The 114,503-nt window shown below is 40.8% G+C and overlaps 9 protein-coding genes across 17 annotated transcripts in view; 3 read left to right on the top strand and 6 right to left on the bottom strand.

Annotated features, from left to right (window-relative positions):
* Positions 1 to 6,293: 6,293 nt before the first annotated feature.
* Positions 6,294 to 35,240, top strand: neurl1b (neuralized E3 ubiquitin protein ligase 1B). Of its 2 annotated transcripts, none has more exons than XM_037781200.1 (6): positions 6,294 to 6,825; positions 28,669 to 28,913; positions 28,993 to 29,326; positions 30,591 to 31,334; positions 33,077 to 33,202; positions 34,324 to 35,240. In XM_037781200.1, exons 1-6 carry the CDS (start codon positions 6,762 to 6,764, stop codon positions 34,569 to 34,571), a joined length of 1,761 nt encoding a protein of 586 aa, XP_037637128.1. In that variant the 5' UTR covers positions 6,294 to 6,761; the 3' UTR covers positions 34,572 to 35,240. The 2 variants fall into 2 exon arrangements, with proteins under 2 accessions (XP_037637128.1, XP_037637129.1); XM_037781201.1 differs by lacking the exon at positions 6,294 to 6,825 and adding an exon at positions 24,161 to 24,450.
* A 5,729-nt stretch (positions 35,241 to 40,969) lies between these two features.
* mtnr1c (melatonin receptor 1C) lies at positions 40,970 to 53,934 on the top strand. The gene is made up of 2 exons (XM_037779221.1): positions 40,970 to 41,921; positions 52,665 to 53,934. The coding sequence occupies exons 1-2, from the start codon at positions 41,717 to 41,719 to the stop codon at positions 53,531 to 53,533; spliced, it is 1,074 nt and encodes a 357-aa protein (XP_037635149.1). The 5' UTR covers positions 40,970 to 41,716; the 3' UTR covers positions 53,534 to 53,934.
* A 9,379-nt stretch (positions 53,935 to 63,313) lies between these two features.
* On the top strand, positions 63,314 to 68,401 carry vma21 (vacuolar ATPase assembly factor VMA21). The gene is made up of 3 exons (XM_037780099.1): positions 63,314 to 63,493; positions 63,813 to 63,922; positions 67,364 to 68,401. The coding sequence occupies exons 1-3, from the start codon at positions 63,438 to 63,440 to the stop codon at positions 67,501 to 67,503; spliced, it is 306 nt and encodes a 101-aa protein (XP_037636027.1). The 5' UTR covers positions 63,314 to 63,437; the 3' UTR covers positions 67,504 to 68,401.
* On the bottom strand, positions 64,213 to 91,864 carry LOC119494922. Its single transcript, XM_037781152.1, has 10 exons — positions 91,244 to 91,864; positions 90,035 to 90,173; positions 88,009 to 89,161; positions 87,666 to 87,799; positions 87,355 to 87,518; positions 85,852 to 86,006; positions 85,529 to 85,614; positions 85,064 to 85,400; positions 78,379 to 78,381; positions 64,213 to 64,232 (listed from the first exon to the last, which is right to left on the bottom strand). The coding sequence occupies exons 1-8, from the start codon at positions 91,376 to 91,378 to the stop codon at positions 85,318 to 85,320; spliced, it is 2,049 nt and encodes a 682-aa protein (XP_037637080.1). The 5' UTR covers positions 91,379 to 91,864; the 3' UTR covers positions 64,213 to 64,232; positions 78,379 to 78,381; positions 85,064 to 85,317.
* Positions 74,767 to 78,431, bottom strand: LOC119494311 (gap junction alpha-3 protein-like). Of its 2 annotated transcripts, none has more exons than XM_037780093.1 (2): positions 78,106 to 78,431; positions 74,767 to 77,272 (listed from the first exon to the last, which is right to left on the bottom strand). In XM_037780093.1, exon 2 carries the CDS (start codon positions 77,246 to 77,248, stop codon positions 76,169 to 76,171), a length of 1,080 nt encoding a protein of 359 aa, XP_037636021.1. In that variant the 5' UTR covers positions 77,249 to 77,272; positions 78,106 to 78,431; the 3' UTR covers positions 74,767 to 76,168. The 2 variants fall into 2 exon arrangements, with proteins under 2 accessions (XP_037636021.1, XP_037636022.1); XM_037780094.1 differs by lacking the exon at positions 78,106 to 78,431 and adding an exon at positions 77,401 to 77,782.
* gjb1b (gap junction protein beta 1b) lies at positions 79,707 to 83,172 on the bottom strand. Of its 4 annotated transcripts, none has more exons than XM_037780096.1 (3): positions 83,018 to 83,170; positions 82,404 to 82,484; positions 79,707 to 82,129 (listed from the first exon to the last, which is right to left on the bottom strand). In XM_037780096.1, exon 3 carries the CDS (start codon positions 82,113 to 82,115, stop codon positions 81,288 to 81,290), a length of 828 nt encoding a protein of 275 aa, XP_037636024.1. In that variant the 5' UTR covers positions 82,116 to 82,129; positions 82,404 to 82,484; positions 83,018 to 83,170; the 3' UTR covers positions 79,707 to 81,287. The 4 variants fall into 4 exon arrangements, with proteins under 4 accessions (XP_037636024.1, XP_037636025.1, XP_037636026.1 ...); XM_037780097.1 differs by having other exon boundaries at positions 82,404 to 82,472; XM_037780098.1 differs by lacking the exon at positions 82,404 to 82,484 and having other exon boundaries at positions 83,018 to 83,172.
* Positions 91,865 to 98,911: 7,047 nt separating the features above from the next.
* LOC119493787 (transforming growth factor beta activator LRRC32-like) lies at positions 98,912 to 101,904 on the bottom strand. Its single transcript, XM_037779223.1, has 2 exons — positions 101,763 to 101,904; positions 98,912 to 101,646 (listed from the first exon to the last, which is right to left on the bottom strand). The coding sequence occupies exons 1-2, from the start codon at positions 101,850 to 101,852 to the stop codon at positions 99,784 to 99,786; spliced, it is 1,953 nt and encodes a 650-aa protein (XP_037635151.1). The 5' UTR covers positions 101,853 to 101,904; the 3' UTR covers positions 98,912 to 99,783.
* On the bottom strand, positions 101,890 to 105,399 carry LOC119493788 (tumor necrosis factor ligand superfamily member 13B-like). Of its 3 annotated transcripts, none has more exons than XM_037779226.1 (6): positions 105,147 to 105,399; positions 104,934 to 105,021; positions 104,759 to 104,815; positions 104,575 to 104,675; positions 104,328 to 104,472; positions 101,890 to 102,879 (listed from the first exon to the last, which is right to left on the bottom strand). In XM_037779226.1, exons 1-6 carry the CDS (start codon positions 105,330 to 105,332, stop codon positions 102,764 to 102,766), a joined length of 693 nt encoding a protein of 230 aa, XP_037635154.1. In that variant the 5' UTR covers positions 105,333 to 105,399; the 3' UTR covers positions 101,890 to 102,763. The 3 variants fall into 3 exon arrangements, with proteins under 3 accessions (XP_037635154.1, XP_037635153.1, XP_037635152.1); XM_037779225.1 differs by having other exon boundaries at positions 104,563 to 104,675; positions 105,147 to 105,398; XM_037779224.1 differs by having other exon boundaries at positions 104,328 to 104,675.
* Positions 105,400 to 105,696: 297 nt separating this feature from the next.
* eda (ectodysplasin A) overlaps positions 105,697 to 114,503 on the bottom strand; it is a 12,760-nt gene continuing 3,953 nt past the window's right edge. Inside the window, exons 2-8 of one of the 2 annotated variants that reach the window (XM_037781177.1) lie at positions 110,550 to 110,649; positions 108,624 to 108,662; positions 108,172 to 108,342; positions 107,783 to 107,817; positions 107,606 to 107,657; positions 107,055 to 107,179; positions 105,697 to 106,753 (exon numbers count right to left, since the gene is read on the bottom strand). In XM_037781177.1, coding sequence (XP_037637105.1) covers positions 106,493 to 106,753; positions 107,055 to 107,179; positions 107,606 to 107,657; positions 107,783 to 107,817; positions 108,172 to 108,342; positions 108,624 to 108,662; positions 110,550 to 110,649 — 783 coding nt within the window. In that variant the 3' untranslated portion in view covers positions 105,697 to 106,492. Of the gene's footprint in view, positions 106,754 to 107,048; positions 107,180 to 107,605; positions 107,658 to 107,782; positions 107,818 to 108,171; positions 108,343 to 108,623; positions 108,663 to 110,549; positions 110,650 to 114,503 lie in introns of both variants that reach the window. The other variant, XM_037781176.1, reaches the window with a different exon arrangement.

The raw sequence follows: 114,503 nt of genomic DNA, 5'->3' as shown, positions 1-114,503 counted from the left end.
CCCTGATTGGCCAAGAGGGGAATGCACCAAGCTGCTCTCAACTATCATTTAAGAGCCAGTCCCCACACCCTGCGCAACAGGTGAACTGAATAACCCTCTAATCACTCAGCAACTCAACCAAAAAAACACCAGGGAAAAGGGAAACAACAGCAAGCACCAGAGAATTGGCAGCTGCCACAACTGTATAATTACGCTCACTGCTGAACACTACTGAATGTAACACCTATTATACAGTTAATGGCTCGTGAACTCCAGTATCATCAGTATAGTTGCTCGTCCAGTAGCCTAAATAATATCACAACTATGAAGTCTTCCATTGTATTTCTATACAAAATTCAGTCTTATTCAGAATTCAGAGTTACATTGGTGTATTACACTGACTGGTCACAAGCAGGAGGACTCCACTGGGATGCCCCTGTTGTTTTGTAAGTATAATTAGTAAATAGTTTGCTAACCTGATATGTCAATATAGTATATCAAGACTCATTGCAGGGACTTTTTATGGAGTCTACTTTCTGCCCTCTATAGATAGCTTCTGCATTCAATTCGCTATGACAATGTATCAAATGTCTGAGCTAGGAAATTTCATTTGATTCGATTTATTTGCACAATAAAACAAAGCAGCGGAAACACAACAACAAAAGAAAAAACAGAAACAAAATGTTGTTTTTCTAATCAATTCCATAGTTCAGGAATGCATTACACCAGCTGACATTTCAAGTTAATTTCAGCAGCGTTACCACACAATATTAAAGTAACTTTATCGTTTTTATTGTCTCGGCTGAAAGACTCTCCTGGGAACATGACACACAAACCTGACTTCCTGTGTGAGAAGGGCTTAAGTGTGAACGTGATTGCCAGTCTGATTACTAGAGGACGCTGGGTAATTACACCTCTCACACTTCATCGTCCCTTGAAACTGGATTAGAGTCTCTCACACTCACACATCCATTCTCACAAACACACACTATATATCCTGAGTGAGAAGATTTAGTCCACGCATTGATGTCATGGCAGAATACTCACCTGGAGTAAATCTGTAAGAGGATTAGGCCTCTGTGTAAAGTCCCGTGACTGTAGTAGCATTTGTACTGGCTGGTTCTGACCTTTACATTGACACAGAGTGCAGGCACACAGTCTGTTGTGCCAGATGCCAAATCTCGTGTTTCGTAAACAGAGTCAACATGGAAGTTTCCAGCGAAAGAGGTCACCGTGTCAAAGCCAAAAAACGTGCTGCAAAATTCTTAAGTGGATTAATTAACCCAGCAGTGTTGCAGGTACTATGTTTAAAAGGGAATAAAGAGAGAGCTGTTACGTACTTTCAAACTTTTTCTGCGACTGCTGAAAAACAACACACACTTCTACCAAACCTATCATGAGATTCCAGAGCAAAGCTCCACCAGAAACCCTGCAAATGAAGCCAGACACGCTGCTGTTTTGCGTGACAGGAGCCCAGATAAGGCCAGATCTATGACATGATAACCCCAGACTTGAATAGCTGAAGGAATGTCAGGACATTACATATGACCGCAGACTCAGTGAAGTGGCTTTTCCTTGCCAGCAGGGCTCCCCTTCCTTTAACAACCCTATCTGGAATGTCAGACGATGGTGGAAGAGAGACTGTAAAAGGTGTGCACTGGTTTATTATTCCGGATATCTCTAGAAGTTGTACAATATTAATCTCCCATTGTGTTTGTGGTTCCACCTGTCCAGAGTTCTGCTACGCCTTGGTGTAAAATGGGTTGATTAATTATCTAACAATATGCTGCAAAGTAAAGAAAACAAAACAAAAAAATGTGTAGAAGTAACTTTTAATGCTCATACTCATAAAAAAACCCATCAGCTATTTGAATGATAGCCAGAAGACATCTATCAATCCCTCCGGGGCCTCATCCACCACGCCGAGTCTGAACAGAGCCTGTATTTTTCCACTCACTGGAGGTACAGGGTTGTGTTCACAAGCAGCAGTGAGATCCTGTGTGCAGTATTCAAGGAATGTCTGGCATCCTGTCTTCTACACTGACTGCACTCTGGGTGACGTCACACCCAAAGAACATACACGAGCTGACATAAATCACATTAGCGCAGCGCAGATGTGACGGACAGATAAAACTAATCAAATTTGTAGTAATGGCCAAATAGTTTGGCTATGACTACAGTAATATGATATCTTTACAGATTCATACAAGCGAGACGAGTTTGTCTGGCTTTTATCAGAGAACGGTGACCTGAAGGCATCATCAGCTGCTATCACAAAGCCAACTTCTCTGGTCAAACCCAAGATGGAAACAAATCTAGGAAAGGATCAGTAATCTTGTCCTTTTCAGTGAAGCAGTAATACTGAAAGAAAAATTCTTGCTTCAGAGATTTTTAGGGGCCCTGGGCAAAAGCAGGCATGGGACATCCCACATGACTGAGATGATGACTGAAATGATCACCACTCATACAGTCTTACTGGTGGTACTTTGCATCCGTCCTTCAGATGAAAAAACACAACCAAAAACACATTATTAATGAGATTTACTTAATTTTGATATGAGTTGTGAGATGGTGTTATGAGAATGTGTCTATCTTGGCCATGGAAGGGGATCTTCCTCTTGTAGCAGTGATGACCAAGCTTCTGGTTCAGCTTTATATTTAGCTTTATAATCATACTTGTAAGTTGTGAGTGTGTAAGTGTGTTTTGTAGTCAGACTTTATCCTATACTTTTACTTCAAGCATTTTACACAACATTATATTTCTGTTGCTATTCAGTTGTTATATTTGTATTAAAGCTTTAACTCGTCCAATTAATCAGCCAAATCAACCAGTTTATTTTGGTTAAAGTTACAGTGTGTAGGATTTGGCGGCATCTAGTGGTGTGGTTGCAGATTGCAACCAACTGAGTACCCCTCCGCTCGCTTCTCCCTTTCCAAAACTGCGGTAACGTGAGCCGCCAAGTGCAAAACCGTGATAACACCGTGAGGCTGTCCTTACCATAAAAACACTTCTTTAGGAGCAAAGGAAGTCAGACGGCGGCTGGCGGTACCACGGTTTTGCACTCTGCAGCTCAAGTTACCGCAGTTTCATAAACGTGTCGGAGAACTACGGTGGCCTTCAGGTAATGTAAAAATGCGAAAGGCTCTCTCTAGAGCCAGTGTTTGGTTTGTCTGTTCTGGACTACTGTAGAAACATGGCAGAGCAACATGGCAGACTTCGTGAAGAGGACCCCATAGTTATGAATATTATATTCTAGGGCTGCCTTCTGAAAGTTGATCTGAGAGTCGAATCATTGTCAGTCATCATTGATGACTAGTGATGATTAGTTTAGATGATTAGTGATGATTTGTTTACAAGAATTTCAAGTTGAAGGACGGGTCGTCAGTCAACTTGAAATTCTTGTAAACTAATGATCATCAATCATAAACACATTGGTTGTATGAATGGTGATGACACAGCAAAAAAGTCACACCCAAGCATGGTAAATGAGACGGGTTGAAATCATCACTAAAACTCAGGCCAATGGATTTTCTGATTGCCAGATAGTCTACATGAAGAAAAAAAAAGAACAAAGAGTTGAATCTTTGTATTGAACCGCCAAATCTTCGGGTACAGCCATATTATATTATATTTCTTCTTATAGATAGATCCTCCAAAATGTTGCACACTGGCCCTTTAACTGGTTAAGGTGTGCTGTGGTGACCTGTACAAAATACACACAAGAGAAGATCTCTTCAAAACATGTATGAATTATTAAGTGTAATTCTATTCTGTGTGATGCTGTAGTTTAGCAGTGATGTCCAGATAACTGCAGTTGTGGCAGCACTCTCACATGAATGAATCAAATATTTAAGAACAGAGAGCATCACACATAGGGATGGATCCGCAGAGAGGATCCTTCATACTGAGCAATGTCTTCTTCCAAGTTCATTGGGTGTTAGCGCCATCTTATGGATGATTTTGTGTGTTACCAGTAAAAAAATATAATCCGTAATGGGAATGAATAGACCTACAGCCTGCAGACAAAACTGTTTCCATTAGCATTTGTAAGCTGTTTCCCTCAGGCAGCCACACAGCAGTGCAGTTTAATTACCAAATCAATGTTTCATATTGACTTTATCCCCCTGTGTGATCAGAGAGCCGAGGTAGTCCAAATTCTCAAAGTCTCTGCTGACAGTGAAGAGGTTGTGAAACGATCAGTGTGGGTGTAGAAAAACCCTGAAGGCAAATACACACAAGTGAGTTTTCATGAGCAGAGGATGTTAGATTAACCTGACCTTAGGCTCCCTCTGCTAATTCAAATTTAAACTAAAGCTCAACAAATACCCCGGGTCTAATAGATGAAAACTGCTGAGCTGAGCTGGATAAGACGAGAGACAGGCCGGACAGCTATTGGTCAAATACGAGTGATTCTGGTTCAAACTGTTGACTTTTGACCAGTTTTGTTAATGAGTAACACTGCTGCTGTAGAAGAGGGAAATTTCACCACATGAGTAATCTATATTCACTGATCATTAACTTAATTTGTAACTGCAACATTGATTTATTAAGTTCAAAATAAGAGATAATAAGTATTCATCAATTCAGCTTGAAATGCTGATAACATTAAACTTCAGATTCAGTTTTTATTAACAACTAGATTAAGTTGTAGTGTGATGAACAACAGACTATTTTCACTGAGGACATTTTGACATGTTAGAGCAGAAAAGGCACAGGTGTTATTAATAACTGATTATGGCTGCTGTTATGGATTCACACTCACTAGACCCTGAAACAGTGTTAAAGAATGTTACACCTGTGCTTTCCCTGCTATGACAAGTCAAAATGACTGAAAACACACTTAAAAAACAGACATAAAACATTTCTTCACCTGTTCAGAGTAGCTTATAAAAGCAGAATACATGCGGCTGAAGTGGTTGAGAATCATTTAAAGTTAAAAAATGTGAACAACTGAATTTTGTTGGATATTTGTGATCCAACAAAATTCAGCAATATGCCTCTTTCACAGCAGATAATTTGATTTGTCATGGTAGATAAAGCACCAGTCCAACTAATGACATTAGCGATGGCTCAGTAAGCCATGACAGTGTGGCAGTGAGTCAGCATGCACAACAGTGGTAAGTATTGTACCCACTCAAGTATTGTACTTTACTTGTAATTACTTGAGTATGTCCATTTTCTGCTCCTTTAAACTTCCTCTCTACTAGTTCTTCACGACATTTATTTGATATCTTAAGCGTACCAGTTACTTTGTTTTACATACATACAAAACATGTGATCACTCTATAAAATAGGATGCATTATTATTGATTAAACTACCAAACACTACAATATATTAGATCCATCATGACCAGCTAAAAATTGGGAATGTTGCTTATAACAAATCCATAAGATATAGGCCTTCTGATGTGACCATTCTTCACAATGAGTAGCCTATTTTTACATTTTGCTGATGATATTTATTAGGGGTATTGTGCAATACCGGTATTGATAATAACTGTGATATCTAAAAAAATTAAATGTTGATATCATGGTAATAATACACATGATGATAATGTGTAAATAATCTGGCGCCTCTTAAATCAATTTATATATACAGTTATTGTTACAGGCTCTCTCTCTACCTCCCTACACTCGTATTTTGAGTGTAATTCATTTGATGAAAAAGAGACAAAACACACAATAAACAAAGTTAAAGATACATTTGACTCATAGCATTATTATTATAATAATAATAATAATAATAATAATAATAATAATTATTATTATTATTATTATTATTATTATTTCAATTTTCTACAGATATTGTGATAATATCGTTATTGTGAATTCCTTTGGCCATGATAGATCATAGTGAAAATCTGATATCATGAGAGTCCTAATATTTATGCACTTTTACTTTAGTGTAATTTTGAATGCATTACATTTACTTGTAACAAAGTATTTTTTACACTTTATTTTTTTAACTTTTAAAGCATCTGAATACTTCCATCACTGATACACAATAGCCTATACCAGGTGTCTGAAAATGATACAGCTAAACTGAAATCAGCCATCATTAATATGATCATTTACACATGTGCTTTTCCTATACTGTGACATGTAATGTACTCTGTAAAAAGGCTTGTTAATTACAGTATATCATGGTTATTTGACAAAAGAAATGATTGAATGTACTTGAGTTCGTCAATGAAAAATATTTTAATATATATACTTTTTTTAAAATTAATTTTACCTTTATTATACTATTTTGGCAGAGTTGAATGAGATCATTTTCTTTGTATTATGGCACCGGTGTTATGTTTTGTTATGTTTGTTATGCTATGTTAGGAAAAAAAGGAATCAAAATAATTTTCCAAAAACATTTGAGTTGAATGAAGGCTGTTATGAGCAAATAAAAGTGAGACACCACAGCAAACAGTGCTCCCCTCTCGAGGACAGGAATATTACCATGCACTCCCACTTCACCTTGTTTAGTAGCTGTGGTGGTGTTGGGCTGTACCAACAGTCTGCAGCCTCTAATGTCATGTGTATTTTTAACGGTCCACCGTCCTCCCTCTCTCAGGATGGATTTTATTGGGCAGAATAAAGAGATAACAATAGCCACGTGCTCGTGTTTACACTTCTTCAAATTTCAGGCGGGATCTGGTCTCTAATATAAAACACAGCTTCCTGACTCCCACTGACAGAGACCAACTAGAGGAGACCAGACCACCACAGTTAACCTGATTTTAGTAGGATAAAAGTGGCTAATATGTTTTTGCTTTAAATCTAATCTAACATGGGCAATAAGCAGTCAAACGTGTGCATCCCCTTTGGTTTGTTGCTCAACTGCACCACAGAGGGTAAGTCTGCTTCTTCACTTATTTCAATTCTTTTTTCTTTGTGATTTGACTGTCTAATATTTTACTCAAGGCTGTTAAACATTATTTAAAAATAATAGTTAAGTTATAGTCCAAAGTAGCATTTAGTTGTTGTTGTAGTAGCCTGCTATAGCTAGTTAACAGAGGGATACTTTTAATAATAATAATAATAATAATAATAATAATAATAATATAATAATAATAATAAACTTTATTTATATAGCACTTTTCTAAACAAGGTTACAAAGTGCTTTTCTGAAAAAAAACAAAAACACAAAAAACAAAAAAACAAAACAAAATAAACACAAAAAAACAATAAATCAGCAAAGAATAAAAAACAATCAACAGAGGGATCATAAAAACAAGAAACATCTGGGGGTAAAATACATTTATAAAGCAGAATAAAATTGAAACATCACAGCAAAACCTAATTTATTGCATAAAATTAGATGCAAAACATGAGACTATAATTCATCTATGGTTACTGTAACCTCTCTAACATGTAATAAATTACATTATTATTGCAATTTTTTGACCTTTTTCAGACTAACTGTAAGCTGCATTTTAATATTTCCATCTGTTTGAGACAGATTTGTTTTTATTTCTGATATTAGACATCTTATTGCTGCAACTATAACACATTTTAGGCCTACATATTACGGTACAGTTGTTGAGACCACTTTTATATCTCAAATATCTGACCCTGAACCAGTATCAGAGCTGTCTCACCACATCTCATATTAATTCAATTTTATCTGTTGTTTTAGTCAGACAGGAAATGCCTGTCGCTCAGTCATTGCTGTACTGAGCCCCTGTGTGGCTGAGATAGGTTCAGAGGCCTCTGATGATGTCATAGCTTTCCCAGACCCCTGCTGGCTGATGGGGAAAAAAAGACAAACATGATTGTGAGAATAGAAAAGGAAGTCACTGGACAAGAACCAAAATGTAATCCAGAGGAGAAACAAACAATTTCAGTGTGTTTTCAAACATTTGGACGGTCCCTCACGATCTGTTTCCTCCTTTTTTTGCTCTGTTCATCCACACATTGTTGTCCTTATTCACAAATAGGTTGTGCTATCCATTTTCTGACATTATAAACCACCAATTTAGAAATCAAAAAAAAAAAGTGGTGGAGTGTGGTAAAAAAAAAAGCTGTTTTCAGATAGTACGAGCACTTCTTTTGTTTGAATGCTGTCATGTTCTTACTGTAAACCACTTATGATAACAACATGTGTTCAACACAATACAACACATATTTAAAATGAGTTTAACATTTCTATTTGTCTTGATTGCTCTAGTGCAGGGGTCTGCAGTATTGGAGTATATGGGCCACACAGTATACGGAGTATTAGGGCCACATTGAGGAAAAATAAATAAATCTGAGATTTCAAGAATAAAGTCATATTACGAGAATAAAGTCATAGGTTTATGAGAAAAAAAGTTATAATATTATGAGAATAAAGTCAGAAGTTTACGAGAAAAATGTCATAATATTATGAGAATGAAGTCATAATATGATAAAGTAGTAATTTTACGTGCTATTTTCTCTTTTTCTCGTAAAGTTATGACTTTATTCTTGTAATATTGCGACATTGTTTATCGTAAAGTTATGACTTTATTCTCGTAATATTACAACTTTTTTTTCTCGTAAAGTTATGACTTTATTCTCATAATGTTGTGATTTTTTTTATCGTAAAGTTATGACTTTATTCTCGTAATATTACAACTTTTTTTCTCATGAAGTTTTAACTTTATTCTAGTAATATTAAGACTTTTTTTCTCGTAAAGTTATAACTTTATTCTCGTAATTTTACGATTTTTTTTCTCATAAAGTTATGACTTTTTTCTTGTAATATTATGACTTTATTCTGGAAATCTGAATCTGAAATCTCAGATTGATTTTGCCTAAAATGGCTCTTTTGATAGTAAAGGTTGCTGACCTCTGCTCTAGTGTTACATTTTTTCCACTCTCTCTAAAACTGTTGTGTGTTGGAAATCATTCTTTTCGTACATACCAATATGCACCACTAAGCGGCGCCACTATATTATATTGCCATCACAATGTGGGGGAGGGCCATCAGAGAGCTCAGCACCTCATGATCTTTGGCAGGAAAAGGGATGAGTTCATGGGATTATTGTAGCCAAGCTACGCTACATCTGTCATCATCCTTTTCCTCTGTATTAGATCACTGCATAAAACAGTAAACATTGTTTCTATTCAAACATCCATTGTCCAAATGTAAACTCCCATTCTGCGAGGCAGCGGTGTTATGAGACATGTTTACTCTGTGGCTCAGTGGAAGTGGTTGCTTGTGACTTAGCAGCAGGTGTGGTTGTGTAATGTTCCTATATTTGAAGCTATAAAGCAGAGCCCCGTCTTTGAAGAGTATACTACTGCTCATTGTGTATGTTAGAGCATGATGTCAGCAGTAAACCTGATACCATCAGAGTGAGTGAGTGTTTTGAAGGAGGATGAGAGTGTTAGAAGTAGAGAAAGCAGAGTCTAGAGTTTCAGGTCAGACTCCCTCATCCTGACGGCTTCATCACATCTATGCTTTGTTTGTCTCAAGTTACATGCTGCGTAGAGTATCTATATTGCACATCTGTATGTCTGGAGAGTAAAAATAAGGACGCCCCCTCTTAGTGTGAGTACGACCTCGGCCATTTCTCTCACATGTGACGGAGCTCTTGGGTGGCATAAGGAGAGGTAGTTAAACATTTAGCACCATCTTAATTATTTAAGACTGCTCGACTGCGTGCATGTGTGTGTGTGAGAGTGTTTTTGTGGGAAAGAGAGAGACAAAAGAGATCAAGAAAATGAGACACATCATCATTTTATCAGTAATATTCACTGGATATATATCAGCTATTAATACCAATGGGGAGTCAGCGTCAAAGCTGTTTCCATCCATTTTTTATGTTGATTTAAATTTTAGAAACAGGTCATGGCAGTTATTCAGCTGAGGCTATTTTTGAATATTGGACAATTTCCTCCTTTGTAATCTTGATTAATTATTATTATATTTATGGTGACACCTTTAAATATATATTTTTTTAAAAATCCTCACTGTTTGAGAAGCTGGAATCAGTGAATGTTTAGCATTTTTGCTTGATAAATGACTTAAAGGGGACATATCATGCTCATTTCCAGGTTCAAACTTGTATTTGGGGTTTCTACTAGAACATGTTTACGTGCTTTAATGTTCAAAAAACATAATTATTTTTCTCATCCTGTCTGTCTGAATATACCTGTATTCACCCTCTATCTGAAACGCTCCGTTTTAGCGCCTGTCTCTTTAAGAATCCGTCCTGCAAAAGCCCAGTCTGCTCTGATTGGCTGGCGAGGAAAATCCAGCCAAACCCAGGCCTATATTCAGCATGGCAAAAAATCCCATACTAACATGCTATTTAGTACACTTAAACAGTATGTGAGGACTTTTAGTATGTCTGAAACCTTAGTATGAAACCAATAGTACATGAATTGCATTCTATTTCGGGTGAAATATTTCAGTATGCAAATGCTGGACACTACGGTGGCATAAATATCCCACAATGCAATGCGGCAGTGACGACAACGTTCATAACAGACGTGAACAGACCGCTCTGTAACATCAACAACATTTCAATTTAAGTGTATGCATGAGATTTCACTTTGCTAGGTGTGATATAGTTTTTAAATTAGTTCAGACTTTGATTCTCTCAAATCGTCGTTTTGGTCACATGAGGTTGGCACAGGTTACCATGGTCACGCATCTCCAACTGGCAAGGAGGCTCTCAGGAAGTGACGACGTGCATTACTGCTCAGTGTATCCGAAAAGATACATACTACTGTTTATTCACACAAAAGTATGTTGAACGATAGTACACATATTGGGTATGTAGTGTATAGTATGCAATTTCGGACGAAGCCGAGTAAAATCACTCTCCATCTTCCACTAACTGAGGAGAATAGTAGTTCAGATCCAACCTCATCTGTTTGCAGCTTAAAGGCTGACAGTGTACCCCAGATCTCCCTTATCGCAATTTCAGCTTCCTCCTCTGAGGTGCGGTTCAATCATGTTTCCTTTGTCTTTTGCTCCTTGTCTCCCTATACTTCCAAGCAGGGGAGAGGGTTTTGGCATCACTAGAACTGTGAGCCGGATGCTCCCTATAAAACTTGTCCTAATGTGTGGAAGCACCTGAAAATGCTATTATAGAGATAGAACAACAATTGCAGAAGAAGGCAAACTTGTAAATGAGTCATATAGTCTCTTTAACTTTTCAAATGTGTGTTTCTGAAATCATATACCACTGATTCAAACACAAAGAGAAGGCAAAGCTGTACTAGCAGTGATGACGGACGTGCAACATTTTTGCCTCTGTATTGCTTCTTGTTGTTTATAACCCTCTGGGATATTAGATAGACTTTAGGAAAGGAAGTTCTCATATTTACAAGTTCCCGAAATAGCCCCGTCACCCAGCACTCTCAGTATATCAGTGTCCTACCCGAAGCGGGGGCCCCACAGAAGGTTCCCACACGTGTCACAGGCCAATGTCATGACAAGAGAGCGAGGGAGAGAGGAAGAGGGCCAGGGAATGGGAAGGAGGCAAGATTAGCTGTATGGAGAGGCAAAGAAAATAACGTGTAAGATAAATACATTTTAGAAGGAGCCAGGGGTTACGAGAAAGGGCGTGGTTGACTTCATGACAGCGGAGGGACGTGGCGAGCAGGAAAAGGGGCACAGATGGGCGGAAGCACTCAGCAGTGTAAAAGTGCTAAAGGTGAAGCGAGTGTCTGTGAAATTGACCCCGACGTTTCCCCTCTTCAAATCAAACGCGAGGGTTATGTAACGGGGGGTGTTAATGGCCCCCTACAGTTTCGTCTTTCGTCTCATAGATGATGGACTCCAGAGCTGTAATCCCTACCTGCTGCTGGTCCCCAGTTGTTTACCTGTTTGAACATATTTGCTGCATAGTGTACATTGTAACATCTCAAAGTGTCTCGAACATGAGATCAGTTTACAGAACTCCCATTGGCTCAGGGCCATCCATGACAGTTGTCTTTGATGTCTGGTATGTGGTCCGTCTAAGGAGTGAGCCTCCAGATAGCCGGTAGTGTCCAATCCGACACACTGCTAGATTCTGACAGCACAGGAATTATCAGTCACATTTGATGTCACTTACTGGCAAACCCCTCGTCTAAGGCCTTACATTAACGTCAGGGGGAGTAGATGTCATTTTAATATAGTTATTTTTGTGGAGAAATCATATCAGACACACAATTATTATTCTATAAGCAGATCATTTTTATATGTCTTAAACCATGTCTGGATAGATTCTTTGAGTGAAATCATAAAGACACTCAGTCCGTTTTCATTCCTAGGGCGCAAATGACCCACGTTTTGTGATACCAACACACAAGGCACCCTTTAGTACCTTAATGAAACGCACCGGGCTTTCAATTAAAGGAGCAGTGTGTAACATTTTGGGGGATCTATAAGCAGAAATGGAATATAATATTAATAAGTATGTTTTCTTTAGTAAAAAATCTGACCTGAAACTAAGAATTGTTGTGTTTTCGTTAGCTTAGAATGAGCCCTTCATATCTACATAGGGAGCGGCACGATCTGATATCACCATGTTGGTGTTGTTCCTACAACATCATCATTAATGTTGTTCCAAGACCATCATTGAAACTGACCAATCATGTTGTTGTGCTATCATAGCGTCATAGCATTGTGACTCAGGGAAAAAGACCTCTTTACGGAGTCCACCATCTTGCACCGCCATGTTTCTACAGAAGCACAGAACGGACAAACCAAACACTGATCTCTAGAGAGAGACTTTCATGTTTTTGTGTGTGAAACTGTAGTAATGTGAGCTGCAGAGTGCGAAACCGTGGTTCCGCCAGCCGATGTCTGACTTTCGTTGCTCCTAAAGTAGTGTTATTATGGTAAGGATGGCCTCTGAGCGAGACGAACAGCGTTACAACGGTTTTGCACTTGGCGGCTCATGTTATTGCAATCTTGGAAAGGGAGGAGTGAGTGGAGGGTTACTCAGCTGGTTGCAATCTGCAACCACACCACTAGATGCCGCCAAATCCTACACACTGTACCTTTAACTAGAATATAAACCAATCCGCGGCAACAGAAAATGCTCAGAGAAAAAGCTGCGGGAGTGTGGTGACTAAGTTTAAAGAGCGAAAAGACACACAGAGGGCGGAAGGGGTGTTGTATGGGTCCAACAAACACAGGTCTTTCATCCAGGAGACCACTGTTTGTGTCCCGTTCGTTAAGTTTCACTTTCACGTTACAATAAGCTATTCGTTCGTGTCCCTACTTTACAAACGTAGTAATTTTAAGCTCCCCTAAACCTAGCTAAGTGGTTTTGTTGCCTAAACCTAAGCAAGTATTTTTGTTTAATTCACAACGTGAAGCATGTGTTTACTGCGACCGAAAAGTGACGCCAAGGGGTCAGTATGTGACGAGTTGGGATGAGAATATGTTGCGACATTGCACACAAACATACATGACATAGTGATGGAAGCCATTCAGTTACTAATTTTTGGTTGGTTATTGTGTTGGATGAACTAAGATTACATCTATTTCTCTGTTTACTTTGAAGGAATCATCAATAATCTGTCTCACAAACAAATGGAGCCTGGTCCTTTGCTGCTAATCTGTGTCTGCTTCCTGGTTCAGCTGCAGCTGCGGGGCTGCAAGTCCATCATGAAGAAGAGCTGTTTGTCCATGTACTCCATTTATTGTTCTTAGTCATAGTCTGGAAATTTAACGATAAGACGGGAACACGGCTAATCTTCTCCCTCTGGTCCACTCATTTTCTGATAATGTCCTCCATTTGAACATCAATCTTTACATCAGTGGCAGTAATAGTTATAATAGCAGGACGTAAATAAAGGACGAGTTTTTACAGACATTTTATTTGATGTGAATTCTTGAGATAGAAAGGAGAAATGCACATGATGTTGTTTCATTTGCAAATGACGGAAATTTGATGGACTCAGTCCAGATCTGTTATCCTGTACTCTCATACTGTCAGAATTGGTGACGGTGATCAGTGATCCTGAAGTGATCCCTCAGGTAGCAGGGAAGAAGGAAGCCACCATGTGCTCAGTGAAGGGCATCCGTCCAGAACGGAGTGGTGGCTGGCAGAGGAGTCGGCACACACCTCAGCATCAAGCTGCTCCATGGGAACCGGCGATGGATGGCAGCTGTTTCCCTGGAGACGCGGGGACTAACATGACCTGCTCTCTAATTACCTACGCCCACCCGAGTCAGCAGCGAGGCAGGAAGCATGCCTCGGCTCAGGACCCTTAGCACAGAAACAACTAATATCTCTTTGACTTCATGCTGCTACTTTGTTCTGAAACAGTTTTAGAAGAAAGATGCATAGAGGCAAAAGGACAGCAGCTAAGGACATGAAGGCTGGAGAGGAAACGACACTCGGGATACAATGCTGGCATGACTGTAGAGCTAAGCTGACAGGTAAATTTGAGAAAGAAATGTTTAAAAATATGTGCTCTTTTGCTGAAGACAGGTGGTAGAAGGATGGTGTCCCCTTCCCTACATGATGTATCTCAGGTTAGCAACAAAAACATGCAAGTGACATCATGCCAGCTTAAACCCCAGCATGGCTCCACTGTTCAAGTCAAAGGACATGATTGTTGGCATGCTACATGAAGTGAGGCCACGCTGTCCACCTTCATTAAAAAGCCTATGCAGAGAGAGTTGAAGGCCTTGAAATCGCCCTTGACACCAAAACAACAGCATAACCGGACCTTGCTGGTATACAGCTGCTAGTGACGTGAATGTCTTTTATGACAGCTGACATGACTCGTGCACCCAGAGCGCTGGAAGGAGAGGCTCGACTTGTGTCCCCCCAGAGTGCCAATTATATGTCCTTCATAGCGATGCACGGTCCAGTGGAGAACAAACGCTGCTTTGTGTTACAGCCTCTGTTTTAGTTTGATTCATTTGTTTTTGATCTGCTTTTGGAGCGCAGAGACTGTGATGATATCATGAAAATAATAAGCATTTCTCATCAGCCACGAGGTGAAACCAAAGGGAGTTACATTATTTTGATAACATCGAACGCTCAGGCGCCGATAAATTCTGCATCGACAAGACTAACAAAGTAACTTCCGTGACCTTTGACACGTACAGACCAGTCTGATTTTTCTGCCTTCTGTGGGAAATGTGGAGCTGGACAGCCTCATGATCTCCAGAGATTTGGAGCTCCAGAGCTCCAGAGAGGGGGCAGAAAAGGGGATAGAAAAACATTCAACAGGAAAGCTAGAGCAGCAGGAGGTTACCATACATACAGCTCAGGTCCGTCTCACTGTCTCTGGCTGCCAACTGCAGACGAATGGAAAGAAAGTTTGGAAGGAAATATGCTATTATGTAATGTAGTACCTGGAGCTCTCTGTTATCCCTATATGCCCTTTCCTTTGGGACTGTGAGACAAAACGGGCACTCACTAATGGTCAGTATATAATATGACAGCTGCTGGCTGTTGTTCTTGAACTTCTTTCTCTTCTTGGAAACACTGGAATCTTCTCTCGAACCAAGAGTTTGTTTCTAAAAGTGGGCTTCAATGTCTTTTTTGGCGTACTGAGTGACTGGGTGGGTAATAATAGCAGAAGTATTTTGTGTCATAACCCCGGGGCCCTTCATTGGGTCTCTGAGCGCTTTGTGGTCAAGGTCTGAATCACCATGGGGGCCGGCTGTGTGTAAACAGTTTGTTACCTCTAGCAACATGCAGCAAATACTCAAATCTGTTAATATTTGATGTTTTGGAAATGGGCCAAATTAGGCTTTACATCTTGTTCATATTTTGTTTTGTTTGCGATAGTTATTCCATGATGTAATTTGAGGTTTACAGACTTGATTGTGTATGTTGGTTGAGTGTTTACTGCTTCTTAATTGCTTATGTGTGTCTAGCAGCGTGGGTATTTTAAAAAAAACACTTTTCACCCTTGCACTATAATACTATAATACAGTAAAGACTCCAAGGTTCCACTTTTCAGGAACATTATCTTCAATAAACTGCTGCCTTGGCTCTAGTGAGAAATAATGGTACATGATCAACACATGAAAAGGAACGGATTAAAATGTTTAAATGGCCGTAGCTGAAAACCCCCAAACTGAGCCGCTCAGCAGTTCCCCAAAACCACTCCCGTTTCACTAATGAGATTTTGGATTCTTTTCTTCCGAATATTTAAGAGTGAAGCAATTTAGAGGTTAGAATTTGGGACCCTGAAGGCAAATCCTGACAAGCCTTACATTGCCTGGGAAGAGATTTCCTTTTGAACTCTGTCATAAATTCTAATGATGTTTAATTTTGATGTTCTTAACTATAGGTTGGTTGTTTAACATATGCCACAAGAATTCCCTGCTTTCCCCCCGTATGCCTGACAGGATTAATGTGAATATGCCACAAGACTTTTTTTTACAACTGCGGTGCTGCAGTGAAATGCTGTGGGTCAACGACATCCATCCCTTTTTAAAATATGATCCCACAAAAACACATTTATATAGTTATACACACACCAACATGAAACCCCTGCCGTATTTACACACACCTCTCTTTATTTAACATTATATACCTCTCCTCTTTACAAGACTCCCTTTTATTTTTATCCGTTTTTGAAGAACGATTAAAAATACATAGCTTTACCTTGTAAATTTGAACGCTCGACCAGAATGTCTATTCCTGGCGAGTGTCCTGACAGGCAGACTGGAGCGAGCCTGCTGCTGTTTGTGTGGAGTCATGTTAAAATGACAAAGACCTTGACATAGACACCCGTCCTCTTCCTCTTTGGCCAGAGACTGGACACCACTCAGTGCTGTTATTAACCCTCTGACAACTGTATAATCCCATGAATTTTCCATTGCATCAAGCGTGCTACCGTCTAGTCACTGCTGGAAAGATAAAAGAAAAAGGAAGAAATGAGGATTGAATTCTTGTGTGGAACGATGTCATTTTGGATCTCTTTAAACATTAGAAGACATTATTGATACCTTCATTTTGCCATGGTCTTAAGCTGTGCTTGTATTTGAAGCCACATCTTTGCAAGAGGCTAGAAGACGTTGGCCATGTTGTTCTGGGCCAAGAGCATTTCCTGCATCTCCTTCGGTGGTGCATCCGCTCTTCATCCCAAAGAACACCGAGACAATAGAACAGATGGAGGAAGAACACTGTCCGTGCATCTGGTTAAATGCATTGAAAGGCCATTTTTAGCCAGTCTCCCACTGACAGAGAGGCCTAAAACAACATTTTAGTGGAGCCGGGCCACTATTTCATGTTCCACTTGCACAAACTGAAAGTGCGACATTGATTTAGTGACATTTTGTTATACTTTAAAATGCTCAAAAAGAGATTCAGATAAAGCATTTTTTTCAATTTCGCCTCTGACTGTTTCCATTGTGTTAGCGTAGAAGAGGTCATTTCATGTCAGGAGCTGGCATGTTACGCAACGTCGTGATTTAGACTCCTTCAATGGAAAATGATTCAGGAAATTCTTCATATCACAGTCAATATCCTTGTCCATTATCCTTACCATTTTTAACAACCTGCCTATCTACAGGAAGAGGTGAATCAGTCTCAGACAAGAATAGAGAGAATGTATTTTAGGTGTGTGTATGCAATAACTGCAATAACAGAAAGTTGAAGCATGAAAGTTCATTATTGACCTTGGAAACAATATTTTGTCAAAGAAATCTTCCACTTACTGTCTTCTTCCAGACATTTAAACCACATTTAAACCACATTTAAACCGTCACAGCCTTCCTCAGTGGATGAAGTTTTCTCTGTTGTACAGAGCAAGTGATCGACTATTTCTCCAAGATAACTGAGCAAACTGAGGGAGACCATGACATGCGGTTGAAAGCTCAAGAAAACGCTAGTAAGTGGACCTTGAGTTAAGTTTTTTTTAAATTTTTGTCAGAAAACACAGTTGTTTCTTTCTCATTTATGGTATTATCGCATGACGACATGTTGTGAAATGTTCTGCGGTTGCTTGCTGTTCGTAATCAGAAGTGGACGGACGTAGTCACCATGAGGTCACCCATTAGTTTGTGGACTGATGTTTTGAAGCGTCAAGTCGGCATTTTGGCTGTTGCCATTTTGGTTTTTAGGCCATTGCCATCTTGTTTCTTTGCACAAGTGACACAAGAGGGTGGAGCTAAGTACAACCGAACGCTGAACAAGACATTTTCAGGCGTCCAAAATGTTACAATTAACTTGTGATGAACTGAAAACACACTGAAAGGGTTTATGTTGTAAGACGAAAACGCAGACACCACTCAGATCAGGCAGCAACCTTTCAATCACAAGGTAGCCACGCCATAAACATACCCTGCTTTATGGTCTATTTTAGTCTAAATGGGACCATAATTTACTAAATGAACATCATTGAAGAAGACTTGAAACTAGCGATTGAGACCGTAAACTCATGTTTACAATGTTTACTGAGGTAATAAATCAAGTGAGAAGTAGGTTCATTTTCTCATAGACTTCTATACAATCAGGCTTCTTTTTGCAACCAAAATAGTCGCTCCCTGCTGGCTATTAGAGAGAATGCAAGTTTAAGGCACTTCCGCATTGGCTTCACTATTCAGACCCGGAGGTTGCCCACTGTTTGTAATCAGTCATATTTGTAAGTATTTACATTATTTTCTCAGCACTGTAAAAATGACGTATGAAGTGAACACGAGTAAAGAGTTCGACAGCCATTGTCAATTTACTGCATTACTATACAGTGGCAGCGCTTTGTTTTCCCACTCGCCAGTGATTCACTTCATGGTGGTGTTTTTAATTTACTGAAATCTGAAATTGCAGAAGTGAAACCAAGCATGCATGCATTTTGTCAGCTCAAGACTACCACAGCATTCAGTCTCATGATCTGAGGATTTTGAAAATTAGAACAATCTGTGAGGGCACCGAGCACATGGCAAAGAACTCCCCCTAAAATGGCTCCAATTAAAGACAAATGCTGCACTGTTGCTTTGATAAAAAAAAAAAAAAAACTTTTTCAACTCAGTATGTTTTATCATCTACGTGAGAGATTTTTTTTACTGATACAATGGCTTTGGCACTAGTTGAACTCTTACTGTGTCTTTGAAAAACAGGTGCTCGACTCCAACGGCCTGCAAAGAGACGACCTAATGAAAAGACAGGAGCACAAATTGAAACCAAATGTGAATGCACTGTAGTAGAAACAAAAAGAGGTGACCAGAAAAACATTGTTGTATGAATGTGGCTCATTGTGCTGCTGGCCCATGTGTGTTTGATGGAGATGGTTGTGTTCACATCGAAGGTGGGTATGACTCACTTCATCCATTAGATCAGTGGCTGGGGTTTGGACAGCAGCCCTCCCCTGATACTGAGACCACCGCGTACAAACTTTCCCAAACAGCCATCTGCTCAGCATTTCTGCACTGCGTTTGAATCTTTACTGAGAATTAAAATACTGCAAATGTAACACTTTGCTGTCCAAGGACCAGTCACTGCGCCGCTCCACATGGCAGCAGTCACACCGCTGTGGGCCAAGTTTCCTTGAGCAAACGAGGCATGTCTGCCCTCCTTCTCTGGAAATAACTTTATCTGCTGTAGGGGCCCTCGTGAGATCGCTGCATCACAGATGCTTGATACCCAGAAGGGGGACAGTATGCATTATGGTTCAGTTTAGAGCAGAGCATCCCTGTTTGCATCCAGTTAAATAAAAATAGACACAGCTTTCTGACAGTGTGTTGTTCTGTATGTCCTCATATACACTATGGCCTAGTTTTGTTGGTGTAAATCCCAACTCTGGACCAATCATTTTCACACTAACTAATCACACACAAGCTTGCCAGAATGTATGGCTCTCTGCTGCAGTGGGAAGTTAATTCTGTTTGTACATGGGTGGTCGAACCAACAGTGTGGGGTCTTTCTCAGTTGGTCTCCAACTTCCAGAGGCTTCTTTGCCTCTGTCATGCTGTCATCAGAGCAATCAGACCGACATATCTGTGTTAACAGTGTCCAGGGGTCAGGGCTTAGGGTGATGCCGGATAGTAATTTAGGCTCTGGCTGAGCATGAAGCACAAACTAATGTGTTTAGTTTAACATTCTGCAGACTATCTGAATGTCCTGAGTGAGTTCTGACTGTTCAACTGTGAGTTCATCTTTAAGCGCTGTTGTATATTTTAGATTTGATCATTGTTAAAGCCACTGTGTGCTAAATTATCAATTATCTCTTCGCATTCACTTACATTTAAACTGAAAACAAACAAACAAAAACAAACAAACAACAAGCCAGTCATCTTAAAGGAATAGTTTGTCATTTGGGGAGACAGGCTTAGTCACGTTTTTGCATTGAGAAGATCGATATTGCTCTCATTTTTTTATGGTAAACATACAGTATGTAGCTTCATCCAGCAGCCGGTTAGCTTAGTTTAGCACAATGATTGTAAACAGGGGGAAACAGTCTAGCTCTTCACGACTGTAACAAAATACAGTATGCCTACAGGGCCTCTAATGCTCACCAATTAATATGTTATATCTTGTCGATTTAATCTCAGTGTCTGGTTGTCACCATGATTTTGCCAGTTGTCTGTGCCCTCCAAAACCTACAAATTTCATGTTTATGATGTGAAAATATGGTTAAGGTTTGGTTAGGTTTAGGTACAAAAATGCCGATCATGGTTTTGGTTAAAATAAGGACTTTGTTGTGGGGATGTGACGATACCTGAAATTTATAATGTACCTTCATCTAATACTAATTTTACTTAATAGAGCTTGAACACACCAAAGTGTAACTCAATGCAACCTCTGTACATTAACTGTTCGCTCCGTTATTTAGCCAAACAGGATTGTACTGCCCATCGGCTGCTAACAGGTAATGTCACGAGCTCTCCTCCTGCCGATTTCAACACAGATTTCTTGCTCACAGTGTAACATTTTCAGGGAATTTTCTATCGTCCTAGGGACGACGAGACGCCATTAGTCTTGAGCCCTGATCCCCGGTACCTACAATACCTGTGGTACGTCACATTATCAGAATTTTGGCATCGACTTGGTACCAAAGTATTGGTTCTCGTGACATCTACTACTACTAATACTACTACTGACTACTTTGTTGAGTTTAGGGGAGCTTCATTGTCATGGCTACGATGATAAACATGTGGTTAAGTTTAGTGAATGATCGTGGTCATGCTTTAAAAAAAGACAACATTGACTGTCGGTTGGACACGGGAAACGAACAGCAGTCTCCCGTGTTAAAGTCTGATGTTTTGTTAATATCTGTCAATCGTTGATAATTGTTAATAATTACTACAGTCTCCGGAGGGCTTTGTCACTTGAACAGATGTCATTTTGGGGCACTTACTGAAACGATTGATGCTGACAGTCTCCAATAAGTTTATTTCACAAAATGTCGAACAATTCCGTTAACATCTCTCTGTGTTATTGAATATTTCTTGCAGACATTCAACAGCGTCTTACATGATTGGGCTGAAAATTATCCTGAAAGCACAGTTCCTTTCCTCTGGAACAGATTCAGCCCGGCAATCATTATGCATTAATTAACACCCCATAGTCTGCGCTCAGGCAGTAAAGCAAGCATTAGAGGAAGCAGCACTTGTTACTGCAGCTCTGCTGTGTTTACAGGGAAAGCTTGATTGCAGACTCCATATTCACTTCCTGTGTTAATCCCCTTTGCCATAGCAGATCTTTCTTTCTGAGGCAGCGGCGAGGGCGTGGGGGGAATTTCAGTCCTGCTTTGCTTCACCCCAAACACCATCCACCCAAGGCTCATATAAAGAGCCACCATATCCTGCTAAAACAAACAGCATTGAGGAGGTAGAAACAAATGCTTTTGTCTTTGAGTTATATTTAGTTCCTGCCTGCCTTCACCCAAAACGCCATCTCTCACGAGACTCGTTTGCCCTCAAACTGAAGTAGATCATATATGACCATGTTGGCAGCCGCCAAAGCCCAGAAGCACTTTTCCTCTGTTTGTGATATGGATCATGTGTGTATGGTCAACCTGCATACATTAAGCAGAAAGTAAATCTGCCACACCTTTTCCAAATCACATTTTCACGCATTCTCATTTCTTAACCAGCAGGCTTTGTTCATATTTGACACACTACACAGCTGCTGTAGCGCCCCAGGCCTCACGAGTACTCCACTACGGTTAGATACGCTGTCCCGACACTCCCTTCACTGATGGTCTCTCAGTCCTATAAACCCTGCAGGCCATGGCTCCTCAGAGAGCGGTGTAGTCCAGAAGACAGGAAACAGCTTGAGAGAAACCCAGCAGTCAAGGCTGTGGGAGGGCAGAGGATAGGGTGGGAAATAAGGGGATTTCCTCATATGGCGCTTGGACTTTTATTAAAAGTGTGCAGTCCATATCTATGTGTCCGACATATGAATAGCTGATTAAAGCTGCAGTGAGTAGAAATGGAACAAATATGATTAAAAAAAGTTATTTTTATAAAACGGTCACTATATCCTGACAGTATAGAGCATGAGACAGGTAATCTGAAAACAATCATGTGCTTCTGTGTCCTCTGGTGTCCTCTGTGCTCCTAATGGCATCTGCAAGATTTCACAGACCGGAGCAAAACAACCAATCAGAGCAGAGTTGGAGTCTGCCGTCTATGAGAGCCGGCTGTCAATCACTCGCAAACGCCGACGAAACGGTCAAACTAGGCAGCGCTGATCGTATATGAATCAATAGTCTGTTACTGTAATGCCTATTTCTTGCCTCAAATATTTCCAGAAACATTTCATAGTATACTTATAGCGCCTTCGGGAAACAAACAAAAGCCGCTGAGAGGCTGAGGTTGGGCCGGTTCGCTTGTCACTTGACGCGCTACCAAAATGATACCCTGAGATTCGAAAAATACGTCGAACAAAAATCTGGTTTAATGAAAGTGATCGACTAATTATAACGGCCATAAAATCAATCAATAGCGATCAAAAGGAAAAATTGCGGTCAACAAAAAATTTGGCGACCCACTCACCCTCTCTTCCCTCTCGCACCCAAGTGAACAACTGTGTGAGTGCCACCCATATCCATGTGACCCAAATCATCCCAATCACATAATAATAAATGACAATACTAAATGACAATATCCCCAACGCTAACAAATACCAACACCAAAAATACAAACCATCACAAACCTAATATTAATACAAACACTACTCCTTCCTGAAATTGTTCATGGCTCCTATGAAGTAATGTTTAGCTGTAAAATGAGAAACTTTGTGACCTTGCAGCCATGTTGAGAACAGTTGAAGAAACACCGAGCACCGCCAAACTAGCTGGAGCTCAGCCAATAGGAACGCTCAATAGGAACGTTCTCTCTCGCTCTCTGAAATGACCTGTGATTGGCCAAAGTCTCCCGTCACGGGCTAGATTTTTTTTTAAATCTGAAAACAGAGCCATGAGGAGGTGCAGAAGTCTAGTTTTCTCTCAGAACACTTGAATTACAATATGCTGAAAGGTTATTATGGACTTTTTGTCCAATGATGCCAAAAACATTCTGCCTATACTGCACATTTAGTTAATGTTTAATATCCCCCCGTGATGGGTCTGTGACTAAAAAACACTAATGATCTTGTAAATCTCTTTCCTCTGTATTCAGATCAGTTTAACGTCTTCAGGAAGCAAAGAAGCATCCATGATCAATAATCTTATATTGTTATCAAAGTTTGCACCCCACGCTGTGTGCTTGACCCCTGAGACTTCTGTGTGCAAATGCGCTGACCTTCCTTTAGATTAGCACACATCCCCTTTCAAGCATGATGTTTGTCCTGTAGGCTGCACACTCATTATAGGCTTCATCACTGGCTTTTTTTCAGGAAACAAACAAAAGCCGCTGAGAGGCTGAGGTCGGACCAGTTCGCTTGTCCGACGCGCCACCAAAATGATACCCTGAGATTCGAAAAATACCTTGAACAAAAATCTGGTTTAATGAAAGTGATCGACTAAATTATAACGTGCACAAAATCAATCAACAGCGATCAAAAGGAAAAATAGCGGTAGCAAAAAAGCATCCACGATCAATGATCTTATATTGTTATCAAAGTTTGCACCCCTTGCTGTCTGTTTGACCCCTGAGACCTCTGTGTGCAAATGCGCTGACCTTCCTTTAGATTAGCACACATCCCCTTCCAAGCATGATGTTTGTCCTGTAGGCTGCACACTCATTATAGGCTTCATCACAGGCTTTTTTGAGTGAACAGTTAAATGAATTATTCAGAGGCTGTGTGATGCTCTTGAGGGGGATCTCTGCTGCTGCTTACTGTGTCTTTAAAGTCGTGCAGAGCAGAAAGGGAGCTCCTCTAAGGAAAGGAAAGGAGGGGGCTGCTGTGAGCCAGTTGGAGGTGTCTCTGTCTGCCTGTCGCAGCAGCTCTTGGTTGACATTAAAGCAGACAATCCATGCTCGAGATTTGAAGGCACCGATCCTTAGATTGAACTGGTTCCACGCAGATACTCATCCCGACCGAACATACATGGATGGACAGAGAAAACATAGCGCAATCGGAATTAACTTGTCAGCCGGTGCGAGGAATTTCTGCAGGATATAATGGGGAATACGACACCTAAACCTTTAATAGGTGAGACTTTGTTATTAATGCATCATTCACGAGGCTTGTAAATGCACTCACACGAAGCATGAGTGTCTGTCTGTGTGTTGTTAGATATACAGCCAGAGATCCACATGGCTGGTCCAGGACGCGCTTCCCATCACGGAGCGTGATTCCCAGGGAGCGACTCCAAACATGCGCTCTCTCTCTGGAAATCCACTTTTCACGCATCATTTTGTAGCATTATAAGCAGCAATGTAGCCTTAAATGAAAAAAAGAAAGAGCAGGCAAATGAATTGACTAAAGTCATTAACCTAATATTTTCAGCAAAGCTCCTTTGTGACTCTTGCCAAAGACCCTATCATAATAAAAAAGACCTTGATTGTAGCCTATAACAGACCAATTTCCAAATTACTTGTGCATTAAATGGCTCCTTAATTTCTGCTTTTTGCACGATCAGATTCTCTTGTTTTCTGTTACAGTGTGTAAATCTGGCTTTTATTTCTGACAGGATGCATTATATAGTTGCCTGTTGTTTTGCCATACAACCTTGTTTCATATAGATGGATATACAGATTAGAGAGTATTTAATTAATCCTTTGTAACTGTTGCCAAATACCCTATTATAATAAAAAAGACCCTGATTGTATAGCCTAACAGACCAATTTCCAAATTACGCAGTGCATTATATGGCTCCTTAATTTCTGCTTTTTTTGCACGATCAGATTGTTTTTTTATCTTGTTTTCTGTTACAGTGTGTAAAATCTGGCATTTGTTTATGACAGGATTCATTATTTTGTTGTTTTGCCATACAACCGTGTTTCATATAGATGGATATACAGATTAGAGAGTCCTTAATTAATCCCAATGGGAAATTGCAGCATTACAGCAAGCCAAGAAGTCACACATGAATCACAGAACAACCATAAGCACACATAGTAAGAGGTCAATAAGAAAGAAAACTACAGTTTTAACCAGAAACTGAACACTAGGACTATTCTCTACGTATAATATTCTGCTGTTTTCCCAAGTATGAAAGCTGCCTTATATAAGGCACAATCTCAAGTGAATTATCCCTGCATGTGATTGCCCGCCCCAGTTTTTTGCATAAAGCTGGCATTATGAGCTCTCAGAATATCACTTTGTCATGACACCTACAGCACACTACTTGATAATCAGTTCCCCGTATCACTTTGATTTAGTGTCTGTCACACTCCCACGCCCCCAACAGACCCACTCGGTGGCTAAATGATGTGGTTGCTGCCACCGGAGCCAGCTGACGTAGGGTTTGGACTGAGATCAGTTTAGTCACAGAGGAGCAGGAGCAGCGTGGGTCCCTGCTTGCACTGTATGGTTTCCATTAAACGTGGAATGAGTAGAATATCTGCGTTTTTGCACAATATATCAGACAGTAGGTCTTTATGTATTCATCTCAGTCAGTATTTTGCAGTCACAAAAACACCAGTTTTGAAAAGAGTGATGTCATTGAGGTGTTTTTTCTTAGAAATTGATGTTCACAACTTCTAGGAGCAAAAGATCAAACCCTGAAATCCATAGAGCCTCAAGTCTTGCTCAGTGAATGGATTACAGTATGATGAACACATACAGCCTAGAGATATGAGAGAATAAATAACCTGATCATCAAAGATAACTCCGCGGATGCACATAATCAGTTTTACATTTCAAAAAGCTCTTCCTCGGCACACCAGCGTGTCTTGTGCAGTCTTATGATTGCATTTATTTATGCTTTTTTCTTTCATCAGGAGAAAGACAGAGAGACACCATCCCTTACAATTCAAAATTGAACCTTGCAGAAATATACTGTATGAGAGACTGAGCTTTGCATGATGACCATATTTCTGATCTTCAGCAGGTCTCTGTCTGGTCGAAACTGTAATCTCAGTCTGTCTCATCACTTTCCAGTCCTAAATCAAAGATATATTTCTGTCTCTCTTGCTGTTGTCATGATTTTGGTGGTCCATCATGCTAGTATCACCTGTTAGCAGAAGGTCCGAGTAGTTATCCATCACTGACGTTGACCTAACCCAAGCTCATGCATAACCGTTACATTCGAGTTACAGAGCTAAGCGATGGATTTTCTGAAATTTCATCATCCAGTGATCTTTTCTGACGGTATTTCCAGAATCATCACCGACTCTTTAAACCATCTCAGCTGCACGGTAAAAAACCTGTTTCTCAAGCTTTAACTATACCACCTATCCAGGAATCTGTTGCTCTCTTTGTGCCGCAATAGAAAAAAGACTTATTTTGCTTAAAACACAAATAGAAAGCATCATCAATATAGACAATTATGAGCGATAATAAAACTCTTTAAAGTGCCCTGGGGAGTTTTTTTATAAACACACTAAAGCTATGTTTACAGTCGGCGATTCTCACAAAAACACATTGTGTTTAGCCTTGAAGTCTAACAGACGTGTTGAATGCATTCTTTGCTCATAAAATATTTGCTAAGCCAATTTTGTTAGCCAGTTATCCATGTTTACTTGCCATCTGTCTTCTTCTTCCCTGCCTTTATTGGCACATTGCTGCATTTCCTAGTGCATTAGTTTCACATCATGGTGTGAAACTATTGTCTATTGCATATGCATGTGCGTCCTCGTGCACGTGCACAAGGCAAACAAAATGGGGACAAATAAAAAACCTGTTCCATAGCGCTCCTAGAGGTAAGAAAAAAAAAAAAAAAAACTCTGTAGGGTACCTTTAAGTTTGTTTCACATTAGCTAAAATCATTTTTTGTTGTGCTGCAGACGGACATTTCTTTAAGAGTTTTTAAGGATTCTGGAAATACCTTTAGAACAGAAGTTAGTGTTGAAGTAAGTGATCGCATGTGACTGGAGAGGCACAAACTTGGACTATCCCTCACTGCATGACCTGGTAGGCTTTGCCTTTCATCTAATAATGGCAAACAAGTGTCTTCAACAGTCTTCATTGCAGAGTCCCAGTGCATCCCTCTGTAAGCAAGGCAGCTGATACTAATGCCCGTAGGCTGATCCTCAACATGTTTTTCTCCATACTTTCACCCAAAGTGTATTTTTTTACTCCCTCAAAAGCTAAATTCCCAGGAACAGAAGGGAAAGGGGCACCCACGCATCACTTGAGATGTTACAGATGTTCTTGCTGCTGTTTTATAGTTTAGAATATAATCAGTGTTAATGTCTAATTTAGGAAATGTACTGTGGAGTATTTCACTGAGTTATTGTCTTTACACCAGATCCCAGTGAATTTTAAACAGAAATGCAATCACTCTGTGGCCCCCGAAGCAAATAGAAACACTGCCTCCCTTTGAATATTGGATTTCATCCAGTCTATACCATAAACTCTCATCTATAGCTTTCATTTGACTTAATGTAAAACCCCAAACAGTCTCTTTTAAGCCACTTTGTCTCATGTGATTTCTGATCCTTGTTAATTTGTTTTGTGATGCTTCATGAAGGGATTCTTGAAGGGCATTGACTCCTGTGAAGATGAGATGAAAGATTAAGCCTTTCATTTTGGTATTTCTTCACTGACTAGGCGCTGTGTGATTCATTCCACTTCTGAAGATAACTGTGGAGGAATGAAAGGGGCTATTCCGGGTTTGTTTATGCTGTAGGCCAAGGGTGTGTGTAGCCCATAAATAAGAGGAAGGCTTATCACGTCTGTTGTCGACTTTCTGTTCATTTTTTTTTGTTATGTTTTCCTCTCTCCCGTGACGCTATTAATATTAGCACCGCCGAAATATATGTTGATTTTACATGAACCGAATGTCCCTTGTATGTTTCCCAGTGATGTATGCACATGGGTTTTGTCTAAATTTACCTTGTTTTATTTCTGTGATATAAATGTCCCATATGGATGTGGTAAGAAGACTGATTTGGGACAGTTTGCCTTTTTATACTGTAAATGTGGGTTACATGCTAAAAGGGACTATTTAATGTGCTTGTTGAGAGGAGCAGAGGGGATTTTTAGTGTCAGTGTGGGAAAGGAAGTGCTGTGGGCTCCTTTACATAACTGGCCTCTGCCCTCTAAACCAACTGCCATGGACCACTTGCAAACGAGTTATTGTGTGCTGATATGTTCGCCTCTTTTTCCAACAGCTGGTGTCACTAACATTCCTGTTTTGACCTTGTCGGAGTCGCACAAAAGCAGACCTGCTGTTCACACACCGCGCTGCTCTCTTGATCAGTTTGAATCATTGATGGCTTTCTGTTCTCTCACTGAACCCCCTGATATTTTTGGTACCCACAGATGCGACTCTGCAACCCCGTCCGGTGGCCAGCAGGCAGTACTACACCCTGCCCAACAACGGGGCAGGTGTGGAGAGAAGAACGTCGGCTGCTCCGGTCAGCATCAATGTGGAGTCGCCCCGCTTTCACCCCCACGCCAAAGGCAAGAACATCAGGTTGGACGGGCAGCTTCGCCGTGCCACGCGCAAGAACAGCTTCTGTAATGGCATCACTTTCAGCCACAGGCCTGTCCACCTCTATGAGAAGGTTTGTTTTCAACTCACTGTGCTTTTTTATCAACAACAAAGATGTAAAGAATAAAAGTTAAACGTTGCCATTCCTTCAGGTGCGTCTTCGCCTGAGTGGCGTGCACACCGGCTGGAGTGGAGCTCTACGCTTTGGTTTCACCAGTTTGGACCCGAGCGAATTGCTCGCCACAGACATCCCCAAGTATGCTTGCCCAGACCTGGTGACACGGCCCGGCTACTGGGCTAAAGCTCTGCCCGAGAGGCTGGCCTTGAAGGACAACGTGCTGTCGTTCTGGGCCGACCGCCACGGGAGAGTTTTCTACAGCATCAACGACGGAGAGCCCATCCTCTTCCACTGCGGGCTCAGCATCGGCTGTCCACTCTGGGCCATCATAGATATCTATGGCATCACTCAGGAGGTCACGCTGCTTGGTAAGCACTTTATTATGTTGTTTACTTGCTCTATGAAATGACTCCTATAAAATACTTATTGTTTTTTTGTCGTGACTGCAGCCGAGAGAGGCGAGCATAAACTGACTCACATTCAAAAGGGAAGCGAGAGGAACAAATTTCACAACTGACTGGTCATGAATCTGCACAAAATCCATCATTACAATTCATATACATCCAATAAAGTATTGAGTAATGGATATTTTTTGACTGGAGTCAGCTAGAAGGCCGTGTATTTTGACCATGGCTTTGACAACCCCCCGAAACCTCAGGAACTTATTTTTATAGTGTCAACACATTCACAGCTAATTTAAGCAGCTTCCTGAGAGTTCAGAGAGCAGCTGTGCCAGCATGGCATATATAGTAGGAGTAGGTAGTAGGGACTGGGGTGGCTCAATGATCCACTGTCTGCGTGACAAAACTAGTTTGTCTAGAAAACCAGAACATACAGAGATAAACAGGATGTGGACCACGGATCTCAACCCACCCTGAACCTCTCCGCTCTCTTACTATCAATGTCCCGCGCTGTGTCACTTTCTCCCTCTTCCTTCATTTCCATCACCCTCTCCCCTGTGGTTCCCTCTCGTACTCACTGGGTGTGTTTATCTTCAGTCTGACAAGAGCTATAGCCATGTTTGGTCAAGGCGGCAGATCCCAGGAGCTTTGGAGGGGCCAGTGCACTCAACTGCTCCAGCATCACTAGAAATAGTAATAAAGGAATGTATCATAAGTCAAAGGGGGACTACTAGCGCCAGATGTCTTTATATCAGCCCCTCATAAAGAAATTCAGCTGTACTATGAAATCTGTGCGGGAAGCGTGGCAGTTTAGAAGAGCTCATGGAGGTAAATAAGCTGGTGACTGTCTGGCCAACACGGCTTTCTAAAAACTAAGGTTTATTTAACTCACACACAACAAACAACACAGTTTTCTCAGGTTTTATAGCCATGTTTTATGGATGATTAATCCATTGAGAAAATAAGCATAATTAAGTTATTCATTAGTTCTAGTCCTATGATATGCCCATGTCAACAAAAGCGCTCATGGAGTAAAAGCAGACATCAAAGAGGCTGCGGTAACACATGCAGATAGTATCTCAGCACCCAGCTTCTCCTCAGGTATCATGGAAGAAAAAAGGACTCTCTAGAAACGAGAGAAAAAAGATGAAGTGTCCCGAGCTTACACGGGACAGATGTTATCGTACCATGTCCCAGTCACGAACTTGTTTGTCCATATTCTCCACCACAGAAAGCACGTTTGCTGAGAGTGTGGGATCCAGCTGCCTGAGCGCGGCCCGTCTGAGTGCCTATCTGCCCCAGAGTAGCCATGACTCGGCCAATTACAGCAACAATCAGCTGGAGAACAACCAGGCCGCTGCTGCCAAGATGGCCAACCTCCAGCTCAATAACTACACTCAGCTCATCCCCTGCTGCTCCTCCACCTCTTCCTCCTCCAACACACCGTCCTCTTCTGCCTCCACTGGATTCAGCACCCCGAGGGTGGTCCGGGGACTTCCTTCCCCGCTGGACAATGACTTGCACTTTCACCCCGTCCGTGGCTCTGACGTGATACTCTCCGCAGACCGCTCGGCCGCCTGCATCCACTTTCTGGACAGCAGTCGGACTCTGGTGTTCAGTGACCGTCCGCTGCACGTGGGCGAGACTTTGTACGTGGAAGTGGGCCACCTGGGCCTGCCCTACTTCGGGGCGCTGTTGTTTGGTTTAACATCCTGCGACCCGGCTAGTCTGCACGCCGGGGACTTACCGGCAGACCCCGAGGTGCTCCTGGACCGTAAAGAGTATTGGGTGGTGCACCGGGGCTTCCCCATGCCTTGCTCCGGAGACGTGCTCAGCTTCAGCCTGCTGCCCAGCGGAGAGGTGCACCACGGGGTGAACGGAGTGGGACGGGGCCGGCTACTCTGTGTGGACTCCTCTCAGGTCCTGTGGGCCTTTTTCACCCTGCATGGGGCTGTCAACAGACTCAGGATACTAGGTAAGCTGAGTGTATTCACAGCAACACATAGAGGTGATATCAGCAAACAAAACCCCACATATTTCTCATGTCTTACATTTTTTGTGGAATTATTGTAATTATGAGATGAGACAAACAACATAATGGAATACTTGAAGCAGAGGTTTGACATTTTGGGAAATAAGTGCATTCACTTTCTTAATTTTATTATTACAAGTTTTCTGAAATTTTATGTTCAAACATTCAAATGAGGCATTATCTTATTAAATATGTGCTAATTTGCATACATTTCCAGAACGGAAATCTGAACATTAGATAAAGCCAGGTTCAAAATTCTTGTTTCATTTTGTTGACATATGAGAGTAAAAGGTTTTTACATAGGGATTTTTGGATATCGCTTTTTATCACTCCATAAATCAGAAAATACTGTCAACAGCCATAAAAAAAACATTTTTTACCATGTTTTTAGGAATAAAATATTATATTAATCAGACTATGATTGATATATGAACAAACCCCTCTGTAAAAACCTTCAGAATATAGAGAGGAATGAAACTGGAAAGTTTGGTGGATGTAAGTGATACTGAAGTGGAGATTTCTGGCTCAGAGTGAGGAAAACCTCATTTTGAGAAAACGACTTTTAAAGCTAAGTTTTGTAAAATTCCAGACATTTTACAAGACACCATGAAATTTCCCCAGTTTATTACTTACATCTAAGGTCTTATTGATTTAAATACTACATCAACAGAGCCTTAAGAAAGGTGCCAAATAAAAATAAATATATTCTGATTGTGTTAATCATTTTAAAAATGTTGGCGGGTCCAAAATGAATGTTTTGTTTATCTCTGTGGAAGATATCAGATGTTGGGTTCCCACTTCTAACAAGGCTTGTGAGCCAATAGTATAACAACATTGGTAACACATGGTGTTTCTGGGTCGTCAATTAGTGTGGAAAAAAACGGATAAATGGCTGAGATTGACGGTAAGTGCCTGGCAACAACTTGTTGTGAAGTAAATGTGGTGGTTGAACGTTATCAATATTATCAATAGCACCTTGAAGACAATTATTTTTAATTTTATACATTTTCTGAAATCGTATGTTAAAATATGCAAATGAGGCATGATCTAATCGGTGAATTTAGGAGAAATCTACAAATGCAAATAAACAAAGTAGTAAAATATATAACTAAATGTGTATTTGGGGTGTTTTCTTTCCACTAGTCTGAAAGAAGACATGGCAAGCAAACTATCCCAAATCTCAAAAAAGACCAGCGTATAAAAAAACGATGTCTAGGCCTGTAGTGTCTCGTCATAATGGACAGAAATGAGATTGGCTTCAGAAGTGTATTTCCCAGAATGTCCAGCTTTTCCTTTTATGCTCAAATGATAAATGGCCAAAATGGACATACTGTTCAATTATCATCAGTCTATTCTTGAGTCGAGGCAGCCCCTGCAATTTATTTTTTCCCAGACTAAAGGAATGCAGTTGAGTAGTTTATGTCTGTATAAGCCTGTACAGTTCAGAGCTGTGACCTATCTGTCCTCGTCCCACTACTCCCACATAAACTCCCACATAAACTCCCATCAGCTCAGACCCAACAATATTATCCTCAAACAGAAACTAAGAGAAAATCACTCTATGAAACTTCAAGTAACATGCATATCTAATCAACTATAATTCAATATACATGTCACCTCTAAAGGCTTTACATGAGTCTAAATATCTCGTTTTTGTTGACGTGTATATTTTCTCTGTGACACAGGAACACTGCAGTCCAGTCCTCCCTCCACTTCCCCCAGCACGTCTCAGAGCAGCAGTCCAGACGACAGTGACTCAGACCTGGCGTTCAGTGTCAACAGATCGTCCTCTGCCTCTGAATCCTCTCTGGGTAGGTTACCACATGTTGACAGCTTGCCTACAATGTATGTAGAAACCCCCACAAGGTCACGGCAGGAAAACTTTTATGGTGTAGAGGTGTGGCAATCCTGTTTGGTCTGTTTATGTGCGACACCAGACGAGTCCTCGGAAAGACGTTTTGAAGTGTCAACAATGGATCTCTCTTATATGACATTTTCTCATTGTTAGAGATATGATGATTTGGCACATGTTAGAGCCGTAACGATTAGTCGAGTAATCAATTAGTCAACCGACAGAAAATGAATTGGCAACTTATCGATAAATCGTTAAGTCATTTCTAAAGTAAAAAAAAAGAAATCCAAACATTCTCTTGTTTAAAGGTGCAGTGTGTAGGATTTGGCGGCATCTAGTGGTGAGGTTGCAGATTGCGACCAACTGAAACTTCTCCCGTGTGCCAAGCGTGTAGGAGAACTACGATGGCCGATGCAAAAACGTGAAAAAACACGAATGGCCCTCGCTAGGGTCAGTGTTTGGTGTGTCCATTCTGGGACCCGCTCCATATGTAGATAGAAAACGGCTCATTCCAAGGTTACAAAAACACGATTTATTATATACTCAAGAAAACATAGTTATTAATATTATATTCCATTTCTGCCAATAGATCCCCCAAAATGTTACACACTGTTCCTTTAAGCTTCAAAAAATGTGAACATCTGGTGCTGTTCGTCGTCTTAACATTATAGTCAATAGAATATTTTTGGGCTTTGGAATGTGGGTTGGACAAAACAAGACATTTGATGACATCACCTTTGGCTCCAGGACATTGTGATGAGCATTTTTTAACTGTTTTGTGATGTTACATAGATGAATCGAGAAGATAATCAGCAGATTATTATGATTAGGATTAGTTGTAGCCTTAATACATACTGCTTTTTTAGTTTCAAAAATTACATATGGAAATTTGTGTTTGTCATGGCTCATAAATAACAAAACACACTCCAAAACACAGATAAACAAAGAATGTATAAAAGCATAAGTATTGAAGATGTGAACCTGACTTACTCGTCCCACAACAACAACGAGAACATCTGTGTACATGCATCCATGTCTGCTCTGTTTTCAGACCCACATGTTTTCTCTCTTTTCATCCAGTGACTGCTCCCAGCTCCCCTCTCAGCCCGCCCGTCTCTCCCACTCTCACCGCCCCAGAGTTGCCCTCTGCTGGGAAAAACGGAGAATGCACTATTTGCTTCGACCAGGACGTGGACACAGTCATCTACACCTGTGGACACATGTGTCTGTGCAACGACTGCGGGCTGAAGCTGAAGAGACAGATCAACGCGTGCTGTCCGATATGCCGGAGGCCTATCAAAGATGTAATCAAAACGTATCGGCCATGATGGTCCAGATGTTGAAACAGGTGCTGTGACTTCCGCTGCTGGATGCCACCTGTGTCCCCCCCTTCTCAGGCTTGGTTGGACACGGACCCAATCGGAGATTAGCCACACCAGGACATAATTGTGCCTATATTTCCATTTTATATGGGTGAATCATTTCTGGAGAGAGACGATGCTCTTCATACGCAGAACTGTGATGGAGCTCATTTTAATACACAGACTGCTACATGAGCTCTTATGTTTTGTCTAAGAAAGACGAGTCGTTTTGTATTTTCAATGTGATGTCTCTTACATCACATGTATTTGCTGAGCAGAAAATCCTGCTGTGAATATTTTGTCCCTACCTTCGTCCTAGATTTATGTGTGCTTCAGCAGAATATGTGGACCGTAGTCTATGACTTCTAGTGCCTTAGATTTTTGCCACTTTGTGTGTCCAAGTGATTATGCTAACAATCCTAGCCATATTTTCAATGTACAGTAATGAAAGCTTGTGGTGAAAAAGGCACGCAGATACAGAATTTATGCAATAAAAGGTGTAAGAGTAAGTGGAAAGATGTGACTGTACGGTAAGTGTGTTCAGTGGTGTGCTTTAAGAAAAGTATGTTTGGAAAGTACAAAATGAAGAATCTGCTTTTGCACTTCGAGAGATTAATAAACGTGGACTAAGTGTGATTAAAATGTGTGTAGTTTCAATAATAAGACTATACTTTATAAAATTTAAATTAGCGTTGTGTAGGTATTTTATAGGATTTAGTGGCATCTAGGGTTGAGGTTGCAGATTGCAACCAACTAAATACCCTTCCACTTACCCCTCCCTTTCCAACTACAGTGGTTTTCAGGTAACGTTATTCATTCTTGGATACTGTAGAAACATGGTGGTGCAACATGGCGGACTCCGTGAAGAGGATGCAGATATGAAGGGCTCATTGTAAGCTGATGAAAACACAACCATTCTTAGTTTCAAGAAAATATATTAATTTCATCTGTATAGCTGTAGATGTAGCAGCACTTTTGCATGTCATGACAATATTTTGGGGGTAAATTATTAAGCATTCCTGATACCACTAGTGTGCTTTTCTTATAAAATACGAGTCAGCTATTTTTCTTTATGACATTTTGATATTTTTGATAAATAAACAAGGGCTGTGCTTTCTTTTAGTCCAATGAAGATCATGTGATATGATCAAACGTCCCTTGACTGACATTGAGTGTTTCCAAGGTCAAGATTGAATTTGATACACAACTTTTAAGGATGAGAAATCCTGAAAAATAAAAAATCTAATTTGAACATCTTTAATTCCATGACAACAAGATAATGTGATATGACAGAAAGCTCATTTAGAAATGGAAACCCTGTAAAAGGGGAGTGCATGTTGAATATTTATCAGATGACCAGACCTGGCTTCAATGAGATGCTAATGCCTCTCTGGCTCTGTCGGGTGTATAAGCAGTATTAGTATAAGTTAGTAGTATTTTTTTTACTAAAATATTAGCCATAAGCTGCTATGTCAGGAGGAGTCTTTCTGCCTCATTTGTTGAATAAAATCACTAATAAAGTTGCAATGCACAGTTAATATTATACTAAGAACCAGATGTTTTCCTAGAAACCGAGAAACAGAGCTACATGTGTTTGCTGTGTAAACCATAGGTGTGAACAGGCTGTTTGCTAGCACTTGTTAGTTATATTTCATAGAGCACTAAGGTTATCTGTTAGCTTATTGCTAGTTCTTATAATATAAAATAATATATACAGCCCATACCATTTCTGAGCCATCGTAGCACGATGCTGTAGTGGTGGGAAGTTTAAATCTTTGTGGTGAATCAATACACACTGAGTCATTTTGGCCTATTATTAGCAGCAAGCACACTATTGTGTTGGTAGTGAAGCTAACAAAAAGCCATTTATAATTATGACCTCCTCCATTACATTTAGTGGCACATACAGGATAGTCAGAGAAAAGAGTTATGGGGTGTTTTATTTCATACAGACATGCGGGTATCGAGTGGAAGTAAAGCAATTTGCTTTTGTGTACGTGTACGTGGAAAGTGAGTTGTGAAGCAAGAGAGAGAGAGAGAGCGGCAGCGAATGTGTGTGATGTGTGAGCAAACAAGTGAGCTAGTGGAGCAGGAGGAGGAGTTAGTTTAGCTTTGAGAATATATAGTGAATGTACAGTTGAAGTTGCAGTTTGTGCAGAAATAACTGCTGCAGCTCTGCAAGACCAACAGAGGTTTCCCTCTGTCTTGTTTCCCGGCGGCTGAGTGGAGTGACGACGGGGGTTAACTCCGGAGCGAGTAACGTTATCGACTCCGGCCCAAGCAGAAAAAGTTAACACAGTGGTTTGTCCGTTCTGGGCTACTATAGTAACATGGCGGCCTCTCCGTAGCTATGTAGACATAAACGGCTCATTCTAAGGTAACGAAAACACAACCATACTTATTTTCAGGTGATTATACACGAAAGAAAACACACTTACTAATATTATATTCCATTTCTGCCAAGAGATCCCCTTAGCGGTAACGCACTGTTATTTTAAGCAGTAGGCAACATAAAGCTGAAAACCTATGAAGTGTTCTTAAAAAATACAAACATTAATTTTTTCCAGCAGCGGTTAAGATAATTTTGTGATTGCATTTGGTGTTCACTGACAGCCCGGGATGAGAACATCTTTACCCGCGATGACCCCAACATTTAAATCCACCAAGTGTGCCCAGCTTTTCAGAAACTGCACCACAAACATGGCCTTTTGACAGTCAAGGTGCTTCTGTTCATCATGAGCGTGTTTATGTCTACATTTGCCAAAGACCTGTCACTTTCTGTTGAGTTATGCAAAATATCTCCCCGGGCATATTCAAGTTGTTGTTTTTTCACACACAAGTAGACTGGTGTAACTATTTACTGCTGTATCACACAGCCGCAGTGGGAACTGAAACACCACAGTTAATTTGAGACTCATTCACACTGACTGAAAGGTGTGCACAGTTTCCTTATAATAAAAGTGATTAAACAGTGTGCTGTGTCAAGAGTGTAATTTGAATTTCATAATGCGAGGAAGTGACTGCGTTATAACTCCTTGTAGGTAGCCATGTTTAATTAATGAGGTGCCAAACTGAAAAAGTTTATAAAATAGTTTTGGGGAATGGCACAGCATCTTTCTAAGAGGTTAAAATACTCCCTATAGGTAGAGACCAGAAATCAAACGTGTTATAGATAAAGTTCAAAATTAAAAATATCCTCAAATGCTAAAATGACCCAACTATTATTTACATCTTAAAGGGCCTTCACTTTAAGTATTGTATGATCCAATGAACCACTGCTTCAAAGAAAACTCCTGCAGAAATTGTCCTGATCTGCCCTGCCCTTAGGTTTTCATTTCATTCTTTCGTCATTTCCTGTTTTATTTTGATATACAAACATCTCCAGTTCCAACACCTGTGTGTTGATTATCCACACCTGCCCTCAATTACTTGCCTGCCCCTGATTTTGCCATTAGTCTACCCTGTTTATATACCCACCTCTACCTCTTGTTTTCCCCTGCTCCCCTGCCAGATTGTCCTTGATCTACCCTGTGTGCTCATTGCTGTCATTTTTCTTTGGTTTTTGGACTCAACCTTGTTCCCTGGGTTTGGATGTTGTCTTCTCCAAGTCTGGACTTGTTTGCTCTGTTTGGATTGACCCTTGGATTATGAAAAACCAAGCATTTTTTTTTTAACTTTCCTCATGTCCTGTGTCTGCTATTGAGTCTTTATTCAACCCCGTAACAGACAGTAAGTGAATCCAAACACAAGATTTCTCCATCACAATCACATGTTGTTTAGCCTGTAAAGAAGCTTTTATGTTCTGCCTGTAGAGACGCACTCTTGATCGTGCAATAAGGAGGCATCGGGCTTAATAAAGTGTAGTCTCTGTTACAGGATATTGAATTTCCTCTTCCATCAGCAGGGACCGGTTCTTCTTGATAGAGATTTTCATGCTTTTTCTGTAGAATGAATGAGGTCATTCACTCCACAGAACAGAGACATTGTCAGAGTTAGGGATGGTTTATAGATGTCTATATGTCTGGAGCAAGCCTTATAGGTAAAGGTGGTATAACCAGTAGAAATGGCACATTTGATATGGATTTAGACCATTTGTACTGGTACAGGTATGATATTGTACATCACTGAGTATGGAATTTGAAAGATCTTGATTTTGGTTCGGCAGTCAACAGAGATATCACATAATTGTCTCTGGTCTCTGCTCTCACACCAGTAGGTGGAGCTTTACCTTCTATAAGCTGTTTGGTGCTGGACAAGTGTGGTTCAGTGGGTTTATCGGAGTTTATTTTTACTTGAACCAGCTGCTTATGTGAGAAAACATAAAGACCATGCAGTCAACTTGCAAGACAGAAAACAGCGAGCTATGATTTCAAAAATGAAAGAAGAACTTCACACTGAATGTTTTAGACCAGTGATTCTCAAAGTGGGGTCCGGGATCCCCCAGGGGTCCTTGGATTTATGCCTGGGGGTCCATGAAATAATTTGCTATGAATCATAAGCTCTCAGCTGGTCAAATGTCCACTCTGTCCCCTCCTCTGTGTGTGATCACACTAACGCTAAGTCTGGAAATGCATCTTTTCCCTAATCTGTTCTCACTACACCAAAAAAAATTTCACACCTGAAAATTAAGTTTTCATCCAGATTGGACCATTCAAACACACTTAATCATAATTTTCACAGAAAACCAGTCAGTTAATTTGTGGTAATTTGATGACCAATAACTTTTATTTGCCATGTGAGCACAAAACAAACCAAAATAATAAAGTTGCCTGTATCAGATTTTGAAACGAGGTCACAAAATTACATAATAATGCAGAACCCAGTCGATATTGTACTTAAATGGGTGTAAATAATTCCCTAACAAATTTGCAAGTAATGAGATTACACAAAAAGCAACAGTGAACCTGTTACCAGTTATGGGGCCCCTGGAGGTCCAGGGGGCCCCGGGGCAGATGCTCACATTGGTTTATTATTTCAGAGGTGCACAGAATAAAGAGCTTTATATAATACCAGTGATGCACAATTTATAATAAAAAATTATAAATTGTAAAATATTAACCAGTTGTTTTTTGTTTGCAGGAGTCTCTATTGGACACATGAAGGCGCCATTTCCATGCACGTGGAAGGAGAGGCTCTCTGTTTTAATGAAGACCAGTAAAGAAACATGACAAGTTGTTGATGCCCTACAATTAAACCAAGCTATTCTTGGGACGACTTGGGAAAGCCCCACATGTAGTCTGATATCAGTGTTATTTGATGAGACTGGTTCAGAGAGAAGAGTGTCAGGACCAGTGGCGGCTGGTGGAAACTTTTGTAGGTAGGGCTGTGCCACATCCGATCAATTTCAGCAAACATCCCGGTATGATTTAATGCAAAAAAAGTAAAGGTATCAAAAATAATTAAATAAAAATAATAAATAATTAACAATTATTTTTATTCCAACAGGAAGAGTAAATAATGCTTTTAAAAAACACAACAGTATAAAATGTACTCAGTGGTGGAAGGTAACTAAGTACTTAAATACAACTTTGAGATACTTCTACTTTACTTGAGTATTTCCATGTTCTGCTACTTTCTACTTCTACTCAACTACATCTCAGAGGGAAATATTAGACTTTTTTACTCCACTACATTAATCTGACAACTTTAGTTACTTTACAAATTCAGATTATTAAAGGGACTGTTTGTAACTTTTTACACGTATAAATCTACCGGGTCAGGATCCCTTGCGCTCTGACATATGCGCGCTCGCGTGTGGCGAGTTTCTGCTCCTCTGCCTACTTGCCTTCACTCACAAACCGCGCGCGTTCTCGCTCCACCTCTAGACGTGAACGCGCGCTCACTACACACTGCAGAAGAGTTAGTTTAGCTCTGAGAATATCTAGTGAATGTACAGTGGACGTTTGTGCAGAAATAAATGCTGCAGCTCCTCCAGACCAACAGAGGTTTCCTGTGTCTTGTGAAGTGACGGAGCTCTACAGCGAGAAACCTTATCGCCTCTGACCGGGTGTCGGACTCTCCCTGCGGGCGCAGTCGGAGACAATAACGTTTCTCTTCCTGCTTCAGCCCCGGAGGCTGAGGCAGGAAAAGCCAACACTAGGATCAGCATTGATTCATGGAGAGACCTCCATCTGGTCAGCTAACATTACTGCCAAGCAGCTGAAATATAGAGTGATATTGTGGTTTTAGCTGACGTGTGTCGCCTCACTGTTTTGAGCGATGCTCATTCATGTCTAATGTAGCGCGAGCACAAGCGCAAGCTGGACGCTGACTTTCGTTGACTTAACGGCCACAGGTGTCGCTGTTAACAAGCAATTCTGAAAGTTACAAATAGTCCCTTTAATATAAAATATAATCACATTACAATCAAATTACACATATTACTGGGTGCATTCCATATTTAAAACACAAATATTGACAATTTATATAATTTGTATTATTATTATTAGTAGTAGTAGTAGTAGTAATGTTTTTTGTGTGTCTCAGGGAGCTCTAGCGCCCTCTATTGGCTGGCCATCACTGGTCAGGACGCACAGATTGCAGACTATTTATAGTTTGGAAAAAGCTCACAAAGCATCTTAGAGCTGACTGGCTGATTTTTACGCGTAAAGCCTGCCTGCTGACAGAACTGAAACACTATATCTAAGCCCTAACAAAGCCAAGGGACTCTCCAACCCCCTGTATATGAGCCTCGCACCCTGAGCCATCACCATTACGCACAGGAGAGCGCTCACATGCCTCCTGGTACTGGACGAGTCCTCGTGGCAGCATGGAGCAGCGCGCAGGAAGGAGAGCCTTTGTGACTCCTGAGGACTACACTGAGGACTGAGCACTGAAACACGAGCTCCTGGCATCTTGAACCTCACCTTTCTGAAAATTAACTTCTCAGATTCCCATGCATGCATGCATATACCATCTATTAATACTCCAATGATCATGCCATGGTTCACGTCGTCGTCCTCCCACGACTCCACAGGAGGAGCAGCAGGAGTATCCAAAAGTTCCACACTCCCTCCAGTAAAGAATTTTAGATTTTTTTTTATTGCTCTTTAGATATTTGAACATTGGGAGCGTTCCCACCATGCAGGCTGCTGCTGCACCCTGAGGGGGAGATGGATTTAGAGGTGAACGACTCGAACTGTTTGTCCCGGAATGAGAGCGACCACCTCGGACTGTGCGCCTCCTCATCCTCCTCTTCTTCCTCCGGAGTGTCCACTGCGCTGGCCAGCGTGCTGATCTTCACCATCGTGGTGGACATCCTGGGCAATGTCCTCGTCATCCTGTCCGTGTACAGGAACAAGAAGCTCAGGAATGCAGGTGAGAGATAAAAGAAACGATTTAAGTGTTGGAATAGACTCCAAAAGATGCTGATGGAAAGCTGCTTCAATGATCAAGATATTGTTTATTTAGATCCCCATTAGCTTTTGCATAGCAGCAGCTATTCTTCTGGGATCAACATAGTTTACATGGTGACAATACACAAAATTACACATTCACACTACTCATTATAATACACTAACATAACACATTGTAATGCACGTCAACTGTAAATAAAAATAACAACTGACACAGTTTAAATGACAAAAACACAAAGAATCTATCATGATCTAACAGATAAATATCATCATTTAACATGGAATGCCCTTAATACCCTTAACACACCCAAGAATACCTATTAATTACTAAAGTTTCTTCTTAAGTAATGCTCTTTTAGTGTTTTTTTTAGTATTTTGTTGTGTAATATGATTTGAGAGTGAGTTCCAGTCTTGCATTGCTCTGTATATTGCTGTACTTTGACCTGATTTGGTTTTGTGAGAAAAGTTATAGGGACAAGCAGACCCACGAAATATAATCTATTTTATCAAAATGAATGTGAAAGAATTTGTTTTCTTTTTGTTTAACAAACAGAATCTTTAATCTGATCAAACCCCCCCCCCAAAAAAAAATCTCTCTCAATGACCTACAGTAAGTGGGATGCCTTGCTTTTCCTCTCTTCATTCATAACTATAATTATGTAATATATCGTATAGCGTGTGACCTCTGCTCTGTGCTTGACAATCAGGCTGCTTTCTATCTCAGTGTGATGGAGTTTCACCAGCTTTGCCTGTCTGCCTTCATATTTCTTCATAAATAATAACACCCTCTTCCCCCCCATCTGGCTTTATCCTTGGTTCTCCATCATCCCCCCCCCCCCCCCCCCCATTATATCAGGACCTGTAGTGTCCCATGAAGGTGAGAGACGCTGTTGTATGGCTTCAGTGCCCCTTTGTGCACGCTTTATGTTGAACACAACCATTGTTGTGTTACATTTGAGGCGTCCAAACAGCAGTGTGAAGGTGAAGGAGATGTCACTTTAATTCCATTTTTCTCCTTTGGAAAAAATGCCACCATCATTCAGTTACCTCCTTTAATTTGACCACTAAGTCAGCTCCTGTCACTTTCAGTTCCTTGCACTAATTTGGAAAATATAGTCTGTAAAGTGTTTCTTAAAGTCTGTTTGATCTAAGGGACTGTACGGAAATTATTAGGGGCGGAGGGAGGTCAGAAAAGTGGGCAGGTATTGTAAACCTTCTTTTGGCTAAAGCAAGGAGACGAGGGTCTTTCATTGTTTTTCTGACCCCAGATTTATATTTTATTTCAGCTTTCCCTTGCAATGGGCTTAGTTACACAAATAGTTAACACCAAAATTGTTATATAAAGACGTCTTTCATTTGCAGAGGACAACAGTCCTGTGTCTATCACAGTTTTTTTTTTCCATCAAAATGAACTAATTCTTTGTCCCAGTGTCAGTTTTTAAGAAACACAGAATACACTTATTTTATTATTGTTAGTGATTGAATACATCCTCACAAAAAGCATCATTAAAAAAAACAACATTTTTTAAACTTCTACAGTGAAAAGTATTCTATGATATGACAAAGCAAGGCTTTTGAGGGTAGAGGGGTGGGTGTTGCAAGGAAATATTGATGATGTCGGGGAGGGCCGTCTCACTCCAGTTATTTTTGTCCAACAATCCAGAAACAAATGCAATTTATCAGTCGTATCATGGGTTGCAAGTTGTCTGTGTTGCTGTCCATTTGAGATAATATCTTGATACTTGGAGCCTGTTTGTTGTCTGGCATGGAAAAACTAAAGGAGTGGCAAAGAAAATAATCATGGAAACAGTCACAGGACACTCTCAGCAATGAACATACAATCCCTACAGGGTTTGTGTAACAGTCGTAAAACACATAATGCATATTTTTATAATCCGGTCACAAGAATTGTACCAAAGCACGCTTTAACTGCACCTCATGATTTTATTTTCCAAAAATAAGTGAGCAGAACAATGAAATGTGTCTTCTAGAGGCTGAAAACAGAACAAAGAGTTCAATAAACTGTACATTTCATGTTGTGTCGCTTTAAGTTTAAAGGTCTGAGAGATCAAGCACCATTATATCCATTTGGTCTGCAGTTAAAAGTAAAGTCTTTTGAGGCAAAAGACTAAACTCAGTGATCACAACATGATGCTAATGAGTACATGCGAATCAGGCAGTGGGATTAGGTCAGCGACTGTTTGGAATAATGAGCTTTTAATTACAATTTCAAATACATTGCATAACACGTCCAATGTGTTCCTGTGCATACCAGCCAAAAGCAGTTTGGCGAGGAGTTTAGGAGCCCGAAGAATAATCTGATTATCTCGTGCCACAGTCGACTGGTCTCAAACAAGAGGATAGTAAACACTGTTCAAAAGTCTCCTCCATGCTGGCAGACTATATGGACACTGCGGTGTTTACTGATCTCATTTCACTGTTCTCTTATTCTAATTGGACTAACTGATTGGTCCAGTCACACAAGATTCCTCACCAGAGTTGTGATGGATGCACGTGTGAGTAGAAACCTGAAGCTACTTTTTCCAAGTGGGTCCTTAAAGCTGCAGTGGGTAGAACTGGAGCAAATAGGATTTAAAAAAATATATATTTATTTTTATAAAACGGTTACTATATCCTAATAGTAGAGCATGAGACAGGTAATCTGAAAACAAAATCATGTGTCCTCCGGTGTCCTCCGGTGTCCTCTGGTGTCCAGGATTTCACAGACCAGAGGAAAACGCCCAATCAGAGCTGAGCTGGAGCCTTGCGTCTCTGTGCAACTGTCAATCACTCGCAAACTCCAATCAAACGGTCAAACTAGGCAACGCTGATCAAATATGAATCAATATTCTGTTACTGTAATGCCTATTTCTCTCCTCAAATATTTTCAAAAACATCTTATAGTGTAATGTTTAGCTGTAACATGAGAAAGTTTGTGACCCTGCAGCCATGTTGAGATCAGTTGAGGAAATACCAAGCACCGCCCACCAGCCGCCGCCTAGTTCGACCGTTTGGTCGTAGGTCGGGAGAGATTGACAGCTGCCTCGTTGAATGAACAGCCAATAGGAACGCTCTCTCTCTTTGAAATGACTTGTGATTGGCCAAAGTCTCCCGTCACAGACTAGATTTTTTAAAGCCTGAAAACAGAGCCATGAGGAGGTGCAGAAGTCTAGTTTTCTCTCACAACACTTGAATTACAATATGCTGAAAGGTTATCCTGGACTTTTTGCCCAATGATGCCAAAAACACTCCGCCTACTGCAGGTTTAAGTGACTGAAATTGTTACTGCCGTTAGCCTATCATCAATCTCCTCTCTGTTCTTAACAAGCTATTTATAGGTTAGGCTACGTGTGTATGAATGTTTAATTGTAGAGAGTTTCCGAAAAGGAGGAAAGCGCGGACACACAGCTGAGGAACAGTGGAAGAACAGATGTAGAATATCTGTCCACCATAAAAATCTGTTTCTGTGATAGACGGCTGCTTTGTGAAGGAATGATAGGTGCAGTATAATACAACAATACCTCTGGGCCCACGAACAGACTCGTGAGTGATATACTGAGGTGTATTGTATGATTTACAGTGGGTGAAGAAAGTCTACACTCAGACACATTTTTGTGTAATCCTGTGTGTCAGGCAGACTGCTGAAAACATCCCATCTCCTCTCTCCATTACACACTATTCAGGCCGCTGGTTTGCGTCCTCTCACACACTGCAGCAGGACCTTTCCACTCGGCTTCACTTCAACACACTCACCCTGCCTCCATATATCCCTCCGCTATCCACCACTCAACCCCCCCACAAAAAAACACACGCATGTATACACATTTGGTAGATGCCGGTACATCTTCCGAGTGATGTATTTGTCCCAGATCTCTTCATGTATTTGGGGAGAACTGGTACCATATGTTAAATATTCAAAGGTTTGCAGGTTCTCTCGAGTGTGCAAATGTAATAGGATCCATCCAGTGAATCTTCAAAGGGTGGATCAACTATATTTGTCCAAGGGCCAGAGTTTGGGGGGCCAGACTTTAAAATAACAAAAAAATACATTTATTTAGGCCTAATTAGCCTAACATTGTTTAATATTTAACTTTCCTACAAAATTAATGTCCCTTTTAACAGCGCCTTGAGATAACTTCTGTTATGATTTGACACTATATAAAAATAAATTGAATTGAATTTTATTAGCATATATCAGTGTGAATAGACTATAATGATAACTAGATACTTAACCTCCGCCAAGGATGCAGTTCACTGAGGAGTGATGGTTAAAATGATGGAAAGGTAATTGCAGAATGTAATCCTGATTAGCAGGAAATATTAATCAACTCTAACATTATGCAGTGTCCTGATTGGTGGAAAAGCCTGTTGAATTGTATGTCATGTAAGGTAAAGTAATGTAAGGTAAGGTAATGTAAGGTAATGTCACTCTCAAAGAGCCGGAAGTTGATGAACAGATTGTTCCCAACAAGTACACACTCATCTTGCCAACTATCAGAAATGCTATACCTTAATGCCTCATTTGCATTTAAAGCATTGCTTTTGCAAAAGAGTACAATCCTGGGCGTCACCATTACACAAGGCATGCAAATTTAGATACAGCACAACCCGCATTACATTCATAAAGGAGGAAAATCTTTTCAGCTTCACCTATTGTATGCTGCTGCTTTTCAGTGCACAACCAGCGAAGTAAGCACAGCTTTGTGAGGCCTGACTCCTGCATCGAGTTGTGTAGGCTCCTCGCTAATAATAATAAGCAGAAAGATGGATTTATAACGTCTTTAGTAGCCGCGGATAGGATACACATATTTGGGGTTGGTAAATCATTCCTAATGAAATTGTTTCCATCTCAATTGTTTTAGGGGTTGCTTCAATATGAGGAGAAAAAAATGCTAGATACTCTAAATACTGGAACACATTTTTTTTTCCTCCTCACATGTTCTTAATTCCTTAAAGGAACAGTGTGTAAGGTTTGGTGAAATCTAGTGGTGTGGTTGCAAATTGCAACCAACTGAGTACCCCTTCGCCCACTTCTCCCTTTCCAAGACTGCGTTAAAGCGTGAGCCGCCGAGTGCAAATCTGTGGTAACGCCGTTGGCCTCGCTCAGTGGCCATAGTTACCATTATAACCAGCGTGCCCAGCAATACGGCCTGGGTCTCGAGCAGCGTGGTGTCAGTGTTGGCTCCCAGCGAGGACCGGCAGAGCAGCGAGGCAAAGCTCTGCTCCTGGCTGGAGAAGGAGCTGCTGCTGACAGCCGTCGAGTTCTCCACCTATACCGCCGGAGCTCAGACTGCAGGTCAAAGGCGGCAGTGAGGCCAAATCTGGGTCTGTCCGCGGCTGTTCGCTGCCGGAGGAATATAAGCGTGAAAAAATAGATAATTAATCCTTGCGATGAGATAAAACATGAACACAAGCATTACTGTTCATATTACAATTTTTCCTTCCCTTGCTGTCTAGTGAAAACCATGTGTTGATGTTGAATGTGATAAACTGAAGGATGAAGTGTTCCTTTATGCGTTGAAACAATCTACGATTTCTTAAGCTAAATAAACTATTTAAAATCCCTCTTGGATCAGCTAAAAAATGCCTCGTCACAAAGATGAAAACAGGGCTGTTTCTCTGACACCATGAAATGTTATGGTTACATATGTTGTGCAACATACACATTAAGGCAGCACTAATCCAAAAACATCATATATACTAGTTAAACACCAACAGGGAACATTTTACTGCTCAGTGAGTACTTTTACTTCAGTAAAGGAATCTTAATACTTGAATTGTATTGTATTGTATTGATACACAATCTAACAGACGTGCACATGCAGGAAATATTATAAATTAATTGGTTTATGCATCTTTATTGCCATCTCTGTGCAGCGGCCAACTCTGCCAGAGAATTTCAGTTTCCACTTGATGCCTTTTCAGAGGTCTGATGTGCTGTGAGAGTGAAAGTCCCTTCTAGACATGACCATGAAGAGGACCCTCTTCCTATGTAGATATGAAGGGCTTATTCTAAGCTAACAAAAACACGTTTTTTAGTTTCAGGTGATTATACACTAATGAAAACATAGTTATGAATATTATATTCCGTTTCTGCTAATAGATCCCCTGAAATGTTACAAACTGGACCTTTAATAGTCTCAGGGCTGGATGGGAAGCTTTGGTGGCCCATATGTGGCCCGTGGGCCACCAGTTGATGATCACTGGGGTAGAGCGTGACATAGGACCGCCAATGGGGTGTTAACACTAAAGTGTTCCACTGGGGTTAACTATACTAAAAATACACTCTGAAAAGGCACTCATGAGAGTGAGAGAGAGAGAGGGACAGATAAAGTAGACGATGATGGGGAGCAGATGGAGGTAATAACGAAAGAATGAGTTTGGCAGTGTATGTGTGTGTGTGTGTGTGCAACTTGAACCTCCATGTCAGGAGCTGTGGGTTGTGCGGTTTGTAAGGATGGGAGATTGATTTTTTGTTAAATCATGCGCTGCATCCCCTCAGTCACTCTACAGTCATGAATAAAACCTGACATGACATTATGGTCTTCTAATGTGGTCAGCATGGATGTGGGATGTTATCAGATTGCGATTATTTGCCCAAACCACTCCTAGATAAGGTAAAGGCACTGTTATGTTTACATTAAATCCAATCTCTCCTTCTAATGTGGGCGGCTGTTTTGTTTCAAATTTGCATAATTCGCTGTCATCCTCGTGTTTCCGGGATTGCGAGGGAAACACTGTTGGACCAGACGCTGCTTGTGTCCCGACGGTCTGCTTTCTCTCAGGGCCAGTGAGTCTTATTTTCTCGGACATAAGGGATCTGATTGGTGGACGGCCTTTTGATGATGACGATGATGTTTTTGGCCGGGCTCATAGCGGGGCTGCATCACCAAAAGGCAGCTTGTGTCAGTTCAATGTTGAACTTCTTCGAAAAAATTCTCTGGCCCCTTGAACACGAGGTCATGAAGTAGTCACTGCTAATTCATCAGCACTAATGCCCTTGCCGAAAGGTTATTGTTGCTTATTTATGATAACTTGACTGACTAAGTTGAATGTAATCTAATCTTGGATATGCATTTTGTAGTGGGCCCTAATAAGCCTCACGTTGCGGATGTTCAGCCGGATCTAAGCGACGCCAGCCCTCCTACACATTTCTATGAATTCATCTTTCAAAGTTGTATAAATATAGCCGGGTGAATCAATGCGTAGTATATCACGTTTCCTGTATGAGCAGTGGGATACAGGCGGTGGGGTTTAACACAAGAACATAAGCAGATTCACATGTCCACATATGCTTTTGTTTTGTATTTTATTTATTTTTATTTATGTCTTGCTCTTAAATATTGCACCTATTCTTATATTCCAGCATACATCCTTCTTTATGTCCTATTACTGTTCAGAATTATTCGGCTGGAATGAAGAACTGTGCCATAAATATACGTTCTACACCGAGTCTAATTTAATCTACAGTATATGCAGGTTTATATGCTGGGTGGGAGGCAGTTCCTGTCTGATATATATTTGAATATGCTGCAGCCTGGTGTGTGCTGGACGCGTCTGGTGACAAATATCTTGTTCCAGTCACGCAGGGCTGAATAGTTCCCCGCCGTATTGTTAAGATTTATGGTTTCATTTTCCACAAAATGTTGTATGTGACAGACAAAGAGAGGGAGATCCACGGGGGGGATCCATGCGGTGGTTGCTCAAATCTCGGGAGGGAGACACTTCAAAGCAAGAATTGGTTGGATTCGATGCAGCGCTTCACTTGGTTGACAGTTTTGTGAGAGTGCACTGTAAGATCAGATAATTACAGAGCCAGTGGTGTCAGATATGCTGCAAGTCAGCTGTCCCCGACGGCCTGCAACCAATCAGCATTCAGGTTAAGCTCTGTTCAACTCACACTCGTTGATAATAATAGCTCCCAAAGATTTCAGGGGGCACGACCCTATTTCTGGTATCCAGGCGTGAGATTGTCATTGTTTTACATTAAAACAATAATCGTTTTGAGGGCTGTGAGTTTTTTGGGCGTGATGAGCATCAGGTCGGCCAAGTCGGTTAATTAAACAGCGAGAGGTACTGTAATGGTCCCATGTTTTAATAATAGTTGCCAACAAATTAAAGAGAGTCATCTGGCCGCGTCACATAGCAATCTTCTCAGCGGTGTTTTAGCACTTACCTCATCCTTTTGATGATAAAGGGGAGAGAGGGTTCAGCCAGAGAGAGCTATAAGGCTGCAGCATGGCCTGCCCAGCCAGTGCACATGATAGCACTGAGCCACATGATGTCAGCGAGGAATCAAACCTCTGCACAATGACAAATGCACACAGCGAGCACTGTGAGCGTCACAAATACAATCTGACAGATTTGTCCACTGAGCTGACTCGAATATGAAGAGCAAATGCTTTTATTTTTATCTCAGCAGGCCTGAGAGACGGCTCGTGCTGTTTTAGTAAGACTGTCTCTGAATACCTGTGCCAGGTCTGTGGAAAAACACAAGACCAACATTTGATTTCCTTCTAAAAATAAAACAGAAAAGTCCCCCAGTTAGGAAGGTATAAGAATAAAATGACATGATTATTTATGACGTAATTGTTATTCTCTTTATTACCATTTCGATGAATCAAGTAAATTCAAATTAGACATCCTATACTGTGTTGTCCCTGGGGAGCGGGGGATTGTAATGAGCTTTGAACGCAGGGGATTGATGGCCAACATGTGTTTTAAATTCGCTCCCATCATATCTGCCAATCAATGCTGTTGTTTCAGCTGTTGTGTGAATGAGCGAGAGCCTCGCGCCTTCACAGTTCAACTTCAGAAGGTAGTTTATATTATATCAACCCTGGAATCCCCCCAATGTCTGACACAAAATGTTGTTAAACTGAGGCACATTATATATAATCCTTTACAGATTATTTACAGAAAGCATAAATGTTGATATTCTAACCGGTGATGTAATGATGCATGAGAAACTGACTAAAAGTTGGTAATGACAGGCAGTATGTAATCATGTTTTTGGACCGGTTGGTTTATTTTGATCAGCTTGATGCTACTCACTACATGGAGTACTAACTATATGATAAAGAGTTTTATCTCTTAAAAACACAATAGATAGATGATAAAACCTACTAGTGGGTGTAGTAGGCCCCTATTGACCCACATCTATGGTGCTTATAGTGACTGATAACGCCTATTTAATTGCCTGACAACAGTCTAATCGGCTGAAAAAGATGGGTAAACTGTAATTAATTTCGGCAAATGCTGGGTTTATTTGGGCAAAATCTCCACTTCCTCACAAATATTGACTCCTAAAACGTGTAGCTTGCACACACAATAGACTCTTTATTGAACAACGTCTATTCAAAACTTACAGGAAGCTAATACGTCTTTTGCCAATTTAATTGCATAGTGGCTCCACTGTCCTGTATGTTCTTGTTATCTATCGTCTTATCTGACACACTGCAATTTGATTTTCGTTTTATTTTCCTCCGCCCAGACCAGCTGCACTGCAACAGTATCACATGTCATTTTCTATGATTCATGTTTTCTGAGGACGTCCAGTGTCACACAGCTATCATCTTAGACCTCAGAAGGACGGGAACTTGTTTGGATGTAATCGGACGCTAAAATCACCCGTGTCCTTGTTTTTATGTGCTCAACTATCCGTTGGGCAAAGAAGCTTTAAAACAAGGACAGCCTGATTGGAGTATTTTATTGGAATGGATCCGCCAAATAAAACACTGTCAGTAGACAATGAATCTTTTGTTTCTAAATATATTTGTGGGTTGTGTGTCGGGAAACAAATTCATTGTTTTAAAAAAACAGACCAGGATTCAACAGCCATGCTAGCGGCTCTAGCTCGCTCATAACGGCTAATACTAACATGTTGCATGCTGATGTTTAACAGGTTTAATATTTACCATGTTCACCATCTTACTTTAGTGTGTTAGCACGCTAACAATAGCTAATCAGCACTAAACACAAACTGCAGCTGAGGCTGATGAAAATGTCATTAGATTTGTAAGTACTTGGTCATAAAACAAAGTATTTGACAAATTAATGTTGACCTGATGATGGTATTAGACGAAAAGTCGAAGGATCAACAGAATTATAACAATTCATCCTGAGGGGGACATGAATGTTTCTGCAATAAATCTTAGTAGTGATTATCCATCCAAGAGGTATTTCACTCAAAACCATAAAAGTGAATCTCATGGTGGCGCTAAAGCAAAAGCCAGGAGATCATCAAATTCAGTGGGCTTAATCCTCTGGGCAACATGAATATCTGTACCAAATTTCATGGCAATCCATCCAATAGTTGTTGAGATATTTCAGTTTGGACCAAAGTGGTAAACTGACCGACAGACCGCCGTTGCCATCCATAGAAATAAAATATCAGTAAATAAAAATGTTGTTAGTTTTAAAAACACTTACTGTGGGAAAAAGGGGCTTGCAACAGTGAGAGAGCTGTGACAATAAAGCATCTGCCTGGATCCACATCAGTGGAGAGTACATGGTAAAAGCCTCATCAAACTGAGCCTCCGAGGGCACAATGCTCTTTTATGATGGTAAATCTCAGTCGTACCTCCAGTGACCCAGTTTATTTTAACCCGGAGCAGAAAGTAAAAAGGGAGTGCTGTATGCTTTAATCATACACCAGTTTGGTTTGTTTTGTGCTGTTATCTGAACCTCCTCTGTTTTTCTCCAGGCAACATCTTCGTGGTGAGTTTGTCCGTAGCCGACCTAGTGGTGGCGTTGTATCCTTACCCTCTGGTCCTGACGGCCATCTTCCACGATGACTGGACCATGGGCGACCTGCATTGCCAGGCCAGCGGTTTCATCATGGGGCTGAGCGTCATCGGCTCCATCTTCAACATTACAGCCATCGCCATCAACCGGTACTGCTACATCTGCCACAGCCTCCACTACGACCGGCTGTACAGCCTGAGGAACACCTGCTGCTACCTGGGCCTCACCTGGCTGCTCACCGCGCTCGCCACAGTGCCAAACTTCTTCGTTGGCTCGCTGCAGTACGACCCCCGCATCTACTCCTGCACCTTCGCCCAGACGGTCAGCTCGTACTACACTATCTCGGTGGTGGTTATTCACTTCCTGATCCCGCTGCTGGTGGTGTCCTACTGCTACATGAGAATATGGGTGCTGGTGATTCAAGTGAAACACCGGGTGAAACCGGAGCTAAGGACCAAACTGAAATCGAGCGATGTGAGGAACTTCCTGACTATGTTTATGGTGTTTGTGTTGTTTGCGGTGTGCTGGGCTCCACTGAACCTCATAGGCCTGGCCGTAGCTATAAACCCAGCGAAAGTTGCGCCCGTCATACCCGAGTGGCTCTTTGTCACAAGCTACTTTATGGCGTACTTCAACAGCTGCCTCAACGCCGTCATATACGGACTGCTAAACCAAAACTTCCGTAAAGAATACAAGACGATCCTTCTTGCTCTTTGCATCCCACGCTTGCTCCTCACGGAGACCTCCAGGTGTGCCACTGAGGGACTGAAGAGTAAGCCTTCGGCTCCGGTTTTAACAAACAATAATGTAGCAGAGATAAATGTATAAACTTGTTTTACTGGGAAACTTACGATTAAGTTTCTGTGGAGCCTCATTGTGGATATGTGCCATGATTCATTCAGTGCCTTTTCACAAGCTGTAAAGACGTGATCATGATTTCATTTCAGCCATGTCAGACACCGTTCCCTCATGTTGAGAGGAAAAATCAATTGTATCATCGGTACAATGCGCTCCTTTCTGACTCTGAACTTTAAAGACAGACCACCTGGTTAACAAGGAAGAAAAAAACATTCAGTCAATACATACCATTTAAAGCTTATTATTTGGATGGGAGTCACTTTTCAAGCCACATCATGTGCACGAGAATGACGCACTGCCTATTTGCACAGAGCAATTCTAAGTATGTCAACAACATTGTGAAAAGCGAATAAATGTGTTTTTTATTCCCACTGTGTTTCTGCACTCATAAATGCAGCATTAAGGATGGAAGAGTATAAAGGTTGGTTGTTTTCCTTCAATGTAATACTTAATGTGATTTCAACCAAAGCCTTTTTATTCAACGCCCGGCTCAATTATCAAGAAATTAATGCCATCATTTATTATCACTGAGAATATTAAAACTAGGGTAGGTGGCAATATGGAAACACATTTTAGCTTTGGTAAACGCCACGGTGAAGTGTGCATCCCATATTTCATCCTGAGTGCGTATGAATATCTCAGGCTCCTTCTCACTGGGATTGTATCCCGTATTAATTCACCATGATGCTGGTTCGCCCGCAGGCTGGTCTTCTGAGCCATGATGCCCTCACGAAACACACACTGGGAAGAAGTATTAAACAGGCTTTTGTTTGTTAATGGAAAAAGACGTGCTTTGCTGTTTGTCAAATTTAATTCTCTCACAGTTTCAGTCAATTTTTCTGGTGAACAAAAGTATCTTTTGACTGACGCAACCATCGCGTGGATCAATTTATTGGAACAAAACTTTCAAAGCCAGGGGCGTCCCCTGACAGACCCTGAATGATTTCTGAATTGTAGGAATTTGGGGAAAGGGAAAAACAGATGATAAATAAAGCTAGCTTCCGTGTTTATTAAATGCCTTGGGGGACGTGATACGCATCAGGAGCCAGAGATGTAATTACGTGTTAGTGCAAGTGTGCCTGAGCACATGTCACCCTAGCCGAGATGAGCTCTGACAGCCTCCCAGCATAACTTCAACCCAGCAAACAAACAGCGGTTCACCTCACAGGGAGGCTCCAAGACGTCAATGTGACACATTCTTGATATGATGCACTTATTAGGCCAACATTCACGATGTGTAATTCAAAGCAAGTTCAGCATATTTTACATTTACTTTCATATCAGCTTTCTGGTTTTTGTATTCTGCAATGCTTCACTGCAGCTATGAGCTTGGGCTGCCTGATGTCTGAATAAATTAAACCATCAGTGGATGATTACAGATGCAGGAATAGGAACCTGAATCCCTGATGGATCTTGGATCAGGAGGTGCTATCAAGTTGCACAGCAGCAACGTGGCCCTAACTGTTCAATCCCGCTTACAATCTTACCAGGCAGCGTCTCTGATGTGGAAGAAAGAAGTGGCCCACATGCCAGTGCAAGGTCAGCTACAGATGAGTGGCTAAAGGGGCTCGAGGGAAGATGACAGAGTCGGCTCTACCACACCGACGAGTCACAGACTAATGGCAGGGTCATCCTTCTTCCTCCTCCTGTCACCTTCCACTCTGCATTCTCTCTTTGTCTTGCACTTTTTACCTGTATTTATTTATCCTCCTATCTCCTAAGGAATAGTTTGACATTTTGGGAATAAGCTTTTTGCTTTCTTCCCGAGAGTAAGATGAGAGGATCAATACCACTCCCATATTTAGTCAGTAAAGTATGAAGCCACAGCTGGGAGACGGTTATCTAAGCTTAGCGTAAATACTGGAATCAGAGGGAAAGAGCTAGACTGGTTCCGCCTGAAGGTTTACAAAAACAAAATCAGCCTGCCAGCATTCAGTGATTTACACTTTATAACTTGTTTGTTTAATCTGTAATGACAAGTTGCAGTAAAATCAAGATTAAGTCCCAAATAAAAAATTGTCTGACGCATAACCCCTTGTAAAACCATAACTTGTAATTTTTACACTTAGGCTTTTGTATCTAGTTTGAACTATCAAGCATTTCAAGTGCTGTAAAGAAATTTTCATGCTACTGAAAATACGCATCCTGACGTAATCAAATTAAAATTTGAACCACAAAATGTAATGCAGGCTTTGTTTAGCATAAAAAATTTCATACAAATTCCAACCAATTTTGGATAGATGGTAACTCAAGATATAAAGTGTCTTTGTAAAATAACGGTTGGCTTTTTTCTCTGGAACACACATTGCTCAGTGGATAAATCAAAAGTACAAACCAGAGTCCAGGATGAATAGCTGAAATGACTACTCCATCCACCCACACTGTCTGTCATTTTGCCTGTGATTTAATATGAAGGGGAATAGCTTGTGGAGACATTCTTCTTTCGGTATGTTCAAGGACAGCATCATCTATCCACGCCGCCCTACGCTATAAGATCCATCATAACTCATGACTTCATTCTGCCAATTTCACATATGTGACAGAGTCTCTCCCTGGTTTCTCTGTAACATCAGCTCCGTTTTCTTTTTTGTTTGGCTGCTACTTTGTGTCTCAGGTAAGCTTTCTACAGCCAAGTCACACCATAAATCTGTATATACTGTCATATAGGATATTTATTATCATAGATTCTATCATTCTGTTGTCCTATATCAGATACAAGTCAGGCATTCTTGACTCATTTTTTTGTAAGTAAGAGATCCGCAGTGCCCTTTTGCAGCATCCACATGATGGCGCAGAGAATTTATTGCCCATACTGGCTCAAGCATAAGGGGAGGAAGGCGCAAACTTGAGTTGGTCTGAGGACATGATACTCTACTCCCCCCATAGCCATGCTTTTATTTACTGATTTTTCTCTCCTCCTCAGTGCTATGTGAGCTGGAGAGGCCTCAAAGAAACAAATCATCATGGATTTGTGGGAGATTATTTCCACCACACACAATGGCTGAGGAGTGAGGCATTATCTGGCCCAACGCACGACATGATGGTTTTCCTCCCCGCTGGTTGATGCCAGACGTAACTCCCCTGTTCTGCACAGAGGAATTTCTACAGCTCTTGCACATCATTGCGTTTTACTGCGGTGGGGTCTCACAGTGGGCCTGCTGCCCCAATAACAAGTCTCCTAATGGATTTGTGCATCGGGTTTAGCGCTGCCTGTGTTCTCATGCATATGATGTGTTCCTACATGTCCCGATGGGCTGTGGGTCACAATACTACCAGGAGGTTTTAGGTGGCGTGGGTCCAAGGAAATGTGGAAGCCAATGAGAGCAGGAAATTATGGGTGATGGTGATTATGTACGTCACATTTTTTGACTTTATTTTTAGACTGATTGGTATATACAGAGGTATTAGAGATGGATTTGTAAATATTTCATTACTTCTACTAGACAAAATGTTCCCATGCTCCTTGTTTGTTGACATTAACCTCTAGTTTGCCATGATACCAAAGATGGAAGACGTACTCAGATCTCTACAAGTAAGAGTCCTGCATTAAAAAAATACAGTATTATCAGCTATATATATATATATAAATATTATTCAAGTGTTTTCTGTGTTTTTTGGCACTTTAAGTTTATATATATATATATAAACTTAAAGTGCCAAAAAACACAGAAAACACTTGAATAATATTTGTATATACTTTAAATATATATATATATATATACTTAAAGTGCCAAAAAACACAGAAAACACTTGAATAATATTTTTCTTATATATTAAATTATTAAATTGTTAATCAATACAGTAAGTATAACTTTACTGTTGTAACTGGTTGAGATGGGGCTAGTTTTAACTACTTTATATACAGCTCAACTGTTTAGTCCACTGAGGGTCAGACCCCTCCAAAGGGTCACAAGATTAATCTGTGAGAAGATTAACAGGGCAGAAAACTAAGTTATGCTACATTTGTAATAATTTGTTTGGACTTTTCTCAGATCTTTGCTTTAATGTTGAACTATTGGATAATTTTTGCTATTTGTGCTGTGAATAGAGTTATTCAAATGAAACCATTTGAGAGGTTTAGAGGGGAAATCTCATTTTGGAGGAACTCATTGACATCTGAAACAACTCGACACTGCTGGGTCACGACCTGGTTTAACATTTACCGGAAAAGTATAGACTATTTCTTGGTTGTGACCAGTAACTTCCTGGAGAAATTCTTAGGGGACTAACACTCATATGAGTTTGTTGACTAATCGATTAGTTGATTTAATTGACAGATCTGTAAAACAAAGAGTTTCTCCACAAAAAAGCACCACTGTAAATCTGGTGTTTACCAGAGATGTGCTCATAAGTTCCATGGAAATAAGTCATTCGGCATGAAAAAGCAAAAAATATTCTGAATTGACTAATCGTCTACGAGTGGAGGGCCATATTAATTTGTGATTTTAAGAGATGTTGCTAGGCGGATTTGGTTATGTTTGGAGAAAGACAGGTTGTTTCCAGTCTTTGTGCTAAGCTAAGTTAGCAATGAAGGTGGTATCAATCTTGTCATCTAACTCACAGCAATAAAGCGAATAAGCATATTTCTCAAAATTTCAAACTTTTACTTTAAAGGTACATTGTATTTTCGTGTAAATGTGAAATCTTAATCTGAAAAGCAAATAGTAACTCTAATTATTTAATAAATGCAATGGATAAATGGATAAACTGTGCAAAATTTGCATCTGAAATTTTCTGGAGTTAAAGTATATAAAGTAGCAAAAGATGGAAATACTCAAGTACCTCAAAATTGCAGTTTGCATAAAGTACAATAAAGTACAGTACTTGAATAAATATACTTAGTTATTTCCACCACTGCATGGTACCAGAGGAAAATACTAGCCCATAAATAAATGCTAATAGCAGTCTTCTCACCTTTAGAAGCAGTTGTAAAGGCAGTGAATGACAAAGCTATGAATAGCATGGAACTATATTTAAAGTGTGTTTATATTTTTACTCTTAGTTGGAATGGAAACTTCATTTCCAGCAACAGTTAACAAAACAACAGGTGTGGCGTGTGGGGTGCCCCCTGTTTGACATAGAGCGCTGGTGACACATGGAATGGAAAAGGCATAGCTGGGGGAGTCCAGACAGAGAGAGCCATGGGAAATACTTCCAGAAGGTCAGAGGTCAAACTCCACGAGGAAGGACAATTAAGTATTGAACTTGCAGCAGAAGACCCCTTAACCAGATCTAAACACTGTTATAACGTTGACAACATAGCTTTATGTCAAGCTTCAATTTTAGACTCGGTTGTTTTATTAAATTTCATAATCCCACCATAACGGGGTGAACAAGTCCTCTGCGATTTACGGTTTATTCCCAGAGCTCACTGCAATAAACCACTTAATTAATTTTTGGGTTTGTATCTGTTTCCAAAGAAAATAAAAGTCCAGTGTATCTGGAGGATGTAACCGTAATATGGAATAATTACTGATGATCTGTTTATGAAAAGAGGTCACTGTTTGTTTTAGAATAAGCTCTAATGCTTATTGATATATTATTAAGATATTTTTCCGGTACATTTAGAAAACATACTGTGTAACGTGCCTTGGCTTCTATACAAAAAGGTGTTAGATTGTAATCAATATCTTGTTTTAAATACAGTTATGTGAGGTACATTTTGTATAGTGTTGATCTGATCTATCTATAAATATTGTGACACTTATAAACATATGAATGATTTACAAAACATTATAAAATGCACCTGCAATCTGTTAAAATCAACATCTAACTGCATTCATTTACAATTCCCTGATCTGATTATATTGTTTTTTTAAAGTGCAATTATGTTTTAAGTTTCAGGTTTTAGCAGTAAAGCCTATTAAGGATAATACAGCATGTACAATATATAAACCGTGCCTCTGAACAATGAGATATTGATATTGACAGTGGTATTAACATCTCATGATGTCAGCATACAGTGCTGATGAACAAAAAGACATGTATTTGATTAAGTGTTAATAATTAAAAAAATTGCTCTCCGTGGTTCATCCAGCAACAGATTAGAGGATAATATGATTCAATGAGTCGGTGTCATCTTGTGTTTTTTTTGATGGGTAACTACTTGGGAGTGAAATTGCCACAGAAAGCAAAAATGATTATTTTGAACACACATCACTGGCTGGTTCCCCTTTGAGAGTCTGTTCAGATGAAATGTGTTTCGGAGAACCTGCTGAGCGTGGGACCGGTGAGAACAAAGCCAACTGGAGCAGAAAGTGCCACTCCTTGACACCCAGGCAGCGAGACTTCAGCCAGAGACACAGCAAGCGCACAACACTGAATGTATACAGACGGCACGAAATGGACTAAATGACTCTCTGTTACATCTGCAATTAAACAGGAGATGGTCTACAGTGTTGAATTATTCAGGAATGTAGGGTGCACAAGCACATGACACAGGAATGCCATAAATGATCCGTGAATGACTGACTTAGACGTCTATCCATCCTGTCTTTGCTTCTATTTTCAGAGCCTACTTATGGGAATAGAAAAAAAAATAACAGTGATGTAGGATATGAATGGACCATGTTAAATTGTTTCATTTAATGTGAGAAAAATATGTTTAAACTGTTAAAAAAAGATAATTATGATGTGTTTGACTTCAAGGACAATGCCTATAAATGTACAGCTACTGATTCCATTTGTAAAAGCCATGCTGTATACTTCTTATCATTTTCTTAAAAAGACTCACAAACTGTGACTCTGAAAAAAATAATCTGAAAACATATCAATGTTTGATTTAATTATGATGTGATGCTGATTTGACCATTTGCTGCTACATTAGAGAGCTTCTGTGAGAGATAGAGAAAGTACACCATCATGAATCAAAATTGATTGAGACAGGACAGGTTTATGTTTTCTGGCTATGTTTACCCGTCACAATAGATCATTTATAGCAAAAAGAAATGCAATGATCAATCCATAAAAGTTAAAGATTGTGAAGAACTCTACCCTAAAGCGCTCCTGCGAATAGATATTCTGAATAAACAGTCAAGACAAGATGATTGAAATTGTATTTCTTTAGTCCCCCAAGGCCAAAGAAGACACTTTATGAACCTGAATTATACTGTATGACAAAAGAGTCTGCTAAATGAATACGCCTAATGTAGTGTAAAATAAATGAATAAACAGCAAATGTAAACTGGGAAAAAAAAGTTTGGAAATGTGTGTTTGGTGGATTATTTCTCTGTTGTTACAATGCTAATGGTCATTGTATTTTACAACGTTGGAAAGACTGTTTATTTACCTTCACAATGATGTCCAACTTGTAAGGATCCTGCATTTGTGGGATGAGCAGCACAGCTGATTATGTGGGTAGTGCCGAAGTAATATTTGACAAAATTCTCTACCAATGCTAAACAGTGTATTCTCCTGTTGGAATTGACTCTTGTTTTGAGCTCCAGGTGCTGCCAATCCGGTGCCTCATAAGCATGGGGCCTGCTGGGTGCTGTGCCCTACTAAAGTGATCATTTGGTGTCTGCTCCAAGCGTCGGCATGCCAAGTTTGTCTGATTTGGATAAGGCCTGCGGTTGAAGCTGGTGTTCCGCAAAACCAAATTGAATCCTGGTTGAGGAATGGAACGCCATCCAACAGCAACGTGTGACCGGGTTGGTGACCAGCATGAGGAGGAGGTGCCAGGCTGTTGTGGCTGCGTATGGATCTTCCACCTGCTACTGAGACTCCTGACGGTGTGTTAAATGAACAAAGTGTAAAATAGCCAATATGTCTTGTTTGTTCCTTGTTACTGATAGAGAGTTCAATCATTCAATCCACCAAACAACTCAAAACAAGAGTCAACACCAACAGGAGAATACACTGTTTACCATTGGCAGAGCATTTTGGCAAATTTGACATGGGCGCTACCCACATAATCAGCTGTGCTGCTCATCCCACAAATGCATGATCCTTGCAAGTTGGACATCATTGTGAAGGTAAATAAGCAGGCTTTTCCAACGATGTAAAATACAATGACCATTAGCATTGTAACAACAGAGAAATAATCCACCAAACACAAGTTTCCAAACTTTTTTTTCTGAGTTTATATTACAATCAACCTAAATCTATGGAAAATATGCAGGACAACAGGAAAACAAGTTATTTAGAATAAAGGCACTACACACCCTTAGTTTACCAACACAGGTGTCTTCACTTATTTAGCCAAATATCTCTTCCCCGGACTGTGTGGGCATGTAAATACATTATTTTTTTATTTTTTTATCTAAAAGAGGAGCCTTCTAGAGGTGGCAACTGAGATCCATAAAATAATGGGAGAAGTACTCATACATTACACTATACTTGGGAAAAATACCAGAAATTGTTTTACACAAAGGTAAATATTTAATAAAGATTCTTTTGGTAAGTAGTAAGAAAGCCATAACTAGAAAGTGGATGCAGACTGATCCTCCAACATTAGACCGATGGTGTGGTATTGTAAATGAAATATATTGTATGGAAAGACTCACATTTATTTTAAGGCTTAAAAGGAAAAAAGTATTGAGTACTTGGAAAAATGGATTGTGTATTTACACCGTTGATTGAAGTTTGACATTGTATATTAAGATGTATTTACAAAAATGTACTGTGATCTGACATTGTAACACCCACGATGACCTCGTGTTCTTTGTTCTCAAATAAAAAAAGAGATTAAAAAAAATAAATGAAAGAGGTGCCTTCTTAAATAATGTTCAGCATCCACCCTAAAGATCCTGGCATACATACATTAATAAAACAAATTACATATTGTTTCTTCTTCTAATTCACAGGAAGCACAAGAATAGCCAATATCACTTCTAAATCTCTCCTATGTCTTGTTGTGCTGGATATATGCGATGCAAAATTTGAAAGGAAACTTCTTTAAAGGAACTTTATTAGTGCAGGACATGTAGAAGTTTGGGGTAACACTTATAAAAGCAACTTACAACCATTATGCATACTACAGAAGAGAGCAATCAGGATAGTAAATAATGTGGGATATAGGGAACACACGAACACACTGTTTTTGAAGTCACATGCATTGAAATTTATGGATTTGGTCAAATTTAAAACCGCAATAATTATGTTTAAAGCAAGACATAATTCACTTCCGGGCAATATTCAAAAAATGTTTTGTGACAGGGAGGGGGGTTATAATTTAAGAGGAAAATTTAATTTTAAAAAGCATTGTGTTCGTACAAAAAAGAAGAGTATGTGTATTTCAGTTTGTGGGGTGGATTTGTGGAATGGGTTAGGTGATGGGTTGAAGGGGAGCACAAATATAAATCAATTTAAAAAGCTATACAAGAAAGATATTTTTGGGAGGTATATGGTTGAAGAAGAGTTGTGTTAAAGGTTGGTTATATACTTTTTAACTCCGGATGTATTTGTGGGTTGTAAATAAACTTGGGATGCTGTTCATATATTCAACTTGGGATGTAAATAAATCTGGGATAGTTTTTATATTATATTATATTATCATTCTATGATATATGAGTTAATAGAGGAGAAGTGAGAAAGGGGTAGGGTAATATAAGTTTTTCTTCTACCTACTCCTTTTCGGACACTATAACTCTTGTTTTGTTTGTTATTATTTTGTATCTGTTTTTATTTATTATATGTTCGAAATAAAGTCTTTCATTCATTCATTCATTCACATGGATGTATGAAGAGAACTGATGAGCCACACGCGCTGTTCTCGCGAGACTAGCTGTCGTCACATCTTGTCATGTGACGGTCTCGTGATCCTTTGCGGAAGAAGGGATTTCAGGCACAGTGACAACACACAGACAGCTAACATCAACATTAACCCACTATAGTCTCCGTGTTTATCTTTATCACGACACCGTTCAGCCCAGACATGGACGGATCAGTCAGAGCAGCTCCAGACGCCGGACCGCCGGCTTATTACAGAGGGTGAGACAACTATTAGATACTTTAAAACAACAGATGGCTAAACTTAGCTTAGCTTAGCTTGTAGCTTAGCCTCTCTCTCTGCGTGGACTCACAACAACCCGTCTCTCTCTCTCTCTCTCTCTCTCTTCTGCTTCATGTTGCACATGTGCCAAAGTTTACGGAGGACTTTTATGTGATGTGGCTTGCTGGAACACAACATTATACACCACCTGAGGGACATCCCCACATCAGTAGTCTGCATGTCACACAGTAACAGTACTGTCACTGTCTCTGCTGTTGTTATCTCTACTGACTCATGAACTCTTGTATTCCTCTGCAGAAATGAAAGCTCCCTGGTTTCAGCCCTCAAGACACTGCTGTTCTTCACCATCCTGATGGTGACCCTTCCCATTGGACTCTACTTTGCAACAAAGGCTTACCTTTTCGAGGGTGAGGGTTTGCAACACTGCCTCGTTTGTGTGTCTGCAGAGCAATGTCACTGAGCATGCTTCACTGATTTAGATGAAAGGAGGATGCTATCACAAACTGCACTTTTCACCTTGTTTCAGGTCTTATCTTTGTACCAGATAAAAAGCTCAGCCTAGTAGGCCTAACCACAGTCTGGCTGATAGTGGATTATTTTTGTCAGGCTGATACAGATATTGATATTGTTGTTGATATTGTTTCTTTGTGGTGGAAAGACTATAATGGCATCCCTGTCTTGCAAATTCTCACAAACACTTCTCTCTCCCCTCATTTCCTATCATATATCTTTTGTTTATTCTAATTCAGGCATAAAATGCCCTAAAAATACTAATATCAGACTATAACATAGCCAATTTAATTCAATTCAATTTATTTTTATATAGCGTCAAATCATAACAGAAGTTATCTCGAGACGCTTTATATATAGAGCAGGTCTTAGACCGTACACCATAGTTTAGAGACCCAACAAGATCCACCAAGCGCGTTGTGGCCAGGACAAACTCCCCGTTTAGCGGGAAGAAACCTGGAGCAGAACCGGGCTCTGGGTGGGCGGCCATCTGCCGTCCCCAATAGTAACAGCAAAGGTCCCGTCACACCAAGCCGATGGTCGGTCATCTGCCAATTTTCAAGCCGTCGGTGAGCGTCTGTTGCCCTAGTTTTTGCAGTATGTCCCGCACCGTTGGCTCTAGTCTTTTCATGTTGGAGATTTTTTCGGCCGATTCAGCAGGTTGAATTGACGGCACAGCCTGTCGGTGAGAGAAATCAGTCACTCTGATTGGCTGTTCAGCTTAAGAAAATTAATGCACGAGAAGAGAAACAGAAGTGAGGAAAGCAAGCAAAGTCAAGAGGGCACACACAGAAGGTTCTGTGTGTACCAAGTCTCTTAATTGTATCACGTTTTCCGCAAGGAAATCATACGAGGACGGAGGAAACAAGGAAATATGTTTTTAGAGACATGAGTCGTCCTTTCCTCTGAAGCATCACGTGAAGCGACGTCCGTTTCTGATCATAGCTGGATCAGCTGTCAGTCGGCTATAACAGTTGTAGAGACTTTTGATGGAATTTGTGTGTGAACTGTACTAATAGGCTACTAATAAAGACACACAGTTATCAGTGGCAGAGCAGCAGTGTTTCCTCTCTGTAGCCTGTTACCTGTTTAACAAACACCTGCACATGAATAGCAACCTGCAGTCTGTATTTATACTGTGGACTGAGTCCTGCTTAGAGGCTCAGGAACCATTTCTACTGGCACAATAGCTTTATATTATTTATTCACTATTAGCGTCTGTATTTATTGATATTCTGATTGAATATGATTATGGTTTATATTTAACACTAGAAATGATTTATTAGGCTAAATGTGTCAGGGAAAATTGAAATGATGCAACTCATATCAAACCCGACGTTCAGGAATTATCAGCCTCACATGTGACTGAATAGAAATGACGATAAATGATGTAAAAAGTGTGTGTGGCTGACAGACAGACTCTCCTGCTGTCTCTAACTTTAATAGTATCCTTTATAAAAGTTTATGGGGGAAGTAACAGATCGTGAAAAGAAAACTCTTTCTAATAAATGAAGAAAGTTGTTTGAAGTTCATCTGTTGTCAGGTCTTATAAAGCTCTTTCAGTGACGACCACGTTGTGTGAAAGAGAGATACCAGAGGTCCTTCTGCTGCTGGAACACTTTACCATCAGCATGGTCTGTTTGTTGTTCACACCTACAATTAACTCAGATTTGAACTAGATGGTGAATACAGAAGACAACTTTTATCTGTCTTCAATACGGTATGAAACTCCAGTGATATTGATATGTATCAGATCAGTCGGATCAGCTGCAGCGCCCAATCAATAACTGATATCCAATAAGGGGGCTCTATAACATGTCCGGTTAAAGCAAGGATCAAGGAGTGAGGAAATGACAACTAAGAGACTTGAGATGCACGCTATATCTGCAGTCCTCGGCGTTCCGGTTTCCCTTTTTGAATGATGAATACAGACTACCGCTGCCTGCTGATAGGGAGAGTTATTTCCATTCACACAGGCGCAGGACGTACGTGGTAGTTGGCCGTTGGCTGTAGTCTTTGCGGTGTGTTTGAATGCAACCTTTTGGCCAAGACAGGCGAAGTGAGGTGACGCAACAGTCTGCCTTCGTCACCGCTAGTTCTTTGATGTTGGTTTGGTGTGTCTGGGCCTTAAGGCCTTAAGAGATGGTTTGCAGTATTCTTCATTTCATTGTTGATGCAAACTGTCTTCAGAACATAGAAAAATCCAGACATTGAGTTACAGGCAGAACTGTATCGTCTGGTGGGTCAAACATTGGCTTTCATTATTAACTTTATTTCAAATGATGACATTGTTATTTTTTAGATGATGTGGACAAAAAGTAATCATATATTGATATATGTAGTGACAGTAACGGACTGTCTGAGGGGCAGGGGCGAAATAAAGAAACCGGGCACCAGCTGCATGCAGTGATGACACCAGCGAGCAGAGAGTTTTTCTAGCATGTAGGGCAGTTAATATGCCACGTCATCGCGTCTTCTCAATTTTAAGGGCCAACCTAACCTGGAAGCTTGTTTTTCAGTCACGGACCCCTTACAAGATAAAGAATATACCAGCGGGGACCCCGTCATGTACTGTATGTCCCTTGGAATAATTTGATGTAGTGTATTTTTTACACTTCTATAGTCTTAGTTATGTGAAAGAACAACCCAAGAGAACTTTATTAGAAAGATATTAGAATGTGATATATGAACTATTTTAGATTTAAACATTTTAATATTAGTTGTTGAACTATGAAACCTTTTATAAAAAAAGAAAATGATCAATCCCTGCCCTAAAGGGCACTTTATCATGTTTTCTCCACTGGAAGGGCACCCTATGGCACTTCATCATGTTGTATCTACCATAGGGGCATCCAAGAGGGCACTGTTGCAGCATTTTTTCTTTTCGAACATGGGAGCACCAAGGGGGGCAGTTTCTCCCCCCCCCCCTTCCCCTCCTCCAAGTCAACATTGTGTAGTGATACGGTACATTTTCTTGACATTCAATTGAGAAAGCCACTGATATACAAAAAGCCTGTAAATCTGACAGCGGTCCTTGGTTTATAATATTGCCCACAGACTTAATAAAACCAGTGATATTAAAGATAAGGCAGCACAGCATATAGAAAACTCTCTAATGGTAGAAAATTTTTTTTCTCATCTCAAGTAAGATAATCATCATATGGCCCACTCCTGCTCTCATTTTTCTAATGGGCATTAAAACAAGTTTTAAACTGAAGTCAATGCAAGTTGTAGGCATCCTGATTAAGTTTCACATGAAAGATGATGTAGACACATTTGGCACTGCAATGCAGCTGCTTGTCATCACTGTTAACTGTTCTCCACCTCCTTTTTCCCAGGTTCCATGAAGATGTCAAGCTCTGACAGCTACTTCTATGCAGCCATTGTTGCAGTGCTCGCTGTGCATGTAGTTTTGGCTTTGTTTGTTTACGTGGCCTGGAATGAAGGCACGCCTAAAGGGAAGGGCAAAGACGATTAAGGCACGTCCTTATCAGCTCGTAAAAGACCGGAGGAGACGGACAGACACGGGCATGGATCCGCAGCCCCCCCCCAATCCTCCATCATGGGCTCCAGCACCATCTACCAACCAGACAGTTAGGGGATCTGGTTTGCGCTTAGGCTTTAACACAAGGTTAAAGCATGAATCTACTGTATTACTCCCCGGCACAGGGGAGTGGAGGCTGTTGGGTGTGTTTTTTCACCAGCCTCAGCAGGCCCACTTTATGACTTTTTGTTCTCGGAAAATGTGATTTTTGTTGACAGAGGATGGCCCCTTATTTTAAAGAGGCTTTGTTATAAGCTGCCATTTGGCTACGTGCTATAAGATCCTTCACAATTAAGATTTTGTCGTGTAGGAAAACATCTTTTGGATGATGCGTTCATCCACACGCACACACTTATACACACACACACACACCTACTCATACACTGTACGGGCTTGCAATATGTATGCATAAAGGATTCGACTCCAAAATGCTCTACATCCATTCTGTGAGTATTTGTGCTGCTGAATTGATCATTCTGTCCTCTAATTTCAGTTATTATCCGCCCACATTTGAAGATGACCCTTAACATCGATACAAACCCATAATGTGTTTAACTTTCATGCCGTATTTTGGAGCAAAATTTTCATGACGTCTTGTCTTTAAAATAATCAGACTTGTCTATTTCGTCCTTGTGTCTTTCGCTCTGTTTTAAAGTGTGTGTCTGTAATGTAGCTCAGTGGTATTTTGGAACTTTGAATTAGAAAATTATTGCAAGATCAATTTGTATTTAAAGGAATGATTTGTATATGAAGATGTCTGGTGATTTGAGGATGTTGTCGGTGTGATGCGGATGAGAATGTTGACTTGCTCAAATAAATTTGAAAAAATTAACTTTTCAGTTGTTTCACATATTTTCAAAGCCTTTGTGCGATTTTTGTTGATTCACTAAAACACTATGTAGATTTAGATTTTTTGGACATGTCAAATTTGTTATTGATAATCCCAATAATGAAAGCAAACTACATACAACTTTTTTTTGAAGGTTAGTGATGTCGTCAGACACTATCTATATAAAGTTAGCTAATATAACGTCACAATATTCATAGTGAGATCATGTTGTAATATCTGTGTCACGTTGTAAAGATCTTCAAGTTAGCTAGCCATAGAAGATGGTATTGTTGAATTAGAGAGAACTGGAGTTTCTTGTGAATTAGGAGGCCAGTCAGAGGCTGAATGGCCGCACGTTAGCCAGTTTACAGCTAACTTATGCTAACAATTTGGCTGTTTGGGCCGAATAAACAAACGACCCAGCGGTCACCGAACGATGCAAGGCAAAAATGAAAGATTATTGTGGGAGATACATGGTGTTTTATATTGCTTTTCTTATACTTTCTCTATTGTTATTGAGAAAATCAACGCCACCTGTGGATGAGCACTAAGCGGAAGCGACAAGCATATAGGCTTATATAGATGCTGCATTAGCTGCTTTATCCCATTGCTGCGATATGTCAACGTCGCTGCCATATTGGAGCTGGCAGGACTGGCCTGTAAAGAAATACAAGTGAACAGGAAGCTGCCATTTTTCTGGATAAAAAGCAATATGACGTCTACATTTCTCAACAGATTTCAATGAGCCGTTTTGATATTCTAGGAGTAGAAAAAAAAGAATCTCGGTAGTTAGGTTATAATGGCTGCTAGACGCTCAAAAGAGGAGTGTAATATCAACGTAAGGTTTAATGTCACATGAACTGATTTATGAAGTGAAATGGCCTCCACAAGGAAAATAGAGGACTACTTCTCAGACAGCGACCCTCGTCAAGCTTGGCAGGTAATAAAGAACATCACTAACTACAAGGGCAGCAACACCACGACTGATGATGCGGACACCTTGCTGACAGAGGAGCTTCTTTGCTCACTTTGAGGTAAACTGGCCAACCACAGTCACACTACACTCACCACACTCACTCAAACTCCAGCACCCACACACTCACACTGCGAGAAAACACCAGGTGAGATGTGTACTTGGGTCGGTGAACCCGAGGAAAGCTGCCGGTCCGGATGGGGTGCCTGGGAAAAGCATGTGCCTACCAGCTCTCGGGTCTTTACCAAGATCTTCAATCTTTCCCTAAGCCAAGTCACCATCCCACCCTGTATCCCATACTATACTATGACTTTTCTTTCGTGAAATTTTTCGACATACTATACTATGACTTTTTTCATGAAATTTTTCGACATACTATACTATGCCTTTTTTTTTACATACTATACTATGACTTTTTTTCATATAATTTAATAATTCTAAAAAAAATCATAGTATAGTATTTCGAAAAAAAAGTCAGAGTGTAGTATGTGGAAAAACGTCATAGAATAGTATGTCGTGAAAAAGTCCTAGTACATTATGTAAAAAAAAAACATGCTATATTATGATTTTCTTTCGACATACTATACTATGACATTTTTTGAGTTTTTTCTACATACTATACTATCACTTTTTTGGACATATACTATGAAATTTGGTTAACTTTTTTCGACATGCTATACTATGACTGTTTAAAAACTTTTTCAACATACTATACTGTGACTTTTTTACGACCTTTTTCGAATCTCAACTATGACTTTTTCTACATACTACACAATTACTTTTTTATGACTTCTTTCGACATCTTATCTTATGACTATATAATTAATATACTATAAAATGACTATTTACTTTTTCGGACATACTATACTATGACTTTTTTCATATTTTTTTTAAAATACTATACTAGGATTTTTGTATTACTTTTTCCGACATACTTTATTATGACTTTTTTAGAGAAACTATGCTATGACTTTTACAACTTTTTTTGATAAATTATACTATGACTTATGGCATACTATACGTGACATTTTTATAACTCTTTTCTGGCATACTATACTATGATATGTTTCATGACATTTTCATGCCATACTATGCTATGACGTTTTATGACAATATATCATGACATTTTTATGACATCTTTATGGCTATGACTTTTTCATGACCTTTTTTAAAAGGGAATACTATACTATGATATGTTTATGGCATTTTTATGGCATACTATATTATGACATTTTTGGAGAAGACGCTGTGATGGAATCTATGATGAATATTTTTTTATGTGGTCTGTGCACGACATAAACAAGCTCTGTCGCACAAGAGGCCTTCCCTTAACATATGTTGTGTAAACCACACCAATCCAAAATGTGACCACGTAAATGCAAAGTGTGTTTGTGTACTTTATTTATTTAGACTTTAAGCATAAGACATAATCTTTATGTTTATGCTAAGTCAAAATAGGAGATTCCATTGAAAACAAACAAAAAGTATTCTGAGGTAAGTATGCAGTCTTTGTGTAGCTCTCTTTTAGTCTCTTCTTTTCGTTTTTTTGTTTATCCCAGAAGCCAATTCCACTGTCACTGCAGCAACACGCCTGACATGCAATAAACAAATGCTACAGTAAAAATTATTAAAATTGATTACCTAATTCATCCTCTTTCAAAGCAGGATTCACATAAAGTCATTTTATTGTTCATTTCTTAAATTGATTACCCTGATTTTTCACAAGCCTGATAGAGGTTATGGAATATCAATCGAGTTTCCATGACATCACAGGCTTTCTCTCAAGGCTGCTGAGACAAAAGTTCATGAGCTACCTTATTGAGATAACTTCTGTTGTGATTTGACGCTATACAAATATAAATTGAAATTGAATTGAAATTGAATTGAAAAATTGAATTGAATTGAATTATTGACTTCTGCAGAGCTTTTCAGCTGTCACATGGTGGCAGCAAACAGTCAGCCTGTCCCACAGACAACACAATATGGAGGCCAAGACAAGAAATGACAGACACAGCTGAGCCATAATGACAGCAGCTGATTTCTGTTCTTGTCCCTCTTTGTTGTGTGAGTCTCTTTTCAACAGCACTCTAGCGTAGCTCACACACACTGTATTCTGCAGAGTTTGGTGTTTGAGCTATGCAGTCTGCATTAAGTTTAACAAGGCTGGTGTTGGTGATGAGGTGACAGGCCTGCAAGCAATCAGACTCATTCAGTCAGCAAACATCAGAAGCCTCGTTTTCCTTTTGGCTGATATTTCTGAAGCTTGCAGCAACACAAAGTTGCTGCAAGGACAGGCTTTGCTCCTGGCTCTTTGTCATTTATAACACATTAGCAGGTTGGGTGTATAGTGTGAGTGTGATGACAAACAGGCCAGAGAGCGCTGAACACTTATTTGAGTCAGGGATTAAATAAACACTACAACTTTTTGATGATTTTATTCTGTGTGTGCCAGAATGCATTCCACATTTAATACAGAAGCTTTGTATAAATATGTCCTAATTAGATTAGAACAGACTAGACAGATATATATATATAGGAGGAATACATCATAATAAATGTTCACTATCACAGTTATTCATCCGCATTACAGAAAAACTAAGGTGACTGCTGTGCCCAGCAGATGGCGTGCCCAGCAGACACAACCCTCAGATGAGCAGCATGTCAGTGTTTAAGTAAAAGTAAAGAGAGAGGGCAGTAGAGCACTGTGCTACAGCTGGTGGAAGATAATATGAATCATAGCACCACAGGGAACAAAAGAGAATAAAGTGATAGAATAACTCATCCGGACACATACAATGATATCCACCATTACACATAACCCAGGTGGCGCTTTATTCTGATAGTCTGTGCTGTTATTTCACATGGATCTCTGCTTAGGTGCTTTTGTGAAGATAATTACTGGCTTCAGCACTGAAGAAACAACTCTATTACTTATTTATCCTGAATATTAAATCTTTTATATAGTATATAAAGGTATAAACATACCGAATATATTATTGTGCAGATATTTATGAAGATGTGCAGAGTTTGAAAGTGTCCTCAGTATAGATCCTCTTGATTAGGCTATAGGCCTACTATAAAAGCGTTGCTGACAGTTTTAATTGTGCTTTGTGTAGGTGTTTTGCTATATTCAACTTTGTACTGTATATTGTACTTTTGTTTATATAAGATTATGCCACAATCTATTTTGTGCGTTAATTTAACTGAAAGGTAATTGGGGGTCTATCTAAACAGCCCCTCACCTCTAATGAGTATGGTAAGCTAAATAAGTTTCCCCTACACAATGAGTGAGTGACGTTAAGACCCTCGAAGCAATTTTATCTTCACTAGTTTTTAGGGACTGTACACAAATTATTAGGGGGGGAGGGTTGTATGTTTGTTGTTTTTGTTGTTGCTTTTCTTTCCTGAAGTGAGTAAGTAGTCCACATGTCCTATAGCAGCTCCAACCTTTACTTTATTCTGCATCTTGACAAAAAGCAGAACTTCTTTGAAATAAAATGTGTCCAAAAATGTAAATGTACCATATAAAGTGCCAGTGACAGCAGTTCATTCAATATACAGTATATTCAGTAAATAATGGCTGGAATAGTCCGTAAAAAGGATGCATCATTTTGTTATTTTTCACATAATTTTGTTAATTGCTAATTCCACTTCTATGTATGATTTGGTGGCTATGTGAAACTTATTTCAGATATTATGGTTTAAATTAGGTATCTTAAAGGAGCAGTGTGTAGGATTTGGTGACATCAAGTGGTAAGGTTGCAGATTGCAACCAACTGAATACCCCACCGCTCACCCCTCCCTTCCCAAGCGTGTCAAAGAACTACGTTGGCCTTTAGGTAACTTAAAAACATGAAAGGCTCTCAATAGAGCCAGTGTTTGGTTCGTCCGTTCCGGGCTACTGTAGAAACGTAGCAGAGAAACATAGCGGACTCCGTAAAGAGGACCCGCTCCCTATGTAGATATGAAGGGCTCATTCTAAGCTAACAAAAACACGACAATTCGGCAATAGTTTCAGGCGATTATACACTAATGAAAACATAGTTATGAATATTATATTCCATTTCTGAAAATAGACCTTTTTTGTGTCGACATCATGATTAGGCCTACATCACAGCGTTAGCTGGAGGCAAAACAAAAAAAAAGACTGGAGGCAAACACGAGCAGTGGGTTAAAGTTACACATCAAAAATGTCCTCTTGCGGAGTTGTTGGGTGCCAGAATCGAGCTACATTTGAGATAACAAACTGTGATTCGAGGCTCTAGCGAACTACATCGGAAAAATGTTTCAGAGATTGAGAGTGAATTATGCTAATATTTAGCTTTCTGCTAACCACAGTCGTGAGCCAATGGCTGCAGTTAGCAGAGGGCTAAACTATTAGCCACCAGACCATTAAGTTGTTAAATTTTACTCATTTAGAGACTTGCTAATAGCTAGCTACCTTGCTAAGTCCACCATGATACAGAAAACCATGATCCCCTTAAATCCTATACACTGGCCCTTTAAATTGATATATTAATGTAACTAATTTTACCTGTTCAATAGTGTTATATTACTTTATTGTACTATGTGGAGAGAGTGTTGCAATCTTTCTCTAAGTCAAGGGTTAAGATACAAAGAAAATGTTGATACCACTGATGAGAGCCTTGCCTCTTTTAAATGTTCAGCCCCTCTTCCCACACAAGTAATTTTTGTACAATCCCTCAGATAAACTGCACTGAGATCACCATTCTTGTATAGTCAAGAGTGTCAGAGGTGATCATGCTGCTATTAATTTCACTTGCAGAGCTACAAAATACAAAAGCCACCATTGATCAGAGTCATGGCAGTTTTATACAAAAAAACTACTACATGTCATCTAATGTTAACAAATCACAGACTTTTATTACGTCATTCAGCCAAACTAGAAACCTTTAGATTACAATGCTCTGATGCAACTACAATTTGAAATGCTGGCCTTACACTAAAAGGATTTCATTTCAAAGTGCTGGCTATCCATCTATACTCATAACTCATATCTATTCATCTGTCAACATTTCATAAACACATATATGTACCCTTTCCTCAAAGATGATCACTTTATTACATGTTAAGATGATGAACGTTCGAAAATATCTTTGGGTAACCCTCGTGTTTTATTCTCATTTGTAAAAGTAGATTTTTAGAATCTGAGACTATTCTGGTATACTTTCTGATTTATGGAGCCGTACATTACAAATAACACTCCTGGCTGTTTTGTCTGGGAGATCTGAAACACATTTTTTCTGGCACCACAACACACTAAAGTGAATAGTATGCCCAGACGACACTCAATCATATCTCAACACATCATTAAACTACAGCTGAAAGAGTCTTTTTTTTTTTTTTTTCAGAAACTGTATTCTTTCGTTTTTAATACAAGTTTAGTAAAAAAAAAAATTCTATTTGTTCTTCCCTTGACACATTAAGCATTGGTAGAAAATGATGAATGTACAAGTCAGAAGGCGTGAGACAGCTTCCTCGTCATGAAAATGCTATGTCATTAATTTCAAGGTTTCCATACCAGGGGTGCCTGCATGCCGTGCTTTCCCGTAAGATGAGCAAGATGTGCATATGTGGGATATGCAGACAGCACAGACTGGACATGTTTATTCCCGCTCAAGCACGTCAGTTTTGAACAGGTTGAAATGTTTGTGGGTGGATATTGATGACTCAAAGTACACCTGGCATAGTTTCTAATTTCAGAGATTTCAAAAAGATTCAGCTGCAGAGCTACTGTGTATAGAATATCACTAATATTATCGTTTCTACTCCTGAGCTGATCTTGATTTAGTTGTTTCAGAAATACAAAGTAACAGTTGCAACATGTGTTCCAGGGAAATGATCCCATTTTTCCTGATAAAGACATACAAATTATAAACAAACTGCTAACTTTGCAAATTTAAGACAGATTTATTACAAGCAGTTTTACAAATATGGTTGTCACCAAGTGCTTTACAGAACACAAACGGCACAAACACAGATAAACAAAACAATGTGCTTATAATTATGTACTTGCTGGCTGTCATAATAAAAAGAGGCAGTACAAATTAGGGAACTCCTGAGACCAGTGCAATTTCTTTTGAGGCGCGTCCTGGAATTAGGTACAGCGTTTCCAGGGTCCAATGTGTTGTCATGTATTGCACAACTCTTCACTTCAAGTCTAAGCAAGTGAACTATGCTAAATGGTGACCTCAAAACAGTTAAAGGAAGTTAAATTTAACTATTCGCCCTATCTGATTTCCTCAAATGAGGTCAGGCCAGCGCTGAACAAGTTTCTGCCCTGGATTCTGTTCCCAAAGATTGAGCAACTTTATATACAGAGGTGCAGGTTCATTCACATTCATGTAAAACCTGAGCAGATGTTGCTTTTAGTTTGATTCTCAGTGACAATAGTGAATAGTGGATACGAAAAATATGGCGTTGTCACAAATGGTGTATTGTATACCATTAATGCTACAGTCTAATGTGAAATCCAATTAAGTTTTTCAAAAGAAAAGCCAGCTATGGGACATTTCTCAGTGGAGCAGAGCTTCCTTGTAGAAGTCTAAATTCATTAGAAATGTAATAATTGACCCACATCCGTCTGTACACATTACTGTGCAGCTGCAGCTTCTCCGTGTGCCGTACAGTATGAATGCCACTCCCTTCCGAGTTGGAATGAGTCAAACCTGCGCCATCTTAAAGAGGGGAGTCAGTTCAGTGTGTATGAATGCTTCCAAACAACATACGATCCCCTCGCAGCAATTTAAGACGCCCTCAGAGAAACATAAACCTCCTCATATCTGCAGATCGTCTATTCTAGTCTTGTTGTTGCTGTGTTTGGCGCTGCGACCGGGCCTGGACTGCGTAGGTGACCCAGGGGCTGATCCTGCTCCCTTCTTTCCTTTCAGGTCACATTCCTCTGGATTGCTGCTGCTCCTTTCCACTTCTAAGTTGTCCTTATTCTGTTTGTAAGCCGCCTTGCTGTGGTAGGGGTGAAAGGACGAGTCCGTGCCCTCCGACAGAGGGGAGAGGTCGTAGCTGGGCACGGGCGGGTAGGCTGGCTGGACTTGGTGGAAATAGTCGCCATAACTCGGCGCGTACGGCACCGTGGCCTCGTTGGGCTCCTCGGGGAGATTCACAGGGGTCTGAACACCTCTCCTGAAGGTGATGCCCTGGCGACACTTGGTGAAGCCCAAGTGGTAGATCTCTATGAGGTTGAGGAGCAGAGACACGCTGGCAACTCCCAGCATGAAGATGATGAAGATAGTTTTCTCTGTGGGACGGGATATGTAGCAGTTTACCACATTGGGACATGGCGGTCTGTCACATTTGTACATGGGCTTCAGCTCAAAGCCGTACAAGAGGTATTGAGCCACGATGAAGCCCACCTCGAACAGGGTTTTAAAGACAACATTAAAGACGTATGTTCGCAAGAGCTCCCCGTGTAGGTGCACTCGTCCCCTTTCGTCCCTCTCCAGAGCCTTCCTTTTACTATTCACAATAAAGACCTCCTTTTCCGGATGGTTTGCAAGTTCCCTCTGCTTCGCCTTCTCTTTATGCTTGTCCTCCATCCGCACCAGGTGGAGGATGTGTCCCAGGTAGATCAACGTAGGCGTGGACACAAAGATGATCTGAAGCACCCAAAAGCGGACGTGGGAGATGGGGAAAGTGATGTCGTAGCACACGTTCTCACAACCGGGCTGCTTGGTGTCGCAGGTGAAGCCCGACAGCTCGTCGCTCCATACCTTCTCTGTCGCGGCGCTCAGGATCAGGATGCGGAAAATGAACAGGACGGTGAGCCACACCTTCCCCACTACAGTGGAGTGCTCCTGGGCTTTTTCTAGGAGCTTTCCCAGCAGGTTCCAGTCCCCCATGGCTGCGTGAGCTCAGATCTGGGACTGGAGGTTACAAAAACAGTCAAAAATAGATTATCAATTTGATTTGTAACTCCTGTAATAATATTAATCCAGTGGTTAGAGTAAGCTTCAGTGTTCCTGATGAGTACAAGTCCTCTAAAACGTCTTACCCAGTTTCAGCAGACCAAATGAGTCCCTAGGGAGCCAAGCTGCTAACTGAGTGTACAACCGGGGGGGCTCTGCTGCTGAGCAGGTAGTGGCCTTCTCCACGTGGACGCAGACAGGATTATATTTACTTTAGGAGGGTATATATTTGGCAAGTGCGGACAGGGGGGAAGGCACCTTCCAGTCATGATTCTGCAGCTCCCGGCCAGCAACACGATCCACGCACGAGGTGAAATCAAACACCGGACAGATGTGGTGGAAGTGCGAATTAGAAATAGTTGAGTAATGTCGGTACTGTCAGCTCCCGTAACACATTATGTTATAAATACATTCTACTTCTGATGGATGATACTGTACAGAAGCAGTACAGCACAGTCAGGGTATGCTGCTGTGAGGAAGAATGAATTCTGATAACTGGTGAAATGTGGCAGGTGAAGTGATGTTTAGGGAGCCACCATGAATAAATCTAGCCAACGGTAGACTGGGTTGCAATTTTTAACAAAACAATGCTTTCAATATTGAACCCCTCGGACTATTTAATCCCCCATCACAAAAGATATGATGCGCCCACACAAGACAGTCAACAGCCCTTGGCTCCAACATATAGTACCTTAAGTAAGCTGTCTAAACTTTAAACTCCTAAAAGTACTTCAATCCACTAAGGTTTAAGTTAACAAATAATCAGAGAGAAGTTTACTGGATAAACCCACCTTGTCAGCTTATGCATCCCCTGCGGTGAAGCCCTACACGTCTTCTGGGGTCCATGAGGCCGCCTGCTTCGCTGACAGGCCTCTGTGAAAAAGCTGATCTTCGGGCCCCCAGCAATGCCCTTGAATGGACAGGAAAAGTGAACTTCTGCTGGCCACAACCTCTGTTCCACACCGACAAACACACCGACTCTGTCTCCTGTCTTCAAATACAGCTAAGGCAGGAATCAGGATCCAGGCCTCGGGGTCTTCCGCTGACCACAACACAGACGTAACCTGCTGGACACACTCTGTCCGGCCTCAGACCCCCACCCCCACCCCTCCCCTCTGTGGTTAAATTTGGCACAGGGTACACACTCTAATGTAAACTATTAAAGCCCCTCTACTCGCTTGTTACAGTGAGTGACAGGGCAGCTGGCCAATGATGGTGTCCGCTAAGTCCGTCTGGCCACAAGTGGTCTAAATATAGCACGAGGGTCTCTCCTATCATGGGGGGCATGATTTGGAGATGAGTAGCCATTTGCATCCTCAAGTTACAAATCACAGTGACGGGAAGGAAAAAGTTGTGTTTCAACACATCAGTAATGAGATGAGCTCCAACTATATTAAAGTAAGTATTACAATGGAAAACACAGTTTATATAATTACTGAGGCTACTATGACAGATGTCATTATTTTACCCATTTAGTACAACTTTTTGAAAGACACTCAATTGTTGTATGTTTGCTAAATAACTTCAAATAACGTCAAATTATCAGACAGTTTATTTCTTTATATTACATAATGTACACATATAGTTTCAACCCATATTATATATTATCCGGATTGTTTACCTGGGTGTAAATTCATATATGTACATATAAGCATAAATGTCAACATCTGGGTTTTTGTATAGACCACAATGTGTATAACTTTGTAATAGAACAGTTGTATAAACAAATACCAGCGTCAGAGATACTGAATAATATTATGCAGGGTAATATTAAGGAAAGCAAGTGCAACTGTCTCCGTTAAAAAGTCGTCAACCTCAAACATTTTTCTGAAACCACAAAAAAGAAAGAAAAGACCACCTCAAACAGAAGCTACAATGAAGTGAGAAGGCAGTATTTACAGTTGAATACAAAGATATACAAAGACATATGTACAGTACTGGGAGTTTATTGAAATAAACTTTTGCTCTGTGCAACATTCTGACCACTATGTCGAGATAACATATTATTAAAGGGGACCTATTATGCTTTTTCCCCTTTCTTGTAGTGTGTTATATATTTTTTGTGCATGTAAAAGGTCTGCAAAGTTACACCCAAAGTCCAGGCCAAAGGGAGTTACTCTCCCCCACAGAAACACTGCTCCTGAACTGCCTGGAAAGCCTTGCTTGAAGTCCCGCCTTTTCTTCTGTAACGTGGTGATGTCACCAAGTAACACATTTTGCCTAGCGCCTAGTTTGGCACGCCCTCAAACAAAGCTATTTAGAGAGGAGCTGGAGCAGAGTCCAAAGAGTTTGGTTTGGCTGAGCAATCACAACAGTTGGCCAGCTGACCAATCAGAGCTGGGGGTTGGGGAGGAGTAGGTTTTCAGACAGAGGGTTAAAAGAGCTGCTGCAGGAAGGTCGGTATGAGAAAAATAAAGCGTTTTTTGAACATTAAAGCATGTAAACATGTTCTAGTAGAAACCCAAAATACAAGTATGCACCTGAAAATTAGCATAATAGGTCCTCTTTAATAGGTCAGTAGTAAAGATATGTTTGTTTTCCAATGAATTATTTTTTTTTTTGTCAATATCCAATGACAGTTGTCCACATCTGGACAGTATTTGAAATCTTTCTTTGGTTTTCTAGCACCAATTGTTATAATGTTTCCATAGCAGTACGCTAAGTTACATAATAGTTATAGCTGTCTGCACAAAGATTAGCAAAGTCAAATAACTAAAACTGTCTAATAAAATCTAAGCATACCGCTGTTGTCTTAAAGGGCTGTTACTGACATTTAACGGCATTTATTCACATAAATGCCCTTTTCTTTTTTCATCACCTAGCTTTGACTATGGAATTAAATTAAATATGGTACAAATGAACATGTTTGATGTAAATAAATAGTTCCCTTTCTATCCAGCATTTTAATCTCTACTATAATCTTTTCGCCTTTAAAGGACCATACCGGTGTTTTTGCACAAATTATCACTTTAACTTTATTAGATTCGTCATGTACATACAGGTACATAGATGAAATTTGACCTCTGCATTGTAACCCATCCTAAGCATTAGAAGCAGTGGGCTGCTGTAAAACGCCCAGGGAGCAACTTAGGGATCAGTGTCGCGCTCAAGGACACTTCAACAACAGTCAGACATATCAGATATTTAATATTAGAAATCATGCATACTTTTGTATTACTAAGCATATCCTAATGCGTATATATTTTTTTTAGTTTTCAGTGTTTTCATGCCTTCTGGACAGCTGCCCGTTTCCTTTTTTGTGTCAAAGCTACATTATTGTTGCGGGGATAAAGCAGCTGAAATGTGGCCGATCGGTGCATTCGTGTGCTGGTTAGAAACTGTCATCCAAGAATCGAGTAATTTCCCAAACATAAATAATGCCGAATAATAAATATTCCCTTTATCTTTTTAAAATCAACGTTTAATTGATGGGCATAATTTTCATACATCGTAGGGTGTAAATACAACTGTGTGGCAGCAACTGATGGTTTCTAATCAGTGTGCCAACCCGTCAAACCTGCAGGATTTTCAAACAAATCCAGTTTGAACCGTATTATCAATGACACAACTTTGACCAAAATGTATGAAGGTTTGATGCTCACAGAGGCATGGCTTCTTCAGCTCAAGATAATTTGCGCCCTGGCAAGTTGCTTCTCATACTGTATTCAAATTAAAACCACTGAAATGACAGTTGACGCCAATGTCAGCATGGTCTAAAATATGCACTGGTATGGTCCTTTAACCTTCACTACTGTCAAAAATCCAAATACACCAGTTCCAACAACAACTAACTAGTGTCAATAACACAGCAAAAAAAACAGATGAATCAATAAGCGATTGACTGAATCATAAATAAATGGTCTAAATGTGTATGTTGACGATCAAATATACAGAATGTGTGACATTAATGCAGAGCAACATGCTCTATGAACATGTGTGATTACTGTTGATTAGTTTAAAGAGAGGCAGAGTCTCAAAAAGCAGAACACCTTTCACCCTTCTCAGTCGGGCTCTTTTTGGTCACAGTGAACTTAGATTTGAGAGAATGGTCTGCTATCAGCTGATTGATTTCATTTTGCCTATATGAAGACAATCTTTGACTTATCCAATCTACTTTGGACTCTTCCTCAGAGCCTCGTAAGCACTGTTTACAGGCCCTGCATAAGAGGTATACCACCTCAGCCAGGTTGAGCAGCACACACACCCCGGACACCGCCAGCATGAACACAGTGAATATGGTCTTTTCTGTCGGCCTGGAGACAAAACAGTCCACCGTGTTGGGGCATGGGTACGAGTCACATTTCACCAAACGCACCATCTTAAAGCCGGGATAGATCAAGTAGAAGATGTAGAGAAAAGCCACCTCCAAGACGATTCTGAAGATGATACTGATCATGTATGTCCACCACAGAGCTCCGGTGATCTGGAACTTCTGGTTCTTGATGTGCTCCAGCTCCTTGGGGCTGCCGCGGCCTGTCCTCTTCAGGATCTTCTTGTCGATGTGGCGTCGGTGGGCCACATGCATGGCCACCAGCAGGGCGGGGGTGGAGACCAGGATGAGTTGGAGCGCCCACAGGCGGATGTGCGAGATGGGGAAGAACTGGTCGTAACAGACGCTGTTGCAGCCGGGCTGCTGGGTGTTGCAGACGAAGCCCGACTTCTCGTCGCCCCAAACGCTCTCAGCAGCAACCACCAGGACCAGGATACGGAAGATGAAAATGACGGAGAGCCAAACGCGTCCGATGCCGGTAGAGTGTCTGTTTACGCCGCTGATCACGGCATAAAAGGTCCCCCAGTTCATTTTCGACTCCAGGTCTAAAAAAAAATAATTACATTTTTTTAGTCCAGGTTACATGGATGAAAGCTAAGCTATATCTCTAGCTTAAGGTTATAACCAAAATCATAAATGTATAACAACATAAAGTAAGGGAGTATTATCAAAATGTCTAAAATAAACCAATTTCTTAAAAAACATGCACCATTTAGCCTCTTATATTGAACAAAACTCACATTTGTAGCAATGAATTTAAATAATTTAGTTATTATTGACGACCACAACAACTTGTAACAGTAGTTTTTAGAGGTTTACCAGGCTCAGCCAGCGGTGCAAGCGGCGTAAGCAGCGCCGGGTCCAAAGATGACCATCTTGAGGTGAGGCCTGAGCATCAAGCTGGCAGAGTGAGGAACAACAGAAAAGAATTGCCAAGTAGCAAGTTGTCCGTATAAAGGCAGGGCGTGATGGCCTACCGCCGCGCGCCGTCACAAGACGCAACAGGACGAAGCCAATTGCGAAACATTCGCAGAGCCACGTGATTCGCTCACCCTGTATTTATACTGTACTCCCAAACTGACCTACAGCCCAGTTGCAAACAGACAGACTGACAGACTGCCAGCATATTTCTCCAAGGAACAAGCAAGACATCCATCTCATTATGAGATTTTTTTTTTTTTAAGACAACTGAGAGAACTCTATTGTTTGGAAGAAAGGCTACAGACTTTTCCAGATTTACCTAATAAAAACTTGAAATGATCACACTTTGAAAGCAGATTCATTCAAATAATATTACCATAATGGGTAATAATAATTCAAACAACATGGTATTTGTCGAGTCGAGGCAATGGGGCATGTCAGCAATCACTCACATAACTCACTTCACACTGAAATGTTAGTATAAAACACAATTAAATAACAGAACATTTTACCTTCAGCTGTGGTGGTACACAAAAATGTGTACAAAAGACTAAAAGAATAAAATATTGTGTTTTTTAGCAAGCCAGAGGGCTGGATTGAGAACACCCTGCGTTCGGAAAATGCTAATCATTCCTCCGCCACTAGCCAGTGCCCTGCACCGTAGCAGTCATATGCTCTTATATAAACTATTTACATACAATGGCAGCCTTTATTGGGCTGCAACAAGACTCTTTAGAATTCGGATCAAACGCCTCGACTTCCGCCTACCCCGGGCAAAAGAAGGAATCTGTGTGGACACAAAAGGCCTCAGCCTGCCACATTATTTATTGTGCTTGGCAGGGCAGGGAAGTGAAGGAACTTTTTGACCTGAGGCACCGTCACTGCGAGCACAGAGACACCAACAGGTTTGCAGATTCATCCAGAAAATACATGTGCAAAACACTAATGTAGGAGAAAATGAAAGCCAGACTTAAATAAAAGATCATTTATACACAATGTAATTGAACCAGTCCTCACATTTGTTCAAGCCAATTTTTGCAACATAACCATGTAACCAATGTAAAAGCTACAATACTGTAAATTAAGCAAATATATTGTATTTATGAACAAGAAATTAATTTAACTTAGTTTTTTGCCAGGTGTTGTTCTTACTGATGTTTGTGCAGGGTAAACAATTATCTTGGCCTAAACTACTTTTAACCAATAATTAGTTTTGTATTAAATTTGCATCTATTGTTTTGATAATATCCTTTTGTGGGCACATGCCATATTTTATCATATTATACGCAAATTGGGCCAAATATCCAGTCATTTGGATTAAAGTTTACATCATAGTTATCTATCTTTAAGCATGTGAAATATATGGATTATAGATATAATTCCTTTCACCATTGTCAGCTGAGAATGCACATTTTGTTCTGGTCAAACTCCTCCCTATAACAGTAGAAACAATAATTTACAGTAGCAACAAACTGAATGCAAGTGAAAACACAATGTGGTCATTTGTCATGTACTATCAGATGACCTACAGCAGTTTACTGTGCCATGAGCTCTTCTGCGTCATTTATGACAAATGTAGTGGGAGGGTTCGGGTGGCCTGGTAATTCTTTGAATGAACTAAACCTCATTTATATTCCCTCGAGAGAAGAATACAGTCTACAATACAGAGACATGGAGCATACAGTCGTAGTTAACAGTTTTATTATGAAAGCAAAAGGTATACACGTACACTGAACATTCAAAATGATAGATGTGCCATTGTACAAGAACGCAATATTAACTAAGGCAACATGGCTCTAATAATGATTATCATGAAAGGAAAGTGATACATAAAAAATTAAATAACATTGATCTACTGTATGTGGCACACAGACAAATCAAGTATCACTTAAAGAGGGCAGGTAATCTAACTGAACTGGCACCGTCTAGTGGCAGCAATAATAACCAGGAGTTGAGACACACTTCCTCATTTTTAAGGAAATGCTAAAGTATAAAGTACATGGGGGAAATGTTCTACATAAAGCAACATGCACCAATGCAACATGCAATAAGGTATTCATGTCCCCATACATCATACATACATCAAAAATGTAAAAAATAAAAATAAAAAAAAGATGAACAAAATGTGTTAGACTCTCAAACAGAGAAATGAATGTAAAAAAAAAGAGCCAAAACAGAAATTTCTTGAGTTCCAATGATGCTATAGTGAACATTATCTTTACACTCACATTCACTAGACATAGTTTTGACTTTATCAACTGCAATGTAAGACATAAAAATACACCAGAAAGCTGATGCAAGCTACTTAATGTGTAGTAAAACAGTCAATTCCTTCAGTTTAAATGCAAAATGTTCATTTATATTACATTTTATATAAATATCCTTGATTTATCCTTGTACTGCAAATAGCCAGTCACAGCAGTTTGTCAATGTGTGAGCTGAAAGTCCACTGTATGTTCACTTATATACAGATGGTCAACCGAAACTGGATGATTTAGCTCTCATTTAAGAATAATTAAATGCCCGGTTCAATTCCCGGCTACATGTCAATCCCCTACTCTCTCTCCACTATTACTATCAAATAAAAAGGCATAAAATGCCCCCGCCCACAAAAAATAAACAAAAACGTATATATCTATATATATATATAGATATATACATATATATATAAAGAATCATTAAATGTCTCAGTGTTAACATTTGTGCTTCGTGTCAGGGGCTGCCATTTCTATTTCACATTTGACATTGGTTGGCTGTCAGACAAGCCAGACAAAATGACACCCACAAAACAACACATTCTCTGCTTTCTGAATTACTTCCTACTTCGAGTATAGCACGAGATGAGGTATTTCTCCCACTCCGAGTGCTGTTTCCTCATTTTAAGTTGAACTGTGCCTAAAAAGCAAAAACACAAGATTCGGAGTGAAAATGAGTGCTGCTCTGGGCATACACAGGCTATACTGCCACCTACTGTAGATGCACCATTTTTGGGTAAACAATATCCAAACTGTAGCTCGACTTACTTGTTTTCATGAGGCCGACGTTTTTCAGTTTGCTATGTTTTGCGTGTCCGTTCTGGGCCAGTCTCAAAGAGAGCGATGCACCCCTCCTGAGATGAAGATAATACCATTGTACAGTTGAGACATTGTGCAGTTGTTGGCCTTGAAACCGTACAGTATAAACACATTATAAGGTCAATATTAGCATATATATTCAGTCACTGTTCTACTTCTTAATGCAACGAGATATATCCTTTGTACAATGATAGCAGGTAAAATCAAACAAAGGGGCACACTTGGTGTTAATTCCAAATTTACAATTAACCGACTGTTTCATACTTAAGTACCTCATAGCTCCAAGCTTTCCTTTTTCCAAGAATAGCTCGACAGTAACTTTGGGCCCCTGTGGGTAAAGTCTGGCAAAGAGCGTTCTGTTGTGCACCATTGCTTTGAACCAGCCCACTGCCTCCTCAGACCAATCACTCCCATTTACAGGCGTCACCTCGGGGGGGAGGAAACAAACAAAAAATACCATGAACTGAGATAATTCATTTCCTTTATCTCTTCCCAATAGATAAGGCTGTGACTAATCATGTGGACAAATGCCAGTACTGTAACTGAGTCTACACTCTCACAGCAGAGCACAGTTATTAACCATTTCCATGTATGCAAATCCTGAGAGGGCTAATCGGTACGCCCGTCGCTGAAGATCTTAACGTGTTCATCAGTGAGATCTTTCTGTGTGGTACTCGGGCATGGGGAGTGACGGATTACATGGAACGGCGTTACGTAATTAGGATACCAAAAAAAATACCTGTATTCAGTATCATTATCAGAGTACCGATACGTTTAGTAAAAATGGGGATTATTTGCAGGTTTACAATTTTAAAATATTTTTTTAAAGAACGACATATAAATGGGCAGAAATATGTGTCACTAGAAACTGAATCATTTATATTTGAATTTGAATTGCTCAACTTTAATAATTGCATTAAAAAAAATTATTTGAATCACATATTTGAATTTGTATTGTTTAACTTGAAAAATTGCGTTGAAAAACTGAATCTGAATAGCATAATTTGAAATTGAATTATTAGTTGTGAAGTGAATTCCAACAAACTTGAAACTGATCATTATGAAACTGAATTCAGTTGATCTGAAACTGTATTTGATCCTCACTGAAAATTTTACTCTCTATACTTCCCCATTCAGTTCTCACAGTTCAAACTCAGTTTACTGAGACACATCCGGTCGTCGAGGAAGAGCAATCGAGTACAGATTAACAGAACTCTGGCCCGTGTAGCCTACGTTTTGATATTTCTTTTTTTTATTAAATCCGAAATCCAAAGTGGCAGAAAGGAAGGTCCGTCTCTGCGCAATATGACAGCTACAGTAGCTTGGAAAATAGCGGATGGTTTGCACACTTTCCAGTTCATCAAGATCCTGCTTTTTTAGAATTAAGAGAAACTCTTAAAATTTCTGGTCCAGCAAACATAATACAGGACAAACCGGGAAGATTGCATGGAGGTTAATTGAATCTAATTTATATGGGTACTGCTGCAAGTTAAAATTTGGCAACACTAATGTGTCAAATGACTTGAGTCCTTGGATGATGACAGCATTTTCACAGCTGGAAGGCAGAACTTGCACCGTATAGTGATGAAAAGTAACACAATGTTACATTACTTTAATACTGTGATACTAGGAATAGGTTACTCTACATTTTTTAACAGGTAATTAGTAATCGGATCGGAATACATATTTTAAGTAACCCTCCCAACCCTGGTGGAACTCTATAGATACATGTGAAAAATGATGTAGCCAAACATTATTAGTAGGGAATCACTCACATTTGCCAGTGCGACCTGTACAGCCTGGAGTGGCAGGACGGCCATTTCTGGGGTCAGCTCTTTGATGTTCAACAGTGACAGGCAGGCTGTGTCGCCGTGGTCCAGCTTCTTCACCTCCACCTTGATGGAGGTCTCGCTCCCAGCACCATCGGTGGCATTATTATCTGACATCAAGACAGGGAGCATGGCAAGGTTAAGCTAAACAATCCAGAAAGAAATTCCAAAGTGGCAACAGGCGAGCAAAGTGACACTGCTACCATCTAGAGGTATGCATTTGCAAAAACCATTCCAATACACAAAACTGGACCCACCTCCACTTACTCCACATATCTTCGTCACCTGAGCCCTGCACCATTGTTCTTGCTTAGGGAACCAACCCATTACTTTGGTTCCAATGTCTGGAATGCAGTTCTGCTCGGCATATGAACTACTGGCGTTCCAGCTGCTGCAAATGAGAAAAAATAATGACAACCAGAAACATGGTGGATTATTAAAAAAGAAAAAAAAAAAATCTACAAAGAAAGCAGTAATGAACAAAAAAAAAAAGGATAAGTGGCTGTATAGGTTCTGTTAATGTGATCAGGGAATCAGTGAGGGTTAAGAAAAGTTGAGAAAAAGCAGACAAGAGATTAGGATCCATGCTGAACGACTTACTCTGTGACGAGGGCCTGCAGCTTCGTGATGGAGTTTGCGTGTTGGATGTAGAAGTTTCCTGGGCTGATAATATGAGACACCACAACTTCAGTCTCTTCAAACCTCCGGTTTTGGAACTTAGGAATGGTAACGCCGTTGATCGCTGGCGTTTTTGCATCCACAAAATGGCTCACTTGTTCAGGTTCTGTGTACTGGAGAGCTTGGACGTTTAGATGGGAGTTTTCCACCTGAGCCGTGAGATTTTGGCAGTCTTCATTTTCCAAGGGGCTAGCTTCAGAGTCTCCATGTCCCACCTCTGTGAAGATGTCTCCAATATCCCACAATTCAGTCTTTGTTGCAATCACACAAGTGTAGGTCAGAGAGCCGCTTGATTCCACTCTTTTCACTCTGAAGACTGGGGCTTGGTTTTCAATGTCTGCACATAACGTTTTCGGAGCTAGCGCATTGATCAGATCATCCGTCGCAACGTGTCGGAGTTGGTAGCTTTGTGTCTTGATGGTAGGCCACTGTGGCAAACTTGAAGTGTGCATAATTTTACTCAACTCCATGACAGTGACCTCCAGTGCACCCATGTTTTTAGCTTTTGCTCTGAGGAAGTGAAGCAGCTGAGAGGATGTTTGTTTTTGGTGTTGCACCTGGACATCATCCTCCCATCCCCAGCTCATTAGTGGGGTTATTTTCATTGGTTTAGGGTTACTGATCTCTGGGAGTATAGCTTGTATGGGAGGTAGTAGTAGTGGTGGCCTCTCTGGGTTAATCTCGGGTCTCTCAATAGTCGCAGGTGGAAGAATCACAGCATCTGATGGGCGTTGCTCGTCAAAAACAACAGCATGTTCTGTTTCTTCAGCTTTTAAGTGAGAGGATGGGCTCGTAGCCGTAACAGCCCTGTTGTAGCTGGACGAGATGCTGCATAACACGTCATCCTGCTGGACCGCTGCAGGCTGGGAGATGAGGAAATGTTTCAACTGCTGGTGGGACAGCGTGGCCCCAAGCACCTGGACTGCTTTGGCTATGGAGCTCGCCATGAGCGAGCTCTGCAACATGGGCCCGAACTTGACAACATCGGACATTAGGATCCCTTTGTGTCTGAGTGGCTGGAGTTGATTTGTTCTTCTTCCATTTTTGACAATCAGCTGGACACAAACTTGTGGCTCTGTAAAGATGAGAAAAGCATAAAGAGAGAGTTAAATGAAGGTGCACTAAAAATCTTTTCCTAAATCCCACATTGAATAATTGAGTAATGCTTGTGGTAGATAATGCATTTATATTATATCAAGAAATGTGGTACATTTGTCTTACACATGGATATCATCTGGATTGATGATTAATTCACTTTTAAGACACATATCAATGTAATAATAAAATTATAAAATTGATTTACAGACATCAACATCCACTCTTACACCCCTAAATTCTGTCAACCATACGATTTATAACTGTAGACATCTATGGCACTCATCACTGTATTCTTTATTTAAAAGCAAGTTGGCCTTCTCTTTCCATTAGAGGAGACAAGCCTTTCTTTTTATTTATTTATTAAGTGTTTCTCCAAAAAAATGCTCTTATATCTGACATCACTTATTGGCTGGAGAGTAACACATAACACAGGACTGGCTAATGTTGCAGGATCCAAGAATTAACTCTGATCTGGGAAAGACTTCTTTTAGATTCTTTGCACCGTACATTTCTCATGAATTGCAGTGTAGTTAAAAGCTTGATACTCTGGTTCCCCATGGCTCAATGAAGAAATCTAGTCAAAATCCTGATTGATTTGAGCTGTGACTGTTTATAACTTGTTTTAATTTACTTATTATTGGATTATATTACTTTATATATATATATATATATATATATATATATTATATTACTGTAATTATCACAATTGATATTGTATATTTTAAATTGTTGTATGTGTTATTGATACAATTATGTACTCAGGTCTCTCTCGAAAATTAGATCTCAATGGGAGTTGCCTGATTAAATGTCACATTAGCAGCTATAATTGTAGGATTCAGTCTTGACTTACCAACTGTGAGGTCTTTTAATGAAGCTGAGAGCTTGTCGATGGCTTGACATGTTGTATCCAAAGCCTCAGCAACATCACTGAAGACACCAATGTTAGTGGGAAAGGATGAATTCAAGAAACCTTGAACCTCTCCATAGGCCTGAGGGGAAAAAATGAGACAAGCTGAAGTGAGCAGGTTTATTTAAAAATAACAATTAGTGCTGTGCTTATTAGTTGGATAGACAGAAAACTTAATCAATTAACAATTCAATAATTTACCAGAAATCTTGGGCTCTAAGAAACTGTGATGACTCCCTACTTTCTGACATATTATAGACTACAGATAAAGCTAATCAATTAATTGGAAAAGTATTAATCAATACTGAAAAATATGCTTTGATTGTAGCTCTGGCAACAATTACATGCTATTTTCCACAGTGCTTTGTTTCATTACACTTTTGCAATCTCAGCCAACTAGCCAAATTATTGGCTAGATTGTTGGAGGTGCCTCACCAAGCAAAGATATGTATACTAGGTATATATCCAGATAACTTTATCGTTAGCTCAAAACAGTTAATTTTAATTGACTTTGGACTCCTGCAGGCCAGGAGAATGATAGCTTTGTCTTGGAGAAAAATGGATTTACCTTCGATACATGTGTGGGTTTAGGGAGATGGCATCTTGTGTTGTACTGGAGAGATTTACATACATAACCAGAGGACAAGCAGCAGAATTTGAAAATGTTTGGAAACCTTTGTTGGGAGTTTCTTGGACTTCAAGGAAGCACAGTCAAATTGAAACTGCTGTGTGTTGTTGAGTGCTGTTGTTGAAATTGTTTTGTTTTGTTTTGTTCTTCTTCTTTGAGGTATTTATTTATTTTGTCTTATCTTTTATTTTCTTTGTTTTCTTTGTTAGATAAGTGAAATACATGAAATGTCATGTCTCTCTTTCTTTGGAATTCTGACTAAACATTTAATTGTATAATTTAATTATTAATATTGTTAGTCTGTCTGTACGTGTATATATGTTTATATGTCTATATGTAAAAATTCAATAAAAATATTGTTTAAAAAAACCTAGCCATATTATAATGCATCTGATTGGGCTTATAACATTAGCAAGGTTTGACCATGTGGCCTGTGAGCTAGCTAACGTTAGCTACATTCATTAATACAGATAGTGATAACCTGATACAATGTAAAGAAGTGAAACTGGTGTTGTTTTTATTACCTTGTTGGTGAGTTTGAGAAGTTCCTGTTCAAGTGTGTTTCGGGCATTCTCCAGCAGGAAGAGTTTGAAGGTTAGCTGTACTCTCTGGGTGATGATGGAGGAGTGGTGGACAGCCTGCTGCTGCTGAGGAGTCATGACGGACTGGAGGGACGGACTGGCGCCGGCGGGCTCTGAGCGCGCTCACTGCACTTCCGGTGGCTAATGTTAGCTAACTAGCTAGGTTACAAAATGTCAATGAAGTTGTTCACTATTACCAGTTTTGACGGCACTCTTTGTTCGCAGCGTTAAGGTCCTGGTTCATCTTCTTGTTGTCCTGGTGGATGATTTGTCGGTGAACCGTGTCCTGCTCTTTCTTCAGCCACCGACAGACAGCGAGGAGCTGCTGTCCGCCGTGTTGCTCAGTGATCGCAGCTATAGTAACGGTTACCTTGGTTATCGAATGTGACGCAGCGGTTGTGGTATAACTTTGATATTAGTGGTTGTCCTGCTCTTTCTTCAACTCATCTGCTTCTTCATTGGGTTTTGAAATCTGAGATTTCAAGAATAAAGTCACTAGTTTACGAGAAAAAAAGTCGTAGTATTATGAGAATAAAGTGAGAATATTATAAAGTAGTGATTTTACGTGTTATTTTCTTTTTTCTCATAAAGTTATGACTTTATTCTTGTAATGTTAGGACTTTTTTTCACGTTAATGTATGACTTTATTCTCGTTATATTACGACTTTTTTCCTCGTAAAGTTATGACTTTACTCTCGACTTTTTTTCACGTTAAGTTATGACATTATTCTCGTAATGTTACGACTTTTTTCACGTTAAGTTCTGACTTTATTCTTGTAATGTTACGACTTTTTTTCACGTTAAGTTATGACTTTATTTTCGTAATGTTAGGACTTTTTTTCACGTTTAGTTATGACTTTATTCTCGTTATATTACGACTTTTTTCTCGTAATATTACGACTTTTTTCATAAATTTATGACTTAATTCTCATTAAATTACGACTTTTTTCTCGTAATAACACTTTTTTCTCTCCTAATATTACGATTTTTTTCTCGTAAAGTTATGACTTTATTCTCATTAAATTACGACTTTTTTTCTTGTAAATTTACGACTTTATTCTCATTAAATTACGAATTTATTCTCGTAATATTACGACTTTATTCTCGTAATATCATGACTTTATTCTGAATATATCAGATTTTTTTTCCCTCAATGTGGCTCTAATACTCCGTAGTACATTTGCACTTGGGCCCTCACTGCATTAGATTTATATACTATATACTTAGACTATAAACTGTGTTACCTTCATCACAATGCTCAAATGTTTTGCGGCTGCAGACATTTTTTTTTTTTTAAATGTCTCTTTTGATAGTAAAGGTTGCTGACCCCTGGACTAGAAGCTGCTATGGCGGATTGCTGGCCAAATTTATGTCACTGTTAGCCGGCTTTTTATGTCATCAGTTTTGCTGCTTCAAGGACAGTGTGGAGAAAAATAATCCCATTAGTGGGTTGGCCTTTTCGTGGTGCAGTGGACTGCTGGCCTGCCTGTGTACCAAGAATCATTACAAAACGTAATATAATGCAAACTATCATATCGAATTACTGGAATATGTGAATTCACAAAGCAAATCCTTCAGGTTATTTAATCTTGTCATGTAAATTGTTAAATGTAGCATGATTAAATGCACTTTGTAAATCACTTTTAAAGCTGCAGTGGGTAGAAATGGAGCAAATATGATTTAAAAACATTTTGGTAAGAAGAGGTGCCTGCGAAGAGTCCAAAGGATATTAAAAGACAATAGCCATCCCAGCCACAGCTTGTTCACCCTGCTGCCGTCTGGCAAGCGATACAGAAGTATCTGCTTCCGTATCACCAGACTGCAGAGCAGCTTCTTTCCTCAGGCTGTGCGACTCATCAACTCATCCTCCACCATAAAAAAAATTGTTTTTCTTTTTTGTTTTTCTTATGTAGCATAAAGGGATTACAACTGCATTTCGTTGCGCAACCCTTTGTTGTATAATGACAATAAATGAACCTTGAAGTGTGTACTAAATAAATCAAAGAAGTTGATTGTGTCCTGAATCTCCTGTTTTCACTGAAGGAGGAAAATTAGAAAAAAAAATAAGTATTGTCAAAGTACTCTAAATAATATTGTTAGGAGGATTTCTGCATTTTGCACAATGTACTTTATATATTCTTTGGTGAATTGCTGGTTGTAGCGTGTTGGGAGAAGGAGCACAATGTATTTGTTAAGAAAACTATAATTCCAGGTCAGCAGATTTCTAAATAGCACAAAAACAGAAGATGAGAGCAGAACAACCAGCTGGATGCTGAGACAGTAACTTTGTCAGGGATGGGTTTACAGGAAAACTGATAAAACAGGGAACAGAACGGATTTCACTCTGAATTAAACAAGATATTTTCCACATTAATGGCAATGCCAATGACTTGTGCGACATTTGATGTAAGATAAAATTATCCTTATTAGGAAATACTTCCACAGTCTCAGGTTTAATTGGGCTTGTGGATGGAGTTCACTGAAAATACAGTAAGCCTAGAGGGAGAGACTGACTGACACAAGTTTTCAATACTTGCTCTATAACAAACAAGCTGCTGCTAATGTCTAAATGCCAGCTACCATTAACTACCAAGTAGAAGAATGAATGCAATTTGCTACTTGCATTCCAATGGTTTTACACATAATACTATCCACACAGTGTTCTTTTCTTCCAGTACTCTTTGCTTGAACTTGTCAAGCTGCTACTTGATCTAGTACCTAAATCTTGTGGGTGGGGCAACGAAGACATTTCCAACAGTTATATTGCTCAAGAGCCAGATTGATAGGCATCCTGGATATTTTGGCACTAATGCTGGCATCACACAGCCTCGGCTCTACCCAGTGGACAAAGTGGTAATGGCCGTGAGAATTGCAAAATGGCACTTTGCATCAGTTTTAAAGGGGAAGGATGTGTCAATGAGAAGACAATAAGGGGATTGCTTAACAGGATATCCTCCTGCAATAGCAGTTTCTCCCCGGTGTATCCTGAGCTATACTTTTTGATTCATTTTACACTGCAACATGTCATGTTGAGGCTTTTGCACATTTTTCACCCGACAATCAGTCCACCTCATTGTCTGTCTTCTCCTCTTCTCCTGTTATATAAACTCGGAAAAAAAAGTTTGGAAATTTGTGTTTGATGGATTATTTCTCTGTTGTTACAATGCTAATGGTCATTGTATTTTACATCGTTGGAAAGCCTGTTTATTTACCTTCACAATGATGTCCAACTTGTAAGGATCATGCATTTGTGGGATGAGCAGCACAGCTGATTATGTGGGTAGCGCCCAAGAAAAATTTGCCAAAATGCTCTGCCAATGGTAAACAGTGTATTCTCCTGTTGGTATTGACTCTTGTTTTGAGTTGTTTGGTGGATGGATGATTGATGATTGAGCATTGTGAAGGTAAATAAACAGGCTTTCCAACGATATAAAATACAATGCCAATTAGCATTGTAACAACAGAGAAATAATCCACCAAACACAAACTTCCAAACTTTCTTTTCCGAGTTTATATTAAAAAAAAAAAAAAATAAATAAATAAATCATAGAAGTCCCATGTATTGGAAGCATCATTTGCTGGTAGAAGTAGTGGGAAAGTGAGCCCAGAGCATAGCCATATGCACAAAATTCAATTACAAAACCATCACTTGTACAATGATACACAGACTTGTACACAACTAATTATGAGGGTAATGTAACACATAAGGAGGGAGGCATAGATTAAGTGGGTAAAAATATGACGCAGAAAATAAAATGAATGAATAAGTAGAATAAAATTAAAATTACAAATTGCTTAGATCGCGTGGTGACAACGTAGAGTCAATGGCAATAACGTGACTCTGTGCCTGTGAACACTTGAAGTTAAAGCCCCTCATCCAAAGGAAGCCTCTGCAGGGCACTGAAGAATTTATCATTTGAACCTCTCAAAGAATACTTAACTTTCTCAAGCTTGAGAAAGAACACAGTTTAACCTCATTTTAAAGAATATGTGCTGCATAGAGGGGTCTTATTTTCTTTAAAGTATCCATCCATCCATCCATCTTCAACCGCTTATCCGGGATCGGGTCGCGGGGGCAACAGCTCCAGCAGGGGACCCCAAACTTCCCTTTCCCGGGCCACATTAACCAGCTCTGACTGGGGGATCCCGAGGCGTTCCCAGGCCAGAGTAGAGATATAATCTCTCCACCTAGTCCTGGGTCTTCCCCGTGGTCTCCTCCCAGCTGGTCGTGCCTGGAACACCTCCCAAGGGAGGCGCCCAGGAGGCATCCGTACTAGATGCCTGAACCACCTCAACTGGCTCCTTTCGACGCAAAGGAGCAAGGACTCTACTCCGAGTCCCTCACGGATGACTGAGCTTCTTACCCTATCTCTAAGGGAGACGCCAGCCACCCTCCTGAGGAAACCCATTTCGGCCGCGTGCACCCGCGACCTCGTTCTTTCGGTCATGACCCAACCCTCATGACCATAGGTGAGAGTAGGAACGAAGATTGACCGGTAGATCGAGAGCTTTGCCTTCCGGCTCAGCTCTCTTTTCGTCACAACGGTGCGGTAAAGCGAATGCAATACCGCCCCTGCTGCTCCGATTCTCCGACCAATCTCACGTTCCATCGTCCCCTCACTCGCGAACAAGACCCCGAGATACTTAAACTCCTTCACTTGGGGTAAGGACTCATTCCCTACCCGGAGTAGGCAATCCATCGGTTTCCTGTTGAGAACCATGGCCTCAGATTTAGAGGTGCTGATTCTCATCCCGACTGCGTCACACTCGGCTGCGAACCGATCCAGTGAGTGCTGGAGGTCGCAGACCGATGATGCCAACAGGACCACATCATCTGCAAAAAGCAGCGATGAGATCCTCAGCACACCGATCTGCAAACCCTCCTCCACCCGACTACGCCTCGATATCCTGTCCATGAATATCACGAACAGGATTGGTGACAAAGCGCAGCCCTGGCGGAGGCCAACCTACACCGGAAACGAGTCCGACTTACTGCCGAGGATCCGAACACAGCTCTCGCTTTGGGCGTACAGGGATTGGATGGCCCTGAGAAGTGCCCCCCTCACCCCATACTCCCGCAGCACCCCCCACAGTATCTCCCGGGGGACCCGGTCATATGCCTTCTCCAAGTCCACAAAACACATGTAGACTGGATGGGCATACTCCCAGGCCCCCTCCAGGATCCTTGCGAGAGTGAAGAGCTGGTCCGTTGTTCCACGGCCAGGACGGAATCCGCATTGTTCCTCTTCGATCTGAGGTTCGACTATCGGCCGAACCCTCCTTTCCAGCACCTTGGAGTAGACTTTACCAGGGAGGCTGAGCAGTGTGATACCCCTGTAATTAGCACACACTCTCTGGTCCCCCTTTTTGAAAAGGGGAACCACCACCCCGGTCTGCCACTCCTTATGCACTGTCACCGACTTCCACGCGGTGTTGAAGAGACGTGTCATCCAAGACAGCCCCTCCCCACCCAGAGCCTTCAACATTTCTGGGTGGATCTCATCAACCCCCGGGGCTTTGCCACTGTGGAGTTGTTTGACTACCTCAGTGACTTCCACCAGGGTAATTGATGATGGTCCCCCATCAGCTTCCAGCTCTGCCTCTACCATAAAGGGCGTATTGGTCGGATTCAGAAGTTCCTCAAAGTGCTCCTTCCACCGCCCGATTACCTCCTCAGTTGAGGTCAACAGTGTCCCATCCTTACTGTACACAGCTTGGATGGTTCCCCGTTTCCCCCTCCTAAGGTGCCGGATGGTTTTCCAGAAGCACTTTGGTGCCGACCGAAAGTCCTTCTCCATGGCTGCTCCGAACTCCTCCCACACCCGCTGCTTTGCCTCCGTCACGGCAGTGGCTGCTGCTCTTCGGGCCCGTCGGTACCCTGCAACTGCCTCCGGAGACCTCCGAGATAACATATCCCGGAAGGCCTCCTTCTTCAGTCGGACGGCTTCCCTGACCACCGGTGTCCACCACGGTGTTCGAGGGTTGCCGCCCCTTGAGGCACCTAAGACCTTAAAACCACAGCTCACCGCCGCAGCTTCAGCAATAGAAGCTTTGAACATCGTCCACTCGGGTTCAATGCCCCCAACCTCCACAGGGATGCCAGAAAAGCTCCGCCGGAGGTGTGAGTTGAAGATCTCTCGGACAGGGGCCTCCTCCAGACGTTCCCAGTTCACCCTCACTACGCGTTTGGGCTTACCAGGTCTGTCCAGAGTCTTCCCCCACCCTCTGACCCAACTCACCACCAGATGGTGATCAGTTGACAGCTCCGCCCCTCTCTTCACCCGAGTGTCCAAAACATGCGGCCTCAGATCAGATGATACGATTACAAAATCGATCATCGACCTTCAGCCTAGGGTGCTCTGGTACCACGTACACTTATGAGCATCCTTATGTTCGAACATGGTGTTCGTTATGGACAATCCATGACTAGCACAGAAATCCAACAACAAACGACCACTCGGGTTTAGATCAGGGAGGCCGTTCCTCCCAATCACGCCACTCCAGGTGTCTCCATCGTTGCCCACGTGCGCGTTGAAGTCTCCCAGGAGAACTATGGAGTCCCCTACTGGAGCCCCATACAGGACTCCATTCAGGGTCTCCAAGAAGGCCGAATACTCCGAACTGCTGTTTGGTGCATACGCACAAACAACAGTCAGAGTTTTCCCCCCCATAACCCGAAGGCGTAGGGAGGCGACCCTCTCGTCCACCGGGGTAAACTCCAACATAGCGGCACTCAGCCGGGGATTTGTGAGTATCCCCACACCCGCCCGGCGCCTCACACCATGGGCAACTCCAGAGAAGAATAGAGTCCAACCCCTATCCAAGAGTACGGTTCCAGAACCGAGGCTGTGCGTAGAGGTAAGCCCTACCAGATCCAACTGATAGCGCTCCACCTCCCGCACAAGCTCCGGCTCCTTCCCCCACAGAGAGGTGACGTTCCACGTCCCCAGAGCCAGCCTCTGCCGCCCGGGTCCAGTCCGTCGAGGTCCCTGGCCTTCACTGCCACCCGTGTGGCAGCGCACCCGACCCAAGCGGTTCTTCCCGCAGGTGGTGAGCCCACAGGATGGAGAGGAGGGGGGTGCCACGTTCCTTCTTCGGGGTATCCCCGGCCGGGCTCCGTGGCAAGCCCGGCCACCAGACGCTCGTTGACGGGCCCTCCGTCTGGGCCTGGCTCCAGACGTGGGCCCCGGGCTTCCTCCGGGCCGGGTAACTCCTCCTCTGCCTCGTGTCGTCATTGGGGTTTTTGTGAACCATTCTTAGTCCGGCCCCTCACCTAAGACCAATTTGCCATGGGAGACCCTACCAGGAGCACGAGGCTCCAGACAACACAGCCCTCAGGGTCATAGGGACACACAAACCTCTCCAGCACGTTAAGGTGATGGTTCCCGGAGAGGTTCTCTTTTCTTTAAAGTAGTGGATCCAAATTCAGTGAGAATGCACCTCACACTGAACGATAGTCCTTCTTATCAATATTTTATGTCTTGGTGGAATTCAAGTTGCTCAACTAAAAACAGAAATTCACAGACACCAAAATTCTTCCCCTCCGAACCTCAGTGATTTATTTTGCAGGTGTACATATTCTAAAATGAAGACTGCCAACATAGTCTGGTTATTAAAACATATTTATTATTATGTACAGCATAACTGTTGCCACATTTACAATATTTCAAAGCCAGGGCTACCTGAATTATACATAACAAAACACAATGCAGATAGTGATGAATATTAAAATGGATCTTATATAAACACATAGAATATGGTGATATAGAATCTCGTACAAGTTCTCTTGCAGACCTTTTCATTGCCATTCTGTTGCTGGGCAACATCTTTGGTCCAAGTTTACTTCCTGTCAGCTACTGCATTAACAAACATAGCAACAGAAGATACAAAGGGGCCCATTTAGAACGCTCATGTTTTTAATTTTGAAAAAGGTTTATTGCGTTTTATTGAATTGTTCAGGAGTTCTGATTCTGGGAATGTTGTGCAAGGCTCCACAGACGTCATAAAAATTTGAGCCAAGACTAACCTTTCAGTTGCAAGCAAACATTTCACAATGAAGGATGGGCAAAAATTCTCCGCCTGATTAGCGATTTGGCATGCACCGTAACCAAACAGCTTGGGAGTCCACTTTAATCACAACATTTTGGCTGTGCAGGTCACACAGCGGGATGCATGTTCTACATGAGTAATAGTGTGCAGGTGAGTCATAAAACAAAGCCTTGGATGGTGATGACAATAAAATCGTGTTAGATGATGAAGATTTTACTGCACTTTGTTAACTTAAAGTCTGCTAGTTTTTACAGTCTCAGTAGTCCCACTTCTGTTTGTGGTAAAATGGGCTATGCAAAATGAAACTCACAGGAATTATGCTTCAGTTACTTTAGTTTGCTATCCAGTTTCTCATGGTTGTATTTGGTTTGCTTACTTTATGTAACCCATGTGCATAGATAGAACAATAAAACAATGATAACAGATTTTACATGTCACACTATGAATGATCTCTGTGTGCAACACACCTTCCTGGTGATTATGACGAACACTGTTAATATTACAGCTACAAATAAAACGATTATGATCATTGTCCCAAAGTGAATTTCCTGTGCTTTTGTATGAAACAAACAATTCACTGAAGGGTTTTTCAGATACCCCGACATCGTAATGTTTCCATCACTTGCAAAGCAAACAGCGTCACTAACGTCAGGCAGTTTTATCATCGACTCATGTAGGATTATAAGCCATTTACTGTCACAACAGTTAAAATAGTTTCCACTAACATACATTAGATTGAGGTGCAGGGATAAAGCAGGAATCAAAGAATGGTTTAAAGACGCAAAATGATTATTTCTTATGTCGATTTCTCTCAGAGGAGAGCAGCTCAAACTGCTGGGCATCACGTCGAGATTGTTGTTAGATATGTTCAGCTGAGTTAACGCTGGCATGCAGGGTAAAGACAGATCAGAGCGGGTCATGCTGTTTTCACTGACGATCAAGGACTCGAGAGTCTTTTGCACACCCTCTAATGCATCCCCGTGCATCACCATATGTGGATTTCTTGCAAGGTTCAGAGAAACCAAAGAGGTATTTAGAAATGTGTTTGGATGAAGCATTTTGATGTTGTTTTCTTTAAGATTGAGGTGCTTAAGAGTCCTTAGCTGCCCGAAGACCACACAGGATGTGTTGAGATCTATCTGTTGTGTCGATTGGTCCGTAGAGTCACAAGGTTGTACAGAATTGTCTTGTAGATTTAATGTTTGTATTTGTGGGAGAGCTTTGAGATATAGTGGAGAAATGTATCCGAGGCCGTTACTCTGCAGGTCGAGGTACTTTAAGGAGGGAAAGAAAAGCTGCCGATGGTGTCCTGACTCACTGTCATTTCTTATATTCCAGGTGATGTTTTGCAAACAGTTGAAACTGAAATTCAGAGTTTCTAAAGATAAGAGACGACTCAAAGTCTCCAGTGGGAAAGATCTGAAGTGGTTATAGCTCAGGTCGATATAAATCAGTGGCATCAGCCTCCATACTGAGTGTAGGTTATTCTTTCTAACTGTTTTCTCACGTGTGATATCACGATAAAGAGCATTGGCCTCTGATACCATTGCAGCCTCTGAATTTAAGGCACCAATCATGTTATTCTGTAAATGAAGATACCGCAAACTGTTAATTTTGGGAACAATTGGGAAATAAAGGAGTTTATTGTGGCTCAGGTCAAGAGTTTCAAGTTTGTACAACTGGTCGTCTTCACGCGTAACAAAGAACTCAACTGAATTTCGACTGAGATTCAGATATTTCACTTGATGTAATTTGAAATCACAGATATGTGCGAGGTTATTTTTGGCCAAGTTTAGCATCTCTAATTGGCTCAGTGGTTCAAACGTCCCCTGTTCTATCACCGAAATCTGGTTGTCGTCGATAGTAATGGCCCTCAAACCTTTACTCTCTTTGAACAAGTTGTGTGAAAGTCTTGTTAAAGCATTACCAGTCATCTTAAGTTGATCAAGGGACGATTTGTTCCGAAGATACAGCTCCACTGCATCATCGCTCAAGCCGTTCATTGATATGTCCAAACTCTTCAGTCCTCTGATGGATCGGAGTGCTTTGCCGTTGCTGCCAACGTCGTTGTTCAGCGCATTTCTGGACAAATTCAACTCCTCGAGTCGAGCCAGGTTTTCAAAAGCCCCCTCGGAGATGAGATCCAGCTGGTTGGAGCTCAGGTCCAGCTGTTCCAAGTATGGCAAAGCAAGTGTGTGCAGCTGTCTGATGAAGTTATTGGACAGGTCTAGTCTTCTGAGCCTCACATCCAAATCCAGAGGGACAGAACGTAGATTCTGGTTGTTCCAGGACCGCTCCTTGAAATGAAAGGAGCATTAATCATAATCAAAGAGGGAACCATGGAAACCAAACCCACAAAAAAACTGAAAACAATTGCAATGATATTGCACAAAATGATAAATCTTGAGCCTACCTTTGGCTCGTGATATGTCAGTCCAGTTATATAGAGGTCATGGCTGATTGACCAGAGCAGTAGGAGATTAGAGAACATATGTCTGACCATCCTCCCTGCTGCTGCTTCTGCTGCTGTTAAACTGTACCACTACTGCTGCTGCCAGAGCTCATATACACACACACACACACACACACACACACACACACACACCCTCTTATAGCCAGGCTTCATAAAAAATAGAAGAGAGAAAACAGCTGTGGACACCAGATAGGCACTGTGGATACTATATTTAGACAATAAAGGCTTGACCACTGATATGTCACTTTTCTATTAAGAAAACATTTGGATAAAAACAGGCTTTTAGACAAAGATGCTCATATTTCTGTCTTTAATGTAACCAATTATACAGATGCATACGTTCTAAATTAGTTATGAACCTTAATACCAATTGGGAATTTATTTGTACTAATACACATTTATTTTGTAACAAGTTAAATTGTATCATGATAAAGTATTTACAGTGTTGAGCATTTTGTGTCAACCAGGAAAACACCTCCAGAGAAATATAAATTTAAACCTTTGTTTGTTCCTGACATATTAGGAAAACGGAAACGATTCTAAAATAGACGAGAGGAACAAATAAACAGACGGCGCGGTGGTGGAGCTGGAGGGAAGCTCCCGGCAAGGTATAAAGAGACATGTTAAAATAGACTGATGAAAGGAGATGGTAGCGCACATAAACAATACTAGGGGACAGGCCCAGGTGGACTACCTGAAGGATACACCATCAAAGCTAAAGGGTTTTAAAAGAAGTTGTCTTCAAAAAACTGACACAAGAAATGGGAAGTTCACTTAAAAAGTTCATTATGTATTTTCCTGAGATTAATGACAGGCTCCGACAGTTATCCTGCTGCTGTCTGTCACTGTCTTTTATCAGCATCCCCTCACACGGCTCAGTGTCAGTTTTCTACATCCTGCAGCAACGAGCTGCAGAGTTATCATCTTCATACTGTCTTGTCTCAGTTCAGCTGTATGACACCAAAAAAGGTTGAGTCTGCGTCCATAGAGATGAGGGCTTGGGGCCTGTATGGTATCACCAACTCTAGCTCATCGTCCTGATGCAGCTGCACTATGCCTGTAGCGGACGATACACAGAAGAAGGCATCAGAGGAAGACACAAGATGGGTAACAAATTAAAGGAAAAGCTGACATAATGTCTCCTACTGAGGCCAGCTTCAATGCTCCTTGGCATAGTCTCTGGAGCTGTACTGGAGGGTTTTTTTACAAAAGATTTTCCCTCATTTGGTGTTATGAGAAAATGGTGGAGAGGCTGCTAAAGTTAAAGGTACAGTGCAACATTTTTGTGAAATGCACCCAAATTTCTTGCCCAGCGTTCGATGAGAAGATTGACACCACTCTCACGCCTAAATATGAATCTACAGCCAGCAGCCGATTAGCTTAGCTTAGCACAAAGAGTGTAAACAGAGGTAAACAGTTAGCTTGGCTCTGTCCAAAGGTAACAAAATCCTCCTACCAGCACCTCGTAAGACTCACAAAATCAACACATACTAACTCATCTGTTTAATCTGTACTAAAGTGTAAATGGCCAGAAGCAGTCTGGAAACCTCAGGGTGACGATAAGACTCCAGGAAGTCACTACTTCCGGCCAAGAAATAGTCCAGCAAAGCCCTAGACTGTATATAAGAAGTGGAATTAGTCACCGTGACGCCACCCTGAGGTTTTCGGACTGCCATTTCGAAGCCTTGAGTTCGGTGTTTTGGCCATCGCCATCTTGTTTTTTTGCAACCAGAAGTGAGACGAGAGGGTTGAGCTAAGCACAACCGAACATTGAATAAGACATTTCCAAAAAGGTTATAATTAACTTTCATGAACTGAAAACACACTGTAAAAGGGTTAAAGTTTTAAGACGAAAACACGGACAACTCCCAGACCGTACAACGCCGTGGTAGCGACCTGTCAATCACAAGGTAGCCACGCTCTAAAGCCTTCCCTGCTTTATGGTCTATTTTACTCTAAATGGGACCATAATTTACTAAATGAACATCACGCTGTATTGAAGAAGACTTGGAACTAGCGATTGAGACCATAAACTCAAGTTTATTACGTTTACCGAGGTAATAAATCAAGTGGTTCATTTTCTCATAGACTTCTATACAATCAGACTTCTTTTTGCAACCAGAAGAGTCGCCCCCTGCTGGCCATTAAAAGGCATGCAAGTTTAAGGCACTTCTGCATTGGCTTCACTTTTCTGACCCAGAAGTTGCCCACTTGTACAACCACAATGTTTGGCTTTTATACTCAGGTTTCTGTACAAATTAAACAAACAAGGTATATGGGTGCTAGTAGGCATATTTAGTTTATGCTTTGGACAGAGGTAGTCCGTGTGCTAAACTAAGCTCAACCGCCTGCTGCGGTAGCTTTATATTTACGGCAAAGACAGAGAGTGGTATCAATCTTTTCATCTAACTCTTGGCAAGAATAGAAAAATAAGCATATTTTTCAAAATGTTGAACTATATCTTTAAGTGGCCACGATGCAGGCCAGCAGTATCGCCTCACTGACCTGAGGTGTAGCATGTATTGGCAGGAGTTTCATCTGGCATCTCTTGCAGGCAGCGCAAGAGCTCTGTTGATGTCGTCCCCGTTCCAGTGGTACCCCAGCTTCGAATGATGTGACCCATAACTGTACTTGGGCTTTTGAACAAAACCTGTGAATTAAGCAGAACATTAGCGGAGCAGTTGGAACAAATCAGATGTAATATCAATTTAGTTATGCTTGAGTAACAGTGACACAATACTTGTCCAAACACCAAGTAAAATCCATCTTCTTGGACAACAATTCTGTTTTCTTTTTGTGAAATTGCATTTCCTTGCTGCGCAGAAACAGTCCAAGGGATCACTGTTATATTTCCTACGGGAGAAGGCAAGATATACTTATTCAAAATAATGGCATACGGTGCGATGCTAAAGCCAAATACTTGAATTTAGTTGTACCTCTTGTGTCTGGCTGTTTGTTAATGTTAGCTGTTAACTGCAGGAATGATGTTGGAGCTGGCAAGAGGAGGAAATCAACATAACACTTTAATTTTATTAACTTAGCATGTACTGTTTATTGTCTCACTACCAGATTAGACCGTAACTAATGGACACATTTTCAGCTCCAACCCACCTCTGCAGCTGCCCTGTTCCCGTTTTACTCTCCTTGAAGACATCTTCAGAGAACTCTGAGCTTTTTGCAAAGTACTTGGCTTTATGTCCTATGAGAAAACAAAGCATTAGGAGACAATTTATTATTGCAGCGTTATCTGAACACTCACTAATGGCATAAATCTCAGTAGTACAATGTCCAAGATGACTCCATCCTGCATAATCAATGACATACCTCACTTGTTTTAGACATCTTGGCCATTTTCCCATTGACTCCCTCAGAACGTGGCTGATTTAATTGTAGAATTATGTCCCCTTGGAGTTTGCGAAAATCATTTTCTAAAACACTGGCTCTGTGCACCAGGAAAAGACTAAGACAAAACATAAATGCTGCTAGTGATAATAAAGCATTGTAAAGCATTGTGAGACCAGAGAGAAAGACTGGATGTCCTCAAGTTACTGAAATGGGTGAGGTCACACATCAGCTAACCCCGGAAACCTGAACGTTCAGTTTTAAAATTAGTTTCCAAATGAGGAACTATCTCCTCTGTGCCTCTCAAGATGGAACTCATTTAGATAGCATGAAGATTACAGCCAAATTTGCAGTGTATTGTGAAACTCGCCTTCAGAGTAAAAGCCACATTTTAATAACGCTAAAGGCCTCACTCAAAGAGAGTCATTTGTTCTTGTCAATACTCGTGCCAGCGGAGTCCAATATGAAAGAGAAGGTTTTAACCTTTTAAATCAATACCACCCGTTACACAAACACAAGAGACAGACAAATGTGTTTAGACAGAAAATGAAACATTTTAATCCATCAATCAACTCCATTTACAAAAGTATATCCCTTTTTATATACAATATGTACAGAGACGTATAAACAACTATCATTTTTCCACATGGATTCATTCATACGGTAACTAAACAATAGCACTGTAACAAAACATATCGCTGATATTCTGCAGGGATGCTGTAGTGCAAATGTGTGCAAAATATATAGTGCTGTTGCTCTCTGAATACCTTATAACTCCAGTTGTAATGGATTTTACTCAGCTTTGCATAGATATCTTTATACTTTGAACATGTATATGATCATTTTATAACCCAGAGGCATATGGAGCTTGTTAAACCACTTACTAATAACTGTTAATATCATTAAATCAATTAAAATATCCATGTATACAAACTGTAAATAAAAACATTTTGAATAGCTGGTGTTTTTGGAGATACAAGATTATCATTCAACAGCACTTAAAAATATGTAAATATTAAGTATATGTCAGCGCAGTGTCCTTCCTTGTTATAAAGAGAGATGCCGTCTGTGTTGACACAAAATGGTGACTATAAATAGAAACTTTTGTTTGGCGAGGCTCGTCGAGGCTGATCTCTTTGCACAGAATCAACGTGAGGGGGGGAATGTAAAAGTCTATATTGCCCTTTTTGATACGGAAATGTGAAAGTGACAAAAGTCACCCGGGGGCTTCCTCAACTTTAGTAACCTGGAGGATTTATGTATCCTCTAAACAGGGGCAAGACAGGGGGTATTTTCATGTAGAGAGGGCTGCTGGCTGTGTGTAGTTATCAGTTCTGTCCAGCAGATGGAGCCTCTCCAAGTCTGACACTTCCCAGGAAGGTGGTGTGGTTGGTCATGCTGATGAGGGTGTCCTCATACACTATGCGTATGGAGATCCTCTGGCCGGCGCGGAGCAGGCTCACCCCAGCCGTGTAGCAGGTGTTGAACTTGCGCTGTCCCGTCTCGATGCTGCAGGTGCAGCGGAGGAACGGGTTGGAGTCTACCATCACCTCATAGCTGGCAATGTCGGTGAAGTTGAGGTAGTACACCTGGTGGAGACATAAAATTCACACGAGACTGAGAGGGGTAGTCAAAACAAAAACCACATGATATGTAAGATCTTATTTAAAGATGGAACAGCTGGAATATCAGAGTAGCAAACAAGGGTTTGAGTTATAGATGTTCACTTAGGGAGACGGGAAAAGAAATATGTCTCGTAATATAACTCAAACATTTATGGACAAGCAAAAGCGAACAGATTTTTACGCTTAGCTGCAGAGCGACTGCCAGTTCTTTTCATTCTAAACTGTAAATTATAAGAGTTACGTCAAGGACCGTACTCACTTCTACCTGACTATATATGAAGTAGACACCGTCCAGCAGCACCTCCAGCTCTCCAGAGCGAGAGTGCATTTTAAACACGCGGTGATGGATGGACACCATCTTCCAGTTCCTAAGGATGCCTTCAGACAGATCTAAACATGTCACAACAAACAAGAGGCAAACAGTCAACATAAACAGCTTTCAGCAGTGTTTAACTGCAACCAGAGCTCATTACTGGCAGAAAACATAAGCCTGCTAACAATGCTTACACTCCTTTTAGACATAGGGTAACCCTAAATCTGATAGCATGCGAGGCTCTTGACCAGGAGTTAACACATGTCTCATTTATAATATAAGCCTATAACTGTATATTAATCCTGCAGTAGCTGTAGGATTGCTTTAATCTTACAGTAAATATTGGTAGCAACATTCAGCCCTCTTAACTGTAAAATCTTATATTTATTCTGGTGTAAATCTGTGTAAAGTAGAAGAGTTGCAGACCCAAGTCTTTGACATGTTTATTGTTTTGTGTCAGAGACAGAGGTGCAGCTACAACTGAGAATAGACAGAGGACCCACCTTCTCTCACTTGGATGGTTGTTTCCTGCCCTTGCAAGTGAACCACTGCAGGCTGAAAAACAACAGAAAAAGATCTCTGGTTGAGTAATCTTTATACACAGTAAAACACGAGAACAGCGGTTTCATCTGGGATTGTGTGCGAGGTAAAATTTAATTTCAATAGCTGACATACTCTACCTGGAATTCTTTTGTTTTCGTCTTATCGGGAACCCCTGCAACAATAAGGGAAAGAGACATGATAAATTTCTGGCATTCAACACTGCCGGGGAACAAAGGAGATGATGATGATTAAAACAAAACAAACAGTGAAATAGTTTAAGAAACGATCACTGCTCTCCCACACAATGTTTGACATCCCGCATCAGAAACTCTCACTGCGAACGCAATGAGTTCATCGATTTTGACAACTTGAGCCCCCTTCTAGTGTGGGAACGTGTCTGCGTGCGGGGAAAATAGTGTAATCTAAGAACGAATCTCTCAACTCGTGGGTGTTTTCCAGTCCTCCGGCTCCACTCTTGGCTATCGCAGCGTGTTATCGCGTCATTTCTATTTTTATGTTTTAATACCTGCTGGACCTTGAGTGCCCGGAGGTCCCTGTGGCCCGGGGGGTCCAGGGGGTCCAGCGGGCCCCACAGCATTGCTTCCTGGAATACCGGGGATTCCAGGGATGCCCGGCGGCCCCTGTGGGCCCGGGGGACCAGGGGGACCAGGGGGGCCCGGCACAGACCTTTTTTTCCCTGCCAAGAGAGAAAGCAAAATAGGTTGGCAAAGGTTAATCTTTTGACAGTCAAGTCAATTTTATTTATATAGCCTAAAATCACAAATTTACAATGTGTACAGCATCTGTACAGACTGTAAATTCTCATATGAAGAAAGGCAAGAGGCAGAAATAATGTGCCCGACGGACGGAATCAAATATTGAATCACTCCCAAGTCACACCTCAGGGATACTTCCAGAAAGTAGGCAGAGGGTAGCAGTCTAATAAATGACCAAGATCACTGAATTATTATGTATTACCTTTTTTCTTCTCTTTCCTTCTTTCCCTTCCAGTTGGTTCTGTAAGGAACAAAAACAGGGCGGTTATTAAGCTTGAAATGGTCTCCCGAACAATTATCATCATCTCGGATAACAGCTCGTACCGTGTAGGTATCCTAAAATAACAGATTCAGATGTTGGGCTCTGAATACTGGAGTGGAGGTATGTCAGTCTGTGGTATCTTCTAGTGTAGTAATTTGTAAGTGTGGTTTCACCTCCTCTGTATGAACAAGTGCCTTAAGCATTCACAGGCAGTGGAACTGGAGAAGATCATTAGAGAGATACTTTATCCTGCCAAAATCCTTTTTCTTTGAATTAAGCCCAGATGGAGAATGCAGATGAAAGTGTGTGTACATGTGTGTGTGTGAGTCTCCCCTTTACAACCATGTGTGTCTGTGTGTGCGTGCATGGATGTTGGTGGGGCATCTATGTCAGTGCTTGAAAGACAAAATGCACTTGTGTGTGTGTGTGTGTGTGCTCTGTGTGCAGCTGAAGAATCCTTTTCAAAAAGCCGTCTCGCTGCTCTTGTGTTTACCATGTCATTACAACTACAAAGGCCATTTAACCTTAAAACCTCACAGTTTGAGTCCCCCTCAAACATATGGCCAGTGTTTCTCCTCTGGCTAAATGACTGGATGCATCCGCGTAGATTTCTCTTAACGAGCAGCCCTATCTGGAATCTGGTGCCCGTTAGGAGTGCCCAGAATGCACACACACACGCACACACACACACACGTGCAAACACAGGACACACACACACACACACATACTCACACACACAGAAACACACATCTAAGGCTGAGATTACAAAAGCCTTTGTCTGTGCGCTGAGAGCAGAGGAGAGACCTGGGAATGATTAGTGTTTAGAGGCTCGGGACTTTACTGATTTATGTAGAAAGTCTCAAAGGTGAGTTTTTTCTTCTAATTTAAACACAATCACTAAACTCCCCCCTCAAGTATTCAGTGTCACGCCACAGACATTGGAATGCCTTGTGATCATGCTGCACTTGTTGCACTCAGACATGAAACTTCAAAAGGCTTCGCTTTTTTTTTTTTTTTATTTGCATTGCTCACATTCTAAACACAAACTACAAAAGCTAATTCAGACATATCGGCCATGTGGTTCTCTGCGGAGCTATTGATTACAATGAATCAATTCGGTGGAATTAATGAAAACCATCAAAGTCTCCGATGATTCAGAAAATGACCACCTGGTTCCTTAAAAATGACTGCATGTTTGACAAAGTAATTTTTCTTTTGTCTTATTCTCAGATCTGACCGATAACACAGTTGGAATCTGAAGTTCGAGAACTGGTTATTTGACAGATAGAAAAGATATTTCAGGGACCTGATATTACTTCGAGACTGGGGAAATCAACGCACCGGGCTTCGCTGTCTGTTTCAAATTGGTGAAACCCTCCCAAACTCCTTGTTGTCTTTGTTTGCTGTCCAAGTAATAATCAATCCCATGCCATTTAATCTCTTGCTCTATAAACTCGGCAGCATTATGTGGTGGAGCTGCTTTGTTAAGTAAGCACAAAGCAGTAAAAAATCAATTCCGCAAAAAGTGAGAAACCATTAACAAACTGTTATGAAAATTTAAGAGCCACTTTAAGTCCCCCGAAAGTTATTTACACCGTACTGAATCCCCTCCAAACAAACACGAGTTACAGAAACCATTGCTCAACAGACGACGAGGCCTTCGCCAAGTACATATCCAGAAAACAGATGGATGCAGGTGCACCAGAGAGCAATGGTTTGTGGGTTTTTTTTGGTCATTATTGGTACTGAATTTGGAGTTTGAGCCTGACAAATACAGAAGGGTGAAGTAGGAGACAATAAAGTGTCAGTATGTGACTTCTCTATCAAGGTGTAAGGACATGACACAGCATTAGTAAATGATGGTACCTGTTTCTGTCTGCCTGCCGGGACTTCTTTTCGCCCGCTGAGTTATGCCCCTGTGGTCCTCTGTGGCGTGGAATTCGCTATGTCTGTGTAGTAACTTCTCCTGGTGAAAAAAAAACAAAAGAAAAATATTAATGGAAAATTTATATAGAAGGAAATTCAAGAGGGCCAGAGACTCTCCTCAGAATATGAATACCTTATATATTATATTAATTCCATGAAAGCAAACAAAAGGGATACAAGTATTCGAGAGCAAAGCCCATGTTACAAGTGGCCTTTTCTATTCTTGGGGTATAATGTTTGCACAGACACAACTTGGGGCATTTGAAAAGACACGAGACACTGTCAGACAAGCACATTCATTTGTGGCCAAGTCATTGTCTGTCCCATTGGGGCTGTAACACATCCTGTAACCCAAGTCACTTTTGTCTGTGTTTCTGCCGTTTGAGACAGTCACCTCGACACGACTGCTCTAAAATTCACCTTTTTATACAAAAGGAGGACATGAATTGCGGTTAATCTGAGAGCAATACCCATTCATGTGGCACCTGGTCCCAGCCCTATTCAGGAGGTAGCATGAATAAGCTAAAAAGAAAAAGGATCTGATGGAGCTGCTCTGAGCTCATCCCTAAAAACAGAGAAAGCTATGCTACAGTGGTGGGGTGTTCCCATGGGCGAGTGAGTGGCGGGGCAAACCGCATGCCTGTGTTCTTATGTGACTGGTTCTGGTCGACCTACATTCACATGAACTCCGTAGGACGCGCTGACCTGACTGTAGCACGCTCGAGACGAGACCGACTCCGACAACAAAAAATGTGTCGTGCTAAGGACGGTTTAAAAACGCTTCTTTCAAAGTCGCTTTCTGTTAGGGCAGCCAGTTTTCATGATCACATCCTTGGAGGATTCCCAGAATCTGATAGACAAAGAAACTCAGCACTGGAAACACAACAAGACCACCCAAAGCCTCCTTTTCGTCGAGCCCCGCAATATACGAGAGATTGCTTTCGGTCACACTTTGGAGTGTCAGCATAAATAATGGTGAGAGTGTGAAGCATAAAGGCCTTCGATGGCTGAAGACAGATGACCAGACAACTGATATTTGTGCCGGACATCTGCTTGGAGTTTGGATAACTGACATCTCCAAAGCAGTGACACGTGCAGCCCCTTAGCGCGGGATCAAAAGATAATAAATAATGATGTATCAGTCATTCTTACTGCTGGGAATGAATCAGACAAGCGTACTGACAGGCACTTTGACCTCTCTTTTTCCACAAGGGCCCATCCCAATTGGGTACAAGATGACATACTCCATGTTTCCAGCTGTGACGCTCAAGTAAACACAGCTAGTTGTTATGTTTACTCCAAAACCCCGACGGCGAGAAATCTCCTTCTCCGGAAAAAGCAGCGTGAACTCCCAGTGCCTCTTTGTGTGGTTTTCCAAGCAGAGCCACTGATAGACCATAAGAAGACAGACAAGAAAAAGTTATGTTTCTAGTTTCTTCTATACCTCGTCTCAGATGTGGGAACCCCCGCCCCCCCCTCCCTCCCCTCCAATGCGGTGAGGGATGAGCTGCATCATGTCAAACACCCCCCCGGCTGGCTGTGCTGGGCAAAGTAGTTAAAGTCTACATCCCTGACCAGCTGCCAGCCGCGTCTGACCTTATAAGCACGGGAATTCCAGCCCGACGGTGGAGGAGTGTGTGTTGGAGTGGTTCGTCGACGCACAGACCTCCAGATGTTCCCGCGAGCAGCGACGTTTCGCTGTTCATTTGGCGCGCAGGTGTCTCCACATCTCCTCTCCAGCTGTTGGCATATAGGGAGCTTTTTACCTCTCAAAGGATTCGGGGTGTATGTTCAGGCATATGGCATTACACTTTCGTCTGTTCTGACAGCCAAACATGATTCAACAGCCAATTTCTGGCCCGAGATTAAGCCCCAGCAGAAACGACAAAAAACAAACAAGCAATCTGCTAAGGCTACTACCAAAAACTCTGGTGCGTCTGTTGTTGCACATGAAGGCAAAAAAAGTGATTCCATTATACGACTATGAGGAATGGCTTTGCGCCCCTTGTTTGCTTCATTTCACTTCATTACAACATTTACAGCCCTCATACCCTTCAAAGGCACGCAGAGTTACAGTAAATCAGGATGACAACGTGTTGGTATGTATGCCAAGTGCCAACTATTGAGTAAACCATTCTTTTTTAGCACAAGGGAAAAAATGCTATTAATTAGAGGGCTTTCAAATCTTCAAAGCGTGGGGGGGGTGCTGTTGCGTGGAGACGACGCGATTCCCCGTTGCTCCGCAAGGATATGACTAAAATTCAGTCACCCCAGGGATGTGTAATTTAGTGATCACAGGACTTCTTTTTGCCCTATTAACACTTAGTATTACAACGGCTTGTATCTCTACCCATTTCTGCACTTGTATACCACAGAAATTCACAACTTTTCACGCTTTTTTATGAAAATAAAAGGCTACAGCTTAAGTGTTTTTTGACTAATACTTTTTGCCAGACATTCTGGTTGCAGTAACGCCTCTAAATCTCACACTAGCAGTGATAATTAGTCTCTACGTTGCGGTTGAGAATGTGAAGTTATAAAGTTGAGGAGGTGAAACTCAAGGTGAGGAGGTGAAAATGCAGACTGAGTGCCCATCACTGCTGTGCAGGCATTACTAACTTGAATAGCATGCATTTTGCTGAGACTGCGACAGCGTGTTTTCTTCTTAAATATCCTACTAAAAAGGAGTGTCCGTACCTCAGCCAATATCACACACTGCTCTCTGGAAGGCCATGTGTTTTAAACCATAACTCGGGTAATTTAATAACAGCATCCATAGATTGTCATCTAAAAAAAGCTGTGGAGCTCAACCTTAGGGGAAATGTTGCCTGTCAGCAGCCAATCACATTTCAGATTGTTGCAACACCGCTTGGCAAAGCGACCTCTCGCTGAATGCCGCGAATGCTTTGAGAATTTATTATTTTGGTAGATGTTTGCGACTCTGGACTTAATCTTTACTGGGCGTCTACGCCGTCTGTCTGTCAAGACAATTCAGTCTTCTTTGGAAAAGTTTGCAGCCGCGTATCTCTGATGTTTCGACCTCCTCTGCCTTGTGCTTTTATGACACTTGTGTCCTTGCTGATTAATTCCCGATACGGAGGGCTCGCTCCCATCTGTACATACGATACTGCTGTTTTAACTAATCACGCGCTGGTCACAATTAAAGGAGATGTGGGTGACAGCCCACCCCGGCGCCCCAGAGCTTGTATGCTGTTGAGGACTTTGTGTCCCATCAAACTGACTTTTTTAATAGCCGTTAACTAGACTCCAGATGTTTCAGCATCTGTTCTCTGTGAGACTTTGAAGGCATACATCAGAGGAGAGAATTATTTCATATAATGGTTATAAGAAAAATGTTAGGCTGAAGAATAAAATCTGAGCTAACACAATTAAATATTCCACGGGTTTGACTTTTATGACGTGTCGCTCACTGAGGTCAGGTGAACGAGGCTGTCTGGGAGTGACACTTGCTCTTATTCAGTAATGTCCCGCATCACACTCGGGCTACAAACACACACACCTGGGAGGGGCTTTTTACTGTTGGGAACTGCACAGATCTGCTGGACAGCTGGGATTTAATGCCTTGCTTAAGGGCATACCGACTGTGGCTGTTGATGAGGGAAAGAGTGTTTGTTCAGATCATAAATGACCAGATCATCTGCTCTCATTAAGAAGCAACTAGCTGGATTGGAAAGAGTGTGAGATGTTAAGTGGTACGTTATTTTTGAGTGCATTTCTTTTCCTGCTTCTATTGTATATTTTCCTGCCACAATGAGTATCATTGCTAGAAAATCTCTGAAAATCTATAAACCTTTCAACAATATTGTCTATTTCTGTACTTGCATCTGAGGGAATAAAAATTGTATAGACATCCTGACAGATATGGATAGGCTC

This window comes from Sebastes umbrosus, chromosome 9 (genome assembly GCF_015220745.1).
Source record: "Sebastes umbrosus isolate fSebUmb1 chromosome 9, fSebUmb1.pri, whole genome shotgun sequence".
In the NCBI taxonomy this organism is placed as follows: Eukaryota; Metazoa; Chordata; class Actinopteri; order Perciformes; family Sebastidae; genus Sebastes; species Sebastes umbrosus.
This window is presented reverse-complemented; position numbering and strand designations above follow the sequence as displayed.

What these genes read in the sequence shown, in the direction of transcription:
- neurl1b (XM_037781200.1), top strand. Translation starts at nt 6,762, where the DNA reads ATGGGCAATAAGCAGTCAAACGTGTGCATCCCCTTTGGTTTGTTGCTC. An exon ending in TCAGGAGGTCACGCTGCTTG is followed by an intron (nt 29,327 to 30,590) that starts GTAAGCACTTTA and finishes TCTCCACCACAG; the next exon opens with AAAGCACGTTTGCTGAGAGT. An exon ending in TGCCTCTGAATCCTCTCTGG is followed by an intron (nt 33,203 to 34,323) that starts GTAGGTTACCAC and finishes CTTTTCATCCAG; the next exon opens with TGACTGCTCCCAGCTCCCCT.
- mtnr1c (XM_037779221.1), top strand. Translation starts at nt 41,717, where the DNA reads ATGGATTTAGAGGTGAACGACTCGAACTGTTTGTCCCGGAATGAGAGC. An exon ending in CAAGAAGCTCAGGAATGCAG is followed by an intron (nt 41,922 to 52,664) that starts GTGAGAGATAAA and finishes GTTTTTCTCCAG; the next exon opens with GCAACATCTTCGTGGTGAGT.
- vma21 (XM_037780099.1), top strand. Translation starts at nt 63,438, where the DNA reads ATGGACGGATCAGTCAGAGCAGCTCCAGACGCCGGACCGCCGGCTTAT. An exon ending in CCGCCGGCTTATTACAGAGG is followed by an intron (nt 63,494 to 63,812) that starts GTGAGACAACTA and finishes ATTCCTCTGCAG; the next exon opens with AAATGAAAGCTCCCTGGTTT. An exon ending in AAAGGCTTACCTTTTCGAGG is followed by an intron (nt 63,923 to 67,363) that starts GTGAGGGTTTGC and finishes CCTTTTTCCCAG; the next exon opens with GTTCCATGAAGATGTCAAGC.
- LOC119494311 (XM_037780093.1), bottom strand. Translation starts at nt 77,248, where the DNA reads ATGGGGGACTGGAACCTGCTGGGAAAGCTCCTAGAAAAAGCCCAGGAG.
- gjb1b (XM_037780098.1), bottom strand. Translation starts at nt 82,115, where the DNA reads ATGAACTGGGGGACCTTTTATGCCGTGATCAGCGGCGTAAACAGACAC.
- LOC119494922 (XM_037781152.1), bottom strand. Translation starts at nt 91,378, where the DNA reads ATGACTCCTCAGCAGCAGCAGGCTGTCCACCACTCCTCCATCATCACC. An exon ending in ATTAAAAGACCTCACAGTTG is followed by an intron (nt 89,162 to 90,034) that starts GTAAGTCAAGAC and finishes TCATCTTTACAG; the next exon opens with AGCCACAAGTTTGTGTCCAG. An exon ending in GATATGTGGAGTAAGTGGAG is followed by an intron (nt 87,519 to 87,665) that starts GTGGGTCCAGTT and finishes TCTTGATGTCAG; the next exon opens with ATAATAATGCCACCGATGGT.
- LOC119493787 (XM_037779223.1), bottom strand. Translation starts at nt 101,852, where the DNA reads ATGGTCAGACATATGTTCTCTAATCTCCTACTGCTCTGGTCAATCAGC. An exon ending in TGACATATCACGAGCCAAAG is followed by an intron (nt 101,647 to 101,762) that starts GTAGGCTCAAGA and finishes TTTCATTTCAAG; the next exon opens with GAGCGGTCCTGGAACAACCA.
- LOC119493788 (XM_037779224.1), bottom strand. Translation starts at nt 105,332, where the DNA reads ATGCTTTACAATGCTTTATTATCACTAGCAGCATTTATGTTTTGTCTT. An exon ending in AGATGTCTAAAACAAGTGAG is followed by an intron (nt 105,022 to 105,146) that starts GTATGTCATTGA and finishes GTTTTCTCATAG; the next exon opens with GACATAAAGCCAAGTACTTT. An exon ending in CAAACAGCCAGACACAAGAG is followed by an intron (nt 104,676 to 104,758) that starts GTACAACTAAAT and finishes CTTCTCCCGTAG; the next exon opens with GAAATATAACAGTGATCCCT.